The 144,179-nt window shown below is 34.0% G+C and overlaps 5 protein-coding genes and 1 pseudogene across 8 annotated transcripts; 3 read left to right on the top strand and 3 right to left on the bottom strand.

Moving 5' to 3' along the window:
- Positions 1 to 23,140: 23,140 nt before the first annotated feature.
- Positions 23,141 to 30,600, bottom strand: LOC127857279 (carbohydrate sulfotransferase 3-like). The gene is made up of 3 exons (XM_052393692.1): positions 30,458 to 30,600; positions 25,775 to 25,881; positions 23,141 to 23,824 (listed from the first exon to the last, which is right to left on the bottom strand). Exons 1-3 carry the CDS (start codon positions 30,598 to 30,600, stop codon positions 23,169 to 23,171), a joined length of 906 nt encoding a protein of 301 aa, XP_052249652.1. The 3' UTR covers positions 23,141 to 23,168.
- Positions 30,601 to 49,458: 18,858 nt separating this feature from the next.
- LOC127858783 (uncharacterized) lies at positions 49,459 to 58,084 on the top strand. 2 transcript variants are annotated; one of them, XM_052396063.1, is made up of 6 exons: positions 49,459 to 49,822; positions 51,701 to 51,879; positions 52,576 to 52,705; positions 53,283 to 53,465; positions 54,242 to 54,409; positions 55,296 to 58,084. In XM_052396063.1, the coding sequence occupies exons 1-6, from the start codon at positions 49,723 to 49,725 to the stop codon at positions 56,291 to 56,293; spliced, it is 1,758 nt and encodes a 585-aa protein (XP_052252023.1). In that variant the 5' UTR covers positions 49,459 to 49,722; the 3' UTR covers positions 56,294 to 58,084. The 2 variants fall into 2 exon arrangements, with proteins under 2 accessions (XP_052252023.1, XP_052252024.1); XM_052396064.1 differs by lacking the exon at positions 49,459 to 49,822 and adding an exon at positions 51,324 to 51,607.
- Positions 58,085 to 66,657: 8,573 nt separating this feature from the next.
- Positions 66,658 to 96,172, top strand: LOC127858788 (uncharacterized). The gene is made up of 13 exons (XM_052396071.1): positions 66,658 to 66,776; positions 83,245 to 83,491; positions 84,191 to 84,340; positions 88,146 to 88,248; positions 89,663 to 89,828; positions 90,428 to 90,544; positions 91,090 to 91,241; positions 91,573 to 91,672; positions 92,011 to 92,125; positions 92,992 to 93,113; positions 94,002 to 94,104; positions 95,341 to 95,459; positions 95,791 to 96,172. The coding sequence occupies exons 2-13, from the start codon at positions 83,248 to 83,250 to the stop codon at positions 95,914 to 95,916; spliced, it is 1,617 nt and encodes a 538-aa protein (XP_052252031.1). The 5' UTR covers positions 66,658 to 66,776; positions 83,245 to 83,247; the 3' UTR covers positions 95,917 to 96,172.
- On the bottom strand, positions 78,994 to 80,407 carry LOC127857278 (uncharacterized; annotated as a pseudogene).
- Positions 96,173 to 97,471: 1,299 nt separating the features above from the next.
- LOC127858790 (multiple epidermal growth factor-like domains protein 11) lies at positions 97,472 to 113,787 on the top strand. Of its 2 annotated transcripts, XM_052396072.1 has the most exons (7): positions 97,472 to 97,507; positions 104,544 to 104,612; positions 104,968 to 106,233; positions 106,456 to 106,576; positions 108,459 to 108,541; positions 111,490 to 111,591; positions 112,254 to 113,787. In XM_052396072.1, exons 2-6 carry the CDS (start codon positions 104,564 to 104,566, stop codon positions 111,570 to 111,572), a joined length of 1,602 nt encoding a protein of 533 aa, XP_052252032.1. In that variant the 5' UTR covers positions 97,472 to 97,507; positions 104,544 to 104,563; the 3' UTR covers positions 111,573 to 111,591; positions 112,254 to 113,787. The 2 variants fall into 2 exon arrangements, with proteins under 2 accessions (XP_052252032.1, XP_052252033.1); XM_052396073.1 differs by lacking the exon at positions 112,254 to 113,787 and having other exon boundaries at positions 111,490 to 111,725.
- Positions 113,788 to 127,382: 13,595 nt separating this feature from the next.
- LOC127858781 (uncharacterized) lies at positions 127,383 to 143,489 on the bottom strand. Of its 2 annotated transcripts, none has more exons than XM_052396059.1 (12): positions 143,465 to 143,489; positions 140,098 to 140,416; positions 138,998 to 139,587; positions 137,852 to 137,973; positions 137,096 to 137,187; positions 136,251 to 136,291; positions 135,143 to 135,304; positions 134,270 to 134,386; positions 132,959 to 133,564; positions 132,171 to 132,234; positions 131,809 to 131,865; positions 127,383 to 130,173 (listed from the first exon to the last, which is right to left on the bottom strand). In XM_052396059.1, exons 2-12 carry the CDS (start codon positions 140,393 to 140,395, stop codon positions 129,899 to 129,901), a joined length of 2,424 nt encoding a protein of 807 aa, XP_052252019.1. In that variant the 5' UTR covers positions 140,396 to 140,416; positions 143,465 to 143,489; the 3' UTR covers positions 127,383 to 129,898. The 2 variants fall into 2 exon arrangements, with proteins under 2 accessions (XP_052252019.1, XP_052252018.1); XM_052396058.1 differs by lacking the exon at positions 143,465 to 143,489 and adding an exon at positions 142,354 to 142,550.
- Positions 143,490 to 144,179: the final 690 nt, after the last annotated feature.

The following is a 144,179-nucleotide window of genomic DNA, read 5'->3' as shown; positions in this document are numbered from 1 at the left end:
CCAAGAAAAAAACAACAATAAACAACATTCGCAAAGAAGAAGCCTGCAACGAAATCAAACGAGCTATTTACAAAATAGAGATGTGGAAAGTATTGTTAGAGAAGTTCTTGTGAAAATTAATAATACCGATAAAGAATTACGCAACAATTTCCAAAGAATAAATTTCACTTCAAACAGACGCAATTTTAGAGGTAACACAAGGTCTTCATACAACAAAAACTATAGAAACAAAAACAATAAGAGCGACAACAAATTCCAAAACAACGACGACGAAACAAGCGAAATAAACATTGCTTTTTTAGAAGAAGGCACGGAGTGGAGCAGTCCGACATAGAATCTTTAGGTAACCTAACTGAAAATTCCTAATTATTTACAATTTTTTTTACAATTTTTCAAAAAGAATATTAACTCAGACTGAAATTGATGTCTTATTGAGGGGTTTTAAATTTGCACCAACACCTTAATATAAAAATGATTCTTATGATCAAATTAAAGATGTAGATGATTTTCATAGATCATTTAGACTTGAAGAATTTTTTAATAATAATGATCATAATAATACAAACAATGCCATTGTAAAAAATCAAACGTCATTTTATCCACCTAAACATACACTGGACCAATATATAAATGTTACTCGAACACTTCGCCTTCAACATTCTCAAATGGAAAATGACACTTAACATAACATATCATTAAAGAAAGTAAAGCTATAGATTCATTAGCAGAAGACAAATCCATAACTATTAAGGAAGCAGATAAGTGTGGTGAATTGTTATAATGAATACAGATTTTTATAACTGTTACAGAAAATTGTTTACAATGCTAAATGACGTTGAATATTATAAACAAATCCCAGATAATGGTAGTCAAATAACGCTTTACAAAATACGCAACTTGTTAAAAGCAAATAATAAACTAACTAAACAGGAAAAATATTTCTTATTAAAATTCGAATGGAAAACAAGTCTGTGTTATAGTCTTCCAAAAATTCATAAAAGTAAAATCATTCAGGATGTAAATAAAAAAAGTAATTTTGAATATATCGAGTAAATGGATCCAGACGATTTAAGCTTACGCCCTAATAGTCGCTGGAACTAACTGTGAAACAAGTCGTTTACGTTCTTTATTATATATCTTGTTAAAACCGTTTGTAAGATATGTCAATAGCAATATAACACATAAAATAGTTTTCCTAAAACATATACCTTCACAAGTTTCAGAGTCAAGTACATTAGTATCATTTGATGTAATTAATTTATATTCTAATATACCGCATACTCTTGGTTTAGAAGCTATTAATTATTGGATTCAAAAATATCCCGATTCGGTTAATGAAAGATTTTCACAAAGGTTTATAAAAGAACGCATAAAAATAATACTTGAAAATAATAACTTCAACTTTTATGACAAGCACTACAACCAATCTAAAGGAACTGCTAATGGGTACTAAATTCGCGCCAACATATGCTACATTGGTGATGGGATTTTTAGAACAAAAATTATATGCACAAATTGGATCAATTGATAATGATGAATTTCTTTCTTTTATTAAAACATATTGGAACAGATTTCTAGACGATTGCTTCATTTTCTGGATTCGATTCCCCCATGAACTTCTAAGCTTTTATACTATTCTAAACAACTTACATTCGGATATCAAGTTTACAATGCAAACAAGCACTCTTGAGTTGCCATTTCTTGATATATTGATTATAAAAAACAATACTGAAATTAATACTGATATATATTACAAAGAAACTGATTCTAAACAATATCTTAATATTACCTCGTGTCATAATAAACACACAAAGATAAATATTCCTTTCACGTTAGCGAACGGATTTGTACCATAGTTTCGAATGATACACTTAAATTAAAACGTTTAAATGAACTTGAGCATTCAATTTTACAATGAAAATATCCAAAATCTATTATAAATACAGGTATTAAAAAGCACTTTCCATCCCTAAACACGAATTACTTTAAACATCAACACAAAAAGACAAGAGTTATATAATTCCATTTATTTCAACACAAAATCCAAAAAATAAAGAACTGTTTGGCGTATTAAAAAACAACATTGACATTTTAAAAACGGACCCGGTTATGAATAAAATAATTTCAGATCAGACAATAATAAAATGTAAGCGACAGCCACCTAATTTAAAACGTCTGTTAACCAAATCTTACTTTTCATCTCAAGAGCCAAGGGTATCCAAATGTAATGACTCTTTATGCGCCCTTTGTGGTTATTTAATTGAAGGAAATTCTTTTGATTTAAATGGCAAAGTGTTGAAAATAAAAAGGAATATGTCATGTGGTATACAAAATGTGATTTATGTATTAGTATACACATCCCAGGAAACCCGATACCTTGCGGGTCGTGTAATACCATAGGGGACAGTGCTGTGCATTTTGGCATGAACTTACATAAGGTAAGTAAATTGGAAAAAATAAATTTTTCAAAGTCCAATTTGAAACATCTGTGTATTAACATTAATAACAAAGTTATTGGCCTACATGTACAAAAAAATTCTGACTAATTTTCTTTAAAAAATGAGCGAAATGTGGCTCCCTGAAGCTGAAGATCGGGCAAAACGGGCCATGTTCAGGCGTTTAGGGGAGAAAAAAACTGCTTTAATTTATAAGCCACTACCATCATTAAAGGATTTATACAAACCTTTCACGTGTCTGCCATAACCTCTCAGTAGGGTTTCTCCAGAAAACTATTTATAGTGGAGAAATGTGCGGTCTGTCCTGTTCTGTTTTGCTCTGTAAAAAAATAGGGATATTTTGATCAGATGATCAGAGTTAGTTTAACACCGCCTTATGTAAAATAGTAGGGATCATTTGTTCGGGATGATGTTGGGTTTACACCGCCAAAGCTACTTGCTCTTTTCGGATCAGACGGTAATTGAAAGGTTCGTAAAAAAATTCCTTAACAATGTTGGCAAAAATAATTTAAGCCCACCCACCACTAACCCACAAATTTATGTTATATCATGTTTAATTCCAATTGTTGCTTTGGTGCTCTCGTGTGTTTTATGTTTCAGTTTCCATGATTTTATGCTCATGTAGTCGGAACGTCGTGGTTCCCACATACACGCTAACACCAACGTCATGATTCCCAAATACAGTTTGTGCGGCGGACAGCGACCTCACAACATAACATTTTTATACTTAAGTTGATATTATAATAGTTAAAATTGGCATTGATGCCTGCTTCCCACGGTCAGCCACAGATCAAACTATCATTCTGCAATTTAGCTAATCTTGGTCTAATTTGAATACTTAAAATTCAGTTGCCGTATATTTGAAGTTAGCCTTTTGTGATAGTTTTGTATTTGAAGTTAGCCTCAGTTGGGCATATAATTTTCGAGTTAGCCTTTGTGGCATTAACTGATATTCAGTTGCCGTAAATTTGAAGTTAGCCTTTTGTGACAGTTTTAAATTTGAAGTTATCCTCAGTTGGGCATATACTTTTAAAGTTAGCCTTTGTGGCTTTAACTGTTTGCTGGTAGGTTGTCCTAAAAGGCACAATTTGCTCGGCGACCTGTTGAATCGAAGTTGTGATCAACACGATGAGTACGGGAACCATGGCCACAAGTCCAAACCGGGGAACAAGACAGTCTATTCAAAATTAAATGTTAAATATTCAGTGAATAAATATGTTTGCAATGGTATAATGTTTTATGTGCTTTTAAGGTCGATTAGATGTCGAGCAACGAAATTGCTTGGGTGAAATCCGAATATACAAAATAGTAAAATTTAGCTTAGAAATAAGCATGCAAGATTTCTTGTTTGGTCTTACAGGATATCACCGGGTAATCGGTTGTCATCCAATCTCCCAATAACAAAGATTGGCTTTTTATTCACACGTGTTGTATCGGTTAATTGTGTAACAGCAAGTTTATTTGAATTTTAGGCCGTTGATTTTCTTGCGAACAACTTATATTAGTACCAAACATTTCTAGTCAGTTCGCTCTTAAATACGATACACATGATAAGTGATAACTGCCGCATCTGCCGCATCTGCACTATCCTCCGCATCCGCAAGAGAAAGAGTTGTATAATTTATGCAAGAGGTTTGAGTTCTTCAACTATATTAATTCACAAATTGACACTTAATTGAGTATCGTATTAAATGGAATATTTTTGAACGGAACGTATATATATAAAAAAATAACACTGTTTGTATTATACGTGTCGCAGAAGAGATTGTTAATGAAAGATGAAAATATTCCACTATATATCTGTTGCGTCTTAATGACGTAGTATTTTTGCTCTGCACAGGTCATTCATATTCTGAGGCTATTAATAGATGCGGAAAATAATACTGCTGTTCATAAACAAGTATTTTTTTGTGGGATGTTTCGTTACCTCGTTTAAAGTACAAGCTACTACAGCGGGGTTAAATTTGATATTTCTGGGAAACGTTCTTTTGTTCTCAACATAATGCGGCGATCTTTTGTATTCACGGGTGCTAGCAACGCAACAGTAGACATTTAAGTATGTTTATATTCACAGTTATCAATTTATAAACATTGAACATGAGTTATATTTACTGTAAAGTATAGGCATTTATTGCATTTGGTTGATAATACATTATAGGTTTATAAAACACTGTTTCTATAAAGTTAATTTGGCGTTTGAAATTTATCAGAACGATTATAAATGACATGAAGAAATCCCGTTGCGATTTTAATTAAACATAACATTTATATATGAATAATGAAACATTATATGGTGAGTTATCTCGTACATTGTCAAAACTGAATCTTTTCCGCGAGGTATTAATATTGTGTCCGCTGCACATTTAATGACTATCTAGGGTATATACGATGAAGATCTAGCGCGTAAAAATGCGCTCATATGTTTACATGTGATGAATATATAGATCACAATTTATTACATAATTTTGTTAATTAAATTAATATGACGGCATTTTTTGCGAATATAAATTCAACAATTTTATGATAGAGAACCTTGTAAACATACATTTTCTAAAAGGCCATTACACACTTAGTCGCTTTCAGCAATGTAATTTACAAAACTAGAGAGAACTCGACACTCATAAACATCGACTGTTTGTTTAAACTTTTAAGGAGTGTAGCCCGTTTCAGCGCAATAATGTCCGCTTTAGTCTCTAACTGTCAAAGATATCCGTGTTTTACAGTTAAACACCTATGCTTACCCTATTGATATCTCACAACATAAAACAAGATCAAATGTCTTATGTTGTCAGCAAGACTTTAAGTACAATAAGTATATTTGTTTAGAGAGTAAATAAATAAAATGTTCACCATCCTCCCTAGCTCCCTAACCCCCCCCCAAAAAAAAAAACTTACAACCAAATTGACTTTTTTTCAAAAATGACGTATGGACATATTTATCTACAAATTAATGAATCTCATCTCTCATACGGCAAAATGGTATAGTTGTATCTACGAAGAACGTAGTTACACCGTCAAAATGTCATTTTCTACTCGCTTGCACAAGTTGTTCGCGCATTGTAACATTCCTCCATGTTTTTCGGAACACATGCCAACATGAGCTTGCGACATAAGTGTCGCCCTCGGATCTCTTACGAGATGAACAATTTTTAGATTTGGAAACATGCCAAGCAAATGTCTTACGGAACTCATTTCCAGTCGAATTGTTTTTACGATTCTGAACGACGATTCTGTGCATGCGGTTTGTAGCTGTTTCGCGCACATTTTTATTGCTTCTGATTTATTTAACGTTTTTACTTGCTCTGTTAAACACAGCTGGGAATATTCTTGATTTTATTCCAATGTCTGAAACCGAAAATATACATTTAAGCTCAGACACATGTATTTATGTATTTCACGGTATATACATGAATATTAATAAGATATCTTTCTTGAATAATCTTGTTAATTATTTAAAGGCGACTGTTAAGAGCTCTGACTTATTGACATCTGCCAGTCGACTAAAACAAACTTTTAGTTTGCGAGACAAATTTGATTTCATGTAGTCAAACTAAATTCCAACATGACCAATTATCAGCTACATTGCACATTAGCGTAGCAACTATATGACACAATATAGCAGTAAAATAGTCATATTGAATCTTCCTCTATATAATGAGTGTTTCTTTCTGGCGGCCGTTGTTCACATGATATTGTCATTCAAGTAATCCTTATTTCAATTTCATAATGCTGAGGAAGTGTAATTAAATGAATACAACTTAATAAATTTAAAGAATAAATCTGATATATTCAATGGTATCACTGTACAATTATAATACACGCTACTTCTCTGTTCTAACCTGAAGGGTGAACACTTGTGGTTCATTAAATTAACAAAGATATATACAGTTCAAATCGATGGAAATTTTTATGGAACAGCAGACAGAAAAATTAACCAACCAGCTCACCAATTAATGTTTTGACTCCAACATACCCCGCTTTACTACTGTGTTTGTTGTGCTTTAGTTCTTTGATCAGACACCGTTTGAACTTGGGAGCGTAAATGTACTGTGTGTTAGTTCGATAATTAATTAGTTGAAACGTAATTTTTATGAAACATACGATTCCCGAATAACGAAAACTGTTAACGATATTCCTATAAAACTTTCAGAAAGTGAATGTACATTTTCCGTAGTATAAAATCGCTGAAATAAATATGATTATAATTAAATAGTATGAACATATATGCATGTTTTATTGTGTAAATCGAGGTCTAAATAAACTATTTTAATTTAAATAGTTACTCATAACTCTATCTTTAAAGCGCCATAGTTGGCAAGCTCATGACGTCACACGTTAACCTATCGTAAAGCTCTCGGACAGCCTCCTCGGCGAAATCATAGGGAGGAAATCTGAAAGTATAAGAAGGAAAATTGGTGTTTCGTTGAAACACCTGAATTAATAATATTGTATCAATGAACTAATGCCGCATATGGTTTAAGTAAGATAAAGAGATAACTCAATCATAAAAGATGCCGTTTGCAACGTTTTGGTTCATCAACGTTTTTTTTTAAATATTGTTAGATGATGCGTATATTATAAGAACATATACATATTGTTCATGAGTGATAGTACACTTATTTACTTATAAACATATATGCCTTACAATTATCACAACATGCATTAAGAAAGCGAACACAGCGTGTTCTTATGTGTTGGTATTCCTGACCATATTCCAATTTGCTGTGATGACATTATAATTTAGAGTGTTACACAATACAGGTAATGCTTTTTCGTGTGTAAAACAAAGCTGTATCGGTGTACATGTAAATAGGGTACACCCGTACTAAGAAACAACGTTAACAATTCATTAACAACGATTTTGCTTCCACTGGTTCTGATGAGTCTGCTGTCGAAATGTGTGCTCAGTTGACAACTTCAATGAACAACACTTCAGTGAAAGACGCCATTGTGATAAATAAGTTTATATAAATATAACCAAACTCTTCTCTCTGAACCTCGATTTCGTAATTCCCAATTTGAATAAATGTTTGGCATCCAGCACGTTCATATTGCTAGCGGTGCATAAGCACTTCATGTTCAAATTGTGATTTAAGAAACTAGAAAATCTATTGAACGTCTTTATAGTAATTGATGTCAGCGAAGTGCTCACTTTTGAGGATCGTCTAAAACATTTGAAACAAAAATTTGTCAGACAAGTGCATATTAATGGAGGATATTAAAAAGGCTATACAAAGTATCATCAATCGTTCTATTTACATCTATTTGCAAGTGCCAGGAAGCGTTTTTATATTTCTACCTTACATACATCAGTATCTATTTGCTGATATTTGCTTTCAATTATACTCAATTTACTGCAGTGTCAATATGACCGAATAGCTTTTGCAAACAGCTGGCGAGCGAACAAATTATTCATGTCGCAAATGGGTTATTCCAATGTTATATGCGCAGTAATATTAAAGACGTGTAATGTTTCCATTTAAGTATTTATGATGTTGGTTACATAGATTATGAGTATTATGCATATACATTCAATCTTCAATCTGTAATTCATGCTGTATGATATGTTCTTAAATCATGTTAACAGAAAGGGATTTTGTTGGAACTTCGTTTTTGTTTAATTCGCCTCGCCTAACAAAAGTTTATCTTAAATGTTCAGTAATATTCAAAGTAATTATTAGAATTTGTTGTCGCTTTTAAACAAACAATACGATGACACAATTTTCAGTTTTATTTACACGTGTTTGTTTTGATGTTTAATCCAGGCACACATTCTTGGAATTGCAACTTCAAAATATAAAATAGGCATAAAACAGCCAGTACCATACAGCGCAGAAACATTTGTTAAAGTTGTTTAAGACTTTGGATTATTGTAGTTATTAAGTGTACGGTTTGCTCAATACATAAAGAAAGTGTCAGATACATTTGTTTACCAGAAAACACAATAAATGCAATGCAGGAGCCAAACGAAATACAGTCAAAGAAGGACTTTGAAATTAATGTTTTATTGTCCTATTCATTTGAAGTAAGATATGAAAAACATAATATTTTCTCAGTCCTTGAACATGTGTTGTCATTTTCTGTGTAAAGGATTGTAGCCAGGTGGTAATTGACAGAGTAACACATGTTTGAAAATAATAAAATGGTATTAAAAAGCCATTCGTTATCGGTATTTCATACTGACGCCCTTGTAATGACGTATGCAAACTGAAAAGAAAACGTGCCGTTCTAGCTTGGTGGCATATGTAAAGTATATGTTTATGCTGCGGTTATTCAAACAGGTGGAGCATAAGTAATTGATCGTTGCACTTTATATCCATAGATATGGCTAAGAGGTAACTGTTCAAGCTTCGGATTGTTTAAATTTGTATTTGTTGTAATCTGATTTTAATTATAATATATAAGCATAAAATGTTTATCACACTCAAATAAACTTTACCATTATCTACATCATATCATAACGTCATTTGTATAATAATAATGATGACATGCGTTGATACCAATCCCATATCAACATACACAGTCTATTGGCATTTTATATCAGTACTTCAATGAAAGACTTCATTGTTATAAAAATTGTAGATACAAATAATTATGAACCAAACTGTTCTGTCTAAACCTCGATTTCTTAATTCTAAATTTAGAAAAATATCTGGCATCCAGCAAGTTAAAATTTACTTCATATTTTGACATTCATAACGTTATTTTGCAATAATTCATAACGTTATTTATTAAACTGAAAATCGCCATGCGGTCCAAATTTTGACACTTAATTAATAAAGTTTGTTATTCTTTGAAAATTAATGTTTGATTGTCCTATTCATTTGAAGTAAGATATGAAAAACATAATATTTTCTCAAACATTTTTTATTTAATAAATTGGAAACAAAACAATAAAGTCGAATAGTCAACTAGTACTTGATTCTTTAGGAAAGAGTTGAGAATGGTTCCCGAACTTAGGACCTCCTGATTGCTTTTGGACAGCATATTAACTTCGCAACCTCGACATGGTTTCTTTAATAAAAGAAAATAGCCGTGAAAAATACATCAAGGTAATGGACTCATTTGCATTGGCTAGGAGAGCCGATATGTCAAACAATTTTAGATTTATTTATAAAAAAAACTCCTCGAGGGTATTAACTTTTTCTCACTAATTTTAGTTTGGTTATAATACTTAAGCCTGTTGTTCTATGCCAAACTGTTGTGCGATAAATAATCGAATTGTATGATTCGCGATATACCAAATCTCTCTCTAAACAAGTCTCACAAATATAATGATTACTTCTGAGATCCATTTGTCAGATCCAGAATTGTTGAATTACTCATTGCGTATTGAAGCATGTGAAACGGCTCATACACGTAGAGTGCCCCGTTTGCTTGTTGCATGATATCTCCTGTGAGGCTCGATCCCCTCCGCATGTACGTTATTATTAGCACGAGAGTGGGTGTCACATTATGTGTAAGCCTACCGTTCGCCTCTATATTAGACAGAAAAAGAAATGAAAAGTATAAAAGATAATGTAAGTATGCGCTTATTGTAGCAGTTACTTTGTAAGGGAAGGAATAATTGCCCGCAACCACAGTTGAATCAGTCCAGTCTACAATTAAACAACACAAGACATTGAAATTCGTAAACAGTTTAGGATGAACTAAAAACTATATCGTATTATATCGTATGAAGCATCATTTACGATCCTTAGCATTATGGCGATTCTATTGCATACCACAATGTTGTCGAAAACTTAAGCTTTAACCCTCGATATATAAGACAAATGCTGAAATAATAAATTGATAAGGTACAACTTATGCCAGCATAGACAGTTTAACAAGGTGTTTAACAACGAACACTATGATAAACCGGAATGTGCCAGCGTGGTTGCTCACATTACGATAAAGGTTGATAACATTAACCAGATAAAGGCGATGTGAATCAACTAAATAAGTCAATAATGCGTACGAATTGATTTATACTCTGCAATAAGCTAAGTATTTGGGAAAGAAAAAGCCAATAAAATTGCAGTAAAAAGAAAGTTGGCAGATTTACAATCATTCAAATGTGAGATGAATTATAAGCTTTTATTATCTGATCAAAACAATAATAACGTACAAACATGTTTGTGTCTACGGATACGATTTTTTTTATATCGGTGACCACGTTCAAACTTCACCCAGATTTTTACATGTAAAATTATATATATATATTAATTAAATGCATGAATTCTTGCTTACCTATTTTAAACTTGAAATATTCAATTGATCAGCGAGCGTTGCCACTTTAAAGGGGTCGTTTAAAACATAAAATCCCAAGTTCAAGACCCAACCCTAAAAAAGTTGTAAGTAAAACACGACGGAAAAGTGGATCCGTAATGGTCCTATATGACGCTCGAGAGAACAACGATATATTTATATGGAATGTTAAACGACAGTACAATTTACATCGAGCCGTTTCTACCATAAAGACATACTAAAATACACGTAATACAATCGACATGGTTTCCAGTAAAAAATGTAAATAAACTTGGTTGAAAATGATGCCATTTAAAATGAATTAAATATATTTTGTTATACGTTTCTTAAATGTTTCTGTAAAGTAGACATACATTGGCATCGGCTTTTCACTAGTCGCTATGTGTAACGTTTTAAACATAATCATATTAATTAAAAGAACTGTAAAATACATATAATATATCCAGATAACATACTTATTCAACATAATTATCATCCATTATTAAGCAAAGACAGACCGTTTAGATATATACAAATATACATCAGCGCATGAATGGTTTTCATATATTTATTTCACAGGCCATGCGTAAGTACTTTGACCGCACCTACATGTATTGTTTAGGTTAAAAAATGTATAAAGTACATGTCATCATACGCGTTGATTAGTCATATACGAAACCAATAAACTACAATAGTTTGTATCACTAGCATAGTTCATAACACGGCCAAGGACCTCTCGGTATCGTTTTTTCGTTCGTATAACACCAATAATCGTTTACGTATGAATCTCTTTATAAGATGAGAAATAGGGTGACATCTGTAATCTATTGCAAATGCTAGATCAAAAACTATTCCTATTATTTAGGTCTCATATCACAAGCCTATCCTACGCCTTTCATTAAGATTACTATATGTTCTTCCTTCAAACAACAACTAACACCGTATTGTGGTGTTGGCAATCTTGCCCAATCATTTTATTAAGACTAATTAATGTACTTCTTATTTTTAATGACAAATCCTGTTGATATATGTTGTTAATTGTGTTAGTTTATTATTGTATTGGGCCTAGTCTAGTACCAATTATGTGACTCTCGCACGCCTAGATACATGTAGTGGTAAGATGATTATACAATCCACATGGTTTTGATAATTGTAACAATTTTGATGTTAACGTGGTTAGGTAATGTTAATTCGCACCTTAATGTTTTGAAGTCCATATAACATCAGGACGATAACGTTTGCATACAGCACATTGCATATTTTAACATATTTGGTTATCATAGCTAAAAAAAACAATCTCGATCGTCATCTTTTTCAATTCATTAATAGTTCTTTTGCTATATTGAATTTGAAACTCGTTTGTCAAGAAAGTCAAGAGGACAATGAGGGCTCAGTTTTCGATGCCTGATTGTCACATCTTTTTTGTTATCGAACACGAAAGGACACGTGAGACTACGGTGGCATAGAGGTGACATTCACTCCTCTTTTTTAAATTGCACTCCTCATTTTCTATCTCGTGGCCACGACAAAAGAGCGGTGCAGTTAATAAAGGATGGGTGCATTAAACAAAAGAGGGGATTATTTTGAGATCTCGAGATCCCGAGTTAGTCAGCCAATCAAACTGTGTGTAACATGTTTAAATATTATGTACGTATATATATAGCTGGCCGAAGCGGGCTTGTAATGTGATGATTACTTCCCATTGTATAAAGATCACCAAGGACGACCATATGGAACAATTTGATTAGCTGACTAACTCGTGGCCACGAGTTAGCTAAGTTGGGATCTCGAGATCTCAAAATTCTCTCATCTTTTGTTTAATGCATCATTCCTTTATTTACTGCACTGCTCTTTTTTTAATTGCACTCCTCTTGTATTTAGTGTAGCACTCCTCTTCTTTCTATCTGGTACCCACGACATAGCTAACTCGTGGCCACGAGTTACTAACTCGTGGCCACGAGAAAGAAAAAAGAGGAGTGCAATTTAAAAATAGAGAAGTGAATGTCACCTCTATGCCACCGTACGAGACACAGCTGTCTAACATCTTTTTTGTTCATGCTCCATATATACTTATGCGTTTTAATATCCATCCGTGTACCGTTTGAATGCCCCAATGTCAGAAAAATAAATATAGTCGGCCTATTCATCCCTATTGTTTCCATCCAATTTTCGTATGACAAGTGAAGACAGTGTAAACTCTAAAACATTTTTTGTTGTTCATCATCGAATTCACAAATTAAATTTATATTTATTAAACTACAGGCAATATTAGCGGGGGTCTTTTTCAAAACTCCACCTCCTTTTGCACACCTCTGTTTATTTTCCAGTCATATACTATAGCGCCGCATCTCGACAAAAGTGGCTATAGCGCTGTTACATGTTTGTCTGAAACTTGCAGTGGTTGTTTGCTGTGTCTTAATTTACGAAAATCGGTAACCTGCCAAGCGGACCTCGTGGTTTATTAGCAATATTATTTCTTATCCTAGTATTTTGCTGTATCTTATGCGTGTGTATTTAATTTTGCGTTCGATTATTAAGGATGAAACCATTGAATGTGCGTCAATCATACTTCCCGTTATGATTTGTTGCATACAATATTGTATTTATAACGCAAACTTTTTGTACCGCATTGTTTTTCGACTGAAGCTTTTAAACGGTCCTTACGAATAGAGCGCCCCTGGAGCGTGGTATAAAATGTCAGCCGCTATATTCGAACCAGATCTCATGCATGTCATAACCAATACCAATGGCTATTCAGACTTCATATAGCTCGCCCTTTCATCTCTGAAAAATGCTTGCTTTTCATTCCTTACTGATATACTGATTCGTTTTAATGTGGCTATTCAAATGACCGTGGTTAACTATATACAACAATAAATCAATGCATTCAATGACGACATCATATTCAAGAGAACTCGTTTTGAGAGACAGGGCTTGTCACTGAGTTTCAGACCGGCAACACATTTTCATTTCACAACGCTGTTATTGTTATTAATTTGTAGAACTCAATTATTTTTTGCTCGATATTTAATATAACACTAAATTATATATAAGGTACGAAAGTCAGCTTTTCTTACCCGCCGATCGAGTAATATGAACACACATATTTAATGCAGTTAACATCCTTAAATTATATGCTTCTCTGCCAGTTTTACTAAAACGGCTCTTACAGAGCCTCAAACTGGTGTAAGAGGGGCGCCCAGATTATATCTGAACAAAAGTAATGACGCACAATAACTCTTGCAAAACAAGCTTTATTAAAAAAGGGTGCTCTCAATCTTCTCCTAAAGACACTAAAGGGCGTGTCCAGATGTGTGACGTGAGGCTCAGTCTTGAAGAAAAACCATTGACTTCCGACCTTCTGGAAACAGTTTCGGAACGTCATTTCATAGAAACGGCTGCAATATGGTATTGCTTATACACTTGCTATTAATTTATGGGTCTAAGTTGATTAAGTGAAAGTCGGTTTGCCACAATAAGAAACAGTAGCCCATGCAATGAAACCCTTGGCGTAAGGGTCCTGCTTGAAGCACATAAGCATGTTGCTAATATGTTTATCATGTATGAAAACTTAAAGTCGCCCGAAGGAACCATTTAACTTTCTATTTTTGTCGAAATAAAACGTTTGTCATCCTTAATAGTCTTAGCAAACAGTAATTGTAAAGTATTGCTATATTCACTCAACAACGATTAATATCACTAATATCTCTCTTTTAAATTAATTAATCCTTAACGGATACCTTGCAAAGAATATAAATTAAAACATTTAACAACCGTGGAATTATTAAATCAATGTCAGTTATGAAAATAAACAAAGGAACACTATGACAAAATAAAGTTATTCTAGCACAATAAGCATGGGTCCAATTATTGATAAAAAACTGCCATAAAACGTTTGAATGTTTGGTATATACTAAGCCAAAATATTTCAACTGCAGATAATAGCATAAACTATGTATAACTAACATTAGATAAGCTATAGTTGCTATGCGTTGTATAGAAAATTTTTAATGTAAATGACTCCTTCAAACTGGCTTACACCTCTTATGCCTCGCCTTTACCGTTCCAAGGATGTGATCCGATCGTAATCATTGTTTATTAGTGCATTGTCTTGTGTAATCATTTCTGATGTGACGTTCGTTTTATTATAAGTAATATTATCAATGGAGTAACACATTTAATTTGTTAAGACCGTGGCAAACGAAATACAACATATATTTATAGTATTGAAGGAGAGTTTTTGGTGCCAAATATATATGGTTTACCAATAGCAACACAATTACTACATCGTTTTTTTTCAAATTCCATATCATATGCTAATAGAATATTCTTTATATAGCGGTTTAATAACAAAATGTTGAAAAACGCTGTTGCCAAGTTTATTGTATTTTCTACGTAAATAAATTCAATGTATATAGCATGTGTCATAGTTGTAGTTTTTTATTTAGAAATTGAGAAAAAATGCTGTTAATGTTTTAATCTTTTAACATCTCGGAAGTGTTTTTAGTAAATGCTCAAATTGGAAAATTGTTCATCGTATAAGTAAGTACGTGTCAAAATTGTCAGTTACGTAATCATCAAATCAAGCTAACATTTTGAATAGTTATTGGCTGATTGAACGTGTTTAATGGATTCAGAGACTCTATTAGTATCGTTGGAAAATTAATGTTATAAAAACAGTTTAAAAACTTTTTTCAACAGTTCTCATGAAATGATTGTGTGTGAGTTTGTTCAATATCGAAAGTGAGGTTGTCAGCAAAAGAAGTGACCAATAACTTTTGACCCCTTTTTTTTCCAAATTTTTCGTACCCAAATTTATTTTTGTACCCAAATTTTTTCGTACCCAAATTTTTTTTGGACCCAAATTATTTTCGAACCCAAATTATGTTCGTACCCAAATTTGTGTTCGTACCATTTTTTTTCCTACCATTTTTTTCCGTCATTTTTTTTATCCAATTTTTGTTCGTATCCATTTTTTTTCGAACCCAATTTTTTTTTACCTACCAAAATTTGTGTTTTGGCATAATTGTTTCGTACACAAAATTTACGTACCCAAATTTTTTTTCCTACATAAAATTTTCGTACCCACATACACAATTGTAGTGATGTAGATACAATTAAATTGATAATTGTATATCCATCCTCTTCAAAAGGAATGTCACACAGTACTGTCAGTACTTTGATTCTTATTTGTCATTGATTATCCCCACGCACCGAATTGAATTTAAGATAGAGACCCTCGTTAACATACATTTTCTAAAAGGGCATTACACACTTAGTCGCTGTCAGCAATGTAATTTACAAAACTAGAGAGAACTCGACACTTATAAACACTTATAAACATCGACTGATTTTTAATTTTAAAGGAATGTAGCCCAATTCAGCGCAATAATGCCCGCTTTAGTCTCTAACTGTCAAAGATACCCGTGTGTAATAAGTAAACACCTATGCTTACCCTATAGATATCATGCAACGATAAAACAAGATCAAATGTCTTATGTGTTCATCCAGACTTTAAGTACAATAAGTATATTTGTTTAGAGAGTAAATACATAAAAAGTTCCCCAGCCTCCCTTGCCCACTCCCCCCCCCCCATAAAACTTACACAAAAATGTATTTGTTTTTCAAAAAATGACGTATATACACATTAATCTGCAAAGTAATTAATTTCAGCTCTCATACGGCAAAATTGTATAGTTGTATCTACGAAGAACGTAGTTACACCGTTCTTGCACAACATTTAAAAGCGTTGTCTTCATTTCTGTTTTCCACGCATCAATGTGCTTTGTAGAATTAGACCGTGTCGTACAGATGGCACAATTATCTTCTTGCCCGGCCTTTGTTATATTAAATATGTATTCCTTCGCCTCCTCAGTAAAATCAGCTCCGATGAAATCGAACAATTTCTTTGCAGTTTCGATCGGTTCACGAGCAATATCTTCGTATACAACCGGAAAGATGCGACCCGGAAGTTCACTCATTATCCGCTCCTTCTCCAAAATGTCATTTTCTACTCGCTTGCATAAGTTGTTCGCGCATTGTAACATTCCCCCATGTTTTCCGGAACACATGCCAACATAAGCTTGCGACACAAGTGTCGCCCTTGGATCTCTTACGAGATGAACAGTTTTTAGATTTGGAAACATGCCAAGCAAATGTGTTACGGAACTCATTTCCAGTCGAATTGTTTTTACGATTCGGAACGACGATTCTGTGCATACGGTTTGAAGCTGCTTTGCGCACATTTTTATTGCGTCTGATTCATTTAACGTTTTTATTTTTTCTGTTAAACACAGTGGGAATATTCTTGATTTCAGCCCAATGTCTGAAACCGAAAATAAACATTTTAGCTCCAACAATTTTTTTGTGTGTTTTGCACGGTATATATATGAATATTACAAAGCTATATTTCTTGAATATGCATGTTATTTATTTAAAGGCGACTTTTAAGAGCTCGGACTTATGGAAATATGCCAGTCGACGTAAACAAACATGTAGTTTGCGTGACAAATTGGATTCCTTTCAGGCAAATTAAAACCGAATATGACCCATTCTCAGCTACATTTCACATTGGCGTAGCAACTATTGGAAACATACAATATAGCAAACAAATGGTCATATTGAATCTTCCTCTATAAAATTAGTGTTGCATTATGATGGTCAAGTAATCCTTTTTTCAATTTCATAATGCTGAGGAAGTGTACTTAAATGAATACAGTTTAATACATTTAACGAATAAAAAACATAAATCTGATCTATTCAATGGTATCACTGTACAATTATGATACACTCTACCTCTCTGTTATAAAATGAAGGGTGAAAATTGTGATTCATTAAATTAATAAAGATATATACAGTTCAAATTGAAGGTAATGTTTATGGAACAACGGACAGACAAATCAAACAACTAGCTCACCAATTAATAATTAGACTCCGACATGTTCCGCTTTTAAATTGTGTTTGTTGTGCTTTAGTTCTTTGATCATACACGGTTTAAACTTGAGAGCGTAACGATACTGTGTGTTAGTCGAATAATTGATATGTATACATACGTTAAAACGTCATTTGTATGAAACATACGATTCCCGAAAAATGAAAACTGTTAACGATATTCCTAGACCTTTTTAAGAAAAGTGAATGTGCATTTTCCGTAGCATAAAATCGCCGAAACAAATATGATTATTATTAAATAGAGTGAACATGAATGCATGTTTTATTATGTAAATCGAGGTCTAAATAAACTAGGAATGTCAACGAATATCCGACTATCCGAATATTCGGTCCATCACCAAATATTCGAATACTATTTTCCGAATCGAATATTCGGAACAAATTTTTTTTTTAAAAACATGAGTATTCTCAAATACTTTGTATTCGTGAAATTTGCTTCAAAACTTGTCAACAAAAGTTGTTCCTCGTATCATAGTGTTTATTCCGGTAGGCGTGATAATGCGTCGCTAAGGTGATGACAGTATACCTGTCATTAATCCTGCTAATTGCCTACCTTTAGGAAACTTTAATTGACCAAAGACAGTCACTTTATGACAAAATTATCATAGGTGCAAATCGCGTCGGCAATTAAAACACCGACCCGAACTTGATATAATGACTCGAATTACATTTAAAATGATCAAAGATTAAATGAGTAAAAGAAAAGCCGACTTGGTGTAAAAAACAAATAAGATTTTTGATTGACGTAAATCGCGTTCTCCAATCAGATGAATCTATGTCTAATGAAATTGTATGCGTATCGTACGGTTACAATCAAGTTGTCAAATCCAAAAAGGTTTTAGAAAATAATTTACTCAACCTCTTATGAGTATTTACGTATCGTATGGTCCAAACTTTAATTAATTACTCAATATTCAATCAGGTACGTTACTTAAAGAAATATTGTCGGTATTTCGTCCTCATTCAATTGAAAATATTATAATTGCTACACGAATAAATTCCTTTGTTCGATCATGCTTTTAAACAAATATTCACGAATATTTTATCAATATCTAATAAAAACCAATAATAATAATCAAATTCGAATTAGCGAGGCAACGCTGTGTCACTATTTAGTCACTTTCGATGAACTTCCGGGAAAAAAACGAAAGTAGAATTAAGGAGTAATGGTACAGTAAACAAAGTTGATTTTGTTGAATTTTTCCAACCGATGTTGACCGAATATCCCAATATTCGTTCGGAAGGATGACCGAATATTCAAATACCAAAATCGGTATTCGTTGCCCTCCCTAAAATTAACTATTTCAATTTAAATAGTTACTCATAAATCCATCTTTAAGCGCCATTGTTGGCAAGCTAATGACGTCACATGTTAACCAATCGTAAAGCTCTTGGACAGCCTCTTCGGCGAAATCATAGGGAGGAAATCTGAAAATATAAAAAGGAAAATTTGTGTATCGTTGAAACACCTGATTTGATAGTATTGTATCAATGAAATAATGCCGCATATGGTTGAAGTAAGATAAAGACAAAAATTAATCATAAAAGATGATGTTTGCAACGTTTTGGTTCATCAACGTTTTTTTAGATATTGTTAGATGATGCGTATATTAAAAGAATATATAAATTGTGTTCATGATTGATAGTGCGTGCATTTACTTATAAACATAAATGTCGTACAATTATCACATCATGCATTAAGTAAGCTAACACAGCGTATGTTAATATTCCCGTGAAAGATGCCATTGTTATAAATACATTTATATAAATATAACAATGTAACCAAACTCTTCTGTCTAAACCTCGAATTCGTAATTCCCAATGGAAAAATGTCTGGCATCCAGCACGTTAAGTCCATATTGCTAGCGGTGCACTAGCACTTATGTTCAAATTGCGATTTAAGAAACTAGAAATTTTTTGAACGTCCATATAGTAAGTGATGTAAGCGAAGTGTTCACTTTTGAGGTTGGTTCGTCTAAAACATTTGAAAAAAATAGTCAGACAAATACATATTAATGGCGGATTATGGATAGGCTATACAAATTATCCTGAATCGTTCTATTTACATTTATTTTCAAGTGCAAGTTAGCGTGTTTTATATTTCTACCTCACATGCTCAGTATGCATTTGCTGATATCTGCTTTCAAAAATACTCAATTTACTGCAATGTCAATATGACCGAATAGCTTTTGCAAACAGCTGGCGAGCAAACAACGTACTCATGCCGTAAATGGGTTCTTTTAATGTTGATTTCACCACATGTGCAAATGTTGTCACACCTATAACCGAAAATCGGTAACCTGCCAAGCGGACCTCGTGGTTTATTAGCAATATTATTTGTTATCCTAGTATTTTGCTGTATCTTATGCGTGTGTATTTAATTTTGCGTTCGATTATTAAGGATGAAACCATTGCATGTGCGTCAATCATACTTCCCGTTATGATTTGTTGCATACAATATTATATTTATAACGCAAACTTTTTGTACCGCATTGTTTTTCGACTGAAGCTTTTAAACAGGTCCTTACGAATAGAGCGCCCCTGGAGCGTGGTATAAAATGTCAGCCGCTATATTCGAACCAGATCTCATGCATGTCATAACCAATACCAATGGCTATTCAGACTTCATATAGCTCGCCCTTTCATCTCTGAAAAATGCTTGCTTTTCATTCCTTACTGATATACTGATTCGTTTTAATGTGGCTATTCAAATGACCGTGGTTAACTATATACAACAATAAATCAATGCATTCAATGACGACATCATATTCAAGAGAACTCGTTTTGAGAGACAGGGCTTGTCACTGAGTTTTCAGACCGGCAACACATTTTCTTTCACAACGCTGTTATTGTTATTAATTTGTAGAACTCAATTATTTTTTGCTCGATATTTAATATAACACTAAATTATATATAAGGTACGAAAGTCAGCTTTTCTTACCCGCCGATCGAGTAATATGAACACACATATTTAATGCAGTTAACATCCTTAAATTATATGCTTCTCTGCCAGTTTTACTAAAACGGCTCTTACAGAGCCTCAAACTGGTGTAAGAGGGGCGCCCAGATTATATCTGAACAAAAGTAATGACGCACAATAACTCTTGCAAAACAAGCTTTATTAAAAAAGGGTGCTCTCAATCTTCTCCTAAAGACACTAAAGGGCGTGTCCAGATGTGTGACGTGAGGCTCAGTCTTGAAGAAAAACCATTGACTTCCGACCTTCTGGAAACAGTTTCGGAACGTCATTTCATAGAAACGGCTGCAATATGGTATTGCTTATACACTTGCTATTAATTTATGGGTCTAAGTTGATTAAGTGAAAGTCGGTTTGCCACAATAAGAAACAGTAGCCCATGCAATGAAACCCTTGGCGTAAGGGTCCTGCTTGAAGCACATAAGCATGTTGCTAATATGTTTATCATGTATGAAAACTTAAAGTCGCCCGAAGGAACCATTTAACTTTCTATTTTTGTCGAAATAAAACGTTTGTCATCCTTAATAGTCTTAGCAAACAGTAATTGTAAAGTATTGCTATATTCACTCAACAACGATTAATATCACTAATATCTCTCTTTTAAATTAATTAATCCTTAACGGATACCTTGCAAAGAATATAAATTAAAACATTTAACAACCGTGGAATTATTAAATCAATGTCAGTTATGAAAATAAACAAAGGAACACTATGACAAAATAAAGTTATTCTAGCACAATAAGCATGATAACCATAATTATTGATAAAAAACTGCCATAAAACGTTTGAATGTTTGGTATATACTAAGCCAAAATATTTCAACTGCAGATAATAGCATAAACTATGTATAACTAACATTAGATAAGCTATAATTGCTATGCGTTGTATAGAATAATTTTAATGTAAATGACTCCTTCAAACTGGCTTACATCTCTTATGCCTCGCCTTTACCGTTCCAAGGATGTGATCCGATCGTAATCATTGTTTATTAGTGCATTGTCTTGTGTAATCATTTCTGATGTGACGTTCGTTTTATTATAAGTAATATTATCAATGGAGTAACACATTTAATTTGTTAAGACCGTGGCAAACGAAATACAACATATATTTATAGTATTGAAGGAGAGTTTTTGGTGCCAAATATATATGGTTTACCAATAGCAACACAATTACTACATCGTTTTTTTTTTTCAAATTCCATATCATATGCTAATAGAATATTCTTTATATAGCGGTTTAATAACAAAATGTTGAAAAACGCTGTTGCCAAGTTTATTGTATTTTCTACGTAAATAAATTCAATGTATATAGCATGTGTCATAGTTGTAGTTTTTTATTTAGAAATTGAGAAAAAATGCTGTTAATGTTTTAATCTTTTAACATCTCGGAAGTGTTTTTAGTAAATGCTCAAATTGGAAAATTGTTCATCGTATAAGTAAGTACGTGTCAAAATTGTCAGTTACGTAATCATCAAATCAAGCTAACATTTTGAATAGTTATTGGCTGATTGAACGTGTTTAATGGATTCAGAGACTCTATTAGTATCGTTGGAAAATTAATGTTATAAAAACAGTTTAAAACTTTTTTCAACAGTTCTCATGAAATGATTGTGTGTGAGTTTGTTCAATATCGAAAGTGAGGTTGTCAGCAAAAGAAGTGACCAATAACTTTTGACCCCTTTTTTTCCAAATTTTTCGTACCCAAATTTATTTTTGTACCCAAATTTTTTCGTACCCAAATTTTTTTTGGACCCAAATTATTTTCGAACCCAAATTATGTTCGTACCCAAATTTGTGTTCGTACCATTTTTTTTCCTACCATTTTTTTTCGTCATTTTTTTTTTATCCAATTTTTGTTCGTATCCATTTTTTTTCGAACCCAATTTTTTTTTACCTACCAAAATTTGTGTTTTGGCATAATTGTTTCGTACACAAAATTTACGTACCCAAATTTTTTTTCCTACATAAAATTTTCGTACCCACATACACAATTGTAGTGATGTAGATACAATTAAATTGATAATTGTATATCCATCCTCTTCAAAAGGAATGTCACACAGTACTGTCAGTACTTTGATTCTTATTTGTCATTGATTATCCCCACGCACCGAATTGAATTTAAGATAGAGACCCTCGTTAACATACATTTTCTAAAAGGGCATTACACACTTAGTCGCTGTCAGCAATGTAATTTACAAAACTAGAGAAAACTCGACACTTATAAACACTTATAAACATCGACTGATTTTTAATTTTAAAGGAATGTAGCCCAATTCAGCGCAATAATGCCCGCTTTAGTCTCTAACTGTCAAAGATACCCGTGTGTAATAAGTAAACACCTATGCTTACCCTATAGATATCATGCAACGATAAAACAAGATCAATTGTCTTATGTGTTCATCCAGACTTTAAGTACAATAAGTATATTTGTTTAGAGAGTAAATACATAAAAAGTTCCCCAGCCTCCCTTGCCCACTCCCCCCCCATAAAACTTACACAAAAATGTATTTGTTTTTCAAAAATGACGTATATACACATTAATCTGCAAAGTAATTAATTTCAGCTCTCATACGGCAAAATTGTATAGTTGTATCTACGAAGAACGTAGTTACACCGTTCTTGCACAACATTTAAAAGCGTTGTCTTCATTTCTGTTTTCCACGCATCAATGTGCTTTGTAGAATTAGACCGTGTCGTACAGATGGCACAATTATCTTCTTGCCCGGCCTTTGTTATATTAAATATGTATTCCTTCGCCTCCTCAGTAAAATCAGCTCCGATGAAATCGAACAATTTCTTTGCAGTTTCGATCGGTTCACGAGCAATATCTTCGTATACAACCGGAAAGATGCGACCCGGAAGTTCACTCATTATCCGCTCCTTCTCCAAAATGTCATTTTCTACTCGCTTGCATAAGTTGTTCGCGCATTGTAACATTCCCCCATGTTTTCCGGAACACATGCCAACATAAGCTTGCGACACAAGTGTCGCCCTTGGATCTCTTACGAGATGAACAATTTTTAGATTTGGAAACATGCCAAGCAAATGTGTTACGGAACTCATTTCCAGTCGAATTGTTTTTACGATTCGGAACGACGATTCTGTGCATACGGTTTGAAGCTGCTTTGCGCACATTTTTATTGCGTCTGATTCATTTAACGTTTTTATTTTTTCTGTTAAACACAGTGGGAATATTCTTGATTTCAGCCCAATGTCTGAAATCGAAAATAAACATTTTAGCTCCAACAATTTTTTTGTGTGTTTTGCACGGTATATATATGAATATTACAAAGCTATATTTCTTGAATATGCATGTTATTTATTTAAAGGCGACTTTAAAGAGCTCGGACTTATGGAAATATGCCAGTCGACGTAAACAAACATGTAGTTTGCGTGACAAATTGGATTCCTTTCAGGCAAATTAAAACCGAATATGACCCATTCTCAGCTACATTTCACATTGGCGTAGCAACTATTGGAAACATACAATATAGCAAACAAATGGTCATATTGAATCTTCCTCTATAAAATTAGTGTTGCATTATGATGGTAATTCAAGTAATCCTTTTTTCAATTTCATAATGCTGAGGAAGTGTACTTAAATGAATACAGTTTAATACATTTAACGAATAAAAAACATAAATCTGATCTATTCAATGGTATCACTGTACAATTATGATACACGCTACCTCTCTGTTATAAAATGAAGGGTGAAAATTGTGATTCATTAAATTAATAAAGATATATACAGTTCAAATCGAAGGTAATGTTTATGGAACAACGGACAGACAAATCAAACAACTAGCTCACCAATTAATAATTAGACTCCGACATGTTCCGCTTTTAAATTGTGTTTGTTGTGCTTTAGTTCTTTGATCATACACGGTTTAAACTTGAGAGCGTAACGATACTGTGTGTTAGTCGAATAATTGATATGTATACATACGTTAAAACGTCATTTGTATGAAACATACGATTCCCGAAAAATGAAAACTGTTAACGATATTCCTAGACCTTTATAAGAAAAGTGAATGTGCATTTTCCGTAGCATAAAATCGCCGAAACAAATATGATTATTATTAAATAGAGTGAACATGAATGCATGTTTTATTATGTAAATCGAGGTCTAAATAAACTAGGAATGTCAACGAATATCCGACTATCCGAATATTCGGTCCATCACCAAATATTCGAATACTATTTTCCGAATCGAATATTCGGAACAATTTTTTTTTTTAAAAACATGAGTATTCTCAAATACTTTGTATTCGTGAAATTTGCTTCAAAACTTGTCAACAAAAGTTGTTCCTCGTATCATAGTGTTTATTCCGGTAGGCGTGATAATGCGTCGCTAAGGTGATGACAGTATACCTGTCATTTATCCTGCTAATTGCCTACCTTTAGGAAACTTTAATTGACCAAAGACAGTCACTTTATGACAAAATTATCATAGGTGCAAATCGCGTCGGCAATTAAAACACCGACCCGAACTTGATATAATGACTCGAATTGCATTTAAAATGATCAAAGATTAAATGAGTAAAAGAAAAGCCGACTTGGTGTAAAAAACAAATAAGATTTTTGATTGACGTAAATCGCGTTCTCCAATCAGATGAATCTCTGTCTAATGAAATTGTATGCGTACCGTACGGTTACAATCAAGTTGTCAAATCCAAAAAGGTTTTAGAAAATAATTTACTCAACCTCTTATGAGTATTTACGTATCGTATGGTCCAAACTTTAATTAATTACTCAATATTCAATCAGGTACGTTACTTAAAGAAATATTGTCGGTATTTCGTCCTCATTCAATTGAAAATATTATAATTGCTACACGAATAAATTCCTTTGTTCGATCATGCTTTTAAACAAATATTCACGAATATTTTATCAATATCTAATAAAAACCAATAATAATAATCAAATTCGAATTAGCGAGGCAACGCTGTGCCACTATTTAGTCACTTTCGATGAACTTCCGGGAAAAAACGAAAGTAGAATTAAGGAGTAATGGTACAGTAAACAAAGTTGATTTTGTTGAATTTTTCCAACCGATGTTGACCGAATATCCCAATATTCGTTCGGAAGGATGACCGAATATTCAAATACCAAAATCGGTATTCGTTGCCCTCCCTAAAATTAACTATTTCAATTTAAATAGTTACTCATAAATCCATCTTTAAGCGCCATTGTCGGCAAGCTAATGACGTCACATGTTAACCAATCGTAAAGCTCTTGGACAGCCTCTTCGGCGAAATCATAGGGAGGAAATCTGAAAATATAAAAAGGAAAATTGGTGTATCGTTAGAAACACCTGATTTGATAGTATTGTATCAATGAAATAATGCCGCATATGGTTGAAGTAAGATAAAGACATAAATTAATCATAAAAGATGCTGTTTGCAACGTTTTGGTTCATCAACGTTTTTTTTAAATATTGTTAGATGATGCGTATATTATAAGAATATATAAATTGTGTTCATGATTGATAGTGCGTGCATTTACTTATAAACATAAATGTCGTACAATTATCACATCATGCATTAAGTAAGCTAACACAGCGTATGTTAATATTCCCGTGAAAGATGCCATTGTTATAAATACATTTATATAAATATAACAATGTAACAAAACTCTTCTGTCTAAACCTCGAATTCGTAATTCCCAATTTGGAAAAATGTCTGGCATCCAGCACGTTAAGTCCATATTGCTAGCGGTGCACTAGCACTTATGTTCAAATTGCGATTTAAGAAACTAGAAATTCTATTGAACGTCCATATAGTAAGTGATGTAAGCGAAGTGTTCACTTTTGAGGTTGGTTCGTCTAAAACATTTGAAAAAAATAGTCAGACAAATACATATTAATGGCGGATTATGGATAGGCTATACAAATTATCCTGAATCGTTCTATTCACATTTATTTTCAAGTGCAAGTTAGCGTGTTTTATATTTCTACCTCACATGCTCAGTATGCATTTGCTGATATCTGCTTTCAATAATACTCAATTTACTGCAATGTCAATATGACCGAATAGCTTTTGCAAACAGCTGGCGAGCAAACAACGTACTCATGTCCGTAAATGGGTTCTTTCAATGTTGATTTCACCACATGTGCAAATGTTGTCACACCTATAACGTTTATTTTCGCTTTTCTATTCTCACTTAGATATACACGTTCCAATTGTCTATGATTATGAATGGTTAATTTTGTTGGCGTTGTGTGTCTTGATCCGAAGCGAGCAACATTGTAACTACTGTGGATATGTAATAAGCCACGAATTGTCTAAATATAGAAAGTGTAAAATCAATCTAAACTGATTATGTCAAATGACATTGTACTTATTATGTATTATGTTCGTATTTGGTACTATGTGCCATTTGATACATTATATTTGTATTAATACACTGCTTGTGTCACGTATATATGCAATGTCAAGCTTACACAAATATTGTGTATTGCAATACACGTACAATTTAAAAATGAAATAGAGGAATTATATGTCAAGAATGGCAAATGTATCATCAAATGCCCATGGAAGTTTGTATTATCTGGATAAAACAGTGAAAGAGTGCCTCATGTCCGTCCTCGTCTGTATCTCTGTGTGTCATAAAGACTTAATGCTGATATTTCGAAAACAAATACACCAAATACCGCTATACTCGAAAATTAAGAAGAGAAATAATACTGTGTATACTTTTATTCGCAATATTGTTTCATCACATGTCAAATGTCTGGTTAATGTTAAAGACGATTTTTTTATATTTACGATGAACAATGATGATTGTATTCATATTAAAATATTACATCGTGTACATAGAAAATTAAATATGAAACAAATGCAAAGGCTGATCGGAAAGGATTTTCCATCCTGATGGGTTTCTTTTATTGTATGCCGTATATTAAAGTCGTGAAATGTTTCAATTTAAAGTAATAATGGTGTTGGTTACATATGAATATGAGTATTATGCATATACATTCAAGCCGATATGTAATTCATGCTGTATGATGATATGTTCTTAAATCATGTAACACGGAGGGTTTTAGTTGGAGCTTTTTTTGTTTAATTCGCCTCGCCTAACAAAAGTCTTGTCTTAACCATTGAGTAATATTCAAACTAATTATTAGAATTTGTTTTTAAACGAACAATACGATGACACAATTTTCGTTTTATTTACATGTGCTTGTTTTGTTGTTAAATCCAGGCACAGAGTAAAGAGACAAATTCTTGGACTTGTAACTTCAAATTATAAAATAGGCATAAAATAGCCAGTCCCATAAAACACAGAAACATTTTTTAAAGTAGTTTAAGACTGTGGACTATAGTAGTTATTAAGTGTACTGTTTGTTCAATAAATAAAGAAAGCGTCAGATACATTTCTTTACCAGAAAACACAATAATTCGATGCAAGAGCAAAACGAAATACAGTCGAAGAAGGACTTTGATCATATATATTATGTATCAAAACAACTGTGTGATGTACGGTTATGAGAACGTAAATAAATACAAAAGATAAGACACAAAATTTTAGAAACTTAAGAATTTTAGGCTTATTGGTTTACATGTTACGTCCTGTATGAGCTAGGCAGGGTAAATTTCCTTCAACAACGGATGAACTGATAAAAGCATGACTATTTGCTGGAAATGTGTCTGACGTTTTATAATGTGAATGTCTATAAACTATTAAACAACCTTTTATATGTTGAAAAGCGCTCTTCGTTATATAGTGCACAATATAGGTGGAAACATCCTTATACATGTATACAAACTAGGCTCATGTAAACATGTTTAAATAACGCGCTTATTCTAGTTCAATTTTAAGAGTCCTTGAACATGTGTTGTCAATTTCTTTGTAAAGGATTGTAGACATATGGTATTTTACAGAGTAACACAATGGTTGAAAATAATACCATGTGATCAAACACCATTCGTATTCGGTATTTCATACTGACGCCATTGTTATGACGTATGAAAACTGAAAAAGAAAAACCTGCTGCTCCAGAATTGTTGGCATATGTTAATATATCTGGCCAGTTGCATTAACGGTCGTGTTCTATATGACTATCGTATGTTATAGTGCGGTTATTTACACAGGTGTAGCTTAAGTAATTGAGCGTTGGCACTTAAAAGCCGTATACACAGAATGGCTAAGAGGTCTCTGTACTTTTGAAGCTTCAGATTGTAAATTGTTTGTTATTGTTATGTCCTCACCTGATTTTAATTATAATATAAAAACATATATGTATATCACACTAAAACAATTAAAGCATTACCTACTTCATATCATACAGTTTTTTGTATAATGATCATGCTTACATGTGTTGATACCAATCCCAAATCACCATACACAGACCATTGGAATTTTACTTCAGCAATTCAATGAAAGACCCCATTGTTATAAATAAATAAATGTAGATAAAAATAATAATGAACCAAACTGCTCTGTCTGAACCTCGATTTCGTAATTCCAAATTTGGAAAAAACTGTATGGCATCCAGCACGTTAAATTTATTTCAGGATTGACATCCATAACGTTATTTTGCAAACTGAAAATCACCATGCGGTCCAAATTCTCATATTTAATTAATGCATAGAGGATATTTGTTGGTTTCGATGGAAAATCCATTTTATTTCACGAGTGATCATATAAATAATATTTTCACGAGTGGCGCAGCCACGAGTGAAAATTTGTATTTGTTATGATAATGAGTGAATTCAAATCGATATTCCATCAAATCCAACAAATTTTCTTTTTATTTTATGCTTTTTTCACCGTTAATTAACATTTTAAGAGTTTAACTGGATAATTTCGCTGGATTTATGACGTCATTTCGTCGGAAAAATGACGCCATTCCACAGTTAAACAGTGAAAAATATCGTTATTTTTCACTGTTATTTTTCACTGTTTAAAACAGTGAAATATCAGTTTTATTTTACTGATATTTCTCTATAAACCACCGGAAAACATAAATAAAGTTTGTTATTCTTAGAAAATTGATGTTTTATTGTTCTTTTTCATTGAAGTAAGTAAAGAAAAACAAAATATATGTTAAAACTTTGTTTATTTAATAAATTGGAAAAAAATAAAATAATGTCGAATAGTGGTTCAACCATACTTGGTTCTTTAAGGCAAGAGTTAAGTATGGTTCCCGAGCTTAGGACCTCCACATTGCTTTTGGACAGCATATCAACTTCGCAATCTCGACATGTTTTCTTTCAATTGAAGAAAATAGCCGTGTAAAATACATAGAGAATAATAGGTTGGTGACGTGGATGGAGAATGGATATCTGGCAAGTCAGAGCAAGGCTCACCCAATAAGCTCCTCCCACGAGCCAGATAACCATTGTCCATCCGCGTCACCGACCTATTATTCTATATATCATGTCACATTTATTTCTTTTTATTTTATGCTTTTTTTTCAACGTTTATTTACACTGTAAAAGAGTTAAACTGGAGAGTTTCGCTTGAATGATGCCGTCAGTTTGTCAAAAAAATAACGTCATTTCACATTAAAACAGAGCGACAGACGGATATTCGAGGTCACGTGGTCAACTAGCCTAATATCTTTGGTTATTACGTTACCTCGTTATCAGGCTGATTTAAAGGCATGTGACATAATACATCAAGATAGTGGACTCATTTGCACAGTCTATGAGGGCCGACAGTTTGAGATTAATCAAAAAGCACCTTCGCGAGGGTATTAACTTTTCTCCTTAATTTTATTGTGTTTATTATGCTAAAGCCTTTTCATTTTCTATGTCAAACTGTTGTACGATAATTAATTGAATGGTATGCTTTGCAATATACCACATCCAGCTCTAAACAAGTCTCATTAATATAATGAATACCTCTTAGATCCATTTGTCAGGTCCAGAATTGTTGAATTGTTCGCCTCCATTGCGTATTGAAGCATGTGAAAAGGCTCATACACGTAGAATGCCCCGTTTGCCTGTTGCAAGATATCTCCTGTGAGGCTCGATCCACTGCGCATGTACGTTATTATTAGCACGAGAGTGGGTAGTCACGTGATGTGTAAGCCTACCGCTCGGCTCTATATCAGAAAGGAACAGAAATTAAAAGTATAAAATATAATGTAATTATGCGCCAATTATAGCAGTTACTTTGCCAGGGAAGGAATAATGGCCCGCAACCACTGGAAAGGACACAGCCAGTTGAATCAGTTCATTTCACAATTAAACAACACAAGACATTGAAATTCGTAAACAGTTTAGGATGTATTAAACGATCATTAGAATTATAGCTATTTTATTGCAAACTATTATACTGTCAGAAACTGAAGCTTTAACCATCCATATATAAGGCTTATACTGATATAATAAATTTATAAGGTACATACTATGCCAGCATGGACAGTTTAACAAGGTGCTTAACAAGGAAAACTAAAATTAGCCGGAATATGACAGCGTGGTTGTTCACCTTACGATAAAGGCTGATAACATTAACTAAATAAAATCAATATGAATACACAAAATAAAAGTCAGTAATGCGTACAAATTGATTTATACTTTGCAATAAGCTAAGTATTTGGGAAAAAAAGCCAATAAAATTGCAGTAAAAGCAAAGCTGTCAGATTTACAATCATTTAAATGTAAGATGAATTATAAGCTTTAATTATCTGATCAAAACTGTAATTTACGTACAAACATGTTTGTACATACTGATAAGATTTTTTATATCGGTGACCACGTTCAAACTACACCCAGATTTCAACCTGTAAAATAATATATAGTAATTAAATGCATGAATTCTTGCTAAGCTATTTTAAAAATTGAAATAATCAATTGACCAGCGAGTGATGACACTACAAATGGGTCGTTTAAAACATAAAATTCCTAGTTTAAGACCCAACCACAATAAGTACGAATTGTGAACTATTTGCTTAACATGCCCATTCTAACAATTAAAAAACAAGAAGGCGTTAATAAAACACGACGGGAAAGTGAATCGGTAATGTAACTATATGACGCTCGAGAGAACAGCGATATATTTATATGGAATGTTAAACGACACTTCCATTTACCTCTAGCCTTTTCTACCATAAAGGCATACTAAAATACACGTTTTACAATCGACATGGTTTCCAGTAAAATAATTGTAAATAAACTTGGTTTCAAATGATGCCATTAAAAAGGAACTGAATATATTATGTCATACGTTTCTTAACATTTCTGTAAAGTACTATAGTACTATTCATTAAAAGAACTGCAGAATACATATAATTTATTCAGATGACATACATAATTACCATACACTATTAAGCAAAGACAGACCCTGTATACACAAATATACATAGGCGCTTAAATGTTTCTATATATTTATATGAAAGACGATGCGTAAGTACTTTGACCGCACCTATTTGTTTATGTTAAAAAATGTATCAATACATGTGATCATACGCGTTCACTATTTATATACAAAACAAATAAACTACAATGATTTGTATCACTAGCATAGTACATAATACGGCAACGCACTTCTCGATATCAATTGTGTGTTCGTTCGTTTAACACCAATTATCGTTTACGTGCGAATCTCTCAATAAGACGACATATAGAGTGGCATATGTACTGCATTAAAAATGCAAGATCGGAAATTATTCCTATTATTTAGGTCTTGTATTAAAGTCCTATCCTACGCCTTTCATTTAGATTAATACATTAGTGTATTAAGACTAATCCATGTGCGTGCTATTTTCAATTACAAATCTTGTGGATATCTGTTGTTAATTTTGTTATTGTATTGGGCCTGGGCAAGTACCAATCCGGTGGCCCTCGCTCCCATTTAGACCTGTACTATTTAGATGGTTATTAAATCCACATGGTTTTGATAATTTTAACAATTTCGATGTAATGCGGTTATGTTAATTTGAACCGTATGTTTTCTTTATTACCTTAGGCCATGTAGGCGGGTTAACAGTCCCTAAAACGTCATGGCGATAACGTTTACATATAGCACATTGCATATTTGAACATATTTAATTATCATCTCTAAAACATCTATCATGATCGCTTTCTTTATCAATTTATTCATAGTTCTTTTTCTATATAGATTTTTTAAAACTCGTTTTAGAAGAACCTCGTGTCAAGAAAGTCAAGAGGACAAACAGGGCACATTTGTTGATGCCTGAGTGTCATAGCTCTTTTGTCATCGAACTCGATAGGACAAACGTGATACAGCTGTCTCACATCTTCTTTGTCCATGTTCCAAATGAAATTCAATGGCATTACAGAATTACGTCTATTCGGTCTTTTTAAAGCTCGTCCTTTCATCTCTGAATAATGTTTGCTTTTCATTCCTTACTGATATACTGATTCGTTTTAATGTGGCCCGTTGTTAATGACCGTGTGTTTAATGTATACAACAATAAATCAACGCATTCAATTACGACATCATATTCAAGAGCATTCGTCGTCGGCAGCACCATTTTCTTTCACTGCGCTGTTATTGACCCTAACTTTTAGAACTCGAATATTTTACTCGAAATATGATTTAAACAAAATATAATATATTGGGCACAAAAGTCAGGTGTTCTTAACTTAAACCAACGTCGATTGGATAATATATTTTTTGTTACGAGCACAAATATTTAATACAGTAAACACCCTTTAAATATGTGCTACTCTGCCGTTTTTACTTGAAAAATGTACAAACAAACGTGCACATTTGTTATGTTTAAAATTATTTTTGTTCGATGTTTAGGGATGATAATCAAAATATTATAACTTACAGTAATTAATTTGACGGCTTAATTGTAATTTCTAGCAAATTTTGTCTACAACTTATTACAATATATTTTCACAAAGGGGTACTACAATGGTTTTGTGACCGACATTTGTATTACAATTGTTTTTTACTTTATTAGCATAAACGTTTAATCATGTTGTATAACAATGATTTCGTTCTTTTCGCAGGATCAATGATAAAGTGCAAGTGCATAATCGTCATGAGAAAGTTAAAAAAAATAAAATAAAACTGTATCAATCGTAACGTAAAAAATTCATATAAGTTTATAAAAGTTATAAGTTGATATGAAGAATTTGTTCGCGTGTGCAGGGGTCATAATTAAAAAGATAGTATACTAAATTATACTGCAATTTGATTTTATACAGGGTTCATTTTGTTTTATCGTTATGAAAATTTACTTAAACGGCTCTGAGATTAGCCACAAACTATTGTAAGAGGGTCGTTTAGATTATATTGAAGAAAAAGTAATGACGCAAAATAAGCCTTGCAACATAACCTTTATTGAAGAAAGTGCTCCGTATGATATTTATTTTATGCTTAGATAAGCCTACACCCGATTGGCAACGATTCAAGAGCCTGAAAAATCTTTCCTTACAGTTTTATCCACTCGTCCTTAAGAACTTGTTTATGAACTTCAACATAGTTAACGTTGCGCTTCTGGAGACAGCGTTATAGGATTCCCAATATATATCTGTTTTTCCACAATAAGAAACAGTAGCCGATGCCATAAAACCTTTGGCGAAAAAGTCCTGCACTTAAACGTGTCGCTAACATGTTCTGCCTTTTAACATGTTTATAAACTGTGCGTCGCCCGTAGAAACCATCTACATTTCCATTTCTGTCGAAAGGACGCATTTGTCATCCTAGTATTGACAAACAGTAATTGTAAAGTTAAGCTATATTCACTTCAACAGCATGCGATTAATAATATTTATATCACTTTTTTATTTGATTCTTAATGGACAGTTTCCAAGGGATATAAATAAAACATTCAACAACCTCGATAGTAATAATTCTATGTAAGTTAAGAAACTAAACAAGCCAAAAATATGAATATTGATACATACTGCCATAGATCATATGAATGGCCGGCATATACTAAGCCAAAACATAATATCCAGCCTATTTCAACTGCAGATAATAGCATAAACTATGTATAACTAACATAAGATAATCTATGGTTGCTATGCGTTCTATATGTAAGCATTGTTCGATGTTGAAATGAGAACTAAACGTGTGTTTACTTCAGAACGTTAAATACCCTTGCTTACGTTGACCCTACCTGGTTGCAATGTCGATGATCCTACATCTTGAAAATGTGTAGCATCTTCAACACTGTTGAACATCTTCTTGACTGAAACTTGCAACATAATGATTGTATTTGTTTCTAATTAAAACACAACATTCATATTTGTTTTCAGTATGTAACAAAGTTTAAATAAACATTCCGACCAAAGCATGCATATAGTTACTGTGTGTAGAAGGTTTCAATACTGTTGCAATAACTTAATTGCTCATGATAAGATTGCTAAATAATAATTTTACCGCAAACTAGAAGTGGCGCGACAGAGGCCGACGCGTACCCCCACGTCGCATAGATGTTATATTTAAAGGCAATTTTGGGTGGGCAAGGCCTATGTTGGTGGGGCCCCGGGGTAAGTAATGTGGACATTGATGGTCGCGATAGACCGTGTTTTATAAGAGAAGTTCAGTATTAATTTTAAGGAAATTGCTGAAAAGACGAAGAAGTTTTGTTTAAACACAATTTTGTGTGGGTGCGGTCTCTGTTGGCGGGGCGCCCCAGGGTTGGTTATGGGGCCATGCAATTTGAGATTGACCGTATTGTCACAAGAGAAGTTCGGTTTCAATTAGAAGTTAATCGGTGTAGAAATAAAGAAGTTATATTTAATGTCAATTTTGGGTTGGTGTAGGTTATGTGGCGGGGCCCTATGGATGGGTAATGTGTACATGGATGGTCGAGATAGACCGTGTTGTCATAAGAGATGTTCAGTATTAATTTGAAGTCAAATGTTGAATTAAGGAAGAAGTTATGTTAAAACAAAATTGTGGGTGGGCGTGGTCTATGTGGGCGGGGAGCCCCAGGGTTGGTAATGAGGCCATGCATAGTTGAAATTGACGTATTGTCAGAAGAGATTTTCGATACTAATTTGAAGCAAATCGGTGTAGAAATGAAGAAGTCAATGTAAAATAACCTAAACAAATGAGTGAAAATCTCTAACACGGCCCCATCCCAACCCCCATAATTTTTGACCCAGAGGTCAGATAATTATTCCTTAATTGCACTGTCGCACAATTGCTCACAGCTACCATGTGTTTAAGTGTCAAGGTTTAACTGCTTATAGTGTAGGGGATGATAGTGACCAGGACGAACGGACGGACGGACAGACGCGGAGATAACACATAGTCCCCCCGCTCCAATTCGGAGCGTGAGGATAATCAATGAAAAATAAGAATCAAAGTACTGAGAGTACTGTTGTGGCGATGCTTTTGAAGAGGATGGATATGAAAACATCAGTTTAAGTGTATCTACATCACCACAATTGTTTATGTGGGAACGAAAATATTGGGTACGTAAAAAACTTGGGTACGAACATGTTAGGTACGAAGCAATAACGCCCAAAAAATGGGTACGAAAAAAAATTGGAGTACCAAAAAACATTTGAGTCCAAAAAAAAAATGGGTTCAATAAACAATTGGGTACTACGAAAAAAATGGGAAGGGAAACAATTTGGTTACGAAAAAAAATGGGTCTGAAAATAAAATTGGGTACGAACGAAAAATTGTAACGAAAACAAAATGTGAGTACGAAAATACGTGGGTACGAAAGAAATGTGGGTACGAAAAACATTTGGGTCCAAAAAAAATTGGGTACGAAACAAATGAAGTTACGAAAAACAAATTGGGAACAATTAAATTTGGTACGAATCTTTTAATATCTCGGTAGCGTTTGTTACTTAATGCTTCAATTGGAAAATTGTTCATCGCATAAGTAAGTGCGTGTAAAAATTGACCGTAACCAGCAAATCACGCTAATATTTTGAAAAGCCATTAGCTGATTAAACGTTTTTAACGGGTTCAAGATAAGATCAAGTGTGTAAGGTAATAAAATTAATATTTAATGAAGATTTTAATATTTGCGGCCAAACTTTCTATCTTGTACCTCCGACGTATTAAAGTGCGCAATTATAAATGTGTCTCAATTCATTTCAACTACAAAATAAATGTGTTCATTAATCAAGTTACGTTTTCTGACAACTCTGAATTGCTGATTATATAAGCGTTTTCTACGTTCTATAAATGTCTGATTGAATTTCGCAAAGTGAAAAATGTAATGTTTTGCAAAAACTGTTCATAAGCGATTTAACTGGGTTAATGATTTTTTCAAGCGGATGTATCGTTATTACCTATATAAAAAGCATATTCAGAATAATTCTTAGCGAAGAGCCTCATATTATTTCATGTCTCGACAATTTATGTCAGTAATTCTACGGTAGTCTCCATATATAAGAGGTTAGAAATGACATAACTTGTTTTTAATATGCTTCCACCCAAGAAATTATTGCTTTTAAGTTATAAATCTTGAAGAAATATTCCAATTCTAAAGCATATGAAATACAAAATGGTTTCTAATCATGCAAATGACTAGTTGTGGAAGCTTACATCTGATGTATTGCCTAAAACTAGATACTTGAAGAGAAAATTAATGTTTCGTTTACATCGATTGCAAACATAAATGTGAATGTTAGAAATACTGATCAATTGTGGATATCTATTATAGTAGTGCTACAATAACATTCCATAAGACTGCTTTGTTTATTTGTTTTGACGAACATAAGTTCTACATATTTACGTCGGGCAGGTTTTGCTCAAAGAATATGTAGAGTTTAAACTTATGGCGATGTTGATAATATTGATGATTGTGTTGTTTATAATAATATATATGTTCGAGGGCATGCCGATAATGCTGTTTTCCAGCATATAATAAAACAAATAAATTTAAATTAATGCCTCAAACAAAAGTGTCTGGTATGCCTTCTCTCCTGCAAGGCGTAGCTTATTGGAACATTGTTTACTTTTTCTGATATAGAATAACTTAACATGGTGTTACTACATTATCATAAACAAAATCGTGTGTGTTCGAACGGTCTTTTAGGAGTATAGTAACGTTGTTCTCAATTGTCATCTGATGTTATCAAACAAGGCTGTATATGCAGTACGTTTCTCGTTGCTCGTTAACAAAATGTGCATCAGCAATACCGTACTCGGTAACTTACGGTAAATCTTCGTTAACGATTAACTCATAATAACGTTATTATTATGTCATACTATACAGAGCTGTGCTTGGTCCATTTAGAGTGGTCCATCCGCAGCTTATCACACACGACTTTACTCTATCGTTAGTGGATTGCAAACGACCAATCGTCCTTTTATTGAGAAAAATCGCTACCTGCACTCTCGTGTAATCATTTTAAAGTCTTTGAAAAGACCCCCTATCGTTAATTTGGACGGGGCTTGATTGTGAATGTACAACACTTACGGAAAATGTATGTTTAGATTTTTTCCGTAGCGTTCATTTGTGCACTCAGTTTATTTGTTAAGCGTCGCTTCTGTCAAGAGTGTCTATTTTTTATGATATGACTTGCATTATATTAACAACACACTTTATAATATAATTCCATTTACACAATCCATAGAGCGATATATTATCTATTTGTAAAGAACAGTTATACATACAAATTGATTGTTAACATATTATAACAACAATTACTGATTGCATTTAAGTCCATTCGTTTTAACAGTAATACTATTACAAATGCAATTATTGAGTGATATTTAGGCTTGAGCTTCCAGGTCTGCACTCTTACAAACAACGTACAGTTTCCAATGATTGTCATTAATTTATTTATTACACAAGCCCGCATTCAACAATGCACTTCCAATTATACTTTTCACACAAACGACGATGGGAAGTGTACGATATAAGTTTCAAATGCCAGGTTGAAGTAAAGCAAGATCATAGTACTTCACGGGTCTGCTGGCCAAGTACTGCACTACCATTAGTATCATAACATGATTTCATCTGTTCTCTTATGTATTAACATAATTTTTTAATGATAAAGCATGTTTTCTAAACTTTAACGGTTTGTTGCAATATTTAATACACATTGTTTTAATACAATAAATGAAAACATACATTTGTAGCTATTCGTGCAAATTTCGTCTATATGATTAATATCGTGACCTGGACCAACGGTGATTTCTAATTTTTACGATGAATTGATATCAGAAAAAAATGTTTTTTATCATCAGATGTAAACTGGCAACTACGGAATCTGATCAGCTTTGGGCAACCTACTTGCCCGCCAAATTCAATACACTTCTACAAATAAAATTACATTTGATAAATAAACTTTGTCTTGATTGTAAGATTTGATCAGATAAGGATTTTCACCAACATTTTGGAGATGCGGATAAAAACAAATGCGTCAGCATCAACACAAAATTTACGTTTCGTTATACTCAACATGTGGGTTTTAATTTTCGCGTGTAAAGACAACACTCATCAACATTTTGGAGATTCGGATAAAACGAATGCGTCAGACTCAGCATGTAAAATCAACACTGCTTGTGGAATTTCTTGTTTAACACGGAGGTATATTCGAATTGTATACGATGTGTAATTACAATTATAATGTGGTCTATGTGCGGCATATGACGGTTTTCATTACCCAATACGTTTATATGCCGTTGAAAATCTGCTGTTCTCGCCACTCAAATAAGTTATGTGCATACAACTTGTATATAAGTTGAAGTACCGTTTGAAAAATGTATAACATTGTCTTTACATGTGTTTGTCTCTCAATGAGCTAGTGTTGTTTGAACTAATTGCACGAGTCTGAAAAGGGGAAATAGTATAAATAAGTGCAGTGTACATTCTCTCGCAAATGTGCAACCAAAAAACATCACGTTCATTATTTCTTATATGACAGTAACGCTATTTTAAATAGTACACACAGTTATTGGTAGTGTATCAAGGGATATGATCGAATTCCCTTTAAATATTTAGTACATGTATTGGCCGATATATTAGTGTTGTAATTTTTTATATCTAAAATTAACCTAATTGGAAGAACGATAGATCATGTAATAACGCACTTTATGGCTTGTCGGTCATTGACTATGATATGATATTCACCGATATAATAATATATTTTCCTTTCCTGAAGCAATGGTCATTAAACATGATGCAGGTGGATATCACATTATCATCGAAAGCCTTCTATTAAACACCTACATATTTTTTCATTATAAGTGTACCAACTGCGAGCATAGTCTTTTACAATACAATACATTTAACGCTAAAGCATTAGCAGACGAATGGGCAAATATATGATATCATCCGTAAACTACATTTTTAAAAGCAATTGCTCTAAATTGTTTCTAACACTTTAAATCTAGACAAACACCCCCAGCTTTGTAACAAATGTCGCGGACAGTGTTTTAAAAACGATTTCGTGCAATCAATTTAATCTTAGTCAAACTAATTCCATTTAATTGAACACACTTTAACATTATTTGTTTTACATAATAGTCAATGGCTAGTATATGTCTGAAGCCCGCTACTTTTACGAAATACATTTTGCAATATAATGAACATGCATGTTGCAAGACTACAGAGTCATCACCGTTATCACAAACGATACTTGACACTTAACACGTGGTTTGTCAATGTGACGAATAATGAGTATCGGTAATTCAATGTAAATAGATAAAACATGATTCCTGCTTGTTTTATCCGCTCAGTTAAGACACAAGATTAATGGCCATACGCACTGTCCACAATAATGGTTGGGCTAAGTATAATGGTGCGGTAAACGGAGAAATAATATATGTTAATTGATTGTACACAGATGCAAATATACTAAAACAACAATTAACCGACAAGCGGTATATGATGTCTGCAATCTTTCAATAAAACGGTCAATGGGCTATCAATGGAATTTAAACGACGTGTTGGTCAATACGGATTTCAAACGCATTGTTTTCTTAAGTTTCAATTATGAAATACAGATATACACGTTTACTCTAGATTAATTTGGCCCAACAATTTAACGTCAAATAAATGTTTTTAAATCATCATTTGAAAATATAAACTCAATTTCAAAAATATTTAATGAGGTGATTATTCTGCGTAGACTGAAGTAATCTGGTTAAAACAAATGTCATGGAAACAGAAAAAAGCAAGTTGTTAATTTGTGTGTATGTGTGTATGTTTTAGCTTTGAAAACAACTATAGCCAATCTTACCCCCATCAGTCAAATCAAACTTCTTGAAACCGGTATGTTAATCATTACATTCATGTTATTTGTATCATTTTATAGTATGTTTGTGTTACTCTGTAAAAGTTTGCTTATAATTAGTTGAGATACGTTGACTAAGTCTATATATTACATTTAGATACCATTTTGTTAATTTGAAGCAACTGGACAAATTAATTTTGTGTTTTAAACAATATTTTAGCCAATGGTTAATACTAAAACTAACTTGCAAATAAGTTCCTGCTTTTAAAATAAGCAATGGCAAATAGTGCAAACATAAAGGCACATTTTAACAAAAATCAATACAAGAAAACGTGCATAATGTTTTTATTATGTTTAAGTTTATACTTCACAATATTAAAAGAAGTCTTCGTTACACGTGGCCTGTATCAACAGTTTAAATGTGGAATTTAGTGTTAGGTATTTCAACATAACGTTTCAGATATCTTAATAGCATAGCGATTCGATCTCTGGTTGAAATAATTGTATGCGAAAAAACACGAGAAACATTATTGGCTTTTGTCATTAAACAAATTACATTATATTAATATTTTATTTTATTTTATTTAAATTATATTTGATTGATTGTATATTTTATTTATAGTGTATTGTATTTTATAGTATTTTACATTATATTACATTTTGATATTATATTATATTATTTAATTAATTTATTATTATTTTGAATTTTTAAGTTTTTAACTCGAGTTGTGTGTAAGAAAAATAGACACAAATATAAAACTGTTCACAAACATATAATTCTTCGCCGTACGGTACATACTACTTTGTTTTTCAAAGTATATTTCATAAAAAAAATTAGATTTTAATATTTGAAAGAAGGGAATAAAAATTGATAGTACCTTTGTATTAAGTCCTTCCTTGATGTACAAATAACAAATAAAATAGCCGTTGACACCAGACAAAATACGAAAATTTTAAAACGTGACAAATTCATTTCGAATGCAAAGTATTCGGTCATATATACATCAAAACTGTGTGTTGGTCTATTACTGAGAAACGCGTCTCGCTTAGTTATAAAGAACGAAATAACCAAGTAGAGCGTTATACGGCTGCGACGTTTGTTAAACTGCTTTCTATAATGTATTATTTATGACATACGCTTACTTGGTAGACGAACTAAGTGTTTGCAAACCAGTATCTTAACAGTACGAATAATTTCTTATAACACCGATTAGACCAATTAATCTGCGTGTTCTGCTGCTACTACGATTCCACTGCAAGGTTCCTGGTTCGATCCTTAACCAGACAGCTTGTCACATAATTTAGGGTTCGAATAACTTGCACCTCCCTAGAAAATTGTGTGAACATGCAAGCAAGTTAGCATGCAAATATTATGTCAAAGGGATTAGATCTTAAGAGGTAATTTCATTAACAAAACCTGTCTGTTGATTTGATAAATTCTGCATCACATATAAATTTATATAACTGGTTGTGTTGTTTTCATATACTGCGCATTTAAACTGGGCAACGCGGGGGTTAAAGTAATAAAAACGCATCCGGGAAGGCAAAACGGTAAAAACCCTTGGTCCCAACATATTTTAACTAACATATATTTTAGATAGCCGTATATCAATTTTGCATATGCCTTTGGATTGTCACGCATCCAAACATCTCAGAACCGGCTAGATATGTGTTTCATATTAAGTCATTGCAGGGTTTTAACTTGGGGAACAAACTCTATTGCAATAGACTTGTCTGATAACAGCTCGTTTTCTACTGTAACTACATTGTCAAATGTAATGGCAATGAGGTCATTATTAACCTCTGATAGTTTGCGAATACTGGTCATGAGTTAAACAAACATAGGTCTTTACTGCCTTATCAAATTTATATATGTGATTGCTCAAAGCATTTGTATGAATTAATACTTAAAGAACACTTAAAGCATCATTTTAACTTAAAGCGTCCTATTAGTATTGCATGACACGATGAAGTATGTCTGCAATGATATGATTTACCTTAAGAGACTGTGTACTATATTACACTGACATTCATGCGATTATCCATGACATAATATACATACGTCATAATATTTAAATAAATTGTGTTTGATAATAATAAAACTTGATGATTTTGCGAATGTCAACATAGAGAAAGTACTTACTTGATGTATAGCATATCTACGGCTGCTTTTAAAAAGAAATTAATTTCTCGTGTCGATCGATTGAAAACATTACTGATTAAAATACTATAAAAAGTGGGATATGTGTGAATGGTGGTTATATACGATACCAAGATAATGTTGCTTTGCTTATGATGTAAACGAGTGCTACAATTTTACTTTGAGAATACAGTTGTTGAAGTACTGGTTATGTTTGTAACAAAAGTTATGGTATATTGATGATTATCATAACTCTTGTGCTGTTTATGATAATAACTATTCGAGGGTATGACGATTGTGATGTTAAAGATATAATGCAAAGAAAAAGCATGTATTGTAGACTATGTTTTATTACAAAGCACCATTTCTTTAAACCAGCTAATGTTGGTCAGTCTTGTACGTTGGTTGCTAGTCTATTGTAAAAATAATTGTCATTGTCCTCTTCTCTGTCGTTCGTCGGGGCGTAGTTCTTTATTAGGTTTATGTTGATTTTTTACTCGTGTGCATGGGCAGAATCTATCTTGATCCGTGGTTCGTGCGCTTCCCAACAGATGAGCGCCTTCTGGAACCCTTGTAAAGCATCAGGACTCTCCTCAAGTGCGCAGCATCCTCTTGGTCATGCCTCAAAAGCAGGAGAAAGTATTTCGCTTTGCCCAAGAACACATCCATCTTAATTTGCTGATTTGTATGATGTTCAACTTTCTCATCTATATGGGTCGCGTTGATGGTTCGGAAATCTATGAGCCGATAGTGGCTGTGGTACTGTTGAAGAAGATGGCCGCCGGTCTTACGGCTTCCTGTATACACTGGCTTTAACTGCTTGGCGTTTTTCGAAATCCAGCTGACGAACCGTCATTTTTCATGTCTGTTTTATTTTTATGGCGATTCTGCGGCTTGCGGAAGTTTCACAGGGTAGAGAAGAAAGCCCATCGTGCAATCCTCCATTTTAATGTGTCTATTAGCCCTTAAACATAGACCGATAACTCCAAAAAAGCGCGATCAATCAACCATATTTGATGAGAAATAACTATCTTTTAAACGATAAATGACACGTGAACGCGAAATAAAAGAGGGGTTGCGTACAGAAGCTTACATGTGTTCTTTCAAACAAATAGCAATAGTTCTTCAAGCAATTGTATACACAGTTTGAAATACATGCTTGAGCTCTTGTATATATGATTATTGTGTAACTTTTTTAAAACAAAAATCTAACGCAAAATGTAGAAGGAGTGAGGCATGCGAGTATGTATGTATTATAAACATGGGGGGGGGGACTCCTTTAAATCAAGCAATTGCCATACCTTGACTATCTTTTGCTGCCACACTTTAAGATCACTATTATGTAAACATTTTGAATTTACACTGTAATAGGAAATAATAAGTTATCCACACACATAATAATTACACCATTATGTCACAAAACATCATCGTCACTAAACGCGGGCTGAACATTATCGAACAATTTTTCGATATGAATGCAACAAACGGCAAACAATATTCTGATACTAAAGATAAAATGTAACATTCTCGGTATGATGTGCCACAACTATTTCCATAAATCAAAGTACTGACAGTACTGGTGTGACGATGCTTTTGAAGAGGATGGATATATGCTTGAATGAAAAATAAAGAAACAAATGGGGGTCACCAGTGAAAACGCAAAGTTCCTGCTTTATAATCAAGGGTACCCCCTTTTTCCAGAAACGCCATACTGAATTTGAGATTTTTATATGTGAGCATAAAGATGAGCTAAATGTTTAAAAAATTTCTTAAAAAGATAAAAAAGCGGAAATGCCTATAATAAACTCATAAACATTTTAACATATATTCATCTCTTATATCATGTGTGACATGTAATCTTATCAGTGCAGTTAGATTTGCTAACCTAGTTTGAAATTGCACGTGAAATGCGTTCTTCTATAAATAAGACTTGAAAATGTTTCAGGGAAATAAGAACATTAAAAATTAAGTAACAAGGCACCTTTTATCATTCAATCATACACGTTTAAAGGAAAAAAGATTTATCAATTTATCAATGAGAAGTAATACTAGTGATTACATTACACTTATTATGACAAACAAAGCAAATACATGTACATGATTATCCTGGTAGTTTTTTGAAAAACTTCTACAGGATGGAATAAGTGTCTCCAAAAGACGCTTGATATTGGTGACCCTGAGCTAACCGTCATATTTATTCATTATGAAAATGTTCTTGAGACCGTCACATTCAACGATCATTTTAAGATGCATTAGGTTTAGTCTAGAGACAGCTATAATATTTATGTTGTTGCAGCATTGAACACATGACTGTAAACAAGAACACTCAGTGACTGCAAATTCCTAGCTTGTTTCTGGGTTGAATTTGAGTCCATAATCTGTCTGGTGTCATTTTCCTCCTGCACAGGTAATCAGCATAACACTGAAAAGATAACACCATTGTTCCTTTAAAGTTGATATTTGCCTAGAAGTTTTATTCAGGCAGACATAAGAACTTCAAAAAGTTTCAGTCGAAGAAAATTATGCATCATTGCAAATTGTGTATGAATAATTTTAACCATTTATATTTATTAAAATAAAAATATTTGGTATTTTCTTATCTACTTGGCTTCAATAAGCCTTTTCAAAGTTTTTTCTATAAATTGACAACATTATCTTTATGTTATTCAACAACACAATCATATACAGATGTCAAATACACAAGCACTTGAATACATTCTTCATCCAAATGTTAATAATACCAAATACATGTATTATCTCTACTGGGTATGAAAGTCATCACACAAGCATAAATCAACTTTATCCCCTTTTACTGCTGACCAACAATATTACATTTTGTAAGTGACACGCGTTGTAAACGTTATTCCTGACAGTGTCAGTGGTCAACATTTTCAAGCTGCTTGACATTCGATTTCCAGGAATCGTTTTCTTCATACATATCAACACTGCCATGCATTAGTTGACGTTTATCATTAACTCAAGTCACATTAACATGAACAACAATAACACCTTTTTGAATCTTTCTGTTTCAAGATAGCAAATTGCTTCATCTTTAAACGACCCAATCTGTCAGGAACAATGTCGGTCATATTTATTAGGGAGCAAGTCAAAAAGGCCCCAGGTCAAAACGGCCCCTAGTCAAAACGTGTTTAAACGGCCCCACTTTGGTCAAAACGTCCCCAAAGACAGTTTTTAAGTTGGTCAAAACGGCCCCAATTTGTAACAAAGAACTTTGTTTAATATTGTATTTATAAGACGATATACATGTTAAATAATCAAACATGGTCGTTTTGACTTGGGGCCTTTTTGACCTGGTGCCGTTTTGACTGTAAACCGACCTCGCTGCGAGGTATTACGATAAGAAAAATCGAGTTATCTCAATCGGACTGACTTTGTCTTTTACATGGTCGTCATTGTAAAGATTGTTTGTATGGTATAGTAACTTAGACGATGCTGGAACAGCATCGTCAATTATGTCATGTTTAATAGCCATCTTAGGTGCGTTCATTGACTTGCCTGTTGAATAAGCCCTAAGTACTCAGGAGATTTATACAGTGCCAGGTACTGATTTTCATCCATGTACGTATGCTCAATTATATGTATTGTTATACGCATAATAACTGTGTTTTGTATAATTATTTAAAAACAAATTCATAAATGAGTATCCACCGGCGTTTTCTTCATTCGCATGTTTTAGCTATTATATTTCACGAATCAAATACGTTTAACTTGTTCAAAGCTGTGATTTAAGGTTTATAATCGAAAAACGGGACATAACGGCCACACATCAAAGTGCTGATTGTATATGTTTTCAATAATACAATTACTTACGGTTACTCTGTTGTAGACCCATCTTTATTTATGCAGTATTTACATTGACAAATGTTACACTTCAATCAGGATTATGCTATGGTAGCTCTAAATTGAGCCACGCCTCTGAGCATGATCTGCATTCGAAAAATAAAAGACGAAACGTAGCTGAAAACGATGTTTATTTATTGAATAACTGATTATCAGACGTTTACGATTATAAATGTTTATTTTCAAATTGTAATAACATGTTACTGAATAGAAAGTGTTACTAAAGTTTAAGGAATAGGTAAAACAATACATTGTTAGAAATGTTCTGCGTCTCTCCTTAATAAATGTCGTGAATTATTGAGATTGTTCGGTCTTAAATATAATTTGGACCATAATTTTAGACACTCACCTACAGTGGAATGAATAACAGAGAGGAAACTTTTGGTTATTAAAAACTATACATATCTAGCAATCAAGCGTTAAGTGGTTAATACAAATGTTCAAAAGACAACGAACAAGTAGAACAATCGTCGATTTAACCTGCAGTATGGTAAGCCATCCAAGCAGAGGGGCTTGCCTTTATGTGGTATGGTCCAAAACAATTTAAATTTAAACAAACCTACAACAGCTATTCATGCGCGCAAACAACATGCACAGCCTTAGTAAATGCACATTATACTTCTGACGCATTCGGACATAAACTCTTCTGGAAAAAACTGTAATTGTTAAAATGTTTCAGGACACTTACCGTTATCCGTTATATTGTACTGTAAGTAAATAAATACAATGTGTATTATGAAACAGCACTCATACATGTAAATATAGTCAAACACAACTTGTTGATTCGTTTGACGGATCGTCTGAAATCGTTTATGAACTGAAAAACAGCCATTGGTGCACATCAGATTGAGTCAAAACATAATGAAACGTAAACTAATAGTTGGAAAAGATAGTTGTGAAGGTAACGTTGCTAATTATCAAGGTATCAATGAGAAGTAATGTGTATGGTGTCACTGTGTGATGTATATATCATTCAATATGAACGATATCAACGAAGTGGACAGGATGTATTCATATAAAGTATTGAAATGCCTTTAAAAAGAGATGTTAACATGTATTTGCTGCAATGTGATGTGTTGCAAACAGTGTTGTTTTTTTTATTCCTGAAAATGAATCGAAATAGACGTCGTAAAGAGTGTAGAAAGTAGGTAATAGAGGATATAACAAATTATATTTATGGATAATATATGTATTCATATTCTGCGTTTTACGTGACCTAACGATCAATTTAATATTTCTTCGTTTTGCAAATTTGGAATGATACGTTTAGAGTATACAAAGTACCATCCAAGTCTAACGTTGATACAAATACATCACACGCTTGTATAAAATACCAATCAAATGTTCTCTAGACACCAACATAGGCACATATGTATTTAAAATATAAATGTCAGAAACAAAAACATAAATACACGTTTGTTCCGATGGTTAAGATAAGTAAAGGACTAATGGTAAAGGTAAAAAAGCATAGAAATGTGCTTATGTACCCTTTAAAAGAAGCACCGAGATAATTAGTACTCACACTACATAAATATTGTAATTTGCTATGCAAAAAAAAATCACATTGTTGACAAGAACATGGCCAACAGCCTAAGTGTTGATCCGGCTCGTCAAGGCCTGCTCTCTACCCATCGGGCCAAGGTTACAAGCATGTTTCCGGAGAAGGAGCATGATGAAGTTGTTTACTATTTATAGCATATCTTCCACTAGGCATGTTCAATATAAGGCTTTCAATTAGACAGATAAGATGTATAATTATGGTCAATAACTTATCGCCCATAAGCTGTCAATTAAACAGACAAACTTTATGTTTATGGTGAAAAGCATATCTTCAAATTAACATGTTATAAGAGCAAGCTTAAACTCATCTATGTCTATTGTATGTATATATGTACATATCTTCTGCTGGATTCATCAGTTGTAAACGATATTACATTTTAGTTATCCAGTAAAATAAGTCGATAATATTGGTCACATGTTGAAACTCAACGTCCGATAAATTGGGTCTATTGGAATATACGACACCATAGAAAACTCTGTCGTATTTATTACAAAACCACTGATTGGTGTATTTATTCTAGCCCAGAAAGAAGTTTTTTCCGTGAAGCGGAGCATATCTCAGCGAGCAAAAGCTTTTATTAAGAATTGCGAAGGAGATCTGTACGCTTTATATCATTCAATAACAAAGTTATGTTACATATAAGAGATTCTTTTTGCAAGTTAATACAAACGTGTACTGGTGTTGTGTTAAGTAATAATTGCTATATTAAATACCGAAAGCGTAACGGGCCTAACTTACAATGTATATCCTCCCAATAATTGGCATAAGACGACCCGTGAGGGAAACTGGGTATTCACACTCGAGTTAGAGGACAAGTATATCGAATGGTTTTCTGGCACGCAGCATAATGTAATAATTAATAAGTAAAACGTTCAAGAGGAGCGATTCTTAAAATAAACATCGGTATGTGTTAAAATAATGTAAATTAAGACAGTTTGAGCGATATTTTGCGTTTTACAATTCATTCCTATATCGCGTTTATATTGAATGAATTTTAGCAAATACTGAGCGTAACATGTGTACAATGAATTGTAACATGGATAACACACTGTATTGATCATTATCTCACATTTAAGAGAGATATAAATAATTGTGTTCATGAACCTAGTTAAGAGGTTATTTATACTCAGGTACGTTTAGTAAGATAAACGTTTTAGTTATTTGCTATACCTGTCCTCAATAGATAATATCTATCTCACGGGTTATATCCGGTAAGATAAGTAAAACACTGTCAGCCGTACTTACCATTTATTTCTTTATATAAACTACGCTGCATGCGTTTATTTAATTTAAATATGTTTAGTTGAAGGTGTATGTGCATTTCCTAAATCTCTATATTATTGACCGGTTAAGTATTAAACACTCGTATTTCAGTAAGGTGTGTGTTACTGTGTGGGATTAGACCGGACGTACAACTTAAATGCTGTTGCAAGATTATACAGTTTTTTTGTCGTCGTCGTAATTATGGATACGAATTCCGATTTGGACATTACTATGAGAAGTGTGATGATGTCACACCAAGGCATTGTTAACGTAATGTTTCCTAAGCCAGAATCTAAACCAGGTGACCATTCCTATGTTATATTGTATAACGTTTCATTATATTTGAGTATAATTTTCTGTACACTGTTTCTGATGAACAAAACAATTGGACTAAAAATAATAATATTTAAATACTCTTTGTAAGGAAAGTCTAGCCAAACACACCCATTCACTAAGTATTTACCAAAGAAAATATCGTATTAATATTTTAAAATGTATAAGCTGTTTTATGAATCGTTTACTGCAACGTTTGCTCTTTGCATATGCCTTTTGATTAGTATGTATAACGGTTGCTAAATTGTGACAACAGCAGGATGGCAATACATAACAATTTATTTATAGGAATTGTGCTGGGAGGATCAAAGAAGGCATTGTAGTTGTTATACCTTTAAAATATGTCGAACGAGCGGCATATGTTCATGAATTTAAATTGTAGGATAAATCAGCACAATATAAAATAATAAAATATGACATGCCGTTAGCATCGCATTTGACAAATGGATTGTCACTAAGTCTCGTCTCATTAAAACGCCTGATTAAAAGCTGAAATCAAGAGCTATATAGTGCATACTAAAGAATAGTCGCAATTCAATTAGAATTATAAGTTCAAAATTGAAATCGAAAATGAGCAGTGCATGGATTGATAAAAAATCTATAGGTCATTAGACTTTATACAACTTTTAAAGAGTTTGCATAGAAACCATTGGTTTTGATTCAGTGGCGGTGTAAACGTAAAACGTATTCCATGCCGGTGTGTGATTGATGTGGTCGAGGAACAATGCAACTGTTCAGACATAATAAAGAGAGAAAGTGCGTTCCTCTCCAGCAGCCTTTAATTGAATGCAAAAGATCAATTGCTTATGTGATACAGGAAAATATAAACAACATAGTAAAAACAATAAATGAATATTAGTGAGGTCATCGACGATCAATCCAAAGTATTGGTATTTTTAAACCAGATAAGTGTTGGCTTGATCAAATACTATACTAAGAATACAAAAAATAATAAAGACAAGTGTAGATAAATAGAAATCTCTATCAGCAACGTAATTCAAATTCAAAAAGCAAAACATATTAATAATTATTCCATAAAGTTACATCTTAATTACTCAAAGCTAAAATACACAACAAAAAAAGTTTTTTGAAAAAACACATTACTAACATTTAAGCACAAATAAATGAAATTAGTGCAAGTATCAGCTGAATCCCTTTTTGTTAACAATATTTAAGAACCTTGCATAAGCTATTATAATTGTTAGATCTTAGCAATAGTAAAACATCGTTAAAAACAGTCATGCATCGAAATATTGACACATTACCAATGTACGATAAAATGTCTTACTAAAATAAATGCAAATTGATTTAACCATTTTTAATAAAACTTCTACAATAACTCAAATTATAAATCAAAAGCGAGTTAAGCTAAAAACTTACCCTGTACTCAACGAACCGCATTTACATAATAAAAGACGGAACAAGGAAGTGATTAAAGACGAAATGTTATCTTCAATTTCAGTGTCATTTAATACTGCGTGTTCAAGCTTATGTCAAAAATGGATTTATACACATTATGCTAACATTCCAATATTTACGACCGAGTGAATAAATCGTGGAAATGAAATTGCCAAATTCTTATTGTTTTTTCAGCTTTGTGAAGTGTGAGGTTGTTTTGCCCTTAAACCGGCTTTGAACCACAAATAATCAAAAGGAATAACCGTTTTTATCATAAAGGAGCATAACAAAAATCATTCGTCTGAACTCATACGTTCATTGAAAACACTTTCCTTCCAGTTACAGTGAATGAATGGTATGTAGCAGTTGTGAAAGTGATAAAAATAACACGAAATGTATAACAAAACCCGTTTAAACTGTTCTTAGTTTAAATTTCATGTCGCTGTAGGTCCAAGTGGTGTTCAGGAGCCCAAACGTTTCGTTAAAACAATGGATTTTGATGTGGAGAATACCGATTACACCGTGGCCGAGTTCTACGAGCGCTTCGTTCATGAGCTGCCACAGGTGGTCATGATTAGTCAGGGATTCTTCGGAGACATCGTGGAGGACACTTTCGATAGAGAGATGGTGAGTTTTAGTACCAGTTGTAAAACATAGAACCTGGTGGAAATAGCAGATGTCATTTACTGCATCGTTTGTATTGTATCATTATTGCAATAAACTGTAGTAATATTTACTGATTTCGAGACTAACTAGTTAAGAAAGTATTGAGATGATTCCTAAACATTCTCACTTCTCTTTACATAATTTTCGATTTCATCAGTATACCTAGCACAACAGCTGATTGTTTTGTCGTTGTTGCACTTATATTATTTCTCAAAATAGATATATTTTACGTGTTTATTTAATTATTTTGTATGTGCGAGGAATAATGACCATATTATGTTATACCAAGCGTAGGAACTGTTACCGAACCATAATATAAAAATACCTACATTATTAGTCCTGGCCAATGCATGTCATTGATACAAATGTTTTCGCATGAAAAGCAACGAATCGATATATTTAACTTTGTTACTCATGTAGTAAATGCAAATGAACATGTTTAGAATCATTTTACATTAAATGGCACGTATTTTAGTGATTTTAAAATGAACATTTGTAGATAAATAATAGTATTTGCATATCTGAATATTCAATGAGTAAATTGATTGAAATTGCACTATAACAAGAACAGTGAAATATGGAAAAAGTCTAACAAATTCTAGTTAAGGGTCTTCATAACAAAACAGGATTTACATATTATTGCGCTTTGTTACACAGATAATCCGTATCCAAACGGTATCCAGGCAACGACGCGTGGTCGCTAGGGCCGATATGGGAGATCATTCTAAACTTATTAGCATACCGCTGACCTACCCTGAGAAAGTCTGCGTCGTGAAGAAAAACAAATGTATGTTGGTTTATTTGAACTTCGCACAACCGTTTTTTCTATCAATTACATTTTTTCAATTTATTCTTAGATATAAACAACTATTCAACTCTAAAAATCTATTCGGAGAGAAATGTTAGTTCATAGCCACTACGTTTTAATAGAACGCCTATTTAAAACATAAAATAATGAACACTTCTATCAGCGAAAGGGAAACTTTAATTCATAGAATTAACAAATCTGCATCGTTATGCTCATCTTTTACACACTTTTATCATATAAAACGTGCACATGTACATAATCTTAATGAAGAGAAAAGTTTAGAGCAAATTGCAGGGTGCTGGATTGTTATCTCGTCTTTTCTCATAACAACACAGAAATGTTGTAATTTAGTGCACATTTCTAAAACCATCTTTGTTACCATATTACTCAACACCACGTTGGATAAAGTAAACTATCAACACTGGTCGTGCAACAATTTTTAACCTATCACTCTTGTTTGTCTTATCTAACACGTAAACGTCTCTATTATTTCAACATTAAATTGCATGTGAGTGATAAACTAATTTCATTTATCAAATATAAAATTATCTCACAGTGAGCAAGGACCAGACGATAAAAGAGGTCCTAGACGGATATAGCCTACCGTGTAACGTGCAGTTTCCCAAGGACAGAACCATCAGCGTGGGAGGTCAGACCATAAACACGAACCACATCCCAAAACTGCAGCTTCAGAAATCTTTCGATGAGATGTACCTCCTGGGAAATTTCATTATGGACGGTAGGTTATTTTTACGAAAAGTATCTTTATTTGGAACAAGGGTTTAAAGTGACACTGCACGATTTTTTCAAATATTGGTGAATTTATATAAAATGTGTAAACAACTTATAATACATATATTTCAATATGAATTAAAATAAAAGTTAAGAAGAACATGTTTCGAACAATGCGAAATAAGCCATATATTTAATTCTGAAATCGAAAATGTCTGTACTGTCAGTCAAATTTGCCAGCATGTATATCATGCATGTACGATGTGAATCTAGATTAAGTTTTACGGATCATTTTAATTTCCTGAAACGATATATATTCATAAGACACACGAACACTAACTCCGATCCTAATAAAAAGATAAATGCTTCGGTTATTGAAGGTAAATATGTACGAAATATCTTCGTCACAATCGGCACCTGACAAATTTGTCATTGTTGCATTTTAAAGAAATTCGTCTTTAATGTATATTTTTCTTGCCTGTTGTGTATTATTGTAACATATTTTATCGATAAATTACAATTTAACACATATAAAAAATCTTGCAGTCTCACTTTAACGGCGATGAACATATTGAGACCTGTTTCACATACGAAAAGCAAACATTGGCCTTATGTTTATTACCCATTTATGCCTAGCGTCGAAAAAAGGCCTTGGCAAACAGCGTAGACCCAGATGAGACGTCGCATAATGCGATAAACGATAAATCGGGACGGTTTCTTTTTATATATTGTATCTCCTTTATCCCTCGTATGGGTCTAGACACTATATATTTAATACCGCAGGTGTTATGGGACCGGAAGTGGTGCACGTACCACTGTATCTGTCTCAATTGCGCATGACCCGCGTAACTGGCCTCAAGAACACAACTCAACAGAAATGGCGAGGTTACCTGGAGGAGTTGGCGCGTTTTAGTTCTTACTTGAATTATGAACAAGAGTACGGGAATCAAGGTTTGTAAAATCAAAGCCTTTTGACACTTGAAAAATATGATATATAAGACATACATAGCAGTTTGGTGAAGTATTAAGTATATTAAGGTTCACTGGTTTTAAATTAAATATAAATCAGAGAAATTGCCGAATAGGTCAAAAAGTTACCCAAAACACTACGTCGCAAAACAGTTCCGAAATATATACAATTAATAAAAATGCATTGAAAGATTAGAGAAACACTATCATGGTATCTTTTGAAATATCTTGATATGTATATATATATATATATATATATATATATATATATATATATATATATATATATATATATATATATATTCATGCACGTTTACACGTGATATTTTTATAATAAACACCGGGACATGTTACATCAATATTTACGATATTAAACACATGTTTATTTTGTGATGATCACTGATACATTTCAAGATATATATTGTTTATTCAATATATACAATAGAGAAACCGTCCATGTGTATACATGATCAAAACATAGTAACATATATATAGATATGACATGTGATCAGTATTGAATTTCACAAGTTGTTAAATAAAGTATCAATACATGAAAAGGTCTAGGAGGACACATTTTGTTATTACAACATTAAGAATCTATTTCATAATCTATATTAAAATGGTAACAGCAAAAGCAATAAAGACGAATCTACAAGAGAGCGAGAAGTCAAGTTTGGATACTGCATTATAGACAATAAGTTAACAGTTTCCAATAGCAACAATTATGCATCGTTTTCATCGTGAATTACTAGATAAGCATTTCGCTTGCTTCAACGGATTTATTATTTTATTCTGATACAACAGAAAATCCTAATTGAAATGAACAGAAATCTAAATGTGTTGTCACTAGAGTACTTCTTTACTCCAGGCATTGCCCAATACGACGCAACAGCGGTGCATTCAGACACCGTTTACTCCTACGTGGAACCAAGACTTTACTCAAACATCGCTTCGGTGTTCCAACATCGTCGCTTGAACCCCATTGACAACTCAAGCAACATACATAAAGACGAGGCCCAACATGAAGATATCAAGTACGAAGAAATTGGAATGAAACGCGAGTCCGGGTTATATCACGAAATCGCAGATCATCACCAGCCAAGATTGGCAACGTTTGGAATTCGTGATGCCCATGACATGTCTCTACAATCACACAAAGCGCTGGAAGTGCAGCCACAGAAACCTGCTAATGTAACTCAAGTTCATAATCAGAACAAAGACCTAGTAGCATCGGTAACTGCACAGTCTCTCGGGCAAGCACATGAAAACCTTAAATCAACGGGACCAGAAGCCCGTGCATCTCAGCAACCAAATAAAAGTCCGGCTCCGGTCCCAACCGTTAGGGTCCAATCGCCTGTCGGGATCAAGCCCCGTCGGTCGCCACCGGAGATTCCAAAGACACAGGAAAGCCCTCATTTGCCCGAGCGCCTACCGAGGACTCCCTTGCAGACGCTGGCATCTACAGAACACAAGTTGGCCATCTCCTCAAATGACCTTCCGAGGACTAGCATTCTTCCTTTCCGACGTGAACCGAAGGACGCCAAGGAACGCAAGCAAATATGTTCTTCAAAACCAGGTCAGCAAAGCCACACTCTTCATTTGACTGAAACGTCTGGCCGCGTAAAAGAACATTTACCAACAGTTTATGACAGCATTGATGTGAAGAAACTGTCAATTAACGACGTGTGTGGTTATCTTAAAGTACTGCGGCTGGAAAAATACGAGTCGATATTTCGAGAGGACATGATTGACGGCGCGCTCTTGGCTGAACTGTCTAAAGACAATTTTGAAAAAGAATTTGGTATGACGGTACTTGAAGCTGTGAGAATTTTAAAGTTTGCAAAAGAAGGGCATTTGCCGAGGTAGACAATTACAGTTACAATTTGTGTGTCGCTTGTAAAACCAAGAAACACATAAAACCATGTAAGGTTGTTACTATTCGTTATGAAATTTACAGCAAACTTGTATGTAGGAGTTGCGACCGTTTTCTTTGATAGAACTTATAAAACGATACAGGAAAACTATTACTTTAAAATGTAAAAGATGGAACTGTGCTCGTTTGCTTTTTAAATTTTGTCGTACCATAATGTCCGTTATAAATAATATTACAATACTGTTTTGTTTACGATTGGCGTATTTAGTTTAGACCCTGTAAAAGTCGTTTAATCCAACATATTGTTTTTGTACATGTTGCGTATTATACCATTTAATGGCATAACTGTTATAATTGTCTACTTTACTATTGCGAATGTAATGAATTAATTAACCAAACTTTCAATGCAAATCAAAATGTATTAGAACGTCCGAAACTTCATGTGTACACAAAAACAAGGCAAGCCTCGCGCTACATCGGTTCTAAGCCTCGCACGATAAACTTGCTCTTTATCCAAACTCACATAATTTTCTCTATATGTATTCACCAAAGCAAAACAACTATTTTATTAGGCATTTCGTACTTTCAATGGTTCGATTATCGTGTTGAGAAACAAGAAGAAGATATTCGTCAAATTGTCCTAGAACTACAATTTTAGACACGGAACACGCTGCCACGTTTATAACTGCACAATACGAGGATACATCCACAGCGCTGAAAGAGGTCACAAAGCGGATAAAAACTTTCAATGATGTATGTAACTCACTTGACACTAAGGTGAAAACATTAAGCAATGAGAAATCCAAGACAGAGAACAAGCTCATAGACCTCGAACTGAAAACCATGAAAGATAATCTGGTATTTAATGGCCTCCCGGAAGCATTGCCAGGTACGCGCGAGAACTGCAAAACAACGGTGCTCAACGCCCAACGCAGCAAAGCCGCGGAGGGGAACCACGTCCGGTTATTGTAAAATTTCATTATAATAAACAAAGGGAGATGGTCCGGAAATTATCTTTTGAGGGTCGAAAAGCAACAAACCCTGAAGCAACAGAACATCGGCATTGGTGTGCAGCTACCGAAGGAAGTTCGAGAAGCCCGAAAGCCGCTGTATGACGTCATGCGCCAAGCAAAAAACTCCAGAAAAGACGCGAGGTTCGTTGGGAAAGATCTACAGATAAATGGCCAGATCTACAAAGCTGGAAACCAGGAGCGATCGGCTAACCAATAGGAGGGTCAAGATCAGTCCCTTAACATCGCTGCATGGAACGTGAATGGTCTAAAACGGAAGTTAGGGGACGAGGAGTTTATTAATTACATAAACTCGTTTGATATTGTGTTCCTATGTGAAACCTGGATAGGAAGTGACGCTTGCCTAAATTTAGATATCCATGGCTATACAAGTGAACATATCTTTGGACAAAAATCAAAGCAGAAAAGGTTAGGAAGATGTAGTGGATGTATTCCTCTTTACTATAAAAACTATCTTAAAGATAAAATTCGTATTGTTGAAAAAAATATAAATGGATTGCTCTGGATCAAATTAGATAAAAATGTTTTTTTTTATCACAACACAGATGTATATTTGGGCCATGTATATAGGTCACCAAATGTAGAAAAATGTTTTCGAGCAGAAACCGATGACTTCGATTTTTTTGAATATTTAAAATCTTTTATTTTAAAGTATGATAATTTAGGATATGTATTTATCACAGGCGACATGAACAGTAGAACATCTAATGAATGTGATTATATTTTGTTCGACAAATATCTAGATGAGAACCAGCCATTTGTTTGTAAACATAATATATAAGGCGTAGTAGTAAAGACCCAGTCATTGATGCGTATGGTAAACAATTGTTACAGTTATGTCGTGCTACGGGATTTGTTATAGCCAATGGACGCTTAGGTAACGATAAAACAGGAGAGTTCACTTTTTGTAACTCAAGGGATGCAAGTGTAGTTGACTATCTTTTACTAAAATACGAAACGTTTCAGCTGATCGAAAACTTTTCAATTAATGAACACAATGAATTTTCAGACCATGCTTGTTTATCGTTTACTATTAAAGGCATTATATTAAAAACATACCCTGAACCACCCACACACAAGTGGAACGAGCCATATATTGCGTTGGACATCGATAAGGTTGATTGGTTCCGACAAGAGTTATCCCTCAAATTAGAACATTTGCAACCGGTCATCTCACCGGCGAGCAACGATGATATTTCAGATATTACAAACATATTCACACAAACAATATCATCTGTAGCAATGTTCGTATTCGGTATATATAAACAGATGCCTAAAACTAGTTGTAACATAACCCGCAAAACTAACAAACCATGGTTTAACGAACAATGTGCCAAGGACAAAAATGACTTTAAAACAAAAATGAGTAATTATAACCGTAACAGATCAGCGGAAAACAGGATCTCGTTTATCAAAGCAAGAACAAAATATAATAAAAGTAAGATAAAAGCATTGTTTGCTTACAGGTACAAAGAAGGACAGCGCTTGGATAAAATGACATAATTAAACCCACGTAAATTTTGGAAAACAGTCAAAAGTAAAAACAAGAAAGGAGACCTTGATACGAAATCTTTACATGCGAATGATCTTTTTGAACATTTCAAATCATTATTCGATAATAAAAATGAAAATCACACTCCCATAAGTGACGGTTCGAGTTAAACTATAAGCGAACACTTATTAGATTCTGATATTTCTGAGATTGAGATAAAAAAAGCTATAAATCAGCAAAATAACAACAAAAGCCCCGGTCCTGATCAGCTCCAATCAGAGCTATTTAAACACACTGCCGATATAATAACACATTTTCTTAAACATATGTACAATCGTGTATTCAAAACGCATGAATATCCACAGGAATGGAGAAAGGGAATTATCACTCCGATATATAAGCAAGGGGATGCAAACGATGAAAAAAATTATAGAGGAATAACACTTACCAACATCATTGCAAAAATGTATTCCCAAATACTATTGAAAAGGTTAAAAGAATGGTCCAATTACAATAAAAAAATCACCGCGAATCAAATTGGATTCCAAAAAGGAAAATCACTATCCGACTGTGTTTTTATTTTGCAATCAATTATAACAAAAATGTTAAGTGAAAAAGAAAAATTGTATTGCGTCTTTATGGATTTTCAACAACTTTTTGACCGCATAGACCATTGATGAAGGAAAAAGTGAGTAATCATTTTCGAGTCCCTGAAAGCTATGTACATTACGGTCAAGCTGTGTGTAAAATTTAGTGCAGAGTTGTCTCCCTCCTTTAGTTATAACTCCGGCGTAAAACAAGGAGACCCGAGCTCTCCTCTATTAGCAATGTTTTTTTTCTCAATGATTTGATTGACAATATAACTTAAGACAGACCCGGAATTATAACCTTAGAAAATATAAGGCTATTTCTAATATTATACGCTGAAGACATGATATTGTTTGCCAAATCACCAGAATGTCTACAACTTATGTAAAAAGAAGTCGAGAATTATTGTAACTTATGGGGCTTAAAAATAAATGTCTCCAAGACAAAAGCAATGATATTCAAAAACGGAAGGTCGCGTACTATTGATCTATCTATTTATAACACAAAGATAGAATTGGTTGATTCCTTTAAATATCTCGGCACAGTTTTATTAAAGAACGGGAATTTCTTCAGAACACAAAAAATACTTGCACAACACGCCTCGTTCTCGTTACATAGACTGTTCCAAATATTTGAACAATTTGAATTTCCAGTATCCCAAAAAGTTAAATTATTCGACATATTAGTTGGACCTATACTACATTACTGCGCTGAAATATGGGGCTCAAACCCGGGCACTGACGTTGAATTTATACATTATAAAGAAGTGAAACTCCAGCTGCTGGAGTAGTATTGAATTATTATTATAAAAAATTAGTAGGTCCTTTATTTAAGGCAAGTGACCGATTGCCAAAACAGTACAAAACAGAACAATACAGCACAATACAAAACAACATAAAGACAAATAAGAATAAAGCTGGGGTCACCGCCTTGGAACGGTCAATGCAAAGCAATGGGGGTTTAAACCGGTTTTGGAGCGCTCAATCTCACACTTGGCCCAGCAAATTCATAATACATGTACGTGTAAATTTTTTTTAACCTCATAGCATTGTAACTTAAATTGAACAATAATAAAAGGGAATTAAAACGCATTCAATTTAATTACCATTTAATTACTCAATGGTTTTGTAGATACCAGAGCAACAGAGTTACAACTTTTTGAGGAACGATGGAATGAAACTATGAACAAGTGTCAACCACATTCCTTCTTTATAGAAAAAGTTTTAAGAATATAGCATCATGAAGTTTATATTTCAGATCATCATCGCACAAATACAGGAAGAAGCAGCAATAATGGGTGTAAAAGTTCCATATTACATTGCTTGGTTGTTTATGTACTGCTAACAAATAAATCAAACAAGAAACACCTGTCACAGAGAAAATAACAATTAAATTATAAACTCAATCACCTATGCATGTAGATCACAACTTGGAAAGTTGGTCGTATGACGTCACAAAAAGCCATGTATTCAGGAACAGAGAAAGAGTTATGACGTAATTGACGCGCGAAAACACAATGACGTGAACAAAATCCAGGGGCAGTACTGTAAAGTTAAAATAAAAATATTAATGGGGCGGTGCTGCAAAATTAAACTACTAATAAAACAAGTTTAGGTGATTAAATATTAAGAATCAAATGTATAAAAAATAGTTATTCCATTAAAGCGACATTATTGGAATCAAACAGTATATAGGTGTTTTGACAACTGACGACAGAAATGATTTGATATAAGATGTGTGTCTTAATGTAGTTTTCATGCAGATTTATGCATACGACACAAAGACACAATTATGTTCAAAAGTAAAAAATGCCCATAATATCAAAAAATTACAAATTTTAAGCGAAGAAAGATATAGTTAATCAAAAACCATCAAGCACGTGTTTTTAAGTATATCAGCAGCATATCCTTTTGATAAAAACGAGTTAATAAAATTGAAAATTTTAATATGAACATTTTCTTTAACATATTTTTATTTACGGACACGTTTCAAAACATCTCCATAAAATGATGGATGGGAAATTCCATTATTTAAATACCATTTTAAAGAAACATTATATTTTGAAATTATATCACCATACTTTGAGTGAAATTTAGCGAATGTACTTCTTAGGTTATGAAACAAAAAGCCTTGTTTTAGCAGTTTCTTTGTTAATAAATGATTGCGACCATTAAAATTTTTAATACATGAACATGCTATGGCATTACGTACCAACTGTGAAATGTAAATACCATAGGAAGGACCTTTAGGGATGTTGCCATCTAGGGACAATTCACAATTTCAAAGTTAAAGTCGTCCCGTTTGTAGTATAAACTAGTTTTAATCATATTATTATTAATAGTAAGATGTAAATCTAAATACGCAGCGTCTTTATTGGATTGAGACGATCTATTTAATGCTATTTCGGTAGGGTAGATTTTGTTAATATATTGTTCAAATAATGGATTATCTAAATTAAGTATGTCATCAATGTACCTACTAGTAAGGTTAAAACATTGAATCAAATCTACTTGTTTAGTTTTAGATAATTCTAACATAAATTCGCTTTCATAACAAAATTAAAAAAAGATCAGCTATAAGCGGGGCACAATTAGTAACCATTGGAACACCAATAATTTGTTTGAATATTTATCCATTAAATTCAACAAACAGGTTATCCAGAAGAAAAGTAAGTGCATCACAAAAGTTAAGACCAGTCCAATTATCTAATATCTGATTAGTAAAACAAGCTGTTTTAGTGTTTAAAGCTAGATATGAACACTTCTCTCTAGCAAATGTTTTTTTCAATCTAAGAAACAAGTTTGGATTTTATTAAAGCGTGAGGAAGCGTTGCATATAGTGTAGAACAATCATAAGTATTTACCTGTGACACCTTATATTTTTTCTTTCCAATTTATCAATAACTGGAGTTTTTTATTGACCAAAATAGGTTAATATTACTATTTTCATAAACTGTATTACAATATTTAGCTATATGATATCTAATAGCACCCAATGCAGATGTAAGATACACTGATAACTGCTTTGTGGTACAAGACACTGAATTAGCGATAAAACGACTTTTATATGGCGTTTTTTGTAATTTAGGAATCCAGTAAAGTGATGGCAATTTCTTATCAGTAATATTGACTATTACATTTAATTATTTGCATTCGGCAATATGGCCGGCAATAATTTCATTAGGTTGCTTATTGTAATCACACTATGATGTAGTTTGTGAAAGTTCTTGTGAAATAGTTTGAACATAAAACACTCGTTATTATTATAACATTATTAGCAGCCTTATCAGCAGGAACTAAGACGAATTTAGATTTTAAGTCTTCAAGCAATTTACAAAGATTTTGTTTATTAAATTTAGGTGAATGTGGTAAAGCCAAAGGATTTGTATTATAAAATAATATTTTATTCATGGCCATACTAAATATTTTTGTTTTCCAATCATTGAGTGCAGTAATTTCAGCATTTGCCTTCCTGCACCATTTAGTGCAATAATCCTGTAAGGATGTTACGATTTTCTTAATGCAGTCATCAAAATCCACAGGAATAGGCAATCTATACTTAGGGCCTCTGCGTAGTAAATTTCTAAGGTTTTTATTTTGAACGAAATTTAGGTCCCCAGTAATAACATGTCCAACTGGACCATATATATATTTTGAACTAGAACAGTCACATGATGTAGGACAATTTCTTATTACATTAATATCTGTGGAAATAGAATTATAATAAAAAACGATACTTCTTACAGGTTTACTATATTTGTAGCAAATAAGTGGTGATTCAGTATTGCGGAAATAAGGGGGAATCAACCGACGTACATTTTTATCATTGAACATTTTTGGAAGGTCAATTAAATCAAGACCTTTGTTACAAAACTAAATTTTGATACGATTTCTAGATTTGTTAAGTGCATTTTCAATAAAAGGTTTAAGATAGTAGTCAGTGAAAGATTCAATAATACAAGTACATTCATATAGAGGGTCAGATTGAAGAAAAAATAAGTTTGCATTCCTTATCAATATGTGCCAACGAAGAAACAGAAAGAGAGCAAAGTGCACTTAATAATTTATGTTTACCTCCATTTTGGTAATAAAGTATAGCAGTCATTTAAAGAAAGCAGACGTTTAAATTTACACCTTAAGTTGCCATTTTTCCTAATGCCGTGTGAACGTTTATTTCTAAGACGTTTACTAAACAGACAACATGAATTAATCGATTTATTTTTAGAAATAGAAATAGTTCCAACATTTAGAATATTATTATTTAATCCAAGTGGGTAAGCTGATTGCAAACGTTTAATCCATTCAAATTCCGACATGCACTTTGCTTTTAATTGGCACTGATTTGAAGTACTATTATTAAAAATAATTACCAAATTTCTAAGATAAATTTTAGGAGTAATACAATCGACTACTACAGCAGCGCTCTACCGAGATTTGGGAAGAGTGCCATTATGAGTTCACCGTTAATATATTATGATAAAATATTGGAAAAAATTATAACTTTGCCAGAAAGCAGTCCTGTAAAAAAGATATATTATATGAATAACAAAACATACAAAAATAAAAATTGGGCTACCCAAATTAAAACAATATTAAATGAACAGGGTCTGAGTTTAATATGGATTTCTGAGGAAATCAAATGGCAACTGTTTAATTCTTGTAAGACAAAGGATATATGACCAGTATTTTCAAAAATGGTACTCTGACATAAATTATTCATCCAAACTAACAACTTACTCAAAATTTAAACATACATTTACCCGTGAAAAATACTTAGACGTAGACAAAGAAAATTACCTTAAGCGATCAACTGCGAACGTCATCACACCAACTTGCTATAGAAACTGGGCGATATTCAAATATTCCGCAAAATGAACGGCTTTGCATTTTTTGCAATATGAACGCGGTAGAATCGGAATATCACTTTCTGTTAGTTTGCACAAAATACAAAGATCTCAGAAAAAAATTCTTCAAACCTTATTTTTGCCGATGGCCTTCTGTAAATAATTTTTCGCACTTATAAATTCAGAATCAAAAATTGTACTGAATAATTTAGCAAAATTCATATTTTTTGCAAATAAGACCAGAACATTGCAGAGTGATTAAAAAAAAAATATTACAATTGTGAACATCATTCTATACATCATTGTTTGCATATGTACTGACTATGCTCTTGTTAATCATGGTTGCTAATTGTATGTCTTACCCACTGTATATTTGTTCTACATACTGTTTGCTATTAACATTGTATATGTTTTATGCAATTAAGAATATGGTATGGTATGGTAACTTTATTATATATTTCAAAACGATACAATATTATTACCAGATTTTGTGTTTTCATTTTTCAAATAAGTATATAAAAAAAAGATAGCAAATTTGATCAAGTTCATATTTCCTATCATCAGTGGGCACAATTAGAAACATTTAAACTGGTTTGAAACCGGATAATTCATTCTAGGTGTAAAGATATAAAGTTATTTAAATACAGTGTTGCTGTTGATAACCGAAAAGCATTTAATGTAAATATGCAATAATTAATAATTGACATGTGCTCGCGCATTGCGATTTAAAGGGACCTTTTCACAGATGTTTGCATGTATTGAAGTGTGTCGTAAAATGCGTTATATTGAAAAGAGAGAGAGAGAGAGAGAGAGAGAGAGAGAGAGAGAGAGAGAGAGAGAGAGAGGGGGGGGGGGGGAGAGAGAGTCGGACAGAATGACGAACGGACAGACAGAGAGAGAGAGAGAGAGAGAGAATGAGAGAGAGAGAAGAGCGAGAGAGAGAGAAGAGCGAGCGAGAGAGAGAGAGAGAGAAAAAGAGAGAGAGACAGACAGACAGACAGACAGACAGACAGACAGACAGACAGACGGACGGACGGACGGACGAACGGACGGACGGATGGACGGACAGACAGACAGACAGACAGACAGACAGACAGACAGACAGACAGACAGACAGACATAAAGATATAGACAGAGAGAGACAGAGAGAGACAGAGAGAGAAAGAGAGAGACAGAGAGAGACAGAGAGAGACAGAGAGAGGCAGAGATTATGCTTCTTTTATGCACTCACCTCATAAACACATTGTCTTTATACCACTTTGACAAAGACTGATCTGCGTTTCTGATGTTTGTTTTTTCTGATATAAAGTGTCCAAAGAGTTTCATTTACTTTTATCCTGCTTCTGTTGAAACATTGACCTAATAAAGCGGGGTCGTAAAATTATCCTATCTCCGGTCAACAGGAAGTTGTGTATTCCTACGCACGATGTGACACATAGTTGAGTGTGATCTTTCCTAAACGCTACACAAGGGTGTAGTATTTTACCATTATCAGCTGCTCGCGTATTTGTAGACCAAGAAAAATATCACATTCTTGATTCATTTTTATTTCTTCTCATATTTCAATAGTAAAGCATAAACAGCAACCGTTTAAAGTGGCGCTATTTTTTACGTGACACAATCGGTAGTTATTCTGTCGTCTGGAATGATGTGTACATGTAGGAGGCTCGACAAAAATAATTATATTGTTATGTCAATTTGTCATTTGTCTTTGATAAAATGTCTCAACGGCATGAAGCAGGATAAATCGAATACATGGTTGGTGCCGAGAGGGAGAAAGTTTATCCGGTTCGTCCCGAAAAAGAAAAATAAGGCTCGCTAAAGCTCGCCATATTTTCTTCTTTTATGACACAACGAATAAACTTCTTCAATCTCGGCAAAACCGTGTATTTTCTATAAATGCAACATTCTACACAGATCAGGAATCCGATACTTAGGTTGGTCTCTTTTATTGAACTTTTTTTATATATAAAAGCACTGTTTTCCATTTAATTAATATAAACAACCGTTTTCTGAAATAATGCATAGATTTCGTGGCACAAAAAAAATATTAATTTGTGTGCATATAATGTTAAAACCTCTCGTACTAGTTAGTATTTAATACTTTACATTTTATCACAGTGCATTGTTTCCTTTGTTTGATCCCCGCTTAACTCTTTAGCTGTTTACGTGTTTATGTTAGTAATCAATAACCCAATTCCCGCGAATATTTATACCAAAGGCATTCCTTAAAAGTTTTATGCATCTTGGTTAGTAGAGGCGCTAAATTGTATGTTTTAATTTATCTAAATGATTGTTGTAAACCGATAGGGTAGGTAACCGCTTTAAAGGGTATGCAGAGCATATTCGAGTATTCTCCCTTTAAAACTCAGCCTGTAATGATATCTTTATTAACGGCGCTAAGTGCAATCAAAGTAAACATTAACCTGTTTAACAGTGATAAATACTTCATACGATAATATATATCATGCGATCAATTGTTCTGACTGAACTTTGAATTTTGGATACACCAACAAGTACATGTAAGTGGCTGTTAATGTCGTTGCTTGGTTTTAACGTTTTTTTTTAAGACTTTTATTTGTGTATATAACATAGTTGTCCGATCAAAATTTAAACATACTCTGTTATAAAGATGTATTTGCATTACGTTAACTTTAAGTAAAAAAGCAGAGTATTAATAAGCCCAACTTCATATCCACTTGATAAGTACTCGATTTATTTATAGGTGTGTTAAAATATCCGTTTCAATAATGCACAATATTCATCATCTAAATTCAAATTCGGCTGCGATAATCCACGGATTTTTAAGAGATTATTCGTGAAGGCTGGGTAAAATATATATTGAAATACATAATTTGAAAATATTTATAAATATGAAATGTCATAATGTAGAACGTCAGGTTTAAGTAAACTTTTACGATAAACGTGTGTGTTAGACGATCTATTGTATGCCTTGCATTAAACGACTTTTTAATAACAATAAACTTTAGTTTTCGCATAGTATAACTTTCACTATGACTTTAAAACATACACAAAAATACGTGTTCATATGGCGTGTCAAACGTTGCAAAATTCAATGTTTCCATATGTATGTGGTATATTTGCATATACATGTTGTATAAATTCATTTATCCCATTTTCAATGCGACATTGACGGTATAACACCTGATGGAATATACTAGCCTGTATTCAACATATACCTGTCGCGTGCACGGACTACTTTTTACTTTACCACTGAATGATTTTTCATAACAAATAAAGTCGAGAAAACATTAGCTTCAACATTATTCGACATTCAACCTTTAAATCTAGTCATATGACATAATTTTTTGCCATCCGTATAATGAATAAGCTGAATGATGTCGTCATAAAATGACATACTTATTGCGTCATTTTCCCCAAAATGTTTTTGACGATTTATTATAAACGCGACTTATTTCACATGTACATGTACTGTAGATCTATATCGACATATTTGAATTGTCAAATTATCACATTTTCCTTATTTCGTGTAATGTGCATTGTTTATAATCCATGCATATACTTTTGACATTTAAGAATGTACAACAAGCCAAACAAATATCGCACAATTAATAAATAATCTGCAATATTTGCCTTCCGATTTAATTCACGTTAGGCATAGACCTGTGTAAAGTATAAGATGGTAAGAATAAAAAAACCACACTGGAATTCGGAACGTCCCATTTTGTACACGGGTATTATCCACTCATTTATCTGTTGTGTAATGGAATGTTTTCCATTCTTTGTGTATTTATATATTAAATTATTTTCTTTTACAGTAAGGGCATTAACCATACACAAATAAAACATTGTGCAAGTTTAAACATCATTATGTTTGTATGCAGAAATCTGCAAATGCAACCGAGTTTACCAACGGCTTTTATTTGATAAACTACTCCGGTTCATGGTAATGCGCATAGAGTACATGGCGTAGCGTGTGACGAAGAAGAAAGTTTATTGGCTTCGTAAAATCATTTGAATATAGTGATAGGATGACATAAGGGTCTTTATTTAACTATGCTAAAAAATATTAAAGACCCTAGATGCAAAATCGTCAATTATTGAGTGAAATGGATTATTAGATGGATTGTAAAGGGTAATTAAAGGTAAGATACTAGTTCGAACGTGTTTTGGTTTTTGTTTGTACTTTTGTCGCTCCCTGTTCTCGGGGAAATGATTTTAACATGGGCGCCATTGATGCATCGGATCACGCACGGCATACCCATAACATTATATAATAAAACACGCTATGCGCGTCCTTAAATTCGTCGTCCGAAGTCGGAAAACGTATTGCCCTGTATACACGCTGGGTATGCGGATACTTTGATAACAGATGGCACTTCGATACCAGATAACAACAAAAGCCACGCGCGAGAGTTGAGTTCTTCAGCCTTTTTGCATTTATGTTCTGTTCATTTGGATTTCAGACACATTACATTGTTTGGTCGATTAATGGTCTAGTACTTCGTATTGCGGAGCAAGAAAGTCGCGAAATAAACATTTTTTATAAAAAAGAGATAAAATTTCATCGATAATCATCATGAATTCGATGATCAGTACGTATTTCAACAAAATAAAAATAATTGGAAATAAATCAAGAACGTGCCAACTAAACGAAATGAAAGATCAATATGTCCATTTATGTTACAACATGTTCAAATTAAGTTAAATAACGTATTTGAGGAAATTCTAATGTTTTAAGAGTCGGATGCCAAATTTTCATGGACACTTCTTTTACCGATCATCTCAAAGACAATGGCACTTCGATTCCTGATAACTCGACACTTTTTACCAGATATAGCACACACTAGTTAGTGAATCAGAAATGCAGAATTCTGTGTGGAATTATGTTATAGTAAGCAGGCAATAAATAAAAATGTATGTACTGACGTACATTACAAACGAATTACCGAAACATGTTCTTATCTCTTTGGAATATGATAATAAAAGAAAAAGGGAAGTGCTTCCTATAAGTAGAGCTCAATATAAATGGAGTTTTCCAAACTCCCAATCTCTTTTAAATTTTGTGGCTACGTATTAGTATCGTCTTCATGATGCGATTCTTATGAGCACCAAATGACAAAGGATTTTATGAGATGTATTTGCCGCTTTAAGACCCCTTGCTCCCCTTATCTGGAATCCTGCTATAAGTTCAATTGAACACGGTCGTGTTGATCCACATGATCCGTTGCATTGTCAATTCTCTTAATCTTAATTTACCACTTTAAAATAAGTTGATAATTTATAAAATTATTTTCGGTCGTCACTTGAAATATATTACTACAGAAATAAGCATTTGATTCGTATGTAATATTTGCACTTATAATAATAATTACATGTATATAAATTAATAGAAATAAGATTTTTGAAAACGAACGAAGCTATTGGTTATATTTTACATGTGTATGTAATTACGTTATGCATATATTCCCAATGTGTCGGGCTTGACAATGCAAATTGATTCGTACTTCAAAATGTTTGGTAAGAATAACCATAATAAACATAAATGCATTTCAGGTCGAAGATAAAACTCGGTTATCAGAGTGCCCAATTTGTTGAAAGTCTCTGTTATCCGAAGTGCCCTATATCGGAAATCAAAGTATCCGCAACTTCATGAATACCACCTATTAAAACATGCTCTATCTTCGTTTATATTTCATTGAATACTATCAAAATTTCAGTATTTGAAGCAAAGTGATTAATCTACATGCTGGAATATCAAACAATATCTTGCAATATTTCTAAGTAAATTAGTTTTGTTGAAATGTTTACTGTTCATCCAGTTTATGCTGTTTTCCGACCGAATTTTCATTTTTTGGGGGAAAATCGACCATTCTTCCGTGATTTTTTTCTTTGCAATAGGAAAGGATACTCCATTTATAAACTCGACAATGCGCCTTGTCCAAAAGAAACTAATCTTTATGGTATAACTTTAAAAATACCTGATGAACTTACCTCTCGCGCGTGGCTTTTGTTGTTATCTGGTATCGAAGTGCCATCTGTTATCAAAGTATCCGCATACCCAGCGTGTGCGTATTAAATCAAATAAAGTGTCAGTCGCTGCAATTGTCTGTTTACTCGTCGAAATTTTCAAGGTCGTCGATAGTGTACATGTATGTTGACATCGACATCATTTTGTCAGGAGCAATCGCCGCCATATTGGATTTTGATCATTTTCTATCGAAAATAAAATGATTTATAGTAAAGTAAAATTTTCTTTTCGCGGTCGTTATGTGTTACATTTCGCATACTGTGTAAACTTGAATCGAGGTATACGGTGATATTTTAACTTGTTTTACAGTTTGTGTGTGATTTTTTTTAAAGACTACCATATATATATAGAGAGAGAGAATACTAGGATCAGCGTTGAATACAGAGAAGTTTATGTTGCTCGGCTCGAACACCGAAAGCGCGAGCCTTGGCGAGCGCTTTCGGTGTTCGAGCCGAGCAACATGAACTTCTCCGTATTCAACGCTAACCTAGTATTCTATCTCTCTCTATATATATGGTAAAGTCCATATATATGTGGTATATTTGAATATATATGTTCTATATCTCCATTTGTGTATGGTTTAATTGCGTATATATGTTGGATACTTTTTTATATAGGTTTGATAATTTTCATATATATGTTGGATAATTTTCATATATATGTTGGATAATTTTCATATATATGTTGGATAATTTTCATATATATGTTGGATAATGTTCATATATATGTTGGATAATTTTCATATATATGTTGGATACTTTTCATATATATGTTGGATAATGTTCATATATATATATATATATGTCATATAATTTTATATATATGTCCTATAATTTGCATGCTGGGAAATATTTTAACGGGTATGACTAAACAACGGATATGGCTTTTCCGAGCGTTCAGTGCGTTCATCAAACATCATGGCCGACAAAGACGTGAGTAAAATGATTACGCATTTGGTTTCAAATTCTGAGTCTCAAAAGGCAAACACATATTAAGTTTTTGGAGCATTTCTACAGTATGAATGTGCACATTTAATTATCCTGCAATTATTTGTAACATTATGGTGTTCTTTCATTTTGTTTGAGCAGTATCTATTAATTCGGATATGCACACTTCGGCTTATTTTTTATCATCTAAGACGATGGTTTAACAAATCAATTTCCTGTAATTTTATCTTCTTCCAATATTTGATTGATATAATCTGGAGTATCATCGATTTTAAAGCATGATTTTGCCATTTGTTAAAGAAGTATCTTTAAGCTAAACTGTATTTTCAGTACATTTGTTGTCAGTATTGATGCAGAAGAGCATCACATCATAGCATTTGCAACCCTTGTAGAGGCCCTGAATTCAGATGGTATGCTTAAACTTATAATATTTGTAACTTGAAAAAAAGCAACATAATTATTATGTCAAATTTGGAATTAATAAGTGTGATTATTGTCAATCAGTTACCAATACTTCAATTTCAATTTTATTCATGTCAAATAAAATATACCTTAACTAACTGATGCTCGATTGGTCATTGTTCATTCGGTTACTAGTTACATGTACCTCGGGTACATGTAAGTATTGTTACATGTACCCCGGGTACGGTAAATATACTCAAACGTACCCCGCCGATTTTAGACTGTACCCGACTGTTTGTTCCCGCCCCCAAAACACGCTACCGATTACCGTAATAACGAAACAAACTGCTATATAAAAAAAATGCATCGACATGCTTGTTGAGTATGAGTTTCGATAATATAGATGCCATTTTTATAGAAAATTGACATAAATATGAAAATAATTAATTTTAAAAATATTTGCTGACAACGATCGATTTAGCGCTAAAGTTCCCGGTATGTATGAGTATACTTACCGTACCCGGGGTACATGTAAGTATGCTTAAGTGTACATGGGGTACATGTAACTAGTACCCGAGCCGACAATGACCAATCGAGCCTAACTGACCATCCCACTCCTTTTTTACGCTCTTTAAGCCTCTTTAAACATTAAAATGCGTTCATCATTATAATTGATTGAAGATGTGGTGACACTTTGTATTTCAGACCATTCAATCAGGCAACATGCCTATGAGTACATTTTATCTGTGCTGAGGCAAGGTTTGTCATTCACATGTTTTCATATCTCTTTACTTTCAAATGAAACTTGCAAATGTGATTGATTACATGTTTCATGATAATTAGGGATTCAAATAATACAAAAATGTTCATGTGCTTGTATTTTTCCGATTGTTTATTGCGAAAAAAGTGATATATTTGTTTTAATTTCAAAGTAAACATTGTGATGTGGTCACTTCTTAAAATACTGAATGTTTTGTAATTGGTAAAATATTGGGTAGCTGCACATGTGCATATATCACAAAAACTTGCTTTACTTTCTGTCTCAAGAAGCACAGATGTCAGGAGGCATCTAATGCATAAAATTATTTGCGAACCTTTTTTATGACTATAATTACCGTGTGTGTAAACACTGTTTACCAATACTGTACATGAATTGACTTTGAACTTAGTGCATTTATGTTTGTTCATTTTAAAGAAAAGCCTCTACATTTAAAATTATTTGAAAATTAAACATCACAATGAAAAATGCCATATTGCAATGTATAAAAAAATCCGAAAGCTGCTGAAGTAGATTTTATTATCCCCCGCCATAGGCGGAGGGATATTGTTTTGGCGTTGTCCGTCCGTCCTTCCGTCCGTCCGTCTTTCCGTCCGTCCGTCTTTCCGTCCGTCCGTCCGGCACTTGTGTGTCCGGAGTCATATCTTGGAAGTGCTTTGGCGGATTTCATTAAACTTGGTATGAGTATATATATGGGTAAGAAGATAATGCATGCCAAATGGCATTGTTCACCATCTGTTAATAACGGAGTTGTGGCCCTTTGTATCTTAAAACAATGCTTTTTTGTGTCAAATATAACACCTTTTGTGTCCAGAAGCATATTGGCGGGGGATATCAATTCAACGGATTTGCTTGTTTTTTTGTATTGCAGGGAAGACACTCCTAGTGATGGTGGTGGCGGTGGTGGGGGGAGGTAAGGCTGTTGGTGATGATGATTGTGCTTATGACAAGGATTGTAATGCTGATACGGATAATTCTGATGATGAAAATGGTGACAATGAGTGGATAATTATACGCCCACAAACGAAGATTAGGGGGGTATATAGGAGTGAGCTTGTCTGTCGGTCGGTCGGTCTGTCTGTCGGTCCGTATTAAGTGTCCGCTCTCTAAATTCAAGTTGTTTGGTCAGATGCTGTAACAAGATAATGTCTAGGGCAAGTTCAAATACGGGTCATGCCGGGTCAAAAACTAGGTCATGGGGTCACTTAGTACATTCAGCATGGTGTCCGCTCTCTAATTTAAGTAGTTTTCATCCGAGGTTCACCACACGTGGTCAGACGTTGTATCTAGATGATGTGTAGGTAAAGTTCGAACATAGGCCATGGCAGGTCAAAAACTAGGTCATGGGGTCACTTAGTGCGTTTTTAACATTGAGCATGATGTCCACTGTTTTATGTGAAGACAACATGCAAAATATTCTGTGTCAATGCGGCATGTGGGGGTATTCGTTACGTCTGTGACAAAGCTCTAGTTTATGATGTTTATGATAGTTGTGAGGAAGATGATAGTGATGGTAAGGATGGTGAAGATGGTGACAATGATGATGGTGATTGTGGTAATTATGATCATGGCAATGATAATTATGCTTAAGATTGTGACAATTTTAATAATGATGATAAATGAGGATGACAAAGAGGGAGGGGGGGGGGGGTAATGGTGATGGTGATAATTGATGATGTTGATGATAGTTACGATTATGCATAATTTGGTGGTTGAATTAAGGGTACATGCATTGCTGACAAGGATCATTATAATGATGAATATGGGTGACCATGAGCGTATGATGATTGATGCTGCTGTTGATGTTGACAAAAATGAGGTTTTATGATGGTGATGATGAAATTCATTGAGTTAATTTCCTACTTTGTATTTATAACACAAATACATTTTTAGGAATGATCATTATATCACACATTTAATCTGTATTGTGTTATAAATTAAATCTTATTGTTACAACATAATAAACTTATGCACAATCTTATGACCAACCTCTAAAAGTGCAGCTTTCTAAAACGCTACATAGAAGTTGGCCTATCATGCTGTGAATGTTACCACACCCTTTCACAATGATTCTTAAAGGAATGGTCAATGCCTGCTCAAATGTGATCAAGTGTGTATGCAGGAAAGGGTTATGATATTTAACAGTTCTCTATTATTCACAATGTATTAGTGTTTATGTCTTGCCATTATTTATAGATGTGTGTTAATTGTCATTGTTTTAGATGCTATAATTATACCCCCATTACCATTGGTAATGGGGGCTATATAAGAGTCACTTTGTCGGTCTGTCTGTCTGTCGGTCTATCCCAAAATTTAATCTGATCTCCACCAAACTTGGTCACAAGTTGCATCTAAATGACGTGTAGGTCAAGCTTGAATATGGGTCATGCCTTGTCAAAAACTAGGTCATGGAGTCACTTAGTGCGTTTTTAACCGAAAGTTTTTTCCGGACCATAACTGTCATTTATCGTTAGATTTTAAAATGACTTGGTACATTTGTTTTACCATCATGGAACGGTGTGTCATGCGAAAGAAGTACGTCGATATCTCCAAGGTCAAGGTCACATTGAAGTTCACAGATCAAAAAGCTTGTCCGAACCAAAACTATGTCATTTATCGTTAGATTTTAAAATGACTAGGTACATGTGTTCACCATCATGGGACGATTTGTCGCTCAAAGAATTATGTCGATTTCTCCAAGGCCAAGGTCAAACTTTAAGTTCAAAGGTCAAAAATGGCCATACATGATATTGTCCGGGCCATAACTATGTCATTCATTGTGAGATTTTAAAATTACTTGGTACATTTGATCACAATCATTGGACGGTGTGTCATGTGAAAGAATTACGTTGATATCTCCAAGGTCAAGGTTTCACTTGGAGATCAAAAGTCAAAAATGGCCATAAATGAGCTTGTCCGTCCATAACTATGTCATTGATTGTGAGATTTAAAAATGACTCTGTAAATTAATTTTGATCAAAGTCATTGGACGACTTGTCATGCGAAATAATTAAAGAGTTCAAAGGTCAAAATGGCCATAAATGATAATGACATAATAATTCTTAAAAATCGCCATAAATAAGCTTCTTTGTTGTGAAGACAGCATGCAAAATATTCTGTGCCAATGCAGCATGTGGGTATACGTCATATCTGTGACAAAGCTCTAGTTGTTTCCTGTACAGATCAGCGTTTTATCTAACGGCTATATTAAATATTTGTTTTAATGTTTTTAGAGTCTCTGTCTGAGAACCAAAGACCAGAAAGATACTTCCAGTAGTACATGGACAAGATCACAAACCCTGCTCCTGCTTGAACTGTACAAAGTAAATGTAGTTCAATAACCTCCTGTTAAAAAAACTTTGTGGGAAGAACTGTGCACATCTCCTAACAGTAAATGTTTTTAATAGCAAGCAGGTTGAAGGGAGATGGAAGACCATCGTGGCAGCTTATCGTCGAGCTAAAGATAGCAACAGAGCGACGGGATCAAAGAGCCATAATGTAATACTAAAACAGATTGTGATGGAATTTGACACTTAAAGCAAAAATAGATCTAGCATTCGATCATCAGCTCAAGTACGGAATGATTACTTTGTGATTATTAGAAGTGATCTATGGATTTCAATGAAAGTAAACCAATAAAAACAAACACAATACCTTAATATTGATATGTTATGCCATCAACATAGACATTCTGAACATAAATGCCTTAAACAAAGGTCAACCATATGATATTATGTTTCAATGTTTTTTAGCTCGACTATTATATATAAAATATATATTGTGGAGCTATCCTACTTACCCCGGCGTCGGCGTTAGCGTTCCCGTTCTCGTTAGAGTACAAATGTTAAAGTTTGCGTACTACCCCAAATATTTTCAATGTCCCTTGACAAATTGCTCTCATATTTTGCATACTTCTTTACCAACATGACCCCAACCTATATACAAGAGCAGACAACTCTATCAAGCATTTTAGAATAATTATGGCTCTTTTTCCACTTAGAATATGCATATTATTTATAAATCTATGTTAAAGTTTGCGTACCACCTCAAATATTTTCAATGTCCCTTGACATATTGCTTTAATATTTTGCAAACTTCTTAACCAAAAAGACCCCAATCTATCAACAAGAGCAGACAACTGTATCAAGCATTTTGTAAGAATTACGGCCCTTTTTCCATTTAGAATATGCATATTATTAATAAATCTATGTTAAAGTTTGCGTACCACCTCAAATATTGTCAATGTCCCTTGACGTATTGCTTTAATATTTTGCAAACTTCTTTACTTACGAGACCCCAATCTATAAACAAGAGCAGACAGTTCTATCAAGCATTTTGTAATAATTTTGGCCCTTTTTTGTCTTAGTAACTGAATATTTTGTTAAATGTTGTGTTGAGATCCACTTGACTTCTAAAGTATCAAAGCTATTGCTTTCAAACTTCAAATATTTTCTTACTATCATGAGGGTACTGTACCTGCCCAGTTCATTTTTACCTTGACCTTTAAATGACCTTGACTCTCAAGGTCAAGAGTAAATTTTACTTACATTGCCATAACTTCTTTATTTAAGATCAGATTTTATTAATACTTTGACAAAACAACATTTACCTGAATACCACAATGGATTCTACCCACACAATACCCCACGCCCCAACCCAGAATCCCTGCCCCCCCCCCCCCCCCTCTAGTCACAATAATTTTTTTTTTCGTTTTTTTATTTTTCAAAGATCATCTAATAAATTACCACAACCCACATTATACCCCCCCTCTCAACCCCCCCTACCCCCCAAAAAAAAATAAAATTGTTTTTATTTTTTTTTATTTTTGAAGGACCGTCCAAACTTCCCACCCAAGCTATTGCTATCAAACTTGAAATAAAATCTTATTAGTTTGTTTTATGTCTTTACAAATGTTCAATAGATTGTGGAAAATATACCTGAACTATTACCTTGACCTTATTGAATAATTTAAACAATTACCCCATAATGACTTACGTTATACTGGCAAGCACTCGAATAGTCGAGCGCGCTGTCCTCTGACAGCTCTTGTTTCTAGATACATGCATGTTTAGGCAATTATTCTTTGTGTGCAATTCGAGGTTAAACATTTGCATTCCAATTATAAATTGCATGCATGCAATCTATACACTTCAGTAAGAAGCTTCCAACGCTTAAGCATGTTGCATTGACTCAAAGTTTTAATAAAATAAGTGTCAAATTCCAAATCATGGATGATATTATTATTATTGTTGTTAATTTTTAGCTCGGCTGTTTTTGGAGAAACCCCCGCGGTAATGTTATAGCCCGCTCGTCGTCCGCCGTCAAGCGTCGTGCTTAAACCTTTACATTGGATCTAAAAATCAAAGTGCTTCCACCTACAACTTTGAAACTTCATATGTAGATGCAGCTTGATGAGTTCTACACGCCACACCCATTTTGGGGTCACTAGGTCAAAGGACAAGGTCACTGTGACCTCTAAAAAAATAATTCTGACAAGCTTTCATTTATTCAAAACTGCACCCGCAGCCGAGCGTGGCCGTTATGTGTTGCTCTTGTTGTTTAAAGATATGTTATCGTTTGTTATGTAATTTGCTATAAAAGTGGAACAGCAATAGTTTTTTTAGTTAATTTATTTTAAAGCAATAGACATATTTTCAAGAACAAAGAATTGCATACATGTGAAAACAATTCTATTGGATACACAAATACCTTATCATTTAACAGACATATGGACACTTTATTTTTTTATCACTTTTAATTAAATAATATGAAGATAAATGCATGATCTTGACTCAAAACTAACCGTCTGATTACAAAATAATGTAAACAAGACTATTGCCAAGCAATATATGTCCCCTTCCGGTTCCACCATTGTCGGAAATATATATATATATTTCATATATTTGTTGCCAGAGCGACCAGAATTGTTGATGTATCAAGAAAATAAAATGACGTGCATAATGTCCATATTGCCATCTATCCATGTTTCAAGTTTCATGAAAAAATATGAAGAACTTTTAAAGTGATCGCAGGATCCAGAAAAGAGTGCAGGATCCACCATTTTCAGCAGTATTTCTAGTCTATTTGTTGCCATAACAACCATAGGAACAAAACGAAATGACGTGCATAATCTCCATATTGCCATCTGTCCACGTTTCATGAAAAAAATATGAAGAACTTATAAAGTTATCGCAGGATCTAGAAAAGTGTGACAGACTGACGGACACGCAGAGCGCAAACCATAAGTCCTCTCCGGTGAAACCGGTAGGGGACAATAACTACTGAGCAGTATTAGTGAAAACCAAACATTTTTCAAAAATTATGGTCAATGACAATTTTTTTTAGTATGTTTCATTATTTTTAATATAAAATGTTAACCAAACTAAATTGTCTCAACAGGTAGAACAGAAACTGAAAGCTTATTAATTGATTTTATCGTTAACTGTCTGTTTATAATTGTTCTTTTTATAACGCCTTCGACATTATTTTGAGGTACAAATAATGAAAAGTTAGTATCGTCATTTTCAAAAAGTATGTCGATTTCATCTTCATTTAAAATGCATAAATTATGCAGCATGAAACTTGCAATGACTGTTTTCACAATATCAATAAACATAAGTCTGCAAAATCTACTCTTTAACATGCCAAAGCTGTTTTCTATGAGGACACGGGTGCCAGAAAAACTTTGTTGAAGTTCACCTGTTCCCTTGAAAGGTGACCATTATCGCGAAATGGTGTCATCAAGTATCTTGAAATCGGATAAGCTTCATCTCCTATTATGTGATTCATTCCAGTAAACCCGGGAAGTGCAGCATATAAAGGCGAGTGACGGAAAACGCGTGCATCATGCACCTTTCCAGGCCACCCTCAATACACATATGTGAAACGCCTGTCTTTTCGACAAACAGCTTGCAATAATATTGAATAGTGTCCTTTTCTATTGAAGTAGGCAGGAGACCTTTTCCTTGGTGCCGACATTTTTATGTTCGTCCCATATATTGCCCCCCAAGGTTTTAGGGAAGCCTTTTCTTTTTTTGAAATTCATCAAGCACAGTCTGCTTGTCATTGTTTGATGGCCAACATATTACTGTCTTAAGAAAACTGTCACATAAAACTGTCAGCATACGTCGATTATGGTCTAAGAAAGTTGACTCTGATACGTTAAAACGGTCTGCAATAGACCTTACTGTCTCTAAACTACCCAAATACCAAAGCGTCATTAGTAAGTCTTTATCCAATGGAACTTGTTCACGACCCCCAGTTGCAATCCTTCTACGAAGCTGATCATGAGTTGAAATTCTCTCCAGAACTCTTTCAAAAGTACCCCTTGTCATGCGAAAAAAGGTCTTAAAGTCATCTGGGAGGTACTGAGGTACGGTAACTTGAACGTAGTTGGCGACTTTCGGGACATCATCTCTGCAGCTGAAAAGAAACCAAATTACTAGTTGTTAAATGGATTTAGTTAAAAGCCTGTTATATTGCTTGGATTACGTCCAGCTTATCAATACCTTAAAACTCAATATGACTTTTGTGGTTAGTAATCTGTATTACTTGTTCAGAGCATTTTCAACCCAGGACACTAATACAACCCTGTGCCATTAAAATTGCAATACTTATTCAAATAAAACTCAAATTTGAGTTTAGATGATTGTTTTCATGGCTATGTTAATATCACAGGGCTTTAGCATGGTCCTTAGATGTTAAGGAGTATGGGTACGACCCTTTGGGTGATACAAATTCTTTAGCATCTTTATTGTTTTTATTATTAATGAATTCCGACTATTAATCCAATAAATAAAAGATATACGTTAATTGATAAGTGTCAATAGTTAATACTCGGTGTATACATTTAAACTATTCACGTCCCGAGGCCGAAATTACTGTTCTTTATATTGTCCGAAATTTAGTTTTTCCGAAATAACATTGAATATAACAAGTGAATTCGTTAATAACGATAGAATAGATATTTCACAACACGTACATTGCTGCACATAGAGCGGCGAATCCTGGCATTGTTCCACTAGCCTTATAAAAGAGTAAGTCCATTTAATTTTCTTCAAGTCATTTATCATAATGGTTGAATTAATTGTGATTCCGTCAAATCGGTATGATTGAATAGCGAAAAGTGCCCCTTTCCAAGGACAGGGTTTTCTATAAACGGAAAGGGTCTCATATGTTTTATTTTGAATATTTTCCAATAGATTAAAAAGAAATGTACTAATAATAAAAATATAGAACTCATACATCATTATTGAAATTTCAGCATTAATGTTGGTGAGGTCTTTTCGTTCCACTTAAAGCACTTTAAGCGGGATTTAGCCATCTCCGCTTTTCAGCCACGCCTGTTCAATTCCCGTGATGCAAATTATAGGACATATATATGAAAATTATCCAACATATATATAAAAATTATCCAACATATATATGAAAATTATCCAACATATATATGAAAATTATCAAACATATATATGAAAATTATCCAACATATATATGAAAATTATCTAACATATGTATGAACATTATCCAACATATATATGAAAATTATCCAACATATATATGAAAATTATCCAACATATATATGAAAATTATCCAACAAATATATTGAATTGTGCAACGTTTGACACGCCATAGTATACTTTACGTTTGAATCGTTTAACCCTGATGGTGTTGCACTGTTTATAATCAAAGTACTGACAGTACTGGTGTGACGATGCTTTTGAACAGGATTGATATAAAAGCATCTATTTAAGTTTATCTTCATCACCACAATTGTGTATGTGGGCACAAAATTTTTGGGTAGGAAAAAAATGGGTACGAAAATTTTGGGTACAACAATTATGCAAAAAAAAAATTAAGTACGTAAAAAGATTTGGTTACGAAAAAAATTTGGGTAGGAAACAAAATGGGTACGAAAAAAAATTTGATTACGAGCAAAAATTTGGGTACGAAAAAAAAATTGGGTACTATAAATGTAGGGTACAAAAGAAAAAATGGGGGTACGGGGAAGTAGTACCCGTGGGGAACTTGGTCCTTTCAGCGAAACTGGGAGGCGGGTTACATTCTCGATCAAATATAACAAGAAATATCTTTAAAAAGGTATTCGACGTGTATTTTCTGTACCACTTATCTTAAAAACTGTCTGTAACAGTAAAACGTTTGTTGGTTATAACATTACGTTTCAGCATATAAATTCAAAACTGTACATGCTCTTTAATTACACCATGCTCTTTAATTTCACATGTATATCATACCAAACTTTTTATTTCGTTGTTTCCTTTCCTAAGTTAATGATGCTATGTGTACGGTCGTGATTTCACAATCCCATGTGCATGAACATATACTTTTTCTCTTTTGATTATTGTTCTTTTTCTCTAATTCAATAAGCTTAGGCATGTTTGTTCGTTAAGTACGGCAATAATTTCATGATGATTTCCCGATCGAAAGTGGGTATGAGCACATAGTCGTAAGAGCACTTGAATACGTGAGTTCGCCCATGAACACATGGTAAGGTTATCTAAATCTCCGCGATATGACCTAATATGTGTTTAAAACAGCAAACAATATCCAACAAACGAATGAATTGTCAAATATAGTATGTGCACTGATGTTGCTCTGTAATTTATGTTTGAAAAGTTTATAAAATATGCAAAATGAGAAAGCACGCAGAAGAGCGAGTATCACAGATATGATATGGCTATTATGCTGTTTATATACCATAGTCTCTACAACGTTTACAAATGACAGGTTCGAAATAATTCGTTTTCTTTACACTCATGATCGCGTTGAAAGTTATTTATACACGTTCTAATTCGCAATTTATTTTCAGAAAATGCATAGTTGTTTCATTGATCTATAAACTTTAAGGGATTGAATATAACTGATTTAAAATTAACGTTTTCAAACTATTATTAAATCTTTTCCCAGAATATGCTGTCCTATTTATAGCTGAGCTTCCTATACCTTTATCAATGATAATCAGCGAGGTATGCCGATTAGAAAAATCGAGCTATCTCAATCGGACTGGCTCGGTCTTTTACATAGGTTGCCATTGTAAAGAATTTTTTCATGATATGATAACTTAGACGATGCTTCGCAGCCTCATCAAAAAGGAACAGTAGGTTATTTCTTCAAAATTTAATAAATTAACACGACGTCAAATCCGATATCTTTTAACTTGCAATCGTAAACGCTATAAGCATAAATAACCCTTGTCATGTGTACTCCTTTCGAATTCAATTTAACATTTTAAAGGGGCCTTTTCACGTTTTGGTAAATTTACTAAATTTAAAAAAAGTTGTTTCAGATTCGCAAATTGTCGTTTAAGTTATGATATCTGTGAGAAAAATAGTAATACTGACCATTTAACATGCTCTAAAATAGCAATTTTATGCATCTTTTGACGATTTAAAAACCTGAAAAATATAAAACGTTGCAACGCCAAACGATTTATAATTTGGAGAGTTCTGTTGTTGTCGTTTTATTTTGTATGACTAGGAGGATTGCTTATAATTATAAAGTATAAAATACATCGTTCATTGTAAGAGCACGGACGGCCGAGTGGTCTTAGTGGAAGACTTTTACTCCAGGACTCCGGGGGTCAGTGGTTCAAGCCTAGTTGAGTGTACTGTTGTTGTTTTTTTATTTTTTGTTTTGAATTTTATTCTTGATTTTTTACTGGGGCTTTTTAGATCAAATGTTTAAATTTATTAATATAAAGCATTCAATGACAATCTTCAATACATGCCAAGATCTGTGAAAAGGCCCCTTTAATACATTCATTTATAAGACTCATTACCAGATCAATATTTAATTCAAAACATGAGCATATCAATATTTATTTAAATCCAAAGCAAATGATGTTCCAATTGATCGAGCACGTGGTGTTCACGCTCGTTTTGGCGGTGCTTATCAACGTCTATTACCGGAAGGGGCCCCGCTACTTCCTGAAGATCATTGTCCTGGCGGTGAAGGAACTTCCGGGAGTTCAGACCCTGATTGACCAGGTCCTTAAGAAGGAGGTCACGAGCTTTGTGAAGTCGTCCACATTGGCCCAGGATGTAGTTGCTAGCAAGCCGCGTATTGTTCTTCCTAAATCAGGTACGCCGTATTTAGATTACCAGCGTCAGCATTGAAGAATGCCCATTATGGTATTTTATATATACGTAATATATAACAGGAATATACTAAGAATAAAAATATATACCTCACAGTTGGCTTGTAAAGGCTACTGATGTCAATTACAAACTGATCTAAAAGAAGACTGAGCAGAGAGGGTACTTTCCAAGTTCGGATCCTCAGCAAAGTACTTTTAGATCATAAAAAATCAGTCATTTCAGTATAAGATATCCGAATGCTACGTGCCGATACTCCAATTATGACGTGCCTTTCTTTCAGCACCCTTAAAACCCGCCAACGAGCTTTAAAGAAATAAGAACATACATGTTTTTCATAATTGTCCTTTCGGTGCATATATTTTTCGTATTAGTGTGATGTCGTCCTTTTAACTTACCACGACGCCAGAACGATGTGGGCAAACAATTAGCCACCATTTAACTTCTCTGCCGCAAAACCTTAATCTCATAATTGTCCAAAAAACTTAAATGTCATCATCGACCACAACACCTAAATCCCAAAACCTACCCCCAATTTCAATTGGTTTAATAATTGTATCACAACTTGTTAAACTTTGTGAAATTGAATGACTTACTAGATAATGTGCAAGCGTTGTTATATGTCTTGTTATAAATTTTCATTTAAATCACTATATTTACGGACACCGTGTGTGCATGTCCTCAGCGTTCAGCTCGGATGACCTCCATGTTCAGATGGGAAACCTTCTGAAGCGGGAATGCAACACGCAGGAGGACGGTAACGTGTTCGCTTACACGTACACCATGAAGGACGAACACTTTAAATTGCAAGAGGAGGCGTTTGACATGTTTGAAGGTAGGGCAATACACTGATCTGACGTCCGCCGACACACGACAGAATGCAAATAAACCATTTTGTTGCAGCGTTGTATGTCGTGTCGACGGTAAATGCCGTCTTTGACGTTAAATGTCACAAAAGTGACGCTAAATGTTGCAACCAATGTTCAATAATGCTCTTTAGTGTTGTTTTCGTTTATATTTGTCAATTTCTAAAACTCTATTTGAGGGCTCAGAAGGTTACCCGAAAGGTAAAAAGCGGATTCGCGGGTTCAACAAGAACAGCGAATAGGTATATACGTTTTCGTCTATAATACCGTAAACAGTCAGCATTACAAAGGTAAAAAGCAAAACCTCTCATATATAGTGATGACTGCGTGAGTCCATATCGTCAGTGTATGAGTCTCAGAAACACGTCTCGCAGTCAGGTGCGTGTTTATCAAGGGGTAAAAATGCCCGGATGTGGGATTTTTGCAAACGATGTTTGATATAGAATCTTCTAGTTCTTACAATTTGTAAGATTTTCTTCTACGAATTTTTCTAAGACCATTTAAGTGATTTTTTTTCTTGCTATTCCAAGCAAAAGATCATTTTTAGTGAATAAACGATCTTAAAAAATAAAACGAATTTCTATCGAAATACAATTATGTTCTTGGCAAAAGATTGATTACGTTTACAATAGGTATTATAGGTATTACAAAAGGTATTATGTTGTTCAACAAGCCATAAAAGTTTGCGTGGCTCATTTCTAGCGCATTAACCCAGTGGGCATCAAACGTTGGGCGAACGTTGCTGCAACGTTATATTAAGGTCGAAACGTCGGCAACCATTACCGAACGTTGCCACAACGTTGCACACAAAACATTACCCGGACAGTTTACCAAACGTTGCAGTTTGGTTTTCAAAATGGTGTATATGAAAGTTTTCCCGACGTTTTTTTCCAACGTTGCTGCAACGTTTTTTTCCAACGTTGTTGCAACGTTGTATTTAGGTTGCATTCAAACGTTGCAGTTTCCCAGTGGGCATCCATCGTTGCTGCAACGTTGTATTTAGGTTCATTCGAACGTTGCAGTTTGGTTGTACCAATGGTCTATATGAAAGTTTTCCCGACGTTTTATCCCAACGTTGCTGCAACGTTTTTTTCCAACGTTGCTGCAACGTTGTATTTAGGTTGCATTCAAACGTTGCAGTTTGGTTGTCACAATATCCAACGTTGTTGCAACGTTGTATTTGGGTTGCTTTCGAACGTTGCCGTTCGATTGTACCAATGGTCTATATGAAAGTTTTCCCGACGTTTTTTTTCCAACGTTGCTGCAACGTTGTATTTAGGTTGCATTCAAACGTTGCAGTTTGGTTGTCACAATATCCAACGTTGCTGCAACGTTGTATTTAGGTTGAATTCGAACGTTGCAGTTTGGTTGTACCAATGGTCTATATGAAAGTTTTCCCGACGTTTTTTTTCCAACGTTGCTTCAACGTTTTTTTTCCAACGTTGCTGCAACGTTGTGTTTAGGTTGCATTCAAACGTAGTATTTCTTTTTTTAAATAATATAAAAAAATAAACACACTATTTTCTGCCAACCGCTCTTTCGAGTATTATCGGCAGTTATGCACACTGTCGAGTTCGTTTCCTAGAAAGAACGAGTACTTGGTGTCTACAGAGGGGATAATGAAACGCTCCCGAGTAGGAATCGTACATTATAATAATACAGTTCATGCATATGATTTCTTGTACATTTTAGAAATAATTCTTTTAAATTTTACAAATCAGTTGCTTAAACTTTACGATGCTAAATACAAACTTTAACTCAAAATCGCCGGATAAAATATATTACTTTAGTTGTGTTATGCATTAAAATGGTAGAAACCAGTCGCCGTGGTGTAGTGGATGAGGTATCTGCCTAGTGATCGGGAGTTGGTGGGTTCAATTCCCATTCGGTAACTTCAGGTAACTTTCTCTAGATATCAAATAAAAGTAGTTTGTATGAAACGAACTCGATTATGTTCCATAACTGCCGATAATAATCGAAAGAACGGTTGGCAGTTAATAGTTTATTTTTTTTTATTATAAAATAATAGAATTTAAAAATACTGCGTTTTAATGCGACCTAAATACAACTTTGCAGCAACGTTTGGAAAAAAACGTTGCAGCAACGTTTGGAAGAAACGTCGGGAAAACTTTCACTTGGACCCTTCGTACAACCAAACTGCAACGTTCGAATGCAACCTAAATACAACGTTGCAGCAACGTTGGATGCCCACTGGGAAAGTTATTATATCTAATGACATTTGAAAATAATCCCAAAATATGTTTATTATTCTCTTAAAAACGTGGATGGGAACAATAGTTTGATTAAGTCATCGTAGTTCCACAACTTTTTCATATAATTATGTCATAATTCCAATAAATATTTTCCTTACAATTTTGCTAACTTTTTGCATACTCATTCATGTGTTTTGACATAGTGAATCTCGTCATATTTTATTTTGAGATAACATACTTTTTGATAGCAATATATTTCATTCATTCAACTGTTCCTTTTACATTTACTTCAGCAGAAACTTCTTTGTTTCTTGACAATAGACTTTCAACGCCATCGGCGCTCTCGTTTATCTTTTGTTTATCAAACTCTGTGAATAGCGAGCTCGAATTATGAGTGAAACCTTCCGCGGATTTGCTTGGAATAGCAAGAAACTAAACTAATCAGCAAAATGTATTTGTTTCTAACGCCACAGATTCATCACAAGGTTCAACATTTTACTTGTTATGTTCTATCCCGCATGGTACAGTAACCATTACACTAGAGAGATAGCAAACAGTTTAGCTTATACATGTAAGATATGGATATACAGAAAGCGTGTTTTTTTACAGAACTTAAAGCATAGTCTTAAGCAAATGTATATGTTGCTTTTATCAGGGCATATTGGCGGATTAATTATAAGGCAGTTTGTTTTCAAAAATATGATTATTTTTAATAACATAGTTTTAAAAAACGCACACAATCAAGTATCTTCTTGATTATATTCTGAATCGACAAATAGCAACTAAATTGACAAACGATATTTTTCTGCGCACATTGTGATATTAAGCTTCGATGCGACATAAAATGATGCTAGTTGCATCTTCTCGGAATAAAGTGTTATGCATATTATATAGAATCATAATTTTCAAAACGCATCGTTTCGACAAAGCATGACCAGCACAATATTTATTTTCGTGTTGACATGTTTTCGTTTTGTTGCCTTTGAACCCGCAAACACAACCGACCGGCAAATAATTGACGCCAATACGCCCAACAATTGGAGAAAGAACGTCAACTCTTGTTACTTTTTTCCAACTAGATACAAGCATTTAACAATTAAAAGACGACAATTTCAGAATAATTTTTCATGAACTTTGCAATACCATCACACAGATTTGCATGTGCACGTGTTTACGAACTTAATAACACGGTAACAGTAATTGAGTGGGTTATTCATCCATTTAACTTACTCGTTTTCAACACGGGAACTAATATATTCAACGTAACGGTATAAACAAATGTCTTGCCTTAAGGTATGTGTTAGTTTAATTTCATAGTGCTAATACATAATCAGTAAAAACTACATACCGAGTTCTTACGTTGATCATAAATACAGTTAACATTAATACGGCAAGAGTATGAATCATTTTACACTATACCGTTAACATATTGTTTTGCATCATTACTTCAAGAACCCACGTTATATATCCATAATTATCTATATCTATGAATTAACTAAAACAGAATAATTACAATTTGTAACAATACCGATGTCTTATAAACCTCATCAAATCGTTTCAGAGAAGACAGGTCACTCCGCAGAGCAAGACAAAATTGTAAAGGAATTCTTCCACGCCTTCATGCACGAAAATGCACTTAACCCAATGATCTTCCCTGCTCTAAGGTAAACATAATGTCTTTCAATTGGTAGTTTCCTTCTATATATATTTAAATTCTTGCTCTGGGAATAGGGGCTTAATGCTCGAGCGTTAAGTTCTCCCCACACTGTGTTGTCCGCACAGGCTTATTAGGGACAGAACGTTGCACCTCAACTCGATTTGCGTTAAGAAGATACATCCTATAAAATAAATCCATGAAAGTGAACAGTTTCGTACATAATAAGTCTGTGCGGATGCATAAGCTAATATGGGACAACTCTTTACGCAAATATATGCGGACTGCACAAGGTAATATGGGACGACTTTTTACGCACATGCGGCATGCACATGGTAATATGGGACGACTCTTTACGCGGACTGCACAAGGTAATATGGGGCGACTTTTTATGCAAATGTATGCGGACTGCACAAGATAATATGGGACGACTTTTTACGCACATGCGGACTGCACAAGGTAATATGGGACGACTCTTTACGCGGACTGCACAAGGTAATATGGGACGACTCTTTACGCACGTGCGGACTGCACAAGGAAATATGGGACGAATCCTACGCGGACTGCACAAGGTAATCTGGGACGACTCTTTACGCACGCGCGGACTGCACAAGGTAATTTTAGACGACTCTTTGCGCACGTGCGGACTGCACAAGGTAATCTGGGACGACTCTTTACGAACATGCGGACTGCACAAGGAAATATGGGACGAATCTTTACACGGACTGCATACTGTAATCTGGGACGACTCTTTACGCACATGTATTAAACCCTGTTTTTCCAGAGTGCGGGTCCTATATTTTCGTGTAAAAGGGGCTTTTACGGAAGGAGTTATTTTATGTATTTTTGCAATAGCCTTCGAACAAGCTAAAGCGAATAGTGTTTCACATTTGTAGGTTTGCATCTTGTTTTTCTAAATGTGTATTTTCCCTAAATATTCATTGTTAATGGGCGGTTTAATTTAGAATAATTAAGCATTTTTCTAAATCGCATCGGTATATAAACTGTCAGGGCTATTTCACATTAACGCAATATTTTCATCTGGTTCTGATTCATGTCACCTGGTTTTAATTGTTCGAATGCAAATTTAACGACCGAGCAACCTTTTCATAAAAGTTGCAAAATAATTTAATATTTTGCGCGAATCGTATTTATATTAATTTTCTTTCGTGAGAAGCAGAATGCCGTTATATTAAGACGCCAACTTCATTAGTATGGCGTTGGAAGATATTGAAATCGAAACTAAAACTGAATTGATACGCCAGCGTAATGATGTCCGCTGATGCCTTAAAATGATAATAAAAGATGTAATATGTATTTACTTTCAAATTAAATGTTATTTTCTGTTCTTCCGAAAAAAAATGGCTCCAGCTTTATAAAAGTACACGTAACAAAACTTCCGTTCAATTTACCCCTGTTTACAGACTTATGGAAACGGAAGTGGTGAGTATGACCGCCGCCATGTTGAACGGTGATCGCGAGGTCGTTGGGTTCCTCACTTCCGGTGGTACAGAGAGCAACCTGATGGCGGTGAAGACCTTCAGGGACTATGGTCGAGCGCAGCGCCCCCATATCCGGCGACCGAATATCGTGAGTTACATATCTTAGTTTAAACATATTTATTTTAGCTCGATTAAATCAAAAGCTTTGGCTTATGATACTTTTTTCTAGTTCGTATCCTTGGTAGAACCAGTACTTTGTGTTTGTGGATTTCTAAAGACCCCTCCAATGTGGGGATCGAAACCGTGATCTCCTGGTCTCAAGCCAAACACCATATCCACTTCGCCATTGGAAACAACGTGAGCTACATATCTTGATAAGTCTCATTTGGGGTAGTGGATATGTATTATTGGCAGTTCATTTATCTTATTGTAGGAATACCGCATAACAAATTTGTTTCGCATTCAACATATGAATACATATTGTTCAAAAGACAATTGAATTACTCATCGTTAAACTCGCTAGTTTTAGTAGCACCCACTATGTGTGTGTATGCACAGTATGTATTGCATGATTTAGTGCTGTTTAGGTTGCTATATAAGGCTATCACATAAAGTAGTAATATATCGCACCCTGATGTACAGAGGTATTCATTTGTTTGAATCTATGGTAATAATATTGAGCAACTGTCAGTTCGATAATCAATGAACACTTTTCTTGAATTTATATTCAACAACATATGCACATAGGTGACCCCGATATCGGTTCATCCGACCATAGACAAGGCTGCCCACTACTTTGACATGGATGTCATTCACACTCCCATGGACAAGGACTTTAGGGCAGATGTCAAGGCCATCGAACAGGTAGTTATCATAATGAATAATTCTGCTCTCATCATCATCATCATCATCATCATCATCATCATCATCATCATCATCATCATCATCATCATCATCATCATCATCATCATCATCATCATCATCTTCATCAACATCATCATCATCATCATCATCATCATCATCATCATCATCATCATCATCATCATCATCATCATCATCATCATCATCATCATCATCATCATCATCATCAACATTATCATCATCATCATCATTGTTATAATCATTTTAATAGAATTACTGTAGTCTTGTTTGTTCTCTTTTTCAAATTTTCTTAATCTGTTTATAATTTACTGACAACATTATGAGTTCGTTAATTTTTCTAATGCCAACATACTCAACGTTAAAATAATTATCCGATGCTAATAACATAGAAAAAAAGAGATACAAATCAGTCTTTGTGTAACGGTAATAAATATATAAAAATGTTTCCAACTAGATCAAATATAATTTTTTTTGTCATGTTAATGAAGTGTTTAGTTCAAATATGATGTTCTCCTTAATTCGGACAGGCTATAAATTCGGACACAGTGCTCATTGTGGCATCGGCACCACAGTTCTGTCACAGTGTGATGGACCCAATTGAAGAAATAGGGGCACTGGCCCTTCGCAAAGGGATACCACTTCATGTCGACGCTTGTTTTGGGGGTTTCATGTTACCTTGGTGAGTCCGATCAAATAAAGGTTTAATTATGGATAATAGGATTTATCAGCATATGTGCATGCAGTTTTATAGATGTATTTCTTATTCTTGATGTTTTGGGTTCTCATAAAGTGATTTGCATTTCAAATTTACATATGAATTTGCCTATTAGTTCGAGAGTTTTAAAACCTGTCAAATTTATGTTAGAAAATTGTAGGAGTTGTTAACGTTTCATTTATTACTGTAACGTTACTGTTGACATTTATTTCAACATTCGAGTTTTCCACTTTTTCCCACAATGTTGAACCACACATCCACTTGTTATATTTATTTTATTGTTTAAACATGGTAGGGTTGAAAAACTGGGCTACAAAATCCCGAAATTTGACTTCCGAGTGCCCGGAGTGACCTCTATGTCGGCGGATGTCCATAAATACGGCTATAGTGTGAAGGTTTGCATTTTTACTGACGTCACACCATTAAGCAGCCTTAGTCGCGGACGATATTTTACGTTTTTTAAGAAATACGAATTTCAGTGATTATGTCAAGCAAATATACAACGATCAATTCCCAATGACACCGTTATTGTTTATGTTACGAGATGTGTCACAGCTCGGTACAATACAAATTTGCAGATGAAACGTATGTCTCTATATTTTTGCTTATTTATTCCAAACAATATAGGTCTAATAATAAACATTAAACAATAACCCTTAAAATATTTATAAAACGTCGAATAAGATCGTTACCCCTTTATATGCTGAATGAACATTTTTGATTATGTTACCAGGGCGCCAGTGTGATCCTGTACCGTAATGCGGACATACGGAAACACCAGATATACGCGTACGCGGAGTGGCCCGGCGGTCTGTACGGGTCTCCCAGCATGGCGGGAACCAGGCCAGGTGAATCAATATCTCGTGAACTGTTTGCTATCAAATCACAACGTTTACTCAGGCTAATAACTTTAAGGCAGAGACATTAATAGAAAGCTAACTTGACCTAAAATATTACGTATTTTCTCTTTATATTGCTAAAGAGACGGATATTTTACAAATATATATCGAAACTCAAGAAACACAATCAGGAAATAGTGTTTTGTAAACATCAATAAGTCGTTTATTTAGGGCAAGGGACTAATTGCCTGCACACTACTGACCACGAGATAGATAACAACCCTTTATAAAATATAAAAGCTGGGGTCAGTCGATGCGTAACATAATGGGTTTAAGGATCTTTTTTTGGTTTGCTTTAAAAAAAAGTTCACCATTTGGGACTGAACAAACTCTTTAAACATTTAATTCTTAAATAGTATTCTTTATTTACGTTAAATCGACTGTCCTTCAACCTGTTTTGATTGTAAATATATATTAATATTGATATTTAGTGTGTTTTTGTAATGTTAACAATAAGTTTGTTATTTCTATAAACACGGGAATTGTCCGAAAACAAATTGGCTGCATTGTAATATCACTTAAGGTGATGGTTCAACGTTTCAATGTTTGCTTGTCAATGAAGTCATTGTTTTGACAATGATCATAATAATTCAATATCATTTAAGCGTTTGTTTTGTTCAAATTGCAACATTGCAATATCACGAAAACTAATGTTTGTTTTAATTTTTCACATTTAGGTGCGAACTGGTACTCTAATTTGCATTATTACAAAAGCTTTAATTTGGTTCAAGCAGACAGCATAGCTGCAGCTTGGACGGGTTAGACAAAATTTGATGAGAGAAACACTTTTCCTAAAGCTAGTATTCAATTTCAAGGCGGCAACATTGCATCGGCCTGGGCGGCTATGAAAGCACTAGGTGAAAGCGGGTACATGGGCAAAGCACGCGAAATCATGGACATCACGGACAAAATGAAAGCGAGAATTACTAGTATCAAGGTACCGAATTCCAATACTATCTATAAGCGTATAACACATATACTTTAAGTCAAATTAAAGACACAATGTCTTATGTTTTGTTGTATTAAAGTATTATGTGCACAATGCTATAATGAGCATGATTCATAATGAACGTTTGTGAAAGACTTCCGATACGAATACAAGCAAAGTACACCCCCAGTTTGTACAGAAAGATAAAAATATTGTTAATAGAACGATATCGTTAATTGATGGACAATTTCAAATTGACAAACAATTTAACCCAACACAAAAGCACACATCAAACTCAAATACTAATGATCACTTTTAGTGTTACGCCTTTGAAACGTTAATGAATTTGAGGCTTAGACCGATTATTTTCACTTATATCTACTGCAAAAAAGGTCTTCATGACTTAATATATATTTTGTTGTGTTAATATGCTTTCTTTTTATCATATATCCTTATGTCAGATAGGAATGATGTCAACCCGGCATTTAAAGGTGCAAGCTGCAACCATGTTGATACACATGCAGTTACAATTCTAGTCCTTTAAGCTGTATATTTATATATTATTAAATGTGCAGGTACAAATTTCACCCATGTATAAATAAAGGTAACGGTTCGGTATAATGTAATATCTATATTGAGCGTAAGCGGACCATGACCACTTGATCCTTACATTACATTCGGAGCGTTATGCATCCAGAGTAATGGGTATAGTACCCATTTACATACCTCAGTGGATCGGAGCAAATGTAGAAAAAAAATGATTTAGCTAAGACATATTTTGCTGCTCTTTCTGGTATTCAAACATGGGACATCCTTTTTCCAAAGCAATTCCCCCACTTGTTTTAAAGATTATAATTTCTGCCATAATCTAAAACACTTTCGCTTTTTTTCTATCAGGGCCTGTGTTTGATGGGAGAACCATGCATGTCGGCGTTTGCAATTGGTTCCAGTGATTCCAACCTTAACATTCAGGCTGTGGCCGATGTCATGGAAACCAAAGGTGAGATCCATGTTTGGGAGTTTGGAACTGTGGGTTTCGCTATGTAATTTCTTTTGATGCTGGGTTTGTTAAGATTAATATACAGGTATGTAAATAATAAACACTGTTAACGGTCAAGAATGAATAAGAGCAAACATTGCAATTTAAGTCTCGTAAAAGATGACAAATCCAATTATTATGCATAAAAACTGGTCTAATTTTTACCGGATTTCAGCTACTCGTGTATAAAAAATGATAATAACACAGCTTAGATATTTCTCGGCTTCTTTCGTAAAGTACGCATATATTGATGACGTATTACAAACAACGCAATATCCTCGTAAACAAAGAAAGAGAACATGAGTTCTGTAAAATAGTTTTGTGTTGTAAAATATTTTGTTTTACATTGAATTGCATCATTCATACTTGTTTTCATATATGTTTCATTTTCATGATTTCACTTTTTCCTTGAATGTAATAACGACTTTTGACTTGATACACAATGTCAAGTGTCGACCAATTAAAACTTGTTATCGGAAAACCGGCTCGGAATTGCTCGGCATGATTGAGTAAACAGCGATGTAGATAAACTTATTGTTTGTAAACACAATTGACTTGGAGGACACTGCATTTTTAGCTCAAAACAAGTTGTATTTCTCATTTTTATGGTTATGTTCAATAGCTTATATATATTTTTTTTGATAACCTTTATAAATAAAGTATGCACAAATTTAAAAATCGGTTATAATTATGGATCGTCAGCTTTTACGGGCCTTTAATAAAGAACTCCTTCCGGATTGTTGAAAGTAGTGTACATCAACTCACATCGGCCTTATGACATGAAATGTTCGGAGACAAATAAAACTTCTAAGTAAATAAATAGGAATGATCATTTTGGTAAGTACGGAAAGTTTCTACGTAACTTCTAAACTCAGAGTTTGTGATAAAAACATAATAACGGTATGTTCAGGTATAATCCCGTACATTTCGTGTAAACCAATTATATTCGAGAATAAATCAATGCAATATAATTCAACTCCATAATGACCACATAAAACGCATGTGTTACTAATACTGTAAAACTGTCAAATGAAGGTAACATTCTGGCTGTGCTGAAAGACGAATTGAGAGCATTGCAAATGTGAAAATACCACAGTGGCTGTGCTTTATGACAAAATAAGAACTTATCCTAAATACGACATCTATGTATGGCAACTACAAAGAAAAAAGTGAGTCACACACACCTCGTATTTACAGGATGGAAGATGGAGCGGTGCCAGACGCCTGACTGCCTGCACTGCTCCATCCTGCCCCATCACACCGGCAAGGCAGACAAGTTCCTGGATGATCTAGAGGCAGCCACTAAGCATTGCATGGTCGGGCAAATATTATATATACGTGTTAAACGTATTCGTAGTTTGTTAAGGACTTTTGTCTTCTTCTTAAACTCAACTGTAAACTGATTCTTGAATTTCATAAGCACACTGCAGTGTTACTTGTAAATGTGTAAAGTATTAATTACTGCTTAGATCTCTACGCATAACAATTACCTTTGCGTTGACTTTAAATTTTATTGAACTCTCAGACTGTATGACTTCTAAACAATGGATTTATACTTTAATCGACCGGAGTTCCATTGTTCTTTATTTAACCTTATGGCTTAATGCAGTATACGGCAGTAGTGTTTGTCAATGTTTCTATTTTCAGGATAACAAAGCCCTCGCGAAGAAGGGCACCGCAGGTGTGTACGGAATGATGGCCAACATTCCTGACAAAGGAATCGTCACCGACTTCCTGGTCGAGTTCTTCAGTGAAGTGTACACATGCAAATAAACAATCGGAGTATTTATATTTCTATCACGTGGGATATAAGTTCAATATAGTGATCTATTATGTGTATGGGTGGACTCCCAAGTGCGGGATCAATATAGTGATATATTATGTGTGTGGGTGGAATCCACAGTGCGGTTTATACCCGCGCAATATGTGTATGTATATCGGTATTGTTACATTACATATTGTGTTCATCATGTGAACATGCATTTTTATGGATGATGTTGATGGAGAAAATATACCACGTTTAATTTTGTTCTTGACTCAAAATCTTCATATCTAGTCATGCTATTTTTGTGACATAGTCTTTAAAACTCATAATAAACGTACTCAAAGTCCTTTGCAGTGTTCATAACGATTTTTTTTAAATTTAATTTTAACACAACGTTTTCAAAATTTCGTACAATTTTCTAAACTATAAGTTAAATGCAATGGCCTTTTGGTCCAATGACAATAACATCTTGTGTGACCGTAACGTCAGGCTGTGTACGTGAATCTCCTACTACCCTCTACTGACGAACACTGTATTAATATAGACTGGAACACCTAATTCTGACGTGTCAATTTCCGACGGGATCTTGTGCAAAACCACATGCTTAAATATAGATAATTAATATAATATGCGAAAAAAGAATAAGGAAGTCCGCTATTTATATTCCCTGCATGCCGACGACATGTATAATTAGCAAGTTAAACAATGAGTAATTAACTTGATGTGTTCGTCTCGTATAGTTAGATGTTATTTATCATTACCATCTGTATTGGCCATCTGATATCGTTCTGAAGCATGTATCCGTTAATTGATTAATTAGGTGGGCTCTTTGTATGTAAGATATTGCTTATTGTCGGAATTTTTGCCAATTGAATTTCTGTTGTTTATAATTTTCCAATGCGTATACGATTTTGTATAATAATATTTAATACAATATTTAACTTGTTACGCTACATTTTTACACGAAAACCCCATTCGATTACCTTCAAGATTTATGAAAGTCTTTAAAGTCAAAGGTCAAAATAATAATGATAATGTAAAATATGACATTTCCGCTGTATAACTTATTTATTTAATTTACTCGTAATATCTGTTGCTCAGACGTCTGGATAAAAAGCATATTTTAGTTAATTAGCACACAAATAACAGCGTTGTTTTCAATATTGTCATGCAAAACTACCCTTAAATTAAGCCTTTACTTTCTCGATATCGCTCTTCTGGAGACTTTTTGCTTTGGTTATCAGTTAAGAAACAAAATTGTCACATCAACATAAACGAAAAACAATGTTTTTTATATTGGGCTATTAGTCAGATTAATTTGTACACATGTGTTAGGAATACGTTCTTTACTTCCCCTGTAAATATAACGTTCCATCCTGAATGACTGAGAATTCAATTCAACTACCAAGTTTTGCTATACGGAAGTTAATGGACGTGCGGAATATACGATCTCTTTTTGAGTTATGTGTTATAGCGGATGTTAACAATGTGGATGGCACTTATCATTATCTATTGTTTATAATGAAACGAAATTAAAAACTTCCTCGTTTGTAGGATTCTTTTGTGATCAGTTGTGCATCGGACATTTGTGTCTTTGAGGTATACCCTTATACATACAAGTTATAACAATGATGCATGCACTTTTGTGATATTTCGCTTCTTCGATTGTTGTTGAGTAGTCCATGTTGATTATGTTAATGAAGTTTCGTTTTGTTGACCTAATTGGTCGTATTCTTCCAACAAAAGATTTGAATTTGGTGAATAGTAATCCGGTACTGGTAAGGGCTGTTGATTTTATTTATGCTTTTATTCATGAAAGCATAGTGTTTATATGGTATTTTACTTATGCTAGGTCAGCATGATGTGCAGCTCCTTAATTGTGTTGTTCATGGATGTTTCACATGCGCATTTGAACGTCAATGGACTATAGCACAAACTTCCAACAGTTCCATTATTACCATGCTGGCATGTTAAATAGATACATTGTTTGATATTCGATTTTCACAAACACACCCAATACAGAAAGAAAATTTGAATTCGTACGTTCAGCAACAGTTTTTCTGTGACACATTACATAATTATTATTAGAAGTACTATGCTATCGACAAATGTGTGGTACTTTAAATAGCTGCATATATGCATGTGTTTTGTGACAAGGTATTGACAAATATAAAAACCTACAGCAATTGTTTAAGATACAATTAAGTTCCTGATGAAATATAGAATATTTACTAAAATCTAATATAAATATCTTGGTATTTGCGAGCAGTTAATAACCACGATCAAGTGGTTTTATTTTTTCTGATTTTGAATATTTTGCTTTTGCCGCTCGCGTTGCAACTTTTGTTTATGACATATTTTAAGTATAGCAAACCAAATCATATAACGTTTTTCTATTTACGTAATCGCATAGTTTAAAAAATATATAATCCACTTTGTGGTTTTCCTCTCTTTAAATTATTATAAATATGCTATGAATATCAATGCAAGTTTTATGTGAGCTGACTTTTCAATGGTTAACTGCACAGATATGGGTTTTGGAACCCTGACTTCAGCAGGACTCCATTTCAGGTTGAAATAATACATGTGAATGGGGAGGAGGCACAATAAGAAGAAGCTAGGCATTTAACTTCTCGTATAATAACAGTGTAATTGAACACCAACCAATTCATTTAAATTATCCTATTTCCATTAGTATATGATATATGTATTTTCCTTCGTTGTATAGTTTAGTATAGGTATTTGTATGAAATAAAAAAATTAGAATTTGTAATATATTGAGTATCTTAAATCTGTATGTCATCTCTCACTCTCTCTCTCTCTCTCTCTCTCTCTCTCTCTCTCTCTCTCTCTCTCTCTCTCTCTCTCTCTCTCTCTATCTCTCTCTCTCTCTCTCTCTCTCTCTCTCTCTCTTTCTCTCTCTCTCTCTCTCTCTCTCTCTCTCTCTCTCTCTCTCTCTCTCTCTCTCTCTCTCTCTCTCGCCCTCTATCTTTCTCTCTCTCTCTTTTCTCTCTCTCTCTTTCTCTGTCTCTCTCATAAATATAACAAATACGCCTTTATTTGGTAACACATTGAACCGTGAACAATCTCAATAAAAATTCCAAGTAAGATATGTATGTATACTTAAAGGTCAAATACCGTTTTTATTACGAAAATTATATTTCATAAATATGTATATATTAAAACGATTGGAATCATCAAGAGCAATGGAAAAAATAGTATTATACTAAACAACGATGATCTTGTTTTCCGTAAACCGCTCGGGTATTTCCGCCACATATTTTGGTGGTGACGTAATTTTTACACAACTCGCATGACACGGAAACTTTTTATTTGTTATAACGGAATGGAACTTGAACACATCGCGCAGAACGTCAAATTCGACATTCAATATCGTGCTACTTTGTTATTTTTCGTTAAGTTTCATCAAAGCGCTTGTTGAAATTATTTTTGCATGGCAAACGTTATTCGACATGGTTCAGTTTGTTGCTTTCGGGTGCATGAAGCTTCCAGACAAAACTTCGAACTACACGCACAGGATTTCATAACTTAAAATGATTTTTTATATTTTTTGAAATTGCGAGAAAATATTCTTAATGTATTCATATTACTAGCAACACTGAAACGCATTATTTTTTTATATATTTTTGTAAATCGCATATACGAGGGGTGTTCCAGAAGTTCGTGGATTTTCGCTATAACTTTCATTTGGTAACATAAATGGACAAACAAATAGCATGTTAAGAATATTTCGTCCTTTCCAAATATACTCTCCAAATATCACGGAAATACATAAAACAATAAATATATATCAGAGATTTAAACATGTGCACAATGCGCACACCGACGCACGTGTAACGTTTCTGTTCAACGTCAATGACGTTATGAAGTTAATAACTGTCAAATCTTTTCCACATAATCACCTCCAACGCGGATGCACTTTATGTGTCGGAAAATCCACTTGTCAAAAGTGTCTCTATACCAGTCAGCGTCAAAAGACGACACGATACGCTTTGCTGCAACTGTAAGTTCCTGTTTTCTTGCAAAGCGAATACCGCGCAACTGTGATTTAACTTCCGGGAAGACGCGGCAGTCCATAGGGGCCAAAACCGGGCTGTAAGGAGGACTTAGGCGCTGTAACGTGAAATTTGCCGTAAATTCTGTTTATCAACGACATTTAAACCAAATTTAAATTCGCGCAACGCTCATACTTATAATAAAATACACGCGTGCGCCGCATGTCGTTACTGAGGTCTCTATTGCAACGCGTTTCAAACGCGCTTTATGGAATTCATGCATTTTTAGCTTATATATAAAGTCCGTGATAATTGGTTTGTATAATATGTAAATTTCATTGACTTTTACTAGCAAACTAATAAGTTATAGTGAAAATCCGCGAACTTCTGGAACACCCCTCGTATATATATATTCAAACTGACACTATTTTTCATTAACATGTACGCATAACTGGTTTGGTAACAAAATACGTTATTCGAACCATTCGAATATCAATAAAATATAATATGTGAATAAGCACAGCAGCTTTAAAAAAGAACATTTATCTTTTACCAAGGCCCCACCCTGCCCCTTTATCTACGCCTGCCTTTTTTATTTCATCACATTATTTAAACGGAAGTTGTATTTGAAGTTTCAATGAATCTGTTCACAATTCTATCAAGTATCCATTATGAGTCGATGAACCGTACAACGTAGTCATACTCAACGCGAATGTACGGTAGAATAACAATCAACGAAATCAAAAAAAAAAATGTGTTTCGTTTCCGGCATATGCATTAAAAAGAAAATTATATTTACCAATCCCTATTCTCTACGCGATGGGCATCTGAAGCACCGGCAAAAGATTCTTCGCTGTCCGATGAAGATTGAGAAAAATCCTACTGACTATCACTAAATTGACATTTTTCACAGTCAGCCAAAAATGATGAGGGCGAAGTCACGTGACTCGCAGAATTCCAAAACGAGGCTGAACGTGTATGCATTTCTAATAGTTCCACGCAATACAAGATGTGATTGTCAGAATAATCAGGAATATATACCTCCCATTTTAATTGCTAATGCATGAAATAAACGTTCTTGATTGTGTATTTGTTTCATTCAATTGTTTGCACTATTTGACACTCTGTGTTTAAGCAGTGTTGGCGCGGTGTGTGATCAAAGATCAATTATCTTTTTTATTGATAGATCTTATTGCCCCAGTGTTCAGCACAAACACATCTCGTTGTATTCAGATACTGTTCCGACAAACAACACGTTTTCATAAGCCACGGGCAGCGGATGTTTTCTTCTGGTAGTAGTTTCGCGTAGTCATTTCTAGGACTTATTTTACCCTTAATACTCAAATTAAAATTGAGTTGTTCTTACATATTGTCAGATACTAAATACTATAAAGATATAAGCCAATTTACCGGTTATCATATTTATAAAGTGAATGACGGACATTCGGCCCTATGCTAATTGTGACACAGGTGGACGTTCATTCCTACGTTATTTTGACAATCCGAACAATGGTTCCTACATTATTTTGACAGCCCCGACATTGGTTCTTACATTATTGCTATCCTGGTTATTATGATCACATTTTATCCAGATGAATATTACTCTCTAGGCAACTTTTATTCGGAATATTTAATATGTGTGCTATATTTCATATTTGTATCATATTTTATTCATGTTTAAGAATGTTTCGTGAGCATGAAAATGTTAACGTTAAAAGTTATTCGAATATATCGACTTAACGGGGATCTGTAATAAGCGAAACCTTGCGGAAATCGGGCGACTTCAACTGCATTGCCACCGTAGTGTAGACTAATACGTGTGTTTCTTAGCCTACGATCAACCCTCGAAGCATAGCACAGACTTACTGCGTTTTATGTTTAAAGTATGTAGTTGAAGGTTGTTTGACACACTGGTCTCAGTTTTATGAACGCTATGCACTATTTTTATAAGAATTAAATGTTATGGGATGGGGTGCACTTAAAGCGGGTGGGGGAGGATCAACAGTAGTGGTAAAACTGTTTTGTATGAAATGTACACGTTATACAGGCGCACTTTTAACGGATAATATGACTTTAAGGTAGTAAAATGCTTATTGAAGTGCGTGATTTATGTAGGAGTGGGTTATTGTATTGGCGGTGTGTATTTGTAAAATGTATTGTTTACCCCTGTATTAAAGCTTTCTAAACGATTTTAACAATATAAGATGTTTACTAAATGAATAGATGCTTCCAAAGAGGGTATATTAATTAATTTAACACTGCATGTCTATATTAAGTGGGTAATACCATCGCTATGCCTCTTTTAGGAAAAGCACATTTTTGCATTCATGAATAAATAAAAAAATATTTTAAAGTAGTGATCGAAGATACGGCTGGTTTCGATGATATATGCTTTTAGGCCGGACAGTTTTATGTGGTACGCGAAGTCGACGTTAATACGTGTTTTAGTCAAGGTTATGTTAAAGTAACATAAATATTCACAATCAACGAATATTGCGCAAAGAATTTCGTAAAATAAAGTTAACCAATACAAAATTCGGTGTTTCTTATAGCAATAGCCAAACTTTTATCGGACATGTCAGGACACCAATGCCGAAGCCAGTCTCGCGTTCGCTCGTAAATGTTCGGTTATCGTTAATTGGAATTAACAATACTATATATATTCGCACAATTTACAGGGTGTCGACTGTCCGGGTATGCAAAAAAACATGTGCCGTTTGTCCGGATGCCGTCGCACAAATGTTAACTGTGTTCAGGCTAAAAGGTCAAGGTTCAGTTGTGGAAAAAACTCACATGCCAAAATGATCGCCATGAAGAGACAGCTCGAAGCAATAACGACTTATGGCTATTGATACAATAATAATAAGGCCAATGAAGGCATGTTGCATAGTTGCAAATAGTCTTCTAAAATGCAAATGTCACTTTCAGGGTCAAATATATAATATGCGTTAGAATAAGCATGTCAGGACAATAATTAAATCACTCATCAGCTATCATGTTGACTTCGTGGTTAATGCTCATTTCTCTTTGAATGAAATGGTGCTATTTTAAGGTGTTATTTTAACTAAAATTCTTTGTATAATGTGGTAGTAATAACTTGCCAAAAATGCATCACGCTTTATTGCATCTTTAAAATAAGCACTAGTTTTCTTTTAATTTCATCGGCAAATCAACACAAAATAGCGGTTGAATATATTTTTCCATCAACTCATTTCATTGATTTAAAGTGACATAAAATGCGATACGCAAATAACTCACTGTGAGAACATCGAGGACATCTCCCAACCAGTATTTGTTTGATACGCTGAACATTGAGCAAGAACATATTGGTGAACACACCTTGCTTTGAGAGTCATTGTTTTGACGTGAAATTCAATTTTGATGAGATGAAATTAAGGGAAAGTTATGAATTCTTGACTACAAGTTCTTTCTCATATCAAAGGAAAACACATTCAAGTGATGTTTAAATATACGTTTTTTTATAATCTGCGAACGCTCCTTTGCATTCTTCATATGTGTATCACAAACAAACATTCATACGATAATCATAAAAGACAATACAATCATTGTTGCAATGTTTATTATTGTCTCGTCCACAGTTGAAATTGATGCACAGCATTTTCAATAATTATAACTGTAAAACCACCAACATATCCCAAGAAACAAACAGCTTAACAATATCAAACATTGACTTTCCTATGTTAATATTTTTTTTTTACGAAATTTGCAGAATACTAAAAAACTGTATTATTTCCACCTGGACTTGATAGCGTTTTATTTTTTCCTATATTTAAAATAGCGTATAGCAATCGTCAGAAAGAAATATCCACACAAATTGAACACATTAATGCTTTTTTTTAAGGTATTGGCTTCTCTGTCATGCGCTTCTTTTTCAGGGCATAGACACAGCTTTTATGCTAAAATGACAAATACTGAATAATGTCTGTCATGAAATAGTGAAATGCCATGTTGCTAGCAATAAAAACCATTTGACTTGAATGTAAATATTTTCGTTCATCGAAACGTTTGTGAATTCGAAAAACGATTAAACACATTTGCAGATGACGATATTCTGTTCCAATTACACGATTTTACTAAAATGTCCTCACGAGGAGACTTAATTTGTTTACTGCAAATAAATGTATATTAATGTGTATGCTTTCCGGTGTTTATAGAGAAATATCAGTAGATTAAAAATGATTTCAAACATTAACAGAGAAAATTACCGATAATGTTCACTGTTATACTGTGAAATGAGGTCGTATTCATGTTGCCACGACATCATTTATTCAACAAAAATACATAAATATCATTTTTAAGCATACACTAAAAAGATATTTTGTTGGATTTGTTGGAATATCGATTTGAATTCACTAGTGATCATAGCAAACAAGATTTGTTCACGAGTGGTGCAATCGTGAAATAAAATCGATATTCCACCAAATCCTACAAATATCACCCATACTATTTGCAATAAAATCGTTTAAAAGGAAACGTTATTGTCTGATTAAAAAATTAAGCTTTGAACTATTGAACTTTGCCACTTAATTGTGTTTTATTTTTAAATTAATTTCGTGCCACGAAAGTTCTGTTTGTTAGGTTTGATGTCTATATTTAAGGAGAGGTATTCACGTTGACCATGGAGATATCTGGTTTGATTTATCTTTGGATACCGATTTACATAACAGGTAGCGTGTACATGTTTTTGACATTTCTCCATAATTTAATAGCGTTGTTTGCATTCACGCATTTTTAAGTTATCCAACGTTCTGCACGAATTATTTCACTTATAAACTCAAAGCAATGTACTGAACTGTAAATTATCTATTGTCTGACTTGTGAGCGATAGTCATAAATGTCTTACATACTCTTGCAGACGTTTTTAGATAAAAATGTGATGTCTGGAATCGGGCGCAGTTGTACTTGAAATTACTTAAAGTCTTAATACATTGAAAATCCTTATATTTGTGGTTTTATGTATTTTCAACTGGATACAATAACAGTGTAAAATAACCTTACCATCTAGCTTTTGTTTGTGTACAGCCAGTTGCCTTAATAACTGTCAGAGATGTCGACAAGATATTGATTCGTGCCAAAGGTGTGAAGATGGGTATTACATATCCGATGGAACCTGTTACATGTGTGGGAACACTGGATGCCTATGTAGACATCAAAATGAATGCTATGGATGCAAGGAAGGTTTTTACATCACGTATGACTTCTGGAGAAACCTAAAATGTGAGAAATGCATGACATCGTGCAGATCATGCACTAACAATGACAGATGCAGTGCATGTAAGCCTGGTTTTTATGGTAGGAGATGTGAAAAACCGTGTTCCCCGGGATGTTTAAACACATGCGACATATTCGGACGGTGTCATTGTAAACCATACTTTACTGATTCACTGTGTGAAACATGTATAAATAGATTTGATGGTGAAAACTGCAGCCAAAAGTGTAGCCCGAATTGCAGTGCCTGTACTGATGAAAACAGCTGTATTTCGTGTATAATAGGATATTATGGGCCTTATTGTCAGCTTCCCTGTCTTAGCTCAATGTGTTCGAATGGTGAATGCAACAAACAAAGTGGATTTTGTTCCTCGTGTGTCACCGGCTATACTGGATATTCTTGCAATCAAACATGCTCGACCGGATGTTTGAATGATACGTGTGACCAGTTCAGTGGACAATGCACACACAAGTGCAAAACCGGATTCCATGGCGATAAGTGTGAATATTCCTGTCCACCTAATTGTCAATTATGCACATCTGTGAATTACTGCTCTAAATGTGAAGATGGATTCCATGGCAATACATGTGAATATTCATGCCCATCTAATTGTCAAGTATGCACATCTATGAGTAGCTGCTCTCAATGTAAAGAAGGATTCAATGGCTCGACATGCGAACATAACTGCCCAGATGGATGCTCAAGGGCTATATGCAACAGTTCTGATTATTGCCAATATGGTTGCCAACACGGTTACTGGGACAGAAATTGCGACCGGAAATGCAAGGACAATTGCACCGCCTGTGATCAAATCACCGGGGCGTGTTTGCGATGCTTATCTGCTAGATATTATGGCGGTGAATGTGATACGCCCTGCAATACTAATTGTGTCAATATGTCTTGTCATATAAATGGAACATGTACAAGGGGATGTAATGGTAACTACTATGGTTCATCTTGTGAAACGCCGTGTTCGGAACACTGTGCTCGGTTTGAGAATGAATTCGCATGTTCATCCGATACAGGAAGGTGTATGTTTGGCTGCGCTGAAGGATTTACCGGAAGCATGTGTATGCAAGGTGAGACAAACAGTACAAACACCATGCGTGATGTTTTTATTACGGTATTTCCTGTCCTTGGTGAAATGTATAAGCTTTCTTTCTTTTTAAGCTACCTGCGGTATCGTTCTGTTTGAATTTATATGTTTACCGAAATAATTCGTTTTTGTACTTCATAGAAGGACATTCTGAAATAAAATATTATTTAAATTAAAACTGGTATGTGTTTTATTCTGACTGTAGTGATTAAGCAAGAGAGTGATGGTGGGAATATGCTTCCAGCAGCAATCGGAGCTGGGTGTGCCGCTTTTGTCATTATTGCTATTGCTGGGGCGGTAGGAGTGTTTGTTCACGTTCGTGGAAGGTACGTATTTTAATTGAACTGCTTGATAAAAAATAGGCAGTTGGCGTTCTTTTGAATATTGATTATAGTTGATTTATTGTTTGTGTTTTCGTGTTAAGAATCAAATAAGAAACAATTGCAGTGAACGGGTTAATAATCGTCTAGTAAAAAAGAGTAACTTTTAAAAAGATAAAAGAAACTTTGGAATGTTGGCTGTATGAAGTGTATTACAATACACAAGCCTGCCTGGCATCCACTCTAAAAGGGTCGATCACAGAAAGCTAACAAATTAAAATGAAAAAAGCTCTCGCAAAATTCTAACATCGCGGACAAAATTTACCCCGCGATTTGTTTCCATCGCTAACGCTTGGAGATTGTATTCTTCATATGATTAGAACTGACAATTTTTTATAGTGTGTAAGCAAGAAGTCGATATATTCGTCAATGTGCAAACAAACACTTAATGAAACACATTATACTAGCCGTTACATGTGATAAACTATGTAGAATCCGTACCATATCCAAACCCAAAAGGCGCGACTAAACAAAAATATTATTATTGGCTCAAGAAAGACAGAACGTAAAACAAGCATGTGTAGATCATACTATATGAGAATAAATGACAAATTATTCACAAATAATAGATGAAGTTAATCCCTCTCAGGCCCAATATATTATTTCGCGGGGGGGGGGGGGGGCGGAGTGAAGGGAAAATAACTACATTTTCTTGGCAAAGCCAGCAACAAACAGCTCGACAATATTCCGAAGCGGCTCGAGTGACCAATAGGTCATGAAACCGCATTCACGAGACAAACAGATTGACCGCGCGGTAATCCTGAAATGCTATAAGGTAGCATTGTACACCACACAACACTGCCGTACAATTAAGATTTGTGAATGAACATGTTTAAATGTTTGTGAAAAAAAATGAATTACAAACAAGAAATGATTATAAACATCACGATATAAAGTTATTATTTTCACAGTGCCTTTATCGACCCGGTCGCTCGTATCTGGACAATATGTATGTGTAGCTGTGTATTTGATGTATACACATATGCAGATTATAGCGCAGGTATCCTAACACCGAAAAGTCATTCATATCGAAATGTATGAGTTGATGCAGCCAAAGAATTGTGAGATTTCTTTCCAATCAGCCAAATAAAGTTTTGAAAATTATACTGGAAAGAAAGGTCTACGAAATTCCATTAAATTTGGAATTAGGTAAACCTTGGGTAAGATAGTGCAACTGAAACACGATAAGATAAGTTGCCCAATCACATTTTATATGGCCGAAGAGTTTCTTATGAAATGTACCTTTTTTCTCTAAGCATAATTGTTATGGTGTTACAGTCTGGTATTCTGCAAATGACTGTTCTTTGGTGTCACTCAAATCTGAAAGAACCGTGCATTTCGCTTCTTATTGTGTAGTTCACGTGTTGCCCTGTAGTTTTGCCCGGCATAATGCCAAAATGGATGCTGAAAAATTGATAATAAACGTTCCTATTGATCGGAAGGCTCACACTAATATATTGGTCTATTCTAGTTGTAAAGAAACAACTTTAATACCAATTCATTATTCGTTAAACAAGTACTACAGCTACTGCTACGACACAAACATGTTTTTAGTTATTTACGTGTTTGTTTATTTGACAGAAACATTCGTGTTATTTTGTCGTTTGAAAACATGTGTGCGCCTGATGGTCTCGTATTGTTTCACCTGACCCGTGACTGATGTATGTTTCTTAAGTTTGTTACGTAACTACTAGGTAGGCGGAACAAAAATCATATGTTTATTTTCTTTTTAGATATGGCCATGTATTTTGTATAAATGCTATACGTGTTTCACCTCTTTCGTATGTTCATGTACAAGAAAAATACACATATTGCGTATTTATTTTAGAAGTCCAATCTACGATACTGTTCAACGAGTAAACAATGCCAATGTCCCTGAAGAACTTACGTATGCTGCCCTGCAGGCAAATGGTATATAGCCGTTTATAGCTAAAGCTGATTGCTACTTATACATTCAAATAACTGACGTCATCAGTTCACATTTTTGTAATGAAATAACATAGGCAATTAATAGGTAATTTTAAAGTGTAATGTTATAATTATGATTAACGTCTTGTTCGCATACACGTCGCAAGGTCAATGTAAATGTTAAATATATTTTTGCATATATGGCACATTTGACTTGTCATATTGTCCTGTTGAAGTATCCAAAGCGTAAGCATGCCATCTACCATCGAACCTTAATTCCGGTCAAAGTGGATGATAATTGAAAACAAAAGGGTTTGATGTACATATAGCTTTTCAATATATACGTTTTCAATTGAGTTTATGACGTGGTTCTTAGAGAAATAATGTGATATATTAACAACTAAAATACTATTGTAAATGGTTAGATGTGATACCGTTAGAACGTCTTAATTATAAACACTTTGACAACTACCTTCCTTTTGCATACATCATGGTTGTCATCCATAGCTACAACTCTGAGAACTGTAGATAAACGGCCGTTAATCATGGTCGACAACTCTTGTTGCGATGCATTAATAAATGAGCCAATGCTTGTTCCGAGGTAGCGCTATTGACCGGACTATTTGAAATTTCACGGGTAATTCTACAGGTCGAGTAAGTTTTATATGTTTTTACTTTTAACATAGTTCGCATTATTTAAAAAATCGGACAATGTATTGCTATTCAGCGAGAATATAAACTCATTTGAGAACTTGATACTTTTTTTCTAAGTTTGGCATGGTGAAATTTATCAACGAAATTCGGTGCATTGTGCCCGTGTGGCGAGCATATTTCCTCTCAATGAAATAGTTAATGACATCAAACCATTGCCATGAACATGTACAAATTGTTGCATGCACAAAAGGATTGGCTGCTTGTCGATATACCGGTAATATATAATTTTACATTATTCCAAAAGAGAAAGAGCCAACGCCATGGAGACGGCGCTCCTGACAGGAGGTGGCGCCAATGCACATTTTCCGCATTTTGATTATCAATGCTGACCATACACTTGCTGTGAGGCATTCTAGGTTGAGTGTTATTGATAAATGTAAACATTGGATCGTAAAGCTCCAGTAAACAGTCAAGAATACAAATTAAAAAAAGGAAAAAAAGTAACACTCAACAGGGGTTGACCCACTGACCCCTGGAGTAAAAGGTACCACTTGGACCATTCGGCTATCCGTGCTCACACAATGTACGGTGCATTTTATACTTTATGCAAGCAATCCTCGTTGTTTCACAAAATATAGCGAAACAACAAAGCTCTCCAAATTATTCAATCGTTTTCATTTGCAACGCTTTATAATTTTCAGGTTTTTAAATCGTCAAAAGATGCATATAATGGCTAGTTTAGAGCCTGGTAAACATTCAGTATTGATGTTTTCTCACATATATCATAAATAAAACGAAAATTTGCGAATCTGAAACAACTTTTCTTAATTTTATCAATTTACAAAAACGTGAAAAGGCCCCTTTAAGCCTACATAATTATGAAGAAACATGTATTGTTAAGAGATTTTGAAGATTGATTTAATTGAATATTCTCAACAACTGGACAATAACTTAAGCATAAAAAAAGGTTTTTGGTTAAAAACCGAGCTGACCATATTTGTCGGAGATGTTAATGTGAACCAACGACATATTTTAGCCTAATTAAGATGTGTTGACATTTGCCTTTGGTTAATTAAGCATTTAGCTTATGGGACAAAACTCATCTTGTCAAGCAGAAAAGCACATCAAGTTGGTTGTTACTTAATTAAATATTTACCTCGTGGTTGTTTATAAAATGTGTATATGTTCTTTATAGATTTGGGTTGACGTATTTACGCTGAACAAAAAATAAAAGGAAAATGCAAAAAGAAGAAGCAGTGACTATAAAATGTAAATCATGCGATGATTCAATTATCGTGCATTGGCGTCACCTACTGTCATTAGCGCCACCGTATTGCAAGTGGCCCCATCTCTTTTCGAAAAATGCAAAAGTATCTATTACATCTGCACGAAGCCAATGTATTTGTGCATGCAGCAACTAGTGTATGCTGAACGCAATCATTTGATGTCGTTTGTGAATTAATCGCGTAGAATTGTTATCGTCAAACAGGCAAATTATGTTAATTTGATTACGAAAACTCCCCCATGCCACAACTTAAAGGTCCTCACGTTTCTTAATGAGTTCGGATTGCATAGTTCTGTACATTTGTGGATGCATTAATATTCGCTTACTCGCACTGCATTGCTAATTTTTTAATAATGCGCCATATGTTGAAAAAATCATGTAAAACCTACTCACCATGTATAATTATCCGTGAAATTGCATGACATCCGGTCCTATGCGCAACTTCGGCAGTAGGATTGGCTTAATTAGTAATGCATCGTAATAAAGGTGGAGCCTTTGATTTACGGTCGTAAGATAAAATTTCATAAAATGGCCATTTTTTCGAAAAATTACAATTTGTTGAAAAGCTTTATTATTCAATATAAGTCGAAATCCTGTACAGTTTGGATAAATCGTCTAAGTTAACTTTTTTTTATATTTGTTCCCTGTCTGTATGCCAATTCTCCAAAAATCCAGTAAACGGTTCTTGATTTATGATAGGCCATGTTATGAACAATTCAGTTGCACATGCAAAACAGAAACAAACAAGCTCGCACACATCGATTAAAGCAAGTTATTTTCAACTTTTGTTGCGAATAAACTATGCAGTCATACATTATTCAGATAGAAAACATTTTAAATAAGTATCATGTTTGTGCAATAAAGGCAGGATTTAGTGAAGAACGTAAAACGATAAATTCACACTTCGTAGAGATAACTTTTGTAGTAGTTACAGCAACGTTATATCTATCATAAAAAGCTGGAACAAGAAGTTCCTTCTTCCATAACTGATAACCATTTTTAACAACAACAGATTCAGTCCGTGCAACGGACGTGTCTGCGCACAGTCCCGTGTGTGGTGAATCGAATGCTGAATACCTGAACACAGACAATTAGCAAGACACGCATGCGATTGGTACGTGGCATGTGCAAGCAACTCGCTACACTTAAACTTTGAAGAGTTATAACCAAAAGCTTTTTGTACAGTATTACAAACAGTTTATAATGTAAGAAATAAAAGTAATATATAAAAATAAAGAAAATGAGCTACGTATGTAGTTGTGTTCATTATTTTGGTGTCGTATAAGTCGTATAAGATTAATGTTAGTTGATGCAGAAGATTAGGAAATCGGTTAGACATGATGATTTGAACGGTGATAACATATATTTGATTTTTCTCATAAGTGTGTGTTATTGAATTAAAAACCTACATCATTTTATATAAGCATGATATTAACACCTTCATACGAGTTTATTTGTACACAACTTTTCTCTTTTTTTTATTCAATATAAGACATACAATTTATACATGTATATGATCATAGAACAAAGTGATACAATGTAGCAGCAATTATGTTCTAACATGTTATACAAGATATGCTAATATATATTTTTTGACCCTATGGTTTTCTTTTGATTAATTTTTTGTTTAATGTTAATATGTATTTTTTTCTTTGGTCGTTTGTGATTTTTAAGAAAGAAAAACAACAGAATAATTATAAATATATTATTTGTACACAACTTATTAAATAAGGACTAAATAATACTTTTGTTTATTGTATATTCTCTTCTCTTCAGCGACCTGAACAACGACTGAAGGACTTAAATGTTATTGTGTCATAATGAACATCTCCACGTATAGAACGGTCAATTGTATCGGACATGCCTTTAAGTATAAAACGCGTTTCATCATCAGCATAACTAAGGATAGCGTATTCCTATTGTCATATTCAGAAATATATTTTCTATATTTTTACAAGTTACTATAGATGCATTTATTTGTATATACACATGTGATGATTCAACTGTCCTATATCTTCAATGTAATTTAATAATGTATGATGTCTTTAGTCTTCTTCTCATAGTGTATATTGTTTATTTTTTGTTATTTATGCATCAATTTTGCTAAGCCAAATTATAAATCACCAATACATTAACAGCTTCTCGGTGGCATATCGACGGTGTTTACCCGAAATATTATTAGGTGTACTATATTTTTACAACTTTCAAAAGACGCATTTATTAATTTATACACATTTGATAATTCCACTAGTAAATGTGTACAATGTAATTTAATAATATATTAGTTCGTTAGTTTACTTCTCGTCGTTTGTATTGCTTATTTTTATGTAATGTATGTATCAATTTAGCTTAACAAAATTATAAATCAACTTTACATTAACAGCTCTCTGTTGCATATAGATTTTTGTTTCTCCGAAATATTAAGACGTTATTTCAATTAATTCAATAATATAGCAATACTAATATATTATTTACCGTAACATAAAAATGTAACCATTAAATGATTCGAAACATGCGCACAGTTGGATTCACACCAACTCCTACAGCAATATCGCATATCTCCAGAGTCGGTTCTTTGATTAGATCTTTCTATAGCCGTGACCCCATCTTGAATAATTTAACAAGTGTTTTGTTCGATGAATCAAGTATCGTTTACTACTAGCTCTAAGGACTGTCTCACCTGATCATGCTTCTGAATTTTGATTATTAATATGTTTATTATACAAGGCATTATTACGCAGAACATGGTGTGCATATTGTGTGCTTATGTTTAGCATGCATCTTCTAGAACTTTATCAGTGTTATAAAAAAGTAAAGCAACATGAATGTGTCCTTTGAATTTCACATGATGTATGAACCCAATTACATTTTAATATCCCTGTTAAATATATATAAATAAGATAATGTGTGTTTTTAGAAAGAAATATAAAGAGAATTATCTTATTTATCAGATAAAACATTAAGTACTTCATTGGATGCTACAAACAATGTACATAGAGCTTATAGCAATTATCAATTGAAGGTTTTTCAAACGGTCATCGGGAATGCGTATTATTTTAACCGTCTTTAAATCGGGCATAATCAGTGTGGTTTGTGATAATCATCAAACGATTGTTCGCTTGGGTCGAAATTTTTATGTTGAGGTACTTAAACTTCGTTTTTCTGGTGAAATAAACACCTATCGAGTTAACAGTATCACATTAGCAACACATCATCAGTTTTAATCAGTTTTATGTTTAGTGTGGTGGTATATATGTATTTTCCTGTATTGTATAGCTAATAGGCATTTGTAATAAAATAAAACACTTTAATATGTTGATAATATCTTGAATCTGGATGTCCTTTTCTTTTTAATATATTTAGAATAAAGTAAATATTTTTTAAACAATGCATGGTGTACATGTCTAAAATCAAACCGATGCACATTCGCAAAAAAAGTGCTTAAAGTACATTGCAACTATTGCGATTCTGTTTCTTTTTCTTATTTTCTTTCGCCAGGGATCAGCTTTCTAATTATTTTTTTTGTTAAATCATGAAATAAAATTGTTAACTACTCCATTAAAACGAGACGTGTGTGTTAAGCAATCATTTTATAAATACAAATTAGGCTCTTCCCGGATTCATCGTCGCATCATCGTTCAAGTTTAAGTTTTGTTATCTATGATGCGACTGGAGTTATTTATTGGTACAAAAACGACAATCTTTAAAGAGAAAATAGAAGCTGTTTATCATCCGCAGTTATCATTACAAGTTGAATATAGTTAGTCAACTAAATGACATCACATGTATCATCACTCGAATTAAAATGCAGCTTATATGTTCAAAAGGCAACTTTCGAGATTCCGTTTTCAATATGGACATCTAAAAAACGCTTTGTGCGTATGATGTGCATTACTCTTACCACGCATCTGTTTTTCATATTTTGTTCGTAACATGCATTTTGAAAATGACTCAATGAATGTGCAGTGATATCGAACTCGTAACTTTTATTTAACAATGTCAATTTAAATTTTATTTTCTGATATTCTCTGACAATAGGGTATGTCAAAATCAATGTTTCATTGAAAAGTTTTAAATAAAGCAACCAAAATAACAATAACATTTATATACACAAATGCCTTTAGTGTGTAACACATGGAATCGTGTACACTATTAATAAAAATACCGCAATTATTCCCGGTTAAATATAGTTTCTGCAAATTGGAAAACAAACATTCAGTTTAGAAGTTTTAAAGGTCTTAACGTTGGTCATGTTTCTAATCGCTCGAACAACATTTGACATTCGATACATTTAAAAAGTTTAATTACATAACTGCGCTTGTGTGCGAATTGTGTGCGTATGTTTAAAGTGTCGTCATTTATTATCGCGCGAAATAACACAAGGTATTACTTGTTAGTGAACCAACCAGATCTTAGTACAACAGTAATGAAAATTCCATGTGAAAATATTGTAGCGTAATTACACATTGTTCGTGTAAAAGACACAGTAACCAACACAGTTCATTTCTGATTTCTTTGCGTTTTATTTCTGCTTATTAACACAACACAACGTTTCCAAAATGTTTGTCAAATACAAGATACATGCGAAGCCCGCAATGGGCCCATCCCGCGAAAGCCAGCAATAATGCGACTTGTATGTTCGGCCGTTTAAGTAAGACTGTCCTTCATACAACGCAGATGCCAATTTATACAATAATGGACAAATAAATTGGGTGACGGCTGTCTGGATGATTGACATTAACATGAGTTGAATTACCTGATACGGGATGGCTTTATGTGTGACTTACATATCTTGTGCATATATATGCCAATAATTAAGCGAGACCACGTTTGTTTAACTGTCACCTGTCATTTAACATGAAAATATACACAAATTAACAGTGCTGCATGTGCTTACAATAGACATAACAAATTAGTGAACCCAGAAATGGGCCATAACTTGGTGCATTTTTTTCGTCTAATTTGACGACGACATATGATGCCCATTTATGCATTTCTTCATGAAGACAGATATGTATTCAGTTACACCGAACAAGGAATATACATGAAATACACCAATTATGCGACATGAAATACATCAATTATGCGACACACCTCATTTTCATTAAAGAAAGATTTTATATTTTATGATTTAAAATCTTTAGAAAGATCAAATCCTGAATGACAAGTTTCTTACAATATCATGTATCAATGTTAAATGACGTTGATCGATTGTCCACGTAACACTACAGGCGTTGTTTGACTAGTGACCTCCTGTGCTGTCCATTCGAAGAAGGTATTGCCCGGGTTGAATATGTACCTGTTGCTGTCAAGTAGATGTCTTGGTTTGATGTTTTCTGTCTATGTTGATTCATGGGTGATGTTATCTACCATTGCTGTCGTGAAGAAGCTCTATCTATCGCCAAGCTGTGTAGGCAAATCGCACGTGGTCGGTTGCACTCATCTGCGTATCAAGGTTCACATCGAGGCTGGATATGTCATCGTGGTTTCTGTTGTTTTTGTCGCTGAACCAGTCGTCATCACGTCGTTGTTTCTGTTGTTGAATCCATCGTGATATTGTCTCTGGATATGGTGTTGATGCGTACCGCGTTGCTTATCAATTGTGACGTATGTTAAAACCTTTGTGATCGCATTGTTGTTTCTGTTGTTGTTGATTGTACTTTTGTTCTTGGTTCCAGCGTCTTCATTTCTCTTGGGACATTAAGATCTTCTATTGGCCATAATGCTCACGAGGTATTAACTATAGCAGTGTTCTCCTTGATGTCATAGGCCTCGGAAGTATCATTCCAAATGCGTTATCTACGCACGTCAAACAGTTAAACGGCTGCATCTACTCTATAGTGTTTAACGTCACAAGTATTGTGTCCAGTGTTGCGTCACTTGTTGTCCTTCGAAATCTTCTGGCGTTGGTCTTCTTTTAGCGATAGAACCAGGTATTCACTTTGAGAGTAAACGCCGTGATGTTCCATTCTAATTATGTTGTTTGTTTCTTCTATTCGTTGTGGAAGGCGTTGTCTCGCGAAGTCGCTCTTCTTCGGCGTTGTCTTCAAATCTCGATATTTTTATCTGCGTCGTGGTGATACAAGTATCAGTTGTTCAAAATCATGGCAAACATTTATAAATATCCCCTTAGTTATTGTTAAATATCGTCATGACAACTTACTGTGATATCTTATTCAAAAAAATAAATTCTTTACAGCGAAAAAATATTAGTCAATTCCTCAAAACATACTTCGGATAAGTACATGACAGTTTGACATCTGACAAGCCATTTACTTAATATGACTTGTGTACCGCCTTAGGCATAATCATTTTACGCACGTGCAGCCAGTAAATTTTTGACAGGCGCGCGCCACTTTATTGACCTAGAGTAATGGGTAATGATAGACGTACCTGTTCATATATAATGGTTTCATAAACCTCATCTTTATCACTATAGTTTTGCCGTTGGGCATAGATTTATTGACATGTTTGACCTGTGCACTTGTAAAAATGCGCAAATATGACAAGGCAGACTTTTATATATATGCATTCATAATATAAGAACACGTATCGGTATACTTCAAAATTCAGGTCTTTGCTCCTAATCGAACTACTCAAATAATTTTTATGCGACATCGCATCTTCTGTCCATAGCGTAATTTGCTTCGATGGCACAGGGATAGATTCTCTTACTCATGAGGACGCTAAGGTTATCAGAACCTCGGGCTCGGTATGTCCGAACGCTGATCAGTCAGCCGTGCTCATAAAATATAATTGTAACCCTTAAACAATTATATTAGAAATTTAATGCGTACATATCGTTATATTTTAACTGCGCTATACGCGTTAGATCGCATTAAATTCTTACTTAAAATTACTCAAGACCTTCAATATTACCGATATCCTACATATATTTGCAATCAACACAATGACGTATATACATATTTACATAATATTTTTTTTAAGTGTCTGCCCTATTCATATTCGCAATTACCAGTACGGTTCTTATTTCCTATTTTCTTTCTTTTACAATTCGGAAAACTATTTTTAAATTTTCCAATAATTTTATTTATTCGTCCTCTTTAATTTTCTTTATCATTCTAAGAAACAAAACCCGCCTTATTTTTTTTATTAAAATAATAAACAAAACTGTCTTAAATAATATAAATTCCTAAATTCTTAATTCTGCCAATGTAAAATACTAGGTAAATTCTTTGAATATTTGTATCATCTCCGAGTTTTTTTTAATTATATTAATAAATAAAACCACCGCCAAAGTTTCTTTATTAAAATAATAAACAAAACTATATAAGATATTATTATTTCCTTGTACGTTTTAATTAAATGGAATTTTACAAAAAATACTAACAATTTAAAATGGATTTGTGCGCAAAAAAAACACCATAAGTCCGTACATAATCTTATATTCTAACAATACCAAAAATATATAAAAAAAATCTTTAAATACTCTCTGTGTGTACACCTTTAATTTAATGATTTCCATAACTCATAAAAATAATGTAAAACTCAAATATCTCTTTTTATTCTCAATTCACCGCTATTTATAAAAATGTACCGATAAATGCAAAATTGGCATGATTTTGATATTTGCAAAATTTGTTCGTACATAATTGATTATCATCATTATTATTTTTAACATCTGACTACGTAAAATTCTTTAAAACAATTTTTAAAAATTTCGTTGTCATGACGCCTTTTACTTTCATTTTCTACTTTATAAATTTTGAAATTCCCTCTCCAAGTTTGCCATAATTGTTTTAAACAACTGACCTGAATTCATGTCACGTTGTGGTTGTGATGTTTTCATTATTTCGGCACGTGATCGCACTTGTGATCGTACTTCGGTCGTATCCATGGTACACGGCTCCATAAAATATACTGTGTAGCGTAATTACACATTGTTCGTTGATATCACACAGTAATAACCAACAAAGTTCATTTCTGATTTCTTTGCGTTTTATTTCTGCTTATTAACACAACACAACGTTTCCAAAATGTTTGTCAAATACAAGATACATGCGAAGCCCGCAATGGGCCCATCCCGCGAAAGCCAGCAATAATGCGACTTGTATGTTCGGCCGTTTAAGTAAGACTGTCCTTCATACAACGCAGATGCCAATTTATACAATAATGGACAAATAAATTGGGTGACGGCTGTCTGGATGATTGACTTTAACATGAGTTGAATTACCTGATACGGGATGGCTTTATGTGTGACTTACATATCTTGTGCATATATATGCCAATAATTAAGCGAGACCACGTTTGTTTAACTGTCACCTGTCATTTAACATGAAAATATACACAAATTAACAGTGCTGCATGTGCTTACAATAGCCATAACAAATTAGTAAACCCAGAAATGGGCCATAACTTGGTGCATTGTTTTCGTCTAATTTTACGACGACATATGATGCCCATTTATGCATTTCTTCATGAAGACAGATATTATGTATTCAGTTACACCGAACAAGGAATATACATGAAATACACCAATTATGCGACATGAAATACATCAATTATGCGACAATATAATTCACTAAACTATTTTTTTAATGTAAACTGTTAACAATATAGACCAATAGAGACATGAAGGAACGCAACTTTATTCTGCGATCCACATTTAAAGATTGTTCTAACAAAGCAGTTTTACGCGCAAAACTACGTAATACCGTTAGGACCCTCGTGGTTACACATAAAAATCCAGAGGGCGACAATGCGATAGTGCGATAGAACGATTGCGACAATGCGATAGTACGTTGGCGACAATGCGATAGTACGATTGTAACAATGCGATAGTACATTGCGACAACGCGATAGTTCGATTGCGACAATGCGATGATACGATTGCGACAGTGCGAAAATACGGTGGCGACAGTGCGATAGTACGATTGCGACAATGCGACAATTCGATAGTGCGATAATACGATGTCGACAGTGCGACAAAACGATGGTGACAGTACGATATACATGTAACGATGGCGACAATGCGATAATACGATGACGACAGTGTGACAATACGATGGCGAAAGTGCGACAAAAAGATGGCGACAGTACGATATCACTATCGCATTGTCGCCATCGCACTATCGCGCTGTCTCCATCGTACTATCGCGTTGTCGCATTGTCGCCATCGTACTATCGCATTGTCGCCATTGTACTATTGCACTATCGCATTGTTTCCCTATAAGTTTTTAATGTGTAACAACGATGGTCCTAACGGTATTCCGTAGAACACATGTATATAATATCATCTTAACTCATAAAACTTAACAAGTTTTAAACAATGGCATATTCTTGAAAAGTCAACTTTCGCTATAAATATTGATGTGCGTTTGTAGGGTGTGTAAGGTAACAATGAGTTAATTTGCATACGTAATAGAATTTTGAAAAACATATCATAAGGACGAAGTATTGAGTCAGAGTTTATATAACGTTTTAAAGAGTAACGTATTTCTTTGTGGATTAAACGATTAACCTCCATTCGTTGCCTACCATGAATGCCAAGTAGCTGATTAATCACCTTACATGTAAACCAGTAATCGCTTTGATAAAATTGTAGTACTGCGCTTATTGCAGAATATACGCAGTGAAAACGTTTGAGACGTTGTAAAAACGCGCTGAGAAGAGATATCAGTATCCCGACGCAATCGTTGATGGTATTTTGATTTCTTGGAGAGAACAAACTATGGCGTTTAAAGTTTAATTTTCGGAATTTTCAGAATTTGCATACAACTTATTATTTTTGGACGTGTAAGTACGCAACTCAAAATGTCAAAGGGGTATAAGTGCATACATATTGGGGTAGTCTCCCTTTATTATTCGGGTAGTGAGATCTACATTCATGGTGCAAATATCAAAGTGCCAAAGTGACAAATCGTCCCCGTTATGATGTATTCACCAAATATATTACGCAATTCATAGTCGGGACTGAAATTAACACTTATAAATGCGCGGTTTGTTCGAATAAGATAGTTCTTGCATGTTTTAGTGGTGTCACCTTAAACCCGCAATCAGGATATAACAGAAATAGGCCACCATGAAAAGCAGATATATCAATTGTGTCACTAAAATAGAGCTTAAAAGGGGAAAAAAGGGAACCGTGTTAAATCTTGAAAAAAATAATGCAAACAATCCAGTTGAAATATGTTTCCAATAAAGAGCTCTTGGATAACAAACATAAAGTAAAAAGTTGTAAAGGTCTTCACTTTTGGTCACGTTTCATTTAGCAGGGTTGAGTATTAGGATAACTTATTTTGCCTTGCTATATGAGCTAGCTTTTACAGCGACGCGGTAGATTGTCTGTCTGATTTTGAGTCGGGAGGTCCCGGGTTCGATCCCCATTGTGGCTGGGAATTGTTCTGGGTTTTTCCTTACTTCTGCAGAATCTCTATAACTCACGCAAGCAGATTTAACAGTCGCTGTTGATTTATTTAATGTTTCGTATTAAGTGCGATAACGTGTGTGAGCTCTGGTTGGTTCACTCACTTAAACTGTATCGTTAATACTTTAGCAAGTATGTATTACCTTTGACTTTTTAAACATTTGACCAATCTGACGTGTCAATAAAACTTTAAAAAACGCTACATATAGTACGTTAGTAATAACGGTTATTTTATTAATTATTCCCCTTTATAATTTGTGTTACTTTCTCATTTTGAACAAATGCATGAAAAAAATGAACGGTCTTGATCAATATATCAGTCAATATATTTATTTATTAAAAAACTCATCGAGACACTTCTACACGCGCTTTGTAAATAAAATTTCTTGAACCCAATATTACAATATATCGCATCTTCGTAGGCTTCGTTCGTCAATACCGTCAACCGTATGATATAAATGTGCAACCTATCTTGCCTACTAGTTTAAAGTCAAACATCGGATAAACTAGAAAAGCAACAGCGCACAAGAGTAACTGCTGTTAATTCACGTTATGCAAACACTGGTCGATTTGTTTTAAAACTTACTTCCAATTATAGCCGATGAAAATTATTTACTCTACACTTAACAAAACACAATTTATTATCTCATTGCATATAATTGTAACAATATTAAGCTTTTAATAATGTTTTAAATACCACGAGTTCATTCACATGTATGCGGGGTGTATTTCGAATAAAATGCCACAACAGTAACAACAGTTCTTTCTCTGTTTCTGACTCGAAATCTATACCAACTATGAAGACTGACATAACCCACCATCATCTTTCCCGCAAGAAACATTTGGTCGTCGTTGTTTTTAATGCGGACCTATTAGATCTATTAGATTCTTCCGGAACAACAAAACTAAACAAGACATCTGTAATAAATTGCTCTCCTTAAGTAAGTTCAAGGTGACTTGTAACTTAAGTCAAAACACACAGGGGAAGTTTGGTTAAGATGGGATAAGATATCAATTTTCTGGTATTAAAATGGGAAATAACTTTCTGGTCCTATATGACATGTTTTTTGCCATAAAGCAGTGTTTAAACTATATAACGGTCTGAACATTTTACGAATTTTGATATTCAACGATTTATTATTAAACCATACGTGCATGTAACAATAATGTTGCAAAAAAACGAACACAGTGTGCACCATTATACTTTTAAAACCTTGCGTTAAAAGAACTTAATATGAGACTAAAGATGCAACTACTATAACACCAAATGCTGTTATTTTATGTCAGGCATTTGCAGTGTTTCTTTGAGATAAACAATAACACAGCGACACCATATTTAAAAGCGATATTTATGATTTTGCATGTACGGAAATACGGTGTGATTGTTAAACAAAAACATTGACCTTCAAACAAAATCTAAGAATCTGGCTAAGTTGTATTATTTATTGAATGCTCAATGTTTAAATATATACATTCACGAGATTATCGTAAATAAAACTGGTGTTATGTTCATATTACCTGTGAAAGAACCGTCTTTTAACGGTGATGCAGTATTCAATCCCCGTGTACCATGTTCGATACATCAATTCACCTTATATACGAAATCGTCACTCACAAGGCACGTTCTTTGTAACACAGCGTCACATCGGCCAGCAGATAATACCGAGACTCGCCTCTAGAACGAGGAGTCTTCTATCTCACGCGCGGTGTAACGATACCCGTCTAATGAATAGTTTGGTGGAGACCCGTATTAAGTATATACATTATCACAATTATAATCGGGCAACACATGTATTTACGAAAACTTTTTTTCAGACTCACGTGACGTATTATCCTTTGACGTTAAATTTAAAGAGGCATTTACTAAATATATTTAAGTAGTTAAAATCCTAATTATGCATAAGTATTACATTTGTGCATAGCACGGCAAAAATGACGGTTGTGTTTCAGACCTCTTACGCAATCGTAACTCATATTCAGCTTAACAATAACCTGGTTACCAACGAATTCCTTGTTTTACATTGGACGGAAACTGGAAAAGCGAGGTGCCCGTGCGTTGTTGATTGGGTTTAAGGCCGTTTCGACAAGTTAGGTTAAAGAAGGTCGGTCTTACAGGAACCGTCTGGGTATTTCTGCTGGTGACTGACATCTTTGCCATCTTTAAATCAGCGATCGAAGGCGAATATTCTTGGATAGAATCATCGATCCAGGATCGCACCGGGACCTCTGGTCTCAAACTTTGTGCTCAGCTCTTTGGTTTGTATACGGCCAGCAACAGAAAAAGCTTTTCTATCAAAACTGCAAAGAATTAGGGGTACTCTTCTTCAACGGGTGGTCGTTCGCGTGAAGCTGCAAAATGCATCAGATACTTAATCCATTATCACCGAAGACAGGTCTCTGAACTCTGTGAACGGCTTTACTTACAACGTCCATAAACAGGCTCAACTGGCAAGGATTCCGTGTTGGTCGTAATTATCAATTAACTGATACTCGATTTTCCCATCTAAATTTGAAGAAAGGCTTGCACTAGGGTCTGTGTCAATTCAATATTCTTGTACGGCGCTAAGATAAGGTTATTAGCTGAAAAAAGTCTCTTTAGTGACACATATATTATTGTTGTCATTGACAAAAATAAGATACAAACGACAGTTCATTATATAAATCGGAATATATTTATGTCATTTTTCTGAATTCCAGTTATGTTAATTTCGCTAGAATATTTTCCAATATTGACAGATTAAGGCGGACGAAAGCGGCGTGCTTCCCCCCTCCCTCCTAAAGTCAGCCAGGATACGTTTTATAAACATGTGCATATTTGGGCCTTAAATCGAAAGCTAAAAGTTGCTTAACGCACAAAATTGCCAGCGGCACATGTAATTGGATATCAACCGTTTTGGGGTTGTCTTTTTTTCACTTAAGTAATTGTGTCATGCAAAACTTGACCTACGCCCCCTCCCTTATTCGGAAACTCTGGATCCGCACCTGTTTTGATGTCGCAAACATGATATTTTGAATTTACAGATTTCAGACGTCAGCCACAGTACGAAGGACTTATTGCTAACAATCATTGTTAAAATACAATTCCATTTATTTAACAATTAGCAGCAAAATGAGATCGTCCACCCGGTTGACATTTAGTTTAGACTATTCATGTTTTTAACAAGACGCAAAGACGATTTGCGAGTATAATTTTATTGTAGGAAGTCTTCTTATCCAATAGTTGACTTATCTGTGATGTATTTTGGCATACTTCCAAGAGAAAGAACAATTAAGACAGCTAAGCTGATTTTAAGGTAGTTATTGTGTATGTTTGATTTAAATATGTAATGAATACACCACGATTGCTCATGTGTTTAAACCATGGTAACTACATGTATAGCATATACCCTGATTTATATTTTCTAAATGGTTTATCTATTATTATAAAAAGCATTTAACATATTCTTATATGTGTCTATGTTGTTTTGTATTGTGCTGTTTTGTGCTGTTTTGTACTGTTTTGTACTGTTTGGGCAATCGGTCACTTGCCTTACATAAAGGACCAACTAATTGTTTATAATAAGAATTCAATACTGCTCCAGCAGCTGGAGTGCCACTTCTTTATATATCTTATAATGAAAAGTATATGTATCAGAAAAAAGTATAATTGTCGCAACAATTATTTTCTTTAACATATCGAGACCAGGACCGATATTATTATCTATTTCCTATTTGGATTCAACATACTCTAATATAGTTTATATGCGAAAACGAGAAATCTAAAATTCAATAAAGAATCGTCTTTTTATCTCCCGTCTATCGGTGAATTATCACTTTTCAATGGCGAAATATATTTTAATTACTGAATGCACATATTGTATTTATTTATTTTTTTAGCAAAATTTTTGCGACATTCATTACGTAAAGGTCACATTATACTTAATAGTTTCCTTATATATTTCAATGTAAAGTAACAACTTTAAGTGAAAATAAATGCATTTTTTTGCGCATACATGCCCCCAAAACCATACCTTTTCTCGAAGAGCAATCTCCGCTGAATTGAATTAAACAATAAAAAGGTATGTCATGTACAAACCAAGAAAGAATTGTTCAAAAGTCAAAATGGACTGTTTGCTCACCCTGTTTTTACCGGCTTCTCTCCAGAAGAGAGGTAAACGCCAAAACGTCATGTTTTATCCAGAAGTCTAAAATCTAAAACATGACAATTATTTATTAGTGCATACAAATGCCTTACCTTATAAAAAGACAAGTTTTAGTTCAAACCTATTTATTTTAGCTCGATTGCTTCGAAAGCCTCAGGCTTATTGAAACGCTCTCGAGTCCGTTTCCTGGGCCTAGAACCAGTACTTGATGTCTTTTGGGGAGATTTAAAGAACGCTCCCACAGTGGGGATCGAACCCATCGCTAGGCGGACACCATTACACCACGGTGACCTTTTGTTTTCATGCGAAAATTTTGTATGCGAAAGAACACAACAACACATGTTTAAACCATAACAACATTTCTTCTATCGGTGCACTTTGATTTGTTAAAAGAGTACAGCCCTACATGAATTTTTTTTAGTATACTGTAACCTCAAATCAAAAGCCGTCGACATCGCCAATTAACGTCAATCTCTTGCACGACGGTAACATTACATTCACCTCTGTGATGGGCTCAGAACGGACTATTTTTATGAGAGCGTATCATTCATGTCATGATCATTCCAAGCGTTCATCATGAACGTTACAGTATACTAAACAATGTCGTGCACGACGTTACATTACATTCACTGCTTTAAAGAAAACCATTCTATACCATAATATCTTATATCAGACGTTATTCATTATTATAATATGGATATGGTTTTTTAATGTTAACAAACCTTCATTTTTGTATCACAGAATATTTAAGATCTACACTTACTGGGTGACTCTCTGTCTGTCTGTCCGTCCGTCCGTCCATCCATCTATCCATCCATCATCCATCATCCATCCATCTATCCATCCATCCATCCATTAATCCATCCATCTATCCATCCATCTATCTATCTATCTATTATATGTCTGTCTTCTTCACAGATTTGTATCAGATCATAACTTAATTGGTTAAGAAGGGTGTTTTCCTGCTCTTCATGATGTGTGCCTTTATGAACAATTTTTCAGTCATTTCACTGTACTTACTCTCACTTTTAGCTGGTTTACCAGTACTAAGCATATATAATTTTGAAAGAAACTGACAACTGTCAAACCAGAAATAAAAAGTAGAGGGTGAATGGTTCCTTAAATAAAGTCAATAAAAAGGCTTATCCTTTATCCTTATTGAATGGTATCTCCTAAACACATGTGTTAAATACTGTTATTAAAATATAACATATTATGGTTTTGTTTTTCTCTGTTAATATCCTAAAAATATGCCACCATTAAAGGAACTTGTTCTCATGTTTTTTGTTTTTTAATAATGTCAAGTTTGTTTGACTACCACAATTGAAATATCAAAATACTGAAACACCAATATAATAACAGGAATCTAATAAGAAACAATAAACAGTTTTTAGCTCAGTCTGCGAACAGTTAAAGCAGTATATTTTAAAAAGGGATTTTCCACAGAATCCCTTTTAAAATGGCCTTTTTCAAGGATATTTCCTACAAATAAACCCATTTTTTTGTAACTTTTTATAACAAAGTATACAAATGTTATGCTGGCAGTACAACCCTACAACAACAAAATGTTACGCTGGCGGTACAAACTCCCAATGGTTCATTATAACATCAACAAATAATTAACTTAAATGTTATGCTGGCGGTACAAACTCCCAAATGTTCATCACATTCATTCCACTTTAAAATTAAACAAAAAATGGTACGCTGGCGGTACAAACTCTCTTACTATTTACGCTGGCGGTACAAACTCCCAAAGGTTCATTCTATACACTGGCGGTACAACCATCCCAAATGCTTTAAAAAAATGTTATGCTAGTGGTACAAACTCAGGTTCATAATCCTTCAACAGAAAAATTTACTGAAAATGTTACAATGGCGGTACAAACTCTCAGAGGATCATAATCACAATTTAATACACCTGCGGTACAAACTCTCAGAATCAATGACAAAATAATTCTTGAAAATGTTACGCCGGCCGTACAAACTCTACAATGACAAAATGTTACGCCGGCGGTACAAACTATGCATAATCACAGACAGACATTTCTTAATGTTACGCCGGCGGTACAAACTCCCTAAGGTTCATAATCACACAGACAGATAATTCTAAATGTTATGCCGGCGGTACAAATTCCCTTAGGTTCATAATCACACAGACAGATAATTCTTGGAAAATGTTACGCCGGCGGTACAAACTCCCTAAGGTTCATAATCACACAGACAGATATTTGAAAATGTTACTCTACAATGACAAAATGTTACGCCGGCGGTACAAACTATGCATTATCACAGTCAGATATTTCTTAATGTTACACCGGCGTTACAAACTCCCTAAGGTTCATAATTACACAAACAGATAATTCTAAATGTTACGCCGGCGGTACAAATTCCCTTAGGTTCATAATCACACAGACAGATAATTCTTTGAAAATGTTACGCCAGCGGTACAAACTCCCTAAGGTTCATAATCACACAGACAGATAATTCTTTGAAAATGTTACGCCGGCGGTACAAACTCCCTAAGGTTCATAATCACACAGACAGATATTTGAAAATGTTACTCTACAATGACAAAATGTTACGCCGGCGGTACAAACTATGCATTATCACAGACAGATATTTCTTTGAAAATGTTACGCTGGCGGTACAAACTCTACAATGACAAAATGTTACGCCGGCGGTACAAACTATGCATAATCACAGACAGATATTTCTTAATGTTACGCTGGCGGTACAAACTCCCTAAGGTTCATAATCACACAGACAGATAATTCTTTGAAAATGTTACGCCGGCGGTACAAACTCCCTAAAGTTCATAATAACATAGAGAGATAAATTCTTTGAAAATGTTAAGCCAGCGGTACACACTTCCAGATATGCATAATCACACAGAAAAAATCACACTGAAAAAAATGGAAGGTAAACGACTTTTAAATGTATAATTCTTAATTTATTTTTTAATTATAAAACATGTAATAATAAATACAAACACACACAAAGGTATACCATTATGTTCGCAATCCACCAGTCAGTAGGTCAGAACATTTATAAAAGAGTGTGAATGATTCAATATTTTTTTATGACTAACTAAAATTAATTAATTTTTTTATAAAAAATACATAACATGTTTTTCAACATGTGAAGTCATTTTAAAAATGAAATATTTCAATAAAACAATCTTTACATCAATTATAACCATTCAAAGTTCTTTAACAGATGCAATTGCTGCAATTTGTATTTTCATTACTAAACAATTCTGCCACAAGTTTAGTATGTATTGTAAAAACAAAACTTTATTGTTTCTCCTGACATACAAACATATTATAGAACATAAAACAAGAGATGTGTTTGTCAGAAACACACTGTCCCCCTACTGCGCTGCGTTGATACATGTTTTTTTTACCTTTGACCTTGAAGGATGACCTTGACCTTTCACCACTCAAAATGTGCAGCTCAATGAGATACACATGCATACCAAATATCAAGTTGCTATGTGAAGGGGCATAGAATTTATGAGCATTTTTTGAAACCTAAACGCGAAACCTAAACGCAAAGTGTGACGGAAAGACGTACAGTCCGATCACTATATGCCCTCCTTCGGAGACATAAAAATTAAACATTAGCAATCACAAATTCACAAAATCTATTTTAACAAGGGCTGTTTGTAAAACATGCATGCCCCCCTTTTGGGCTGTCAGTTGAAGTGGCAGCCAAAGTGTGAATTAGTTTTTGTCACTGTGACCTTGACCTAGTAACCTGAAAATCGATAGGGGTCATCTGCTAGTCATGATCAATGTACCTATAAAGTTTCAGGATCCTAGGCCTAATTATTCTTGATTTATCATCAGGAAACCATTTTACTGTTTCGACTCACTGTGACCTTGACCTAGTGACCTGAAAATTATTAGGGGTTATCTGCCAGTCATGATCAATGAACCTATGAATTTTCATGATCCTAGGTGTAAGCATTCTTGAGTTATCGTCCGGAAACCATTTTGCGGTTTCAAGTCACCTGACCTTGACCTTGTGACCTGAAAATTAATAGGGTCATCTGCGATTCATGATCAATTTACCTATGAAGTTTCATGATCCTATGCATAAGCGTTCTTGAGTTATCATTCGGAAACCATTTTACTGTTTCGGGTCACCGTGACCTTGACATTTGACCTAGTGACCTGAAAATCAATAGGTGTCATCTGCGAGTCGTGATCAATGTACCTATGAAGTTTCATGATCCTAGGCATAAGAGTTCTTGAGTAATCATCCGGAAACCATTTTACTATTTCGGGTCACCATGACCTTGACCTTTGACCTAGTGACCTGAAAATCAATAGCGGTCATCTGCGAGTCATGATCAATGTACCTATGAAGTTTCATGATCCTTGGCATAAGCCTTCTTGAGTTATCATCCGGAAACCATTTTACTATTTCGGGTCACCGTGACCTTGACCTTTGACCTAGTGACCTCAAAATCAATAGGGGTCATCTGTGAGTCATGATCAATGTACCTATGAAGTTTCATGATCCTAGGCCTAAGTGTTCTTGAGTTATCATCTGGAAACCATCTGGTGGACAGACGGACATACGGACCGACATGAGCAAAACAATATACCCCTCTTCTTCGAAGGGGGACATAATAAAGCATTTTTATGTGAAGACAAGTTCATACAAAGCATTTCTAAACCGAAATCGAAAATTGGTAGAAAAATGCACATGAACAAATGTACAGTTACAATAGCTTATAAAGGACATCTCACTCAATACTTTCGGGGGATTATAAAGACAACTGGCGAAATAAGGAACATTTGACTGGATACAAATTGTTAAACACTACACCTCAATAATAGTGTCTTATTTTTGCCCACCAGAGACGTATATTTGCTAAAACAAATTTAATTGACTGATCCAATTTCACCATAAAATGAAACTCTGGGTTGGAATAAACCCATGTGTTCTAGTAAAGATTGACGCAGAAGTTCTTGCAATAACCTTAAAATAAACAAAATATATCCTTCAAAAAGGCAGCAGAACACATACAAAATGAGCAACAAGATGTGCATATACTGCATAAATGAAGTATACAGGTCCATCAAGAATTTTATCCACAGATGTTTCTTCCTTTCTTCATCTGTAATCATGACCAGTCGTGATCTGCACAGTGTTGTGTCTTAAATAAACAAACCACATATCAATGCCAAACAAAAACAAGAGCTTTCTCCATCAGACATATGCCCCCAAAAAACGCTTTTTCAAAACCTAAAGGCAGAGTTTGAACCTAAAAGCGGACCCTAAGTTTAATGTCAAGGTCAAAGGGGTCAAAATTTGTGTGCGTATGGAAAGGCCTTGTCCATATACAAATGCATACCAATTATAAAGGTTACATCTGAAGCGACATACAAGTTATGAGCATTTTTCGAAACCTTTAAGCGATATTATGGGCATTTTTCACTGTTGAATTGAGCTGAAAAGAATTAACAGGTCAAACAAGTTACTTAAAATGAAGTTACTGACCAATTATCTGCAACTCATCTTGCTACCAGTTGTTATTAAAAATATATTTTATATTCGATATCTTACGTGACTCACCCAGTCCTGTAAGCCATCCGTAAAACAAATTGTGTCTTTGTGTCGTATGAACGAATCTGCACTAAAACTAAATTTAGGTACACATCGTACAAGCATGACCAGTTGTCAAACGAAAGTACAGTTTATATTCAATTTAATTCAAATGCATTATTTTTCTCTTTCAGGGATATTGTTTTAGCATGTTGATGCTGCATTAACAAATCTAAGTATATATGAAGTGAAAACACCAAAAATAAACAACGGTTGCGATAGACACCTATTAACTGTTAGATGCCCATAATATCACTTTAACGCAAGTGTGACGGACAGACATATGAACGGACGGACAGTGCAATCACTATATGCCGTCCTGTAACGTACTGAAAATCAAGCTGTAGAATAATTTATTTTTATTTTAAATGCCTAATAGGCTACTCAACAATACTTCAAACAAAATGCATTTTTAAACCTTGAAAAGCTGAAAACGTGAGAATACAAGAAATGTTAACAAAACATATAAAGGCTTAATTAATGCTTTAATATCTGTAGAACACTAGTTGCAGTATCGAGTTTATTTTGCGAGAAAATATCATTCAAGTTGTGTTCCTTCAAGGCATGGGAATTCCGTTTTTAAAAAAATGGATGAAAGTTAACCTTTACCTTGTCTTCCACTAGATTTAGGCAACAGAAAGAGCGACACACGATTGAAAATATTTGTGCCAAGTTTAATAAAATTCACTCAATACATGACTAAGTTATGCTCTGGACACAAACAGGATGCAGCATTGTACTATATATAGACATTTGACCTATAATAGTGACATTGACCTTGGAGGTAGGGAACTGGTATTTAAGCATACACAGTCTAATGATGAGGATCTTTTGTACCAAGTTTAAGGAATTTCGCTTTATAAATGACAAACTTATGCTCCTTGGGACAGATGGACGGTCGTGATTCCCATATCCCATTTACTCCAGGACTCTGGGGGTTACTGGTTCGAGCCCTGATGGGGGCTACTTTTTTTCCTTTTTTTTAAATTTTATTCTTGATTTTTTACTTGAGCTTTTTAGATCCAGTGTTTACATTTATCAATATAAAGCACTTAAAGACAAACTACAAAACATGCCAAAATCTGTGAAAAGGCCCCTTTAATATTAATCAGTTTTAATACTATTATTACTTATTTCTTATAAAAACCATTATATGTTCAAAGAAAAAAAAGAGCAATATACAAACCATATATAAATCTTCTCTTCCTTTTGCCAAACCCTTTCCCACCAGAAGTGTTATCATCTGAAATGTTTCAATGGAATATTTTCATATGGATTACATGTACACTAAAAATACACAATAATTTTCTACAGATGGGTTTGATTAGGATAAGTAGAAACAAATTTTTTATGAAATAATGTTCATAATTATTTTATTGTCACATTTTTACTGTAAAACATACTTAAACTTAAGTTTGTTCTTCCTGATCCTGTCAAATTCAAACTAAATACATAACAAATGAATTTCAACTCTATAACGAATGTAAAAAGATAACTTTAATGATATTTTCAAGATTTATGATAATAATAAATATCATATATATTTACTCTTCTTTTTGGCAACCCTGAGGTCAGAAGCTTCGTCTCCAGTTTTTCGCTTTTTTATCTGTACCTTGAATTATACAAATTACACCTCAATATTGTATTTTATTATTATACATGTATCTCATACTGTTTTACAAATTACATATTGTAAGGGTCCATCAGCCCATGTTTGAAAGCAAATATCCAAGCTCTTGGCATTGTGGTTTCAGGGAAGAAGTTTTTACAATATACATATAGGAAAACATATTTGCCTTCAGGGTTGGGCCAATTTTTACCCTTAAAGGCATAATTTGAACAATATTGGTAGAGGTATTCCAGACGATGTTTAATGTCAAATATCAAAGCTTTAGTTTTAATATTTAAGAGAAGTTTTTTTAACTTTTCACTATATACATTTAAGGAAAAAACATTTGGCCCCTGGTATGGGGCAAATTCCGACCCAAGAGGCATAATTTTAACATTCTTGTTTACTGTTTAGGTTCATCATATGATGTTTCATGCCAAATATTAGAGCTCTAAGCTCTAGATGTTACTATATACATATAAGGAAACCTATCCATTTCCATGGTAATATGAGTTATGCAAAGAACATTCCTGCCAAGTTTCATTAAGATTAGCCGAGTGGTTGATTAAGATTTACAAACTCAACATGTATATTCTCAGAGTATATACTATATGCTAGAAATGCAATATGGATGATTATCAAATCAGTTGGGGGGGAAATTTATACCCTGAGTACGGTGAGCTCAGGTTAGCTAACAATATATGACCTTACTGTAGAAAAAGCTCACCAATGGCTGTCTGTTTTCCTTTTCAATCAGTTCACGAACTTCAGGAACCATTCCTTGTCCTGGTGGAAAGGACTGCCTTATAGGTTGTCTTGGTAGCAGTGTTAAAGGAAATACCGGTACTCCAGAATCTAAACTGTCCATGTTGGAATTGAGCGATTCGTAAAAGTCTAGCCACTTTTGTGTACTATCCTGCTTTTTGAAAATTAGTTTCAGAGCTTTAATTTGTTTAACATTTTTATCTATTTCAATTTTACTAAAATTTGGCTTCAATATTTCTGGCTTTCCACTTGGGGCTTTATTCAAAAAGTTCCCATTAAGGGCTGACCACGGCTGAGATTGAACCCCTTTATAAAACACTTTTACACCACCGTCCACAGAAACAAATTTAAAGTGCAAAGGTTGGGTGATGTGGTCAGCTTTGTTCAAATCACCCTCAATCCATGACTTAACATCAAATAATTGTGTGATACGCTCTGCATTTTTCAAAACGTTTAAAAAGTCATCAAAATATTCAGCATCTTTAGTATTTAACAGCCTGGACACCTCACTAAATTTTGCATCAATGTCTTCATGCGTGTGGCCAACAATAAGGAAGGACATATGAACCTGAAATATAATATATGATTATCAAATCCGACAAATCAAATACCTTCAGTCAATAAAGTCGACAATGGCTGAACAAGATAATGCCTTTCCCAAGTTTTATCATAATTTTATTTGAAAAAAATGCATAAACTACAAGATGGAATAATACTAAGAAAAACTATTCATTTAATAATCAAATATAAATAATTTATATGTTAAGGCTACAAAAATGTTACCTGAAATAAAAGCCAAAAAGATGCAATTCCATAATTTTGAAAACAAACATTGCAGGATTCAAAACTATCATGTTTTTAGTGATATATATGATACACAGTAGTTGGCAACAATAACATGTCTAAAGTTAATTAGTTATAGTAACTATCCTTTCCCTGATAGATACATGCTTTTACGATCCCTATCGATTCCCTGAATAGACGTGTTTCCGCGACGTTATCGATTACCTGGTAAACAAGGGCTGTTTGTAAAACATGCATGCCCCCTATATGGGCTATAAGTTGTAGTAGCAGCCATTGTGTGAATACGTTTTCTTCGAAGGGGGGCATAATAAGCATTTCTACTAAATCATGCTACAGAGGTTGAATAATTGTAAGTAGTGCACATGAATATTCAAATAATCAAGTTAATGAAAATGAAATTATTTGAATACTCATCCTTAAGAAAGACTGTCGTAAAACAGACACTGTGATCTTTGAAATCAACACTCACCTCATGGAAAACCTGTTCTGCCACTAACAATTCCAGAAATGCAAATACATAACGGTTCTTATTTTCCCTCCAACAGTTGTCTGCTTGGATAAACAAATTTGGAGGCAGGAAGTTGTTCTGGAATAAAAACATCCACAAAATTATTGCACAATAGTGTTGTTCTCTAGAGTAAACAACAAGTAAAACTACAACATAGGGAAAACAATAAAAGTAAGATGGTCAGTGTTTATATCACATGATCATACACAAATATAGCTAGTCTGGCGAAAATGTGTTATCATACTAATGCTTTTTGTATGACTCGTATTCTGATGTTATCTATCCTATTAACCAACCTAAGCAAGAATTTATAATCCTCTATACAAATTCATAAAACCAGGGGTCTCACTCTGGTTTGGGGGAACACCGAGGCGGGCGAAATCAGGCATCATTTTCCATAGGAGAATTTCAACCAAAACATAAGAAACATTACAATATTTGTTTTAATCACTTAATTTGTCCTTTTTACTACAATCTATTAACAGTTAACACTTATCTATCAATTTTATTTAGTTTGAAACATTTTGAACTTGAACTTGACAATTCTGGGTCTAGGGCATTCAATTGTCTTGCATTTTTATCTGAAATGGGGGAACTGTATACTTTTTGCTGGGGAAATATGGCCTTATTTAAACCCCAAAAACCAGAGATTGAGACCCCTGAAAATACTGACTGTACTATCACCATCTTTACCAAAAAAGCCATCATGTGGTATTTCATTAGTGTCAAGGGCTTTGGTTATTTTCAGAAATGTAGGTGCTTGAATGGCCTGCTTACAATTTTTGTCTTCCAAGTATAATTATGTAAGATAACATGTGCACAAACATTACTCACATTTGCCTTGGCTTGACGTAGTAGCTCTTTAAGTATGATGTTGATTGTCAAGTTGGGATCATGAGGATATTCATTAATGTCCACATAGGCATGAAACCCTCCATGCCCGTGACTTAGCACTCCAGTGACATGAGTATGCAGAAGATCCACTGCATGCAGATTCTGTAATTTTTCACATAACAGTTACAAAATCTTGCACAATACATCATTTAAATTTGGAAATCAAAAACAAACAAAATACTGAATCTTGTTTGTGTATTTCGTCTCCTAAAACTTAACAAGCATATTTGATTAATTGTTATCACCTGCCAAATAAAAAGCCTTTAGTTTCAATCAAACTCATAATTCTTGACCTGAACTTAACAAAATTTGCTAGCGTACCACCACAATATAATACTAAGTAACAACTATTCACTATTTTTTGTTTTTTTAAGCGCCGCAAGTGTCCTAGAGACAACTTTAAATATAAATTAATAAATTTTGCATCAATGGTTGAATGGCAAGATATGTATTTTAGGAACTCATTAAATAAATGCTTTTTAATGTATATATAGAATATTATGTAACTGTCGGATAGAGATCAAGTTTATAGGATGAGAAACATGTAGTGCTAGACTTTCAGAGTGCTACAAAATTTTTGAGCCGAGCATGATAAACTTGATCTCTTTCCAACACTCACATGATATTCTATTTATCCCATTATTTTGTGGTGTTTATCGTTCAAAAAGAGTAAAAATACTTAATTCTAAAAAATAACGCTGGTGTCCCAATTTTGCTTATAGTATTTGTTTACTTCAAACATAATCATTTGCTATGACATCACATTGAAATATATATTGTTCCAAAATAAAGATTGGAAACCATAGTCTAAAAATATTTATAGTTCACAGCTCATATTCATACGATCACTTGTTATACTATTGGTTTTCGTTTGGTAATAGGATAAACATTTATTTCAGAAAAAAATATACCATACAAACTGTTTATATGCCCTTTTTATGGGTAACATTCTGTAAAGAAAATTGAAAGCTTAAGACACACAGAGTACGACACACAGGTGTGAGCCAAAAAGATTACCACCGAAGGCACAAAACCTCCTTTATCCTACCTTTGGGTTCCTCCCAGCAAAATGTGGCAAATTGGTCTTTGCTGTACAAAATAGAGAATAGATTTATGCAATAAAAATTTAAAAAACAACTGTTTGTATGTTTGTTATATAAAAAATTAAATCACATATTATGTAAAGCTTTCCTTTTTGGTACCATTGTATCCTGTGTGCAACTGTGGATGTAGTAAAAAAGTCTGGACAGGAAATTAAATTAATTACAGTATTTCATGCTTTTCAGTGAAAGAGCGTAAAAAAAAACAAGAGAACAACAACATGATTTACTAATGACAAATCATAATACTATATATTTCAAAGTGTAAGATCGTAATATATATTTCATGGGTTGTAACAGAAACTCGTTATTTTCACTTGTGAAAATATTGTTTCGGTGACCACTCATGAAATATAATGCAATCTTACACGGAATCCAACAAATATCCTCTATGACATATATATATATATATATATAATTATGGAAAAGGTTAACATGTATATATGCATGGAGAAAGAAATGCACATTTAAAACTCTATATAGCCTATAGTTAAAGGCTTTTTCTTCAAAATAATGGGAATTATTTTTTATAATGGCATAATACAAAATGAAAGATTTTGTTCTGTTACAGTTTACACATTCAACAAAAAATTCATTCATTGTAATGTTTAGAAATCCTTATTATGGTGACCTATTTTTAGAAATCGGGTCAGGACAAATAATTGTTTTTGCCATTGTAACAAGGCCCCGTCAAAGGCAGAACACTGGAACTTGGGAATATGTTTTATGACTAGTTAGGATTTTCAAACTGCTCCTGTCAAAATTAAAGTGTATGGACACTTTAAATACCAACCTTGATCCATACCATCGATAATTATGGACATGTGCTGGCTTGGATTGCGTTGTGCCTGGTCTTTTTTGTTGTAATAGTACTTCCTTTCTAACCTGGATATCATTAAATAAGAGCTTTGAAGTTGCAAATAGTTAATAGTTTTAAGTGCATCTGTTTCTTTTGACATCAAACATTTAATAGGCAAAATTAAATTAAATTTGAAAGATGTATATCATTTCTTTGTTTACCATCATTAATGGGCAGTATGCAGGAAACAAAAATATGCAGGATATAGCACCTTTCTACCTATTTCACTTTGAATGTTTAAAAACATTTATAAAACTACATATTTATGTTCAATAAGTAAAGGTGAATTTGGGATATCAATACATATGTAGGATTAATGGGGCTTAAAGGTCCTTTCAATTTAAGATAAAAGTCAATGAGCTTGATTAACTGAATAAATTTTACTAATTACCAGTGGTTATATAAAATAAGCCTTAGGGAAAGATATAGAGCAAAATTGGAGGATGCTGCACCCTGCAAGAAATTGTCAATGTTAGTCCAAAATTTTCACCGTGAACCTTTTTATAATTTTCAATCTAGCAGCACCCAGTAAATTTTTCTGGTCATTAATCTTTCCCCTAATAATACACAGTCTGATTTGCATTCTGAACTTTAGAAATGCTTCTTACCATGTTTGTAAGGGAGTAATTCATTAAAGATTTGGTTACAAAATTAAATGAAAAATAAAAGAAATGAAAATACATAAATTACATTTGACGAATATTATGCTCTTCTTTCTTTTTCTTGTAGAAAGCACGCATCTCGAAAGAGGTGGTTTTGCTCATTAGCCTTTCTAATGTCACACAAGTTGTACATTTGCTGAAGCTGTTGGTCTGAAACATACATCGATCACTGCTTATGTTACACAGCTCCAGATAACTGATTCATTTTTGTTGTTGTTTACAACCCATTTCAAAAATAAATTCCTGAAAATAAATTACCAATGCCTTTTTGGAGTATCCTTTCTGATACATCACAATGAAGGTTTTAAGTCTTAGAAAAGTCCATGAAAATTGTCGTTTTACACTGTAACAGTTTAACCCTTTGCATGCTGGGAAATTTGTCGTCTGCTAAAATGTCGTCTGCTGAATTTCTAAAATTCGCATTTTCTTCGATTTTTTTCAAAGAATACTATCAGAATAGCAAACAGTTTGGATCCTGATGAGACGCCACGTTCTGTGGCGTCTCATCTGGATCCAAACTGTTTGCAAAGGCCTTAAAAATTCGGTTCCCGCATTGTAAGGGTTAACAGCTGAGAAAGAATTAAGAAAGGCCAGGCTCTTTCAAGATACAGAGGCAATGAAATGGTGTTTTCACCAGGGCTGGCATTCCAGAAAGTTTTTAGAGAAAATCTTAAATTCTACTTTTTCTAGTTAATTTTTTGAAGCAATATCCTTTCTATGTATGCGTTTTCGCCTATTGTACATGTGTGCCTCATTCTAAAACATATTTAATGTAATATAGTTAAGTTTTTGATTGTGTAGCATATTTTTTCATTTTTAAATTTTAACCAGATGTGTTTGTAAAACACTATGTCCCCCATATATTTGACCTTTGTCGTTGACCTCGAGAGAATCTGATTCAACTGTATATTATTATATCTAGTAACTGACAAAAAAAAGGTTACATGTATATTGGTGTTACACCTTGTAACAAATGCTGCAGACATTCAAAGGATATACTCAACACAAGATTCATTATGTGACAGCTGTTATAAAAACACATATAGCTATAGATTCTAATTTGACGATGCCAAATTACATGTATTACAACTAACGCAGGTACATGACTTTGTAGTTTAAAAACGTCATATCAGCATAAAATTGTTTGTAACCCACAAAAAACACATTATTTTACCTTTTTCGTTTTAACAAACTGGAAGCTGTCAATCCATTTCTTGTAGAACTGGCTTTTGCTCACTGGATTTTCCACATCCATTTTGTATTGTTCATAAATATGACTTTTCACTGTTCCATATGGCATCACAATCTCGTTTCGGTGAGGCATTCTTTCGCCATGAAATCTGAAGTAATCCTCCAGCCAAGCAATCAAAAGTAGAGTGCTCTTGTCCCAGTTACGTGGGGATTTCCCAGTTGGAGCTTCCTTGTTATTCATGCACATATCAGCAACTGTAGTTAATGTATTCTTGTTAACTCTCAATGCAGCCAAAAATGCTTTTGTACATAATTGTATTTCTTGTTTTTTAGACTGTACTGAAAAGTACCTGTATTTTCCGACTTTTTCAGATTTTTCATATGATGCTTTCAGCAGTGTTATCCTAGTCAATTTTGGATTATGCCAGAATTTTTCACGAATATCACGGACAGAATTAATATTCAACTGCATAATACACCGTTTTCCACAATAGCAGGGTGTGGTAAGCGCTGTCTTAATACTAAGAAACTTCAATGCTTTTAATTTCATTCTTCCTTCTGACTTTACCTCACCTGAAAACAAATATTAAAACCAAGGCATAACAAATGGTTATTTTCTAGCATTAAGACTGGTGTTTTAGAATGTAAACAGAAAGGCTAAGAATTTTTTTTAAGTTCCTTAAATTAGTTTTAGCAATAACGTTGTAATGTGTGGGTTTATGGCACATTTTTGTCTAAATCTGAAACATATTTTTATTAGTTTTTTTATTGGGATAGTATTAATTATTGAATTTTAAGGGACTAGGGCAACAAAAATCATCAAAATCAAAAGTTAAAACAACTACTTAAGCGATGCCAATTTCTGACCCATTACTATTCGGAAGCCTTAGATGTCGAATTCAACACTGACAATGGGAAAAAACAACGCAAAGTGAGCATACATTTTCCCCTTCTATGCAATAGTTACTGAGAAACAGCTCCAAACTGGTAAAAAAATTGACAAAATTCACTATTAAACAAACGCACATGCTAAAATTTCAAAAAAGCCTGGCAAAATTTCCCTCAAAGTTGTACTGTACTTACTTTGAATGTACTTGTTTTCTGTTTTCTTTTTCGGCTTAGCTAAAACCTGTTCGATGTCATGTTCAGAATCTGTAGAAGACAAAAACATTAAGCTTTCATCACTATCCCAAATGTCTAAATATTCCTCATCGCGCTGTACTTGTTCGCTATCTGTCACAGCACAGTCAGCAGATCCTGTAATGTCTTGTAATGTGGTCATAGAACAATTCACTGGGTCCCCAGAATCGGAGTCTGACCACCTTACTTGTACCAGTTCTTCATCGCTACTCCAGTTTACCTGGATTAGCTCTGGCTGCATGAATACAACCGCACACAAACACTGAAATAAAAACAAAATTTAATTGTAACTGTTTCCACCATAAATTATTGTGAACAGTCATCACGGTAATATATTTTAACCACTAGCCCGAATTATGATGCTTTATTGGAAACAGAATCCAATAGCCCGACTATATAAATTATTAATTTCTAGTAGCCCGATTAACATTTAACCAGTCCTGGGCTGTCGGGCTTATAGTTAGCGTGCAGACTGTTTGTGAAGTTACAAGAATGAATACTGTGCACAACCTGTTAGGAATATAATTATATAAAATCACAATTTCAATTGCCCATCCTTACAAGTTACTGGGTATCCGGAAAAAAACCCTCCCAGACATAAACCCTTCTTTCAGCCTAACAAGGCAAAAACTGTATGATAATAAAAACCAATGGTCGGGCAACCAAACCTTTCATTGAACAACCATTTTAAAAGTAAGTAGTTGACCGAAAGCCAACTGTAAATAAAATGCCAATTGGCAAATTTTAATCTTGAATTAAAATGTTTAATTTATGACGCAAGTTTATTCTGTTTACAATTTGTCACTATACCTTTCTAAAAATAGATCACTGAGCGATGTTAACTTAAATTTTTTTTATGATTGGTCGATTTGCTAACTCGAGCGCATGGGTTTTCGAAAAATAGTTCATACTTGTTTTTGTTAGCGTTGAACACACAGCAATCAGGGCTTGACACTTACTTTTTTACCTACTGACCCAAAGGACCACCAGCTTTCAGAAATTACTGGTCCTCCAAGATTTTAAGTGGTCCGACAATATCTATGTTATTTTACCTACATTTCAATTAACTTTCCGGACTATCCACAATGTATTGTGCATTTATAAAAAGAAAACTATACTATCTACTGAAATATCTCTCGTCCTTTTCAAAATTGCTGTACTTCAAGCTTCTCTTCATTAGTTTTAGGGTTTTTAGGCGGAGGTAACAGGTTTCAACCACCCCCAGAATGAAATTCCACATCGTGAAAATTTGTTATCTTGAAAATACGCACATTTATTCTCCGGCAATATCAAAACATTATTCGGCGCTCTCCAGTGTAAATTTGCAGGGTAAACAAAGTATATTCTGATGGTACTAAGATCAATACATGCTGATTATTGCTCAGTCTTCGAAATAAGCTTTGAAAAGTTACATGCCAGTCGGGCCAGTAACTTAAGAATTTTTACATGCCCAACATATTTTTTACATGCCCAAACTTTTTTAACCAAAATTATAACAAATCAAAACATTTTAACACTTACATGCTACACATAGTAAAGCAGAACATTTGTTTCAATCGTAGTGAATACAATTACATCTAATCAGTCACTAAAATTAAGACGGTCGATCGTTACACCAGTGCTCTTGAAAAGAGCGTTCTCTGGTGTCCTCGTATCCTTTCTTGGCTTCCTTTTTCTCAAATCATTGTCAATTTTCTATTTTGGAAGTGCTTTATCGGGTTTAGCCCCATCAACATACCTAAGATACTGCATAGCCTCTATGTCGACAATGACATTAATTTTTTGTTTACATTGACAAAAACGGAAGCGTATTACTTGATTGAAATGATCGATTCAAAAAGCATCTTCTCGATTAATGTCTAGAGAAACCGTCGATAAGAACCGAATGTGACCGAACTGCATCGGTCAAAAACAACAACGATGACGTGTGCAAGCAGGTGCGTGTTGTTAAACCAATCGAATTTCATTGTTTTACAACTTACGGCAAGGTGTTTGTTCGCAAAATTGAAAAATAGATCTGCAAATATCAAGAACCGCTTACGATTTTTTTTATAAACTGTCAATCGGCTTCAATAATTTACATGCCCGGCGGGCCACAAACGTGAATTTTTGTATGTGCCCGGCAGTAATTTTACTGGCCACGGGCAAGGCGTGTGCTAATTTCGAAGACTGATTGCTGCTTTTTCAAATAATAAATACCATTTTGTTAATTTCTCAATCCAAACGCTTTGAATTTTGTATCGATCACGGCGAAGTCCAGAGACATTTGCGGAATGCAAATCGATTTTTTGATCCGACAACAGGTTTTTGTCATTCGGGCATCTAGGAAAATTGGAATTTCCAATATGTTGCTATTTTTCATCCCAGTCTCGAGTAGGCCCAAAAAATATGATGAAATTATCGGTTTATTATGAACAAATAAAGTTGTTTTATTAATGAAAACGGCTTTCCACCAGTATTTCACAATAAGCCGGCCAGGATTTTTAACTGGTCCGACGGATCAACCAATTTCTAGTTTCACTGGTCCTCCCTATTTTTTACTGACCCCGGGTCAACAGACCACTGTTAGTGTTGAGCCCTGGCTAAATAATTAAACTGCAGAATGCAATCGCAGATTGCAGAAATGAACTGTGCGCCAATTTAAAGACTATAAAATGTGCCACTTCAATCAAAGGCCATGAGAAAAACAATGACTCAAATTGTAAACTACAAGGTAATATCCTCTAAGATAATTTAAAGGGATGGTAAACTACAGTCATTTGTATACACACTTGAAGTTTCCACTACCAAATGACAAAAATGGCAATAAATTAGCCTACTCTTACTAGAAAACAGCCATGTGTGCTCTAAAAAGAACAAAAAGTACCAGTACATCATTGATTTTGTGTTAACGTAAACGGTGTCCATGTACATACTGTACAAATGTATTTTTTCAAAGTGAATGGCTATGTGTCGCTAAATGCGTGTTACTGGGGATTTCAAGTCTGTAATTGGATAGTTTATTATGTGTTTTACTGTCAACTGTCCGACTTTTCACGGATTCACCCTACGAGTAGTCGAGTAATAAACATTGGACACTTGATGAGCATTTCCATTAAAAAAAAACTGTGGATTTCCTGTTCTAAAATTATAAAGTCGGACACATGCAAATAAAGCGCTTAAATGATGCAACACCATTAAAAATGTATCAATGAATGTACTCGCCTTTTCACCAAAAATTGTCAAATTTCATCGGAATTGAGTGAGTTATTACGTGTGTCCGACTTACGTACTGTCCGAATTTACATACTAAACCAGTAACCTAGTTTACCTTATCTCAACGAACAGAAGACGTTCCTTCGCTAAATCGACATTAACCTTACTTTCATCGTAAAAGAAGTTAAACAAATAGTCAGCACTTCTTTAAAATACATTATAAACACAAGAATTTTATATAAACACATATCGACACTTTTCTTCAAATAAAAACACCCGCCATTTTGTAGCAAATAATTTCATTGGTTGTCAGGAATCTCAACAATCAGCCAGTTTTTCTCATAACATAATCGCGTTTCGAAAAACTAATTCTACAAATCATTTGTAAAATAAATCGGTGACAGATATTTCCTAAAAATAACATAAATAATATTATTGTGCTAAATATTACTGAAATATACACATTGCTTTTTTGCAACAGGTTACATTCAACTAAATATTAATTGTGATTCCAACAAACTGCACACGGCTGCTTTACATCGCAACTTCTGGACCTAATTATAAACGCTGCAATAATCAGGCAACAAAGTAAGTTTGTTTACACTAACACCGAAAGAAAATATGGAAGAAGGTCGGCGCTACTGTTGTGTTACTTGTTATGCCATACGCACGCTATTCATACCGAAACAAATGTTACTGCACATGTACTCCGTGTTTCTACTGAGTAATTACACTACCACTTCCAACCACCACCACCACCGCCACTACTATTACTTCTACTACTACCAACTACTACTACTACTACTACTACTACTACTACTACTACTACT

The sequence above is a fragment of the Dreissena polymorpha genome, chromosome 14, assembly GCF_020536995.1.
Source record: "Dreissena polymorpha isolate Duluth1 chromosome 14, UMN_Dpol_1.0, whole genome shotgun sequence".
NCBI classification, from domain to species: Eukaryota; Metazoa; Mollusca; class Bivalvia; order Myida; family Dreissenidae; genus Dreissena; species Dreissena polymorpha.
The sequence above is the reverse complement of the archived record's forward strand: the minus strand, read 5'-3'. Positions and strand labels throughout refer to the sequence as shown.

Excerpts from the sequence above, each read along its gene's own strand:
- LOC127858790 (XM_052396072.1), top strand. The coding sequence starts at position 104,564 with ATGGAGATATCTGGTTTGATTTATCTTTGGATACCGATTTACATAACA. Across the intron at positions 104,613-104,967 it reads GATACCGATTTACATAACAG|CCAGTTGCCTTAATAACTGT; the intron begins GTAGCGTGTACA and ends GTTTGTGTACAG. Across the intron at positions 108,542-111,489 it reads TGCTGCCCTGCAGGCAAATG|ATTCAGTCCGTGCAACGGAC; the intron begins GTATATAGCCGT and ends TAACAACAACAG.
- LOC127858781 (XM_052396058.1), bottom strand. Across the intron at positions 137,188-137,851 it reads GAGCATAATATTCGTCAAAT|GTTAGAAAGGAAGTACTATT; the intron begins GTAATTTATGTA and ends AATGATATCCAG. Across the intron at positions 134,387-135,142 it reads TACGTCAAGCCAAGGCAAAT|AACAACTTCCTGCCTCCAAA; the intron begins GTGAGTAATGTT and ends TTTTTATTCCAG.
- LOC127858788 (XM_052396071.1), top strand. The coding sequence starts at position 83,248 with ATGATGTTCCAATTGATCGAGCACGTGGTGTTCACGCTCGTTTTGGCG. Across the intron at positions 92,126-92,991 it reads CATGGCGGGAACCAGGCCAG|GCGGCAACATTGCATCGGCC; the intron begins GTGAATCAATAT and ends TTCAATTTCAAG. Across the intron at positions 93,114-94,001 it reads CGAGAATTACTAGTATCAAG|GGCCTGTGTTTGATGGGAGA; the intron begins GTACCGAATTCC and ends TTTTTCTATCAG.
- LOC127858783 (XM_052396063.1), top strand. The coding sequence starts at position 49,723 with ATGGATACGAATTCCGATTTGGACATTACTATGAGAAGTGTGATGATG. Across the intron at positions 49,823-51,700 it reads TAAGCCAGAATCTAAACCAG|GTCCAAGTGGTGTTCAGGAG; the intron begins GTGACCATTCCT and ends ATGTCGCTGTAG. Across the intron at positions 52,706-53,282 it reads CGTCGTGAAGAAAAACAAAT|TGAGCAAGGACCAGACGATA; the intron begins GTATGTTGGTTT and ends ATTATCTCACAG.
- LOC127857279 (XM_052393692.1), bottom strand. The coding sequence starts at position 30,600 with ATGCGCAGTGGATCGAGCCTCACAGGAGATATCTTGCAACAGGCAAAC. Across the intron at positions 25,882-30,457 it reads CTGACAAATGGATCTAAGAG|ATTTCCTCCCTATGATTTCG; the intron begins GTATTCATTATA and ends TTATATTTTCAG. Across the intron at positions 23,825-25,774 it reads GCTTAAAGATGGATTTATGA|ACATTGGGCTGAAATCAAGA; the intron begins GTAACTATTTAA and ends TTTCGATTTCAG.